We start from the raw sequence: 144,179 nt of genomic DNA on the forward strand, positions 1-144,179 counted from the left end.
AGTAAGTGACTGGCCCAAAGCCACCCAATGAACTTTATGGCTGAGTGGGGACTAGAACCTGGAACTCCCAAGTCCCAGTCCAACACTCTAACCTCTACACCACACTGGTTCACACTATTCTATGCCCCCTATGCTCTCCACAGCCACTATCCACCAACCTGCTTTTTGTAACATTTTGCCTGATGAAAAGATCTGGAGATCTTGAAAGCTTGCACATTTCTGGTGATCTTTTTGTTGGCCTAATAAAAGGATTGCAGTATACGACTTTTGGAATCTTACAGCCAACACGTCTGCCTTTGTTTTTCGCATTCTACGTATGGTAACTCCCCTCTATTTTTTGGAGGCCAATTCCTCACCTGGCCTGCCCCGCCCTGCCCCGCCCCACAGACAATTTTTTAAGCAGTGAGCAAGTATTAAAGGGAGCTATTAGACTGGAACTGCTCAGAGGAAGCAGACTTTCCATGTCCCACCCCTGCTCAGGACCAAACAGACATGACTTTGAATGTGTATCTAGCACCTACGTCTCTTTTGCTTTTACTCTGGAGTAGGCACAGGACCCCCAAACTGGAATCGGCCTCTAGTATAGGGGGTAGGGCAGAAGGGCTTTTAAGATCTGGATCATGGCCCTGCACCTGAAGCAAAAATGAAAAAAACCATTTAAAGTCATGTCTGTTTTAGTCCCCCCCCCCCAGTCCTTTACGTTGCAAGACAGCTGCTCCCCTCACAGGTTAAAGCAGGCATAGGCAATCTGATGCCTTCCAGATGTTTTGGACTACAATTCTCGCAGTCTCTGACCATAAGCAGTCTCAGACCATGCTGGCTGGGGCTTATGGGAGTTGTTGTCCAAAACATCTGGAGGGTGCCAGGGTGCCTACTCCTGGATTAAGGTATTCTTGGAATGGCAGGGAGGGGAAATTGGACGGAGAGCAGGGGTGCACAGAAAGAAGATCGGGATCCAAATAGTAAATCTCTGGGTGATTTGCAGTACACCACTTGGGGTTTCTGACTCCCAACTGTTTAACAACAGCAACAACACAAATACTTCTTCCCCTTCTAAATTAAGCTACAGAGATGGAAGAAGAGCTTGAGTCTGTGCATGTGTGGGGTGGGGGGAACCAAGAGTAGATTTGGGGGTGACTGGACTGTGAGCTCAGGTCAGGTACTGAAAAGTCCCTGGGCTGAGCGTGTGCTCAGAGGCACCCTTGTTCCTTAATCCTTGGAGTATATTCTTCCCCTTGCAAGTCAGTATTTTGCAACTGGCTTGGGTTGATGGGCCTTGGGGTTCTAAGAAAAAACATTAAAAAGTCGATCTTGCAAGTCTGGCTGAGAGGATGTGCATGCTCTGAGCCCAGTTCCCCACCCCACCCTGTCCCCAGCTGCTGGATGGTAAGCAAGCAGGCCATTTGCATCGCTTCTGCTTAACTCCCAGTCTAAGCAAGTTGAAGATTGTGCCTGTGAAATACTCTCTGCAGCCAGTTTTTTGGCAGCTGTGTGCATGCACAGCCCTTGGTCTTTCCTGCCTTGGTGGGGTGGGTGGGAGACAGCTCATTCCAACCTCCCAATATTTTTCTGCAAGCGGAAAGGCAATGATTCTTTTTTAGCATGTCTTCTCCTCCATGTTGGCTCCAGTGCAACCATGGGCAGAATAATCCCTTCGCTAAGAGAGGGAATATGACTGTTGATTTGAACAAGAACAGGGCTGTGTCTACGATTCCTTTTAAGTATGCTTGGCATAATCAGAGCTAGAATTATTTTTAACTGGATCATATAGCTCTAGTCACTGAAACATCCCCCACTGTGATTCTCAGTTTTTCACAAATTCAGATTAAATCTACCACTTTGATCTGTTCTGATACACATCTTTCTCCTTCAACTCAGTCCCATAATTAGAACTCACGCAAATATAATGCAAACGGGTGCACTAATCCTTATTGATACATCTGTTGTTCCATGTGTAAAGGATACAAAATCTTTCCATCAAGTTATATAACTACCCTTACTATTTATAGCAAGCTAGTACAAGCTGATTCCTAGAGTCAGTGCTGAATATATAATGAGTAAATATATCTACGTGATGTTCAGTATTTGATCATAACTAGAACATGCTTATATTTTAGAGAAAAATTTGAAAACACAATGAAATACCTTGGTACAGCCATGCAGAGCTGTTTTGAATTTCTGCTACAAATGAAACAAATGTGGTGGGGTGGGAGGAATTCTCAAGAGAATTGTTCAAACTTAGATTTGGGGGTGGGGGGGTCAGGGCAAGATATAGAAATACCGTTTTGGTCTGCTGCGAATGTATGTTATTGCTTTAACATTCAAGAACACTTAAGATTTGGCTGTGGGGGAGGTTCAAATAGTGTTCAACAGACCATTTCAAAAACAAAATCTGCACATTTTCATAATTCAAATAACCAAAATCAGGAGGAGCATCAAGACAAATGGCATCATAGAAGCTGATCTAGGTGGCAAGAAAGTGCACATGAAACACGTTTACGGTATGGAGTATCTACTACATGGAGATAGTTTCACCCCACCACAAGTAGTGGAATTTTGTGAGTACTGGTCCTCAGTATCCCCTTACCCTTGAGTGTTCATACTTTGGTTATGACAGGGTGGCAGGCTCAAGGATCAAGTTTAAGTCTCAAATGGAAGCGAGTCATTAGACTTCAACATGACGATTTTTGAGGTGGAAGTGTCATCACCCATAAACATTCGTGTGAGTCAACCCATACATGAGTCTGTTGCTATTAACTACCTATGGTGAACACCGGAGCAGTCAACACTGCCTCCTGCACCCTTAATCAATACATTAGGAAGACACAGAGGTGTATATATCATTACACCAAAAGAATAGATGCAGAACAGACCCACCATCAACTCCTTGCTTTGCCTGTGGCAGAAAACTGGGCTGGATGATCTTCAAGGTCCCTTCCAGCTCTGTGTGGATGGCATTGGTTGACAGTTGGGAACTTGCAATGTGGAATGATAGCTTCAGTGCCATAGACTCCATGTTTGTTCCAGCGAACAGACAAATCTGGGGCTTCGGTCCACCACTCTGCCACTGACAGCCATGCAGCTCCAAGGTAGTGGTGAAGCATGAACTAGCCACAGCATGGAATACCATACCATATGGACATTGAATAAATATCATGTCTCTTAAGGGCGTGATGCTTAACAGCCGCAATTTGTTGGCATTTTGGAATCTGAGTGATCATGGAAAGCCCTTAACACAACATGTTAAACTGAAAGGCTTTTGGTTAATTGAATTCTATAACAGTTGTAGCAGAAAAAAACAGACAGGTTCAAAAGGTCTGGGCCAGACCTTGATATCTAACAGATGTGAGCCTTATGCAAGTGCACATGTAGTGGCTTAGGGGTTTCCAGGGAGTAGAAATTGGCCCCTGGCACTCCCAAAGTTGCCCATCCCCGCAGCAGCTCTTGGTGCAATGTGCAATCCATTTTGCATCATCCAGCACTGCTTAAATTTCATTACATCTATCCTTATTTTTTTAATTTTAACATCCAGCTAAAGAAGAATTGTGGGATATTTGAAAGCTTGTCCATTACCTCGTGTCATTTTAGCTGGCCATGATTAAGGCACTACATCATTGTTACTTCTGAACTGCTTTCCTAATGGACCAATATGGCTACCTTCAATCTTTCTGTATTCCTGGAAAAAGAAACCTGGACTTCTCTTTGCCTTCCAAGACTCAAAACAAGGGACCTGCTTGTGGGCTTCCCCTAGGCCAGAGGTGCAGAACTTCAGGCTAAGGGTCCCAATCCAGCCCTCCTAAGTTCCCCAGAAGGCCATGCCACTCTTTCCCTTACCCCCCCCTCCCCACCCCCACCCCCTAATCATTTGGTGTTTTCCTGGCTTTTGTGCAGTTTTCCACCCATTCTAAAAGGTTGAAAGGCCTCTCCCGAGGCTTAAGAGCTTTTAAGTTAAAATCATCTAGTCCTTTTGGTATTTTTGGCAATGCCCCTTTTGCCTTCGGCCCCCCAAGAGCCTCTCTAAAATGGAATTCAGCCCCTGGGCTGAAAGAGATTCTACACCCCTGCCCTGGGCTTTTGGCTGGTTATTGTGTGGGAACACAATGCTGGACAAGTTAGGTCTTTGGTCCAATCCAGCAGGTCTTTTCTTACGTTTTTATGACCATTGTATGAGGAAGCATTGAAGTCAGAGAACTAAATGCATCTTAGGGTTGTTTTTGTTTTTATTTGCACAACGAACCTAAGGATGTCTTAGGATGTGCAACAAGCCATCTGTTTTTGAAACATTTTTTTGTTGCTGTTAACACTTGCTTTAGCTAATCGCCCATTCATTTAGGCTCCTTAGCTACTGAAATGTTCAGGCTTTAAAAAAAAATAAAAAAAAATCAGATCGACTTTCAAATGTTCTCAGTAAATCAGAAAAGGTCACTATAATTACATTTCTACATCTTACAAATTTCTGCATCTTCAGAATTATGCAGAGCAGTTGTGAGGTTAAAGGAACAATCCTATGCATGTTTAGGTGGAAAAAAATCCTACAACTCCCAGCATTCCCCAGCCAGCAAGGCTGGCTGGGGAATGCTGGGAATTATAGAACTTATTTCTCCCTAAACATGCATAGGATTACACCCTAGAATGGAAAGTCAGTTTCCATTAGAATAGAAATATATGTCACCAGGAGGTTCTCCCATGCAAACCCCATCAAAATGAATGTGCACTACCATGCTTGTGCACACACCCCATCCATTTAAATGGGGCTTGCCCTGAACAACTTCCCACTGAATTTTGCCTTTAGCACTCTGCACAAAGCAGCTCCACATAGCTATCTTTACTAATCAGTAGCAATATACTAAGAATGTAACATTTTTTATATACTGGCTTCTAAAGTTAACAAAAACTTGGGAGGAAGGAACTACTTCTACATTTTGAACTATACCAGAAGACTTTAGTTTTGAAACAATTTGTATAATATATATACAACAACAAAAAGAAGCGAGGGAGGTGGGTGGGACAGTTCAACCAACTCAAGCAGTAGCTCAAATCCCACCCCTACTCACCCCACTGTAACATTTCCTCAAGCTCATTAAATTATAAAAGTTACTAACCATGTTTGGAATTATAAACATAAATTGGTCAAATAAAATATAACTTTAATACAAATATTTCAAAATTGCCTACATTTTGTGCCTGCATAATAGCACTTCTGTGTCTTCCTCTGAACATTTCAGTCCTTTTTCTTTTCTGTATGGCATTGGCAACTCTTTATTTGGTTAGAAAGAAGCCAGCTTCCCATGCCAAGTTAACACTTCTGATAATTTCCCATCAAATATGTCGTCCGGTCAGAAAGAACAGAGGCTTGTCTTCTTTGGCATTGGCAGTTTGGAACTCGTCTCTCAATCGGAATTGCCACTCATCTTCCAGTTCCAGTCGGACGACAGTCTGGCGTAGTGAGTTCCTGTCTTGGCAAATGACACATAAGGTGGCACCTGTGGGGGTTATCGTCATTATCATCATCATCATTATTTCATTTATATATCACTTCCTGCAAACAAAGATTTTGGCCTTAAAGTGGCTTACAACTGTAAAACAGACACAGAGACAAACAATCAATGGGTAGTATCCCAAAGGGGTGGTGCGTGCATGGCCAGTCCTGGTCCGTGTGTGCCCCACTCTGTCAGCCCAGGTCTGCGTGCAGCCACTACTGTGCGCGGCCGTGATGTAGTGCTTCTGCGGGCAAGCCGCAATGCGCGTGAAAACGCTGGTTTCTGGAACGGGGTGACCTGCCCCTTCCAGAAGCCAGCATTTTCATGCACTTAGGGGCTTGCCCCTGGAAGCACTATATTGTGGCCGGGCGCAGACCAGGGCCCGGTGGAGCTGGCCGCAGATGCACCACCCCTACTGGATCCTGCTCATTGTAATAACATCAAGATAACCCACAAGGTCAAACTAGGTAGCAACATAGGATTAAAACCCCAGCTCTCAATTAAATAATCATTTCAGGCCAATAATTGGGGGGGAGGAGCTATCCCAAAGAGCAAAAGCCACTTAGTGCAGCATTCTTTGCAAAACCCCCAGCAATATAGCCAGCAGGCACAAGGTAATTCACCAGAAAATCTGCCCATCCCTGCCAGAGTTCCAATCATATTTCTTAGTTACTTCTATTAAATCTCTCTCCCTCTGTTAAGTAAGGTATTAGGAACACTTCAAGTTCTTGTTGGCAACTAGACTGGACAGCTGACCATTACAGAGCAGGTATTGGCAAAAGATGTCACTCCCTAGCTTGCGCTAAACAGTTTCCTTCTACCCAGGAGATATCTCTGCCCTGCACTGAATGGTGCCCTCTTCCTGGAAGGCTTCTCTTTCTCATAAGCTTTAATGTAGTTGTTATATCCCCTTTGCAGTGTAGTTGCCATAACTATGTGGTCAGGTCCAGTAACTAGCAATATGTCTGAAATGGGTAGACTGTATGAGGGTGAGCAGATGATGTGGTTACTTCCCTTGCCGATGCCACTAGACTCCAGGAGATGCAACACTACATGTGGGAAGTAACCAGGCCATCTACTCAACCCATACGGATCCAGGGTGCAGATGTTAACAGTGTAGCTTGGGACCTAACCGTGCAGAAGCAGCCAAAACACTGCAGACGTGTGATAAGAATCAGGGCTTATTCATGAAAAAGGGAGACTTAGGAGCATGTGGAGAGTGTAAAGGGACTATAGCTCAGTGGGAGAGCACATGCTTGGTATGCAGAAGGGCCCAGACTCACTCCCTGGCACCTCTACTTAAAAGGATCATCATGGGAAAAACTTCTGCCTGAGACCACAGAGAGTCACGGCCAGTCAGAGTAGACAATACTGGGCTGAATAGATAGGGTTGTATCCAATGTCAATCTTCCAGGTTGTGACTAGAAGTGATAGGGACCATAAAAATTCAAGCTCTGCATTTGATGACATCAGGATATTTTAAACAACTACAAGTTGCCAAGTCAGCATAGCTGAAAATGGGGAAAGATGTGGAGCTTTTCTACATGATGCTGTTAATCCACTGTTAATCCGCTGCATCTATTTTTGGTTTTGTCACAGAACTGAGATCTGAGCACTACACAAAGAGCGTTTCCTTTCCTTCTTTTCCACTACATAACCTCTAGGTGGCACTGTGGTATAGCAGAATAGTTCAAATACACAAGAGGAAATTGCGCTTTCTTTCGCTTTCACAATTAAATGCTGCATTTTCCCTGCTCTAAAAAAACTCACTGAAAGTGTTGGTTAGACACAGAGGTGAAACTGGAGGGTCACAATGTTGTCTAAAGAACCCATAATCAACCATGAGTATGGAATGAGGAGTGCACGATAAATGCCTTGTGTAGAAAAGCTCATGATGAACACAGACATAGATGGGACTGTCTGTCTGTCTGTCTGTCTTTTTTTGTGTCAGCAACTCTCTCTTACCTTTCAGAAACTGGAATTTCTTTAAGAAGCTGGCCACAACAAAGGAATCACAGAGGTACAGCAGGAGTCCACTGAATATCATATCAGAGCAGCTAACGTTCAGAGAATGAGGTCGCGAGCTGACGTAGCAAACTGCGATCTGATTGCAATAGAGGGGAAGAAAGGCAGGAATTATTTTTCTCTCCATCCAGAACACAATGAAAGTTAGCATTCTCAAATGACTATGTCCAGAGTAACATCTGCAACTGTTTCAGATTTTGCTGGACTCTTATGGAACCCTGTGAGAGCAAATGGATACCGCCACTCTCCTGGCTCCGCTCATGGAAGCAGTTCGGTCAGCAGTATGATACCATTGGATCCCCACCAGATAGCTCAGATCAGAGCCACTATGTGGTCCAGGCAGCCTGAAATTATGTATAATTACCTACGCTTATTACCTGTGATCCTAAATTAAGGTAACAGTCCACTGATAGCACTGGATGGCTATAATTCTTCAGCGAGAGAGGGAAGAAACGATGGCTATGGTACTGGAGGTATTTTTCAAGCAGCAGCTGAGCAGGAGCCGCCAAGAACGTGTGCTTGCTGTCAGGGGCACATATGTACTGAGCTGGGGCAATAGCAACTGGATTATCGGCCACCTAAAAGGAAAATGTCCGTATGTGATACAGATGTATTGTTATTGCTATTGTCGATGTTGCTGTTGTTCTTAACATGGAATTTCATTTGGAGGTAAGGTTCAAAACAGAGACAACACAAAAAGGAAGAATTCACAGCCATACGGGATCACTAGTTAAGGGGGAGAGGAAACTCGGTGATTACAGTCCTTACAGATTACTATTATTATTATTCATCCAAAGCCTGCATAACTATTTGGCTTGCATATCCAGGACGAAATTCAGAAGTAACGTATGTGAGGAGCTTAAATGCCACTATGAAATATTGGGATGACTGCTGTTGTCAGGGCCTTTGGACCTTTCATTCCTAAATGAACACAAAAATCTTCTGAAAAGTGAAATGACGAGTCCTACATTCACACCACACCCTGTCATGAATGCATTAGCAATGAATTTGTTCTAAAGCATTCTTATGTTTTGTGGACCTGCAGACCACCTGCAGACTTTCCCAAATTGAGATAAGATCAGTTAAACAGGCCAGTCATTCACTTCCCACAAATCATTCCCACAAATCAGTGGTAGAGTTGGCAGAATTGCTTTTATTGTTTAATCCTCCATAAAGACAACTGGCAAATTGTACAAGAGCGCTTTCTGCATGAAGGTCATGGGAACTGAATTCCAAGGATAGAATTCCACCTGACTCTTCAACACAGGGTTACTGCCAAAAACAGCAGCCCTGCATGAGTTCTCATCCCCTATCCCCATAGTATTCAGTCAGTTGTTAGGTTTCCTCATGTTGTGTGTCCCCCACCCCCAGCCTAATACACACACTCAAGATCATTGGCTGCTGCTAGCAAGGGCAGAGAAAAAAACACAGGTAATTTTGACTAAACATTGTGGAGAGAACGGAGGGAACTTGACACAAGGCTGCCATTTTCACTGGCATACCCCTGTCTAGTGTCACATGAAGTTCCACTTCCACTCCAAGTAAATAATATGTTGTGGGTAAATAAAAGATCTGGTTTTCAGGGACACAGTCCCTCCCTAAAAACAGCATCGATGTCAGGTTACCTCATTGCTCAGCTTTAGAAGCCACTGAATGCACAAATGCATTACTTTGCCAATAGCATCAAACATGTTTCTGAATGCTCACCTTTGACTTAATATGAAATGACCTTTGCCCACCCACTGCAATTTGCTTCTTCATGACGCTGAATCGATTGAACCGACAGATCAGGAGACCTGCACTGTGGGCACGCAGGTTGAAGTCTACATCATCACACATAAATCTGTTGGCAAAGGGGGAACACCAAATTTAAGAAATTCTGCTCCTGCTCATTCATTAGCTGAAATCTCTCAAACTGCACAGAAAACAAAATGGTGGAGATACTATAAACACGAAGAGTATGGCCAAACCGTCTGCACTGATGTCAATGGAAAAGAGGACAAGTGAGAGTCAAACTACACTTTATTATGCTAATTGCATAACCTGAAGCTTGTGTCATGCTTTACTCTAATGTAACTAGGTGTGGTCTTAATTCAGATCAGGATCAAAGCACTCTGGAAGGGGAGAATTAAACCTTCCCCGCACCCATTTTTTTCCCAGAATTCCACCCTCTCAGGGGGGTTAAAAAAAGAGAAAAAATATTCATTGGAGACAATGGAGGCTTCGGTTATTTTTAATCCCTCCCCCCCCGGATGCATGTGGAATTTGGGGGGGGGGAAACAGGGGGGATGGTTTAATCCTCCCTACCAGAGCCCACTGGTCCCAATTCAAATTGGGACTGTGCCCAGTTACACTAGAGAAAATATAATGATCAGGCACAGCAATATGCTACACAGTTAACATAATCTGTAGTTTAGCCCTCACATCAATGAAACCAGTTCAAGCATAAGATATGACAGAAAACAAGAATCGAAGTTCTGACAGCGCTGCTATGAATCTAAGGGCCAAACTAGCCATGATGTTAAATGCTTTAGACCAGTGGGGGATTTCTTCTGAATGCAAACAGCAGCTTCAGTGGAGTGATTTTCAACAGGACCGCAGCCGGAGAGGAAAAGTTCCCCATCTGCTGTGATCTGAATCATTAGCAGCTCCTCTAAGGCCTGCTATTTTCATCTTTGGGGAACATGCACATTAAATGCAAAGATGCTTTAAACATCATGTCCAGTTTGGACCTAAAACTGCACAGCATCTCACAGCTCCTTACAGACTAGCATATCTATTGTGACTTGCTTGCGCTATCACGGGCAAATGCCTGCTTCATCAGACTTGGCTCACCTGTTCTGGTTATACTGCACGTTCTGAGTCAGGTCAACATTCAGCATGATGAAGTCATGAGCATGACAACAAGAGAATGGCTCCGTGATTTCTCCAGGATTGGTTTTACTTGACCACTTCCTCATCCCAATCAAGGCATAGTGGATGACATTTGGAGTGGCTTCGACATGCTGCAGGATTTGCTTCAAGGAAATATTTCTTTCAGTCCACGTGTATTCACTGCAAGAGTTAGGGAAAATAGTTCAACATCACATCATTGTTTTTTTAAAAACAACAACAACAAGGCTCTTCCACCCCCAAAGAAATGACCCTTTACCTTTTTCTGTCACCAGAACAATCAATTTCAACAGCGTTCCACATTACACAGGAGTCATCAGAAATGACAATGAAAGGCCAGATATCTTGGGGCTTAATCCCTAATTCCTCTTGCCGATTTCGTTCAAGTTCCAGATTATGGTAAGACAACTCTTTTATTAGGAAATGAGCAGCACCTAAAAGCAAACCAAAGAAGCAAACCTTACACTGTACATCGAGAGGACTGCAAACTTCTTTTTATCTAGACGTCTTTTGCTATATGAATATATCTCTTCCTCCACATTCAAATTCACTTCATTCTAGGGTTATCAGCCAATGAAATAATGTTTAATTGTTTAATCACCTGCCCTTTAACTGATGAATTAATGAGTCAATTAAATGCTAATACTTTTACACAACAACACCTCCTCAACATAGGTGTTTGGGTGTTTTTTTTAATGCACTGGAGGAAGTGTGAGATAATTTACAATTTAATACACAAAAGGTACTGCTCTAAGTTACAAGGAAGCCTCCTCATTTATATTTTGGTTTTCATTCCCATACAGCAATTCACCACAACCAAAGGAGCCAACAAATAAACAAGTGTGCCCCACCACTTGAAATCAGCCATCACTGACAAAACTGCCACACCCAATCAACCAAAGCTTTAGTTAATTATTTGACCAATTGAGTAATTAAATTAAATTGAGTAATTGAGTAATGCTTGCACCCTAGCATCATTTACATCACCTTATACCTACCCACTCCAGCACTGTTGAAAATACTTGGCAGAACAAGCATTATGTGATTGGGCCAATATTTTTTATATATTGCCATTTCATATTCTTTGACTACTAAGACATGCAAATGGCTGGCCCCATCCATTGCATGGTAAAGGTTAAAAAGTCCATGTTCGTGACGTCCAGTTGTGGGAGTAAAAGTAGGGCTTTTTATGTAGTCCTGGCTCTGTGAAGTAAAGAGTCTATGTGTTATTATGGTGATTAATATAAGCAAAAAAGACGGGGGAGGGGGGGTGAAGGAGTAAATGAATGAATTGACATGATTCCATTATAATCAACATACTTCTGACAATTACACCAAGATGAATGGCTTGCCTTCTATCTAAAGTTTACAGTAAAAGCACAAGAAATTTTTTGAAAAAGAAAAAAAGTGCCTCAATCACATCATTAATTCACAACAGAGTGGTAGCTGCAACCAGTCCTGTTTGAGATGGTGAGAACAGAAAGAAAGCTGGTGCTAGATGATTAACACAAAACAAGCACCAACTTAATGAGCTATAACGGAGTTGTGCAACCGGAGGTCTCCTCAAGGTGGCCATCCTATAAAAATAGTTGTTGACTACGGGAACTATACAGGGCTAAACCACATGCTGTGTTAAATGCACAGCGTGTAGCTGATCCTAACTTTTCAAAAACGCTAGCGTTAGGGCCCCCATCTGGATAAGGACCACCGCAAGTGGGTAGCAGGGTTAAACCTTCCCATGCAGCTGCTTCCCCCCACAAAATGTGCCCCCCCACACACACACACAGGGGTGAAAGAAAGGGAAGAATTCAATTGGTACCAATGGAGGGTTTTTTCCCCCTTTCTTTAGCCCCTGCATGGGGTGCGAAAGGGGGGGCAGGGTGTGAATTTAGTGGGGAGGTGGCTGGGTGGGAAGGTTTTACACACACACGCTCACACACACACCTGTGCACAGTTGTCCTGATCTGGATCAGGGCCCCATGCAATTACACAAAAGTGGAAAAAAGAAGTTAGGATCAGCTACACCCTACGCATTTAACGTGAGCATGTAGTTAGCCCACAGTTACCATTAGTGCACTTTCAAGGTAGATAACCCAGCATAAATAAGTTTTCCTTCCAGGGACTGCTGGCACGCAACACTCCTAAATAGTAACATTTTGTCCTTTGTATTTTCATGTGTCAACCACCATATAAATTTGATGACAGTATAAATGCAAAACGTGCACGTTTAAGAAAAATATGGAGACTGTTGTTTCTTTGGTGACATCATCATCATCATCATCATTATTATTATTCTTATTTACATTTCTATACCATAGTCGAAGCTCTCTGAGTGGTTTACAGAAGTTAAAACATTAAATACAATATAAAAAGTTTAAAAGCCATTTACATAAAAGCACACAGACAATGTACACAAACAACATGTAACTAAAAACAACTTTGGACAGTCAGTCATAACTGAAGACACATACAGGACCAATTAAAACTTATCATGTGCTGCCAAATGCCTGGGAAAATAGATAGCTCTCAACCTAAGACATATTCCAAAGAGCTATATGGGTCATTTGTAGACAGGTATTCCTGCACAGCACAGAAATAAAGCAATCGAATTTTACCACCACCCGGAAGCAGAGCCAAACTGCGGAAGGTAATTCATGCCCTGACCTTGATCTGTACATGCCTTGTGCTGTTATTTATCTACCTTTTCTGTGACAAGAGGCAACCTCATGCTCTCCAGCTGCCTTCCCGGATGGCTAAAGACAAAATGGTGCTCCTTGGACTTTGGGATGATGAAGTGCAGCTGAATCTCTTCCCCCAGCATAGAATAGGAGAAGGCAAAAGCGTGCAAGGTGGATTCGTAAAGCTGAGGAGGAGGAAGGAGAAAAGGGTAACAGCGTCACCTGGCAGTACATTCTGGCTGTCTTTTACCAGCCGTGATATTGATACATGTCTAGTAGCTGTTACAACAGTGGTAAGAGCACAGACCACATCCTGCAAACAAAATGCATTCATCAATACAGACATTATGCTCCAGCTCTGAACCAGCCTTAATAGGTCCAGAGGGGACCATTTATTTAGAGGCCAGTGCCTATTTGTGGTGATGGATACAAAATGCTGCCCTCGGCAAGACAAGAGTAACATCAGAAAATGTTCTGCTTGATATTTATACGGGTTTTGCTTATTCTGCCACAAGCTTTGAAAAAATAATTCGATTAGAGCTGGTTTCAGTTGTGCATTGAACAGAATTAGTGTTCCAGCTCCAGAGTCAAAAGTTGGATCTTAGCTAGTCTTTGCATAGCTAGTGCAGTGAGCGTTGGATTAGCACTGGTGAGATCTGGCCTCCAATCCATGCGTAATCATCAAGCTCACTGGGTGACACAGCGCTTTTCTACATGAGGCTGTTAACTGGCTGTAAATCCACTATATCTACTTTCAGTTTCATCACAGAACTGAGATCCTAGCACCACACCAAGTGCATTTCCTCTTCTGCTTTGCTGCTACATAACCTGTAGGTGGCACTGTGGTAGCGCAGAATAGTGCAAGAGGCAACTGTGTTTTCTTTTGCTTTCCCAATTAAACTGCATTTTCCCTGCTCTAAAAAAACTTGCAGAAAGTGCTGGTTAGACACAGAAGTGGAACTGGAGGGTCATGTCATCATCTAAAGAACCCATAAACAACCACGAGCAGGGAATGATGTGTGCATGATAAATGCCTTGTGTGGAAAAAACCCTTGTGCCAGCCATTATCTCTCATTGTATCTTCCTGAAAAGGGTTGTTGCAGTGGTGCCATCAGGACGTGATTTGGGGGCAAACGTCCGGGGCCCCACTCAGCAGAATCAGCAGAACGGCCCCTGAAATGCAGCAGGGCTAGCTTGCCACATTCTGACGTAAGTGAGAGGTACCCCACCCCATGGGATCAATAGGTCCAGGATCTAAAATTACCTAACTGCACCACTGGGCTCTTGTCAAGATAAAATGGGGTGGGGTGGAAGAGGACCATATCTGTTGGCTGACCCAAGTTCCTCTGAGGAATGGCAGAATAAAAATGTACAAAAAGAAAAAGGGGGGAAAACCCGACCCACAAAAACAAACAAGAAAAAATACATTCTTTCTAACAGTTTGAGGCTGCAATCCAGTTATTTTCACATGTTGTTTAATGTGCCATGGAACTGCTCGAATTTGTGTCAGATTGTGAGGAATGCACACACACGCACGCCCTGTAGAAATCATAATCTAGGGGCTTTGCTCTTCCTTCCCTCAACGTGTTAAGTGGAGCCATAATTCTATGGCAAGGAGCAGAGCCTTCTTAGTTGGACTTGGCACAAGTGCCTTGCTGGTCTTCAGAGGGCCTGCAGGGGGCTCAATCACCCTTCTCCCCAAAAGTGACTGCTGTGGGGGAGAGGATAGTGGGGGCAACCCCAACCTGAGTGGTACAGCAGGAGGAAGATGTTTAAACATCCTCATGTTATACTGTCAGTCAAAAGCATCAGCATTATAGTACTATAGCACTATAGTACTATAGAGGAAGGAAGATTCTGGAGTTGGGTGTGTATCAAATTCCTCCAGTCAGCCCCAGCCTGAATGGTACAATATTTGGGATGGGGGGATCACTCTCCCCATGCTTGTTGATGTGGGAGAGGAGAAGAAACTGGCCTATTTCCTACTCCCTTTTCTCTTTGTTCAATGGGGGGCTAGAGAAATCCTCCCCCCTGGTTCCCCCCTCCCCCTGACTTTGCTTTCATCACTGTCAGGGCTTTTAACTATTTCCCATGTTTGTACAGGTCCAGCCCTCCTTTTTTATATATATATATACAATCACATCTCTCTACATGCCTGGGGGATGCCCCAAGTAAGCAGAAACCCCTATCTTGTCCTTGGGGCAGCCCCATATCATTCCCTTACTGATTGGCATGCATGGACACCATGTTTCCTCCTATCAGAAGGAATGAAGTAAAGAGCACTTATTTAGAAACTTTCTGTTTTCTGGACTGTTTCTGAAGTATACTGTATTCAGTGAAGGCTGGTGCCTCCAATTTCAGTGGGGCTCTCAATCCACTCTGGGTTTCAGTCAGAACCAGCCAGAACTCCAAAGGAGCTATTCAAGGTACTAAAAATATTTGGGGGATAGGGTTCATCACCTTGGATAGCTCCTTTAGAGTTCTGGCTAGTCCTGGCTGCAACCCAGAATGGATTTAAGGCCCCACCAAAATCAGAGCCACCAGCCTAAACTGACTGTATTCTATTATGTTTTGGAGCAATCAGAGACTATTTTATTACTGCTGTTATTATATGTTTATGATTACTATTTGGAGCTTTATCATTATTTTCTTTTGTTGAGAATATTTTTCTGTAAGCTGCTTTCATAGAATCATGGACTAGTATAGTAGGGTTGGAAGGGGCCTACAAGGCCATCCAGTCCAACCCCCTGCTCAATGCAGGAATCCAAGTCACAGCATCCCTGACAGATGGCTGTCCAGCCTCATCTTGAACGCCTCCAGTGTGGGAGAGCCTACTACCTCCCTAGGTACTTGGTTCCATTGTCACATTGCTCTAACAGTCAGGAAGTTTTTCCTGATGTTCAGCTGGAATCTGGCTTCCTATAACTTGAGCCCATGATTCCATGTCCTGCACTCTAGGATAATCGAGAAGAGATCCTGGCCTTCCTCTCTGTGACACCCTTTCAAGTACTTGAAGAGTGCTATCATATCTCCCCTCAGTCTTCTCTTCTCAAGGTTAAACATGCCCAGTTCCTTCAGTCTCTCCTCATACGGCTTTATTTCCAGTCCCCTGATCATCTTCATTGCCCTCCTCTGAATCCTCTCCAGTTTGTCTGCATCTTTCTTAAAGTGTGGTGCCCAGAACTGTACACAGTACTCCAGATGAGGCCTAACCAGTGCTGAGTAGAGGGAAACTGGTACTTCCTGGGATTTGGAAGCTATGCTTCTATTAATAGATTTGTCTTTTTTGCAGCCACATCACATTGTTGGCTCATATTCAGCTTGGGATCGACAACAATTCCAAGATCCTTCTTGTTTGTAGTGTTGTTGAGCCACGTATCCCCCATCTTGTAACTGTGCATTTGGTTTCTTTTTCCTATGTGCAGAACTTGGCATTTATCCCTATTAAATGTCATTCTGTGGTTTTCTGCCCAGCGCTCCAGTCTATCTGGATCACTTTGAATTTTGTTTCTGTCTTCCAAAGTATTAGCTACCCTGCCCAATTTTGTGTCAACTGCAAATTTGATCAGCATTCCCTGCATCTCCTCCTCCAAGTCATTAATAAAAATATTGAAGAGCACTGGGCCCAGGACTGAGCCCTGCGGTACCCCACTCATTGCCTCTCCTCAGTTTGAGAAGGTCCCATTGATAAGCACTCTTTGAGTCCGATTCTGTAGCCAACTGTGGATCCACCGGATCGTTGTTTCATCTAGCCCACTTTGAGCTAGTTTGCTCATCAGGATATCATGGGGACTTTGTCGAAAGCTTTGCTGAAGTCGAGGTATATTATGTCTACAGCTTTCCCACGGTCCACAAGGGAGGTTACTTGATCAAAAAATGAGATCAGATTCGTCTGGCAGGATTTGTTCTTGACAAATCCATGTTGGCTTCGAGTAATCACTGCATTGTTTTCAAGGTGTTTACAGATGGATTGCTTTATAATCTGCTCCAGAATTTTCCCAGGGATTGATGTCAGACTGTAGTTCCCAGGTTCCTCCTTTGTGCCCTTTTTGAAGATAGGGACAACATTAGCCCTCCTCCAGTCATCTGACACTTCACCTGACCTCCGTGATTTCTCAAAGAGAATAGACAGCGGTTCTGAGAGTTCTTCTGCCAGTTCCTTTATTACTTTAGGATGCAGTTCATCTGCCCTGGAGATTTGAACTCATTCAAAGTAATTAGGTCTTCCTTGACCGCCTGTCCATCTCAAGCTGCAATCCTGCCCCTTCAGCCTGTACTTCGCCTTTGCCCAGGGGGTCATAGACCCTCTTTTGGGAGAAGACTGAGCCCAAGTAGAAATTGAGCACCTCTGCCTTTTCTTTATCATCTGTTATCGTTTTGCCATCCTTATTTAATAGCTGAACCACCATTTCTTTCCTCTGCCTTTTACTATGCACGTAGCTGAAGAAAGCCTTTTTGTTGTTTTTAGCATCCCCCGCTAACCTCAGCTCATTCTCAGCTTTAGCCTTCCTGACGCCATCCCTGCAATTCTGTGCTACCTGCCTGTACTCTTCCTTTGTTACTTGGCCTTCTTTCCACTTCCTATATGTGTCCTTTTTTGTTTTCAGGTCATCTCTAAGGGGCCTTTCAGGGGCCTTTGTGCCTGTGAAAGGTATTTTAAACGTTTAAAAGTCACAATCCTATATATGCACACTCAGAATTAAGTCCACTTGAGTTCAATGGGGCATACTCTGAGGTAAGTGGGTAGAGAATTGCAGCCTGCATGGGCCCCAGACTGCTCAACATGGATTTTGCACAGTGCATAGCACTGTGTGGAATGTTTCGCCTAGCCCATTTTAGCTGATGTATGCTTCGGTGTTTTTGGCTGCATTGGGACTTGTTTTTATGGCTTATATCAGTCTTACCTGGTACCTGGGGTTAAAGCCCATATACTGATGACACTGTTCGCAGTGATGATAAGTGTTGTAAGCAGCATATTTGCTTAACCTCATCCGAGTCGTCTGACGGCGCATATAAAAGTCCTCTTGTTTTCTGTTTGTTGATCTATCTGTACAAATATATTTTGACTGAATCAGTTACCTACACACTAGTCAGGACAAAGGGATGAACTCACCCTTGCTAATCGTCTCCCTGCAAAACTATGCCGGTTGCAATCAAAATGGGGTCCCCCAAAAGTGGTTTGCATCATGGGAGACAAGTTAGTTACTATTGCCCTATTTGTGTGTGTGTGTATGTGTGTGTGTGTGTGTATACAATATATCAAGTTTCTCTCTCTCTCTCTCTCTCTATATATATATATATATATACGTGTGTGTGTATATATGTGTGTGTGTGTGTGTGTGTATAGATATATAGATATATATGTAACATTTCTATCTCCATCAACATTTTGAGACTGTTTTCCCAGCTGCTCTACTTACAGTATTTTAACTTGCAGGTTTTTTTCATTTTAATCCACTTTTAAAATTAACCAGTGAGACAATGTGTGTGAAGTGCTTTTAACACTTTAAAGTGCTCTCCACATGCTAAAAATTGCTATTAAAATAACATTGCCATTATATGGAAATTATAGAATTTCTTACAGAATATCAGAATTCACTTGCTCCCTCTAGTGGTGTTGCTAAGTGCTCCTCAGAGCATACTTCTAGAACAGGGGTGAGCAACTTGTAGCCCTCCAGATATTTTAGCCTACAACTCCCACCAGCCCTAGCAGCATAGCCAATGGTGAGGTATGAGGAAGTTGTAGGCCAAAACATCTGGAAGGATGCAAGTTGCCCTCCCGTTCTAGAAGGAGTTACTAGATGACTGATGCATTTTTATTCACATTATAACGTATGTGTCCAAATCACAGTTCAGCAGCCACATGCTTTTCACAAGCAATTCGAGTGTAACTTTTGGTTGTTTCAGACTTGCAATTGCTCTCTCCTTTCTTAGCTCCAGCTGCACACTGCAAACTGGAGGAATTGAAAGGCAGAACTTGAGAAACGGGGGTTGTGACAGTGAGCAGAAGCTCCTATGAGTTGTGTGACTATGGGGGTCAAAGAGGAATGGATAGGGGAAGTAGCTATAGGAAGGGATTCTATCCCTGGGAAATCCAGTTATTTTTTGGCTTGACAGAGTTCCACAGTGTGTAGGACTCGCTTTGTGCCTGCAAGCTGAGCTGCGTGCTGTTTCCTGAACTCCGGGAACTTTTTTGTGCATTTTTGGAAGGGTCTGCAATTTGCACAAATGTCTAGGCAATTTGAGCAAATTATGGCCGAATTTGCACAAAGTACACAAATCCGGCAGTCATTTCTGTAATTTGTGCAAAATCAGCCATAATTTGCGCAAAATTGGCTCAGAAATTTGCATTAATTGCAGAACCTTCCCTCCCCCCAAATGGACAATATTCCCAGAAAATCCACAAACTGGCTCAACTTGCCACAAACTGGATCGGGCGCCGCAGTGGGAACAAAAATTAAGTCAGGGGGGCTGAGCATAGGAAAACACGTTGAACTCTACCCCCAAACAGATTTCTCCAACGTTCCTAGCTATAGTTTAGAGATCTCACTGAAGATCAAAATTGGTTGATTCAGAATAAAGATTTGTTCAGCTCATAATGATGGTCTGTATTCCAAATGGAACACCATTTCCCTCCAAATTTCTTCTCCAGATTCTGAGCAATTTCATGTAATATATTTACATATTTTATTACATTTCTATACTGCCCAATTGCCAAAGCTCTCTAGGCAGTTCACGAAACAAGACTTAAAACAATAAAATACAGTAACAAAATTAAGCATAATACAAAAAACTTTAAAAGTTAAAATAGAATAAAACCAGATTAAAACCCAAAGTAAAAGCCAGCAGCCGTACAAAGATAATTCTAATTGCATTGCTTTATTGTATGGAACACACAAATAGATCCCTTTCTTGTTCAAATAAATAAATGAACAAACATCCTGACCTTCACTTTTCATTTTCTGGATCCTTGAACAAATGAGACTTGCATCTTCATATTTTGGATCATGGATAGTGTAATCAAAAGACATTTTTTTAAATGTTTCTAGATCAGGCCATGCATCCCCTGGCTGGTGATAATATTGCTCTGATTCTTCTTTGAGATCTGTAACATCAATAAGAAAGAGAAAGTTGACAAAATATGAACACATAAGATGATGGGGCAGTAGGCTGGGTTTCACATGTAATCACTGGAAACAAACTCATCCTATGCACACTATTAGATTCTTTTCTGTACACAAAAAATCAGGAATTAATTAAATATAATTAATTATTCAATGCAGAAGGAAGGAGGGAAGGAAGGAAGTCCTTGTTATCCTTGAATGATTGCCTGAGCTTGACATTGGGTTGGATGAAGATGAATAAATGAGGCCCTGGCTGGGTACAATGGGAGTTCTAGTCCAACCAATCTGGAGATAACCAGAGTGGAGAAAGTTGTCTTATAGCCTCAAGCTTTGGTGTACATATCATTTCTGCAGTAACAATGAAACGGGAAGGTGGTAGAAATTAGGATCCATCAGATCTGCAAAATATTGTACAAGTGTGACTGGAAGCCTCCCAAGCATTGGAGAGCCTTCTTGGTAGTTCATGGGAAGGCATCTTTTCTCATGCTGTTCTAATAAGGTTTGACTCCCTATTTGGGCCTTGAGATTCCTTTTCAGCCACGCTGAAAAGCTTTGAGCTTTCAAATGACACAGAAAATAAATGTCAGATCTCTCCTAGTGCCTCAAAAATGATACTGCTGATGCCAACTATCCAGCAAAGAAACCAAGATGTACCCAATCATTATGACTAAGAATGGCCAACAGCTCAAAGTGGAAAGTAAAAACAAGCATTTAGTAAGAAGATAAACTATGAAATAAGGATTTAAAGAAGACTGTAAAGGGGCTCTATTAAGAAAAAACTGAAATAAATGAACATGTGGAATTAAGAGTACATCAGTAATAGTCAGCTTCTAATCAACAAGTTAATCATAGATAGTTCCCCAAAGCAGAGGTTTCTACCTAAAGAACATACCAGTGTTGATTTCCTCTTCATCATAAACATCCACTTCTGTCAGTCGAATCAGCATTCTAGACAAGATACTCAGGAACTGCAAATAGGCACCTGTCTTTCCTATCTGTAAATATACATATCAGAAACTTAAACAGCTCTTTGATTTAAGTATTATGTTTTGGATACCTGAAATTTAAATGACCAGTACAGCCTAAATCAAAGTTGTCGTATTATTATTATTATTAAGATATATATATATATATATATATATATACCACTGATAATATTAAAAAATGTGACAATCATTCTACATTTTCATTCCCGGTACTCACAGTTGCTCTTTATTCTTACTACTGTCCTGAAAAGGTTATTTCAGAAATATGCAAGGCCATATTAGGTTAACATCACTGGTTTAGACTGCCAATTATCCTCTTTGAGACAGCGTCCCTATATTATTGTTGTTGTTATTCCCATCTATATACATAATGCTTTAAAAAAAAATAGGTATGACAGGTCTCTACCCCAAAGGGCTTACATCTGAACAGACACAGAGAAACAGCAGAGGAAAGGGAAAATGGAGGCATGGGTAAGCAGGGGACATACATATGATTATTTCAATTACACATGCCATGGCTTAGTGACAATAAGGTATAGGGACTGGGGGATAATCCCAGGGATTCCCAGGATAGGTTAGTTTTGAGGAGAGACTCAAAGGAAATCAGGGACACACTGGGGCATTCTGGGAGGCAGTTCTAGGCATAAAGGGAGAATGGGAGGAGTCATTTCAGGGACCTAAATGTTTGAATAAGGTTTTCATAGCATTGTGATACTAATACATTATCTGCTTTCCATTCCAATTCTCAAGTTATTTAATGTTACAAGATTCCTAAAAGGAATGAGAGCCAGTGTGGTGTAGTGGCAACAGTGTTGGACTAGGAGCTGGGAGATCCGGGTTCTAATCCCCACTCGGCCATGGAAGCTCACTGGGTGACTTTGGGCCAGTCACAGACTTTCAGCCCAACCCACCTCACAGGGTTGTTGTGAGGATAAAATGGAGGAGGCTAATGTAAGCCACCTTGGGTTCCTTGCAAGAGGAAAAAATGCAGTAAATAAATAAACAAACAAACAAACAAAATAAAATAAAATAAAAGGAAGAGAAGAGTAAGGGATGGCCATCACCCACAGGCCCTATTTGTGAGCATCCAGAGAGATCGGGGTTGGCTACTATCAGAATGCATTTCCAGAGGAAAGACACCCAGAGAAATTTTGTAAGGGATTGTTCTAAAATTATGTACATGACCTGAGTCTGCAGGTCCACAAAAGCTAATCTGTGGGCAACATTGCTTCTTAAGTTTCGATTGGCAAACAGTTCAAGAAAAATGAAAGAAAGCAGGGTGGTCTTGAGTTCATGGAACTGCTGCAAGGTGTTGTGATGGCTGCTACCTTAGATGGAATTGCAGGTGGGAGAGGGAGATAAAGGCAATTCATGAATGATAGCTCATAGATGAGCCATAATTGCTGAAATGGAACTTCCATATTCAGATGTCACCCCGATTACTAGATGCTGTGAACATGAAGAAAGGATAGCTGTCTCTGTGAGGAAGGGCCAGAGCTCAGTGGAAGAGCACCTGTGTTTGCATGCAGGTAAGGTTTAATTCCTGGCTTTTCCAGGAAGGGTTAGGAAAGAATCTTGCCTGAAACCCTAGGGAGCCGCTGACAGTCAGTGTCAACAATACTGGTTTAGAGGGACTGACTCAGTGTTTGGCAGCGTCCTATGTACCTATCATGGGGCCGCGGTGGCTTAGTGGTTAAGACACTGAACTGCAGACTGGAAGGAGGGCAGGACAGCAGTTCGAGACCCGAGTGCCACGTGACGGAGTGAGCTCCCGTCTTCAGTCCCAGCTTCTGCCAACCTAGCAGTTCGAAAGCAAGAAATTGCAAGTAGATAAATAGGTACCACCTTGGTGGGAAAGGTAACAGCATTCCGTGCACCTCGGTGTTTAGTCATGCCGGCCACATGACCACGGAAGCGTCTTCGGACAGTGCTGGCTCTTCGGCTTAGAAACGGGGATGAGCACCGCACCCTAGAGTCGGACATGACTGGTTGGGGACACCTTTACCTTTTTTATGTACCTATCATGCCCTCCTTGCAAATTTCCAAGCATTAGCATTGCCAGTGGGAAAAACAGAATGCTGCTCTAGATGAGACCTTCAGTCTAATGCAGAAAGGCAATCCTTACATTATTTTTATGAGAGGGTGAGGCAAAATTAATTAACACAAAATCATTAAGAATAATCACCGTGCTCTTCTGGCATACCTGTGGCGGCCCACTCAGCAGCAGCCTCCTTGGGTGGAAGGTGTCCATCCTGCCTTCATTCCTATTGCTGTAGTCCATATGGGTTGGCTTGGGGAGCATCCACTGGCGATAATATAGAGACTGCTCTGTGCAGGTCATCATTTTACTCAGGAGAGGGCGGAAAGAACTTGCCCACATGACCGAATGATAAGGCAAGAGGGACGAGGACTTAGGAAGCCCCGTGCTGTCTGCAGAGGTCACAATATCATACACCAGTTTAGGCAGGTAAACTATGGGGGGCTGCTGGGATGCTTTTGTCATGGAGCACTGAGATGCCTGCAGGACAAAAGCGCTGTGGGTGGGTGCAGAAGAGGCAGAGGAAGACGAGAAAGGGGACGGCAACGAGGAAGTGATGGAAGCCTGAGCGGTTTTCGCAGTCAACTTCAAATCTTTGTCCAGTTTCAGTCCTTGCTTTTCAGTGTTGTTCACACTGTCTTCAGTAGTGCTGCTTAGTACCTGATGGGATGACTTTCCTACCTCCCCTGCGGTTGCCAAAGGAGGAGATGTTTCGCCACAGAACACAGTGCCTACGAACAAAATCTAGGTTTTAATCAGAGCAAGGGTGGGGAACCTCGGGCCTGGGGTCCCAATCCGACCCCCTGGGGTCCCAATCTGGCCCTCTAGGGTTCCCCAGAAGGCTATGCCCCCTTCCCATGGTCCCACCCCCTCTACCCCAGCCACTGATCATTTGGTGGTTTCCTGGCTTTCAGGCAGATTTCCCCCCGCCCTTCCGAAAGTTTGAAATGCCTCTCCTAAGGCTTAGTTAATGGCGGGAAGAGCTTTAAGCTACAATAAGCTGATATTTTTTTGTAGTTTAGGCATTTGGCTATGCCTTCTTTGCCTCCGGCCCTGCCCATCACTGGAATGGGCCCCCCGAGAGCTTCTCAGAAACTGAACTCAGCCCTCAGGATGAAAGAGGTTCCCCGCCGCTGTATTACAGTGCTGTGCTAAATCGTTAGTGACAACTATAGGACACAATATTCCCCACACCCCCACCATCACCACCACCAAAGAGTGTCATCCCACATCACCATCTGTCTGCAATAAAAAAAGCTGAAACGTCGGCTCACGGTTGAGGCCAGCACATGAAGCAACCCTTTCGAATGCGCTGAAATGTTGCTTTCTCAGTGAGAGGTGAGCGCTGAATTTAGATTGACCCGTTTGCCTCAACAGATGCCTAACCTCCAGCTCCCCACATGACTGCAGGAATTCTAAAACTAGATTGAGTGGTGTGACAGGTAGCAAACATGCAGTGGCTTCAGCACAGTTTCACCCCACTTCCTATCACCACCCTAAAACAGTGGCACAGATTCACCCCAAAACTATGAAAAATGTAGATAGATCGGCTACCAGTGTTCCCTATGTTTTGCCCAGAGGCAAGAAAAGAAATGAGGGTCATTGCTTATTTTAAACCCATAGTGGGGAGCTCTGGAACAAAGGGGATCAAGGGCTACTTCATGCATGATTTTTCTTCTAAGGAGAGAGAGAGAGAGTGTGTGTGTGTACATCATCTGTACATGATGATCTATACCTCTGTATCTGTATGTACATCATCGTATGCACATGTACATCATCTGACTGTACATCATCTGTACATGATGATCTATACCTCTGTATCTGTATGTACATCATCGTATGCACATGTACATCATCTGACTGTACATCTGTACATGATGATCTATACCTCTGTATCTGTATGTACATCATCGTATGCACATGTACATCATCTGACTGTACATCATCTGTACATGATGATCTATACCTCTGTATCTGTATGTACATCATCGTATGCACATGTACATCATCTGACTGTACATCTGTACATGATGATCTATACCTCTGTATCTGTATGTACATCATCGTATGCACATGTACATCATCTGACTGTACATCATCTGTACATGATGATCTATACCTCTGTATCTGTATGTACATCATCGTATGCACATGTACATCATCTGACTGTACATCATCTGTACATGATGATCTGTACATCATCTGTATGTATATCATCTCTATGTACATACAGTGGCTATGTGTGTGGCTATGTGTGGCTATGTATGTACACCATCTCTGTGATCTGTATGTACATCATTACTTATGGAATCTGACACAAGTGCTCACTTTGTCACAAGTACGCAGGTTCGGAAGCTGGTGCATGCAGTGGCTTCCTGATCCATGTTCTTTTGGCAAAATATGCACTCCCACTGTAGTTCACAGTTGTCAGTGTACATGTTTTCCTGTATGATGACTATGTCCACGTAGGACAACTTCATATGTGAGGCAGCTCCAAGGTGGGGAGAGAGATCGCTCATTCACAACTCACTCATTTTGCGACATCGGGATAATTCTTGAATGGGAATATGCATTATGCTTGTGAATACATGTGAGCCAGTGTGGTGTAGTGGCTAGAGTGTTGGGCTGGGAGTCTGGAGATCTGGGTTCTAGTCCCCATTCGGCCAGGGAAGCTCACTGGGTGACTCTGGGCAAGTCACAGACTCTCAGCCCAACCTAACGCACAAGGTTGTTGTTGTGAGGATAAAATGGAGAGGAGGAGGATAATGTAAGCCGCCTTGGGTTCCTCGCAAGAGGAAAAAAGGCAGGGTATAAATGCAATAAAATAATGTGTGTGTGTGTGTGTGCTCATGCGTGCGCACACACACAGTGCAATGTTGATTACTGCTATAGTATAAGTGGCCAAACTTAAGAGTTCATTCAAACAAATTGCATTAGAGATCAGATTTGGGAAGTTCTCCTGTCTTCTGCCCTTAATAGCACTACTTGAAAACATTATTCCTAATCAAAAATTTTAAAATGTATCGAATCCCATAAGTGTAGCTGTTGCCTTTACAGAGTTATAGCCAACATTACACTAGCAGAAAAATTACAAGAGTTGCTGCTGTTGTTCCAGTAGAGGTTGGGCAACTGCTAGCCAAACAACTAGAACTATGCCTAACGAAGTCATAATGCAGTGTGCAATGCCTCGCAGAATGGCTTGCAAAACAGCTTGTGCCAGCAGAATCAACGCATCGGATTGAACACTTGCGCAAGGATGAAAATGGGTCTTCTACAAGTAGCAGAAGCTTTGTGCTAGAAGAATGACATCGTTGGGTTCCTACTATGTTGATTTTTGTTTCTGCTCCCTTTTCGTATGAGAAATGACAAATGGCAACTCACAACCACAGTGGCAGTACAGGTCAACCCATCACAATTTCAACTTCCTTTGGAAAAACTGAAAACAGCTCATGCTGAAGTCTTACTTGATGCCTTAGAAGAGACGGAGGAAGTTGCAGAGTCATGTGAGCCTGACCTTTCCCTTTTGACAGGGCTTCTCTTTTCGGAAGCTGAGCCTGTTCCACAATTGAGGGGAAATGAACTTGCATTACATTTTCTGGACAGGATTGATCTGACCTAATTTAAAAATGCAAAGGGCTTAAAGGATTGGAAGGTTACTTACTGGTTGGAAATGTAGCGTTCCTTTCACCAATTTTAGAGGCTAATCTCCGACATGTATACAATGGAATGGTAAGCACTGAACATGTATAATTACGAATCAACGCAAACCATATTTTTAAAAATTTAACTTATGTAGCTATATTTTGAAGTTCTGAAATCTGTCCTACAAGTTAGGCTGTAGTTCTCCAAACTACAGCTGTCAGGTTCAGATCTGGATTTGGAAGAACTCCATCACTATCCCCTCTTATTAATTCCTCTCCTCTAGCTCACTAGTCTGCTTATCTTCCCTCTTGTGCCACCTACTGCAGCATGCAATTCAAATCTGTAGAATGGTACTTCAGTGGTCCAGTGTGAACCGGAAAAGCCCCTCCTGTCTGGTGTGGATGAGAACAGAACTATGGGAAAAGAGTACAAGCCCTGCCTGCTATTCCCATGCCCCAACCCCCAGTGCCCCCCAGCCCCAAACAGCTTCCCTCCCAAAGAGGTTAAAAAGTATCTAAACAGGGCCTTTAAATCCCTTAGAGGAAGAAGCCATGGGGGGGGGGCACAATTTGGAGCAGGGAAAGGAGTAAGCACCTCTGCTCCTTCTCTGCTCTTCATTGTACCAACTGGAATCAAGGAACTTTTGTGGTTCAAAAGGAGCCATCTGATTATATCTACTGGAGAAGGGATGGGAAAACTAAAGCAGCACCAGAATTCCATCTATACCAGTACACCAAAATCTAATCCCACCCCCCATCGGACATCTTTGAGCACAGACCTTCCCAACCTAGTGTTACGCAGATGTGTTAGACTTCAACTCCCATTGTCCCCAGCCAGCATGGCCCTGCTGGTGAAGGATGATGGGAGTTGTAGTCCAACACATCTGAAGGGTGCTGGGTTGGGGGAGGCTGTTTTAGCACAAGGGTTCCATGGACATTCTTCTACCTTCTGTTACTGTTTCTTCATCTTCATTATCAGTACTGCTTAGCTTCTCCGGGTCACTCTCCAGGACATCATTCGCTGCTACCCCTTTCTCCACCGAGATTTCAGAACTGACAAAATAGGCTGCCAAGCCCAGCTCTTGCTCCAGGGCTGTTCTCACCAAGCAAGAGGAATTTATCAAGCGCAAGTCACAGTATCTCAAGGACCTTGGGGAGCCAGACAGAAAGAGAAACTGTGTGAATTCTACAATATTCCTGCAATAACAACGGAAGGGGTTTTGCCCCATCATTTTCTGTCCATGGTACAAAGTAAAAGGCAATGGGCAAAATCCTGTTGTATTCCAACATCATGACTGCTGAAATAATGGTGATCAAAACATGCTGTAAACCAGCCCAGGAAATGCTGGCAGGCAAGCATGCATGCTGGACAGCAAGTGCAAATGGGCGCTGTGCATGCTGCTGAGCACTGATCTCTCTGCACAAAGGGTTTTTAACATGGAGCTAGGAACATTCGTGCTCACTGCTGATCAACTGCTTGGTCAGTGGGAACTGACCCCCCCCTTCCTGTCACAAGGGAAGGGAAGGGTGAAGGGGCACCCTGATTCAGGCTTCCTACAACACCTCCAAATAAACGTTTGACTCTGACCAGGTGTTAGGTAGCTAAGTGCTTGCAGAAACTCACACAACAGCAGCACATACAAGCATCCCACTCTCGTATGCTCTCCTATCACTGGACTGGGGTATCCTATATCGCTTCTTGTCCTATTAAATGCTCAACTCTGTGCAGGTTTCCTCGCTACAAACAGTAGTAGACTAACTACACAATATGTTGATAACACAGAATACAGATTATTTTGTCTTTCTTTTCTGCGTACTACAAGTAAGTGCACCAGTGGAGCCTAGTTTTCCTTCCTTTAGCTCCTCCCTCCCCCTGAACACAGAGGGGTGGATTTAGGAAAAGAAGCAGCTGGCAGTAGGTTTAAACCTCTCCTACACCTGCATGGTGGTCCTGATCTGAATCCTGGTCACACACACTTATTTTGGCTTGCATGACATTTGGAGTTCCTGTAAGAAATATCCAATAGCTGTGCTTCTATTGCTCCCCAAATGAGCACCTGGGTAAGTCCTCGGTAGTTTCAGCAGGCTGACAACATTAAGCAGCTCAGCTTGTCTTTTCAAAAAAAGAAACCACTGTGTATTTTTTGACACTGAGTTGTATCCTACTTAGAGTCGAGCCATTGAAATAAATATGGCTTAAGTTAGTCATGACTAACTTGAGTCCCATCCAATTACATGGGTCTGCTCTAAGTAGGGCTAACATTGGATACAGCCCCTTACGTTCGCAGAGAAAAGTTTTAAAACCTTACTTTAATGGGGCCTGAAGGCCCAAAACCAAGGGGTGGAATCAGTAAAAGAATTTGAGGAATTGTTGTTCCGTACTGGTCCCACAGAATACAAGCAACAAGGCAAGTAAAGCTTTTTCTTATATTGGGGTTTCCTGAAGTTCCAAGAATTGGATGCAAAACTCTGAAGAAGTTCTGCAGAAATCAAAATTTCATGTCGAATGCTTTGGACATCAGTATTATTTGATCAAAGAAAAGGTATCATCAGATTTGCTCTGTTTTTCTTGTCCAAAAAGTCCCCGGCATTTAACAGACTGCATGTTACTATTGACACAGCAATGAGAAGTTTTAGGCATGAAGGACTGGGCTGTATTTCATGGAATTATTTTCCAGTAGAGAATTATTACCTTGGGAGGGACTCCCCTTGTGGGTCCATTCCACTAAAGATCAATATGCAAGGTAGACCCTCCAGTTCCAAATAGGTCTGGGGCCTCCATTCAGCATCTTCAATTTTCTGCCAGATCTGTCACAATATTTGAAGCAAACCAATTACTACAGAGATGGGTCAATCAAGAAAAGAGAAACAGTCATTAAGACTTCAGAGCAGGTGGAGTGTAGTGTAGTGGTTAGGAGCATGAACCACCAAGTCCCTGGTTCAAATCACAGCTCGGCAAAGAGCATGCTGAATGGTCTTGGGCAAGCTACTGTTACTCAGCCTCTGCCCCCATTTGATAATATGGTTAAGAGAGCAATCCTAAAGGAGAGCGGGTCTGGAGGCTAGAGTGCTCCAATATCAGAACCTCTGATCTTTTCTAAGCCCTGTTGAGCTCTTGCTGGGTGGGCAGAATTAACAATGGAGCTGAGTTTATTCTGTTTTTTCCTTTGCACATTTTTTTCAACTTTAAGAGAAAATCCATTGAGACCAGCCTAGAGCTGCTCTAAATTCCTCTCTGTATCAGGGGTGTGGTTGGGGGCTAAGAGGGCTGTGACCCTTTCGATCCACAGCTGCTCCCTCCTTGGGCACTGCCACACCCCCAACACACCTCTTCCCCCAACGAGGTTGGAATTCTGCAGAGAAAGACAGTGGCTGTGACAGGCTGAGACAGGGGCTCTGAAACTGGAAAAATGACTCCGAAGACAAAGCTTCATCTACAACTTCGGAGCATTTTTTCTGATCAATCCTATGGCCCCAGGGACGCATCCCCGGGGCCACAGAATTGCTCTCTAAAAGAGGAATAATAGTACTGGCTTATCTTACATGACTGCTGAGTCAGTGCAGTGTAGTGGCTAGAATGACAGACTTTGACTAGGGAAGCCTGGGTTCAAATCTGCACTCGGCCATAATGTTCATTGAGTGACTATGGCCACTCACCAACTCTTAGCCTAACTTATCTCACAGGTTTGTTGTGATGATAAAATAAGGAGGGGGGAATCTGGTATGCCACCCTGAGCTCCTTGGAGGACAGGTGGAATAAAAATGTAATAATCAAATACGACACAGATAATGTATGTGGATCACTTAAGAACAATATTAAGTGTTATTTATGAGTAATCTTTAGCTCTATCAACCATTAATTAAAATGTGTGACCTGCTTTTTAACTGGTTGATCAATGAATAAACTATATTTGAATAGGTTTGCATACTACCAAAACTTCAATACAGCTGTTTTTAAAAAGATCGGAAGTGTGATGGTTAAACTTACAATTTACTAAGCAAAAGTCCCCACTAGAAGGAAAAGGCATCTTTAATAATAAGACACCAGAACCAAGATGTCCCAAAAAATAAAAAAGTGTGGCTTTTACTCTCAACCCCACCGATTAAAAATTGTCCTGACTGATCAATCAACTAAACATTTTTTTTCATTCTGCCTGCAGCCCTAATTAAAATAAACAGAAATTACTTTCAACCCAACAGGAAAGGGAATGGGGAGTCATTAGCTAACAAACCAGCCACCAGAGTGCACCAGTGCAGTGGATATTGATACCAGAAAATGTATCTGGCTCAGATGTCTCTATTTCTTTTCGAGAACAAGTATCTCCACTATTAGAATCAGATCTCCTGTCAATTGACATTCATAATCTTCAGCAATACAGTATGTACAGCTGAGGCTGGAACTTGCCTAATCCTACGGGGCAGGATCCAATGGTGCTTTTGCATGGGTGGCCAGATCCGCCTGTCCCGGTGTGCACGTGGCCGGCACTGCTGGCCACAGCACGCACACGGCCCCTACTGCTGGTGGCCGCAAGGTAGCGGTTCCGGGGGCAAGCCCCCAAATTACGGGAAACAGTTGTTTCTGAAAAGGGCACAACCTGTCCCTTCTAGAAACGAGCATTAGCAGTCGTTTCAGGGCTTGCCCCCAGATATGCTAAATCGTGGCAGCCAGTGGATGCTCCATGGGACAGACCATTGGATGCATGCACGGGATGAGTGGATCTGGACGCCACTGAGAATTTACATCTGTATGACCTTGTGAAGTAATGGATTAAAAGCTGCAGACTGAAGCCTCTTGTCTGTGTTTGTTTCAGCGTCTGAAGTTAAGTGGGGGCAAAGGTAATCCTGACAGCTGGACCTCTGAAACCTGAGGAGCCGGCCTAGTCATGTCTGGACTAGCCTGGGAAAATGCTTCCCCCATGTCTGGCGGTTCTCCTTCAGAATCTGAACTGCTATCCCACTCCCTACGCTCAGAAACACCCCTGACAGTTGCTAATTAGCAGCCACACCATCTATGCAGTTGCGGTTCTCTGCCTCATTACCCTGAGTTGCTCCACAAAGTGCTTTCCTATGGTGATTCCAGAGCTGGGATTCCCCAAGATGATTTCAAAATGGTCTTCGAGGGCTAGTCTTTCCCTCACATGGTTGAGGCGTTCGTAAGCCACTGCTGCCAACGGTATGCATGGAATCCTTAGGACTACCATCAGGCCATGCCCGCTTGGGCACTGCCGTGAAGAATTGATGAGATTCTGAGCGATCTCTAGCGTTTCAACTGTCGTGTAATTTTTCATCTGGGACAAGCCGCACACCGCCATCATGGCTGCGGAGTAGTGCTGGACGAGAACAAATGTCCTTATCACGGCACTGTGCAGTCTAGGAAACCTGAAACAAATCAGAAGGCAGGATGAGCTCATGAGGATGCTTTTCTGGTAGAACATGATGAACCCCTTCGGATGTGCATGTGATATTAAGGCTGGGCCAAATGTTTTGGCCCAGTGAAATTCCAGAGGTTTCAGGGGGAACTTGCAGTGAGGGGAGGGGGGCTCCCAAAGATCAGGAAGGGACAACCAATGTTCTAGTGGCAGGGAGGCGGCAGAGTTATGAGATTAAGGCTGGAGGGTATTTTCTCCCCATCCCCACCCCCATTTTTAAAAAATAACCATTTCTTTAAAATAAGAGCTGCTCCAATCATCTAGGAAGTGCAGCTCCTGCCACATGCTTTAAAATAGGGCTGAGAACGTTCCTGGAAATAACAGTATGTCATTTCCAGGACCACTGTATGAAAAAAAGATGGCTGCCATTCTGGGCTCATTTTAAAGCACGCAGCGGAAATTACACTTCCTAGCTACTTGGACTGACTCCAATCTTTAAAGAAATTATTGTTTGAAAACGGAAAGACGATAGAAATCCTTGGACCTGCTGTGTAACTGCTGTGTAGAACCATGGACAGGAGCACTCATCTTTATATGCCTCCACACAAGGCTTTTATTGTGCAATCTCATTCACATAATGTTATGGGGGGGGGTGTCCAGATGATGTCATTTTCAATGTGTAGCCCCCTCCCGTGTTGTCCCACCACTTCTTCTGTCCTTTTTCTTCCCAGAAAAAAACCCCAGTAAGGAAGAAAAGATGGAAAACGTTTTGATTGGTGGCGATAGGAACCCTCTATCTAAAAGCACCTTAGAGGATGGGGAAACACTGCAACATTTTATTACAGGATCCACTGGTTTCTTACTAATGACCACCTTTCCCTAACCAGTTACTAGAACTGGAATGGGCAATGTACAGTTGTTACTAAGAATTTCATCACAAGTGCAAAAAGTGAAGGTATTTGACAAAGGACAGAAAGCATAACTGACAATAGAATAGAAATCTCCAGTTTCATGGAATGCTGCATTACCTACCAGACTATATTGCCCTTTTAATTTTAATAAGGCATACACTGTACCTTTTCCCCAAAGCCATGACCATGGCTTCAAAGGAGCTGTCATAACGAAGCAATGGAAGGCTATGTCCGGAAAGAGTAGATTCAATAAATTCAGATAATCCATAGTACTTCTTGTTTTCATGGTATAAGTCCGCACCCTAGAAAAAATGGTACTATTAAAGGAGTTGCCTATGATTATTAGAAGTTCACTAATCTAGTCATCACATTATCACAAGTGTGCGTGAGTGTGTGTATACAGAGAGAGAGGGAGAGAGAGAGAGAGAGAGGATACTGAGTAACATCCTGTCCTTTCTTCTTGGCTACTGTACTTTTCCTCTTGGTCAGAATACCCATTTAGGGATGGCTTGACCACACCAGCAGATTGGGTACCGCCTGTGACAGCACAGTTCACAGTGCATCAGCCATGCCAGAGACAGCGCGGACATCAGATCTCTACTATTGCTTCTAACGTGACGAGTGCCCTCACTTACTGACAGTGCACCCCATGATCTTGTCTGGCATCACAGGGATCCTGGCGCACTCACTCAGGCAGTGGTGTAGTGGTAAATGCTGAAGTGAAGGCACTCCTCATGACCGTCCCTGTATTGGCCCCAGGAGCATAACCAAGTCACCTGTAAGTTTAGAAGGGCCTAGGGATCCATAATGCCTTGCTTAAGTTCATTATTAGTGCAATTCCCTTGCTAGTAAGCCTCTAGCACATTCCATACTAATGAGTGAGAGTGTTATCAAGCACTCTGCCTGGGGAGTGAAGTTTATTTACAGGTGGCTGTGCTGAGAACCAAGTGCTGTTAGTCTATGCTGAGAATGAACGCTAGGAGGCACTTGCTGCTGTTATGCTGCCTCACTGCTGACATGTATGGTATAAAACCCACTGTACCCCATGGCTCTGGGTTCAGAGAAGCTGTCTGATCCAACCATTGGGTACGCCTGTGTGCTGTAAGTTACTCAATAAAGTACTCCTTGTAAGTAAACCTGGGTCTGATTTATCACTATCTTGGCACCTCTAAATTAAGATGTCAAAGCCCACGGCCGGGGCAACACAGTCCCCAAAGCCACGCCCCAAGAAAGTTCCAAAAACTCAGGCTGCTGTGTTGATCCATATCAACAAATCAGTTCTACCAATTTTCATCTCCACCATGAGAAGGCCTTTTGCAAAGCTAATGGGTCTTCACTGCCCATTCAAGACCAAGCCCCACCCCGCCCCGCCCCTCTAATCTGCATTACAACAGGGAACAATGGTCCCCTTCGCACATAGCAGTGGCAAATTGTGGGCTAATTAAGAACTAACTGTAGGTTAAACCCATAGAGATGGGTTCGCATGTCATGACTCAACCTTCGACTGGGCCGATTGGAGGTTGATTATGCAAAGCAGAAATGGCACATGCCAGGTACACACCATACCAAATCATGGGCTATTTGATTAAGTCATGATTTGCCGCTGTTATGCGTGAACTGGGTCAATATGTTGTTGCTGGAAAAATTCATGTGAACTTCCCAGCACGATGAGAATTGCAGCTAAGCTCAGAGGGAACAGGGAATTCGGGGGGGGGGGGGTGACAGATGCTGTCAGCATCCCCGCTAATAAAAAAAGTGCCAGTGCTGCATCCCTGTGAGCCCAGGCTCCACTACACCATTATTGTCAAAAAGAAGTAGGGATGTACGAATCCCTTACCTGGCTCCGCACAGGGGCATCTGCGGTGGAGGGGAGGCACTCCGTCCCTCCCACCAGAATCCTCCCTGGCCGGCACCATGGAGCCGCCGGCCAGGGCTGTCCACAGCCGGAGTTCCGGCTGCAGCCGGGCTGCTGTAGCCGCAAATGGCAGCCATCGTAGTGGCCGCCATTTGCGTCCTGCCAGGCTGCCGTGATAAATATTTACGTAGCCTATCATGGTAAAGGCAGCCACACAAATGGCGTAGTGACCATTTGCATGGCTGCCTTTACCGTGATAGGCCTTTACCGTGATAGCGGCCGCCGTTTGCGTCCCTGCTCTTTGCCGTGATAGGCTACATAAATACTTACGTAGCCTATCACGGCAGCCTGGCAGGACGCAAATGGCGGCTGCTACGACGGCCGCCATTTGCGGCCACAGCAGCCGGCCGAGAGACCAGCCGCCGCCGCCACCGGAGCTGCTGCCGCCTCAGGTAAGCTTTGTCCTGGGGGGATTCCGTGGGGTGGGAGGCCATTCCGCCACGGGTTTCGGGGGGCCGAATGCCAGTGCATTCAGCCTCAATGAAATCCGTGGCGGAATTCTCCGCCATCCCTAAAAAGAAGTTGGTTGTAATCATAGCTCCCCAGCTCTCAAAGACTCCTAAGTTCCACCTTCAATGGGATCTCCTTTGGTAGAAAGAATACTAAAGATGAGAGAATCAATGCAAAAGAGAAGATATAAAAGGTTTCAGGTCACAGAAAGATGAGAGTCTCTGAAGACTGGAAATCAGCAAATATGGCCGGAAGCCCCATTATTTTACCAGCTTTGTCACAACCTGTAACAGCACGGCAATTAGATCCATGCTGTATCTTCTTACATTGTTGTATAAAGAAGGCCAGTGGATTTCATTGTAAGGGCTGATGCGGGTGTGTTGCGTCTGCAGTGCATAAGGGAAAGAGGTCACATGAAGGGTCACAATATTTGGAGCCTCTTTCACCTCTCTGCAGTTCAGCAGTCTGTCCACGAGCCCCATGGCTGGATCTGATTGAGGATAAAGGCTGTGAACTGCACTGTAAAAAAGTGAATGTGCAGCCAAGGGTTAGCGTTATGAATATAGACATAGGGTAAAACAGACGCACATCCATCCATTTTTAAACCCTCCCACACTCATAAGGACCACTTTACTGCTAATCAGATATTGAGCTCCAGCTATGGGATGTATTTGACAATGATGCTAATTGAATACAAAAATACAAAATTGTATTACAAATTATTGTTTACTAGTGAATGGACCCAGCTTCGCACAGATTGGAATAGCCCTTTGTTTGATACAGTAAAGCTTTCAAGGAAACTTCTACAGCTGTCAGAGCTGGACACATTGCGCCTACACCATCTGTGTGAAGCCATGCCCACTGGCACCCCTAAACACAGCCCTGCCATGGTGTACCCTTACAGCCCCCCGGGGGAGGGGTCCGTCCATTCTATTTCCCATAGGTGGGGGCTGCCCCACAGCTGCAGCCAGGCATATAACTCTATCCCTTAGCCGACCGATTTCCCTTGGCTTCAAAGCTATGTGGTAGTTAGGGAAGCCCGCTCCGAGTGGCTGAAGATGTTACTGCAGGCTTCAATGACACAGACACATCTAAATTAATTACAATTAATGCATTTTTATAACACAGTAACTCCAGTGTGCACACCCCTATGCTCCCCTTAGTATGTATGGCATGTTTCAGGTGTCCAGGTTTCACGGTCTTGGTGCTATGGTGCTAAAAGACAGACGCACATCCTCTTTGGTAGTTATTATGGATAGTACAGCGGTATAACTAAGTCAACTGGCTGTGTCCCAGTTGTGATATCAAAGTCAGGGAAAAAAGGCTATTTTAGAGATGTGAGACCTGGACAGTTTTTAAATGACTGTAAAATCCAGTACAGCTGTTATTGCACAACCAGGCCCCAGTCCTAACATCAGACCCTGACAGGCAAAACAACCCTTACCTCACAAGATCCCAGTGAGCATGGTCATGGATCAGTACAAAGAGCGTATGTGGATTCTGCCTAGAATTTTGTAAAAAGGCTTTAAACTTCACCTGGGCTTCAGCATCAAGTTTTACCACGTATTGCTCTACCCTCCGCTTTGTGAGGTGCTCTTTCTCCAAGCCAAGCTCTAGCAAAACACCTACAGAAAGACAACCAGGGTCAGCCAGCCGAAATGCAAGTGGCGCTGCTGTTATTTGGGGAACGCTTGAGGCCATCAGCACCTGAATGCCAGAGGTGGAGCAGCGTTTGCTGATATGTCACTTCTGAAGGAGGGACGCATATCAGAAAATCCACTTTCTCAAAGGAGCCCAGGTCAAGATTTTGGGTGCTGGAGTCTGCAATGGAGCAAACATGAGAGAGCAATTTCTGGGCCACTGCCAGCTGGAAGGGGCGGATCTGATGCCATTCCAGGTTATAACCTAGAAGGGGGGAAGCAAAAATATGGTGAGAGATAACGACACTTTAAGGGAGAGGGCCATAGCTCAGTGGTAGAGCCCCTGCTTTGCATGCAGAAGGTCCCAGGTTTGATCCCCAGCATCTCCAGGTAGGGCTAGGAAGGAGCCCAGCCTATCTCAAGGAGCGCCTCCAGCAACACCAGACAGGCCACTCAACAAGATCAGGCTTGGATGGCCTTCTCTCAGTCCCATCAGCCAGGACACCTAGGCGAGGGAGAGGGCCTTCTCTGTGGTGGCCCCCACTCTGTGGAACTCCCTCCCTAGGGAACTCCGCCATGCCCCCTCTTTAATGAGCTTCCGCCGTGCATTAAAAATGTGGTTGCTCAGGCAGGCATTTGGGGTGGGTTAGGGTATTTTTAGAAATATGATGTTTTAAAGTAGAATTTTATTGTTTTAAAATTGTATTGCTGTACATTGCCCAGAGTGGCCGGGTGACCGGCCAGATGGGTGATCAAGAAATTCACTCACTCAATCAATCAATCAATCACCCTGCCTGAAACCCTGGAGAGCCATTGCTGTCAGCCAGTGTTGACAACATGGGGCTAAATGGACCAGTGGTCTGACTCAGTCTAAGGCAGCTTCCTATATTCCTAAGCTTATTTAAATATTTAGATATTTTGCTCATTTCGTTATTTATAGCATAAATATTGTGGACAGCCATGTCAGCATCTGGAATAATACTGGCGCGGCACATACTTCGGTCTGCTTCCGCTCACTGCTCAGGGAACGTAATGATCTGGTTACATGGGTTAATCTGCAGGGGGAATTGCGCAGAACGGACCTTGCCTTGGAATAGCGCCTTGGAACAGGGAGCTGGACCTGATGGAGACAACTAGATGTATCAAACAGCTCAGCTCTCGTGTCCAAGAGAAACAAAAAGCCCACATCTGGGAAAAGACTGGACTCTTTATCCTCCATACATTTTGCAATCTTGTTTTTTTCAAGGGATGTCATTTTTACCATGAAACTAAGGCACGTTAGCTGCTCATCCACTCAGTAATGTCACAAAGCAAAATGAAACGTGGCTGTAACTAATCAGTTCATACTGTTATATTAAATCAAGCTAATCTATTCAGATAATGTATAAAGACTGAGACCCGCAGTGTGCCAGAGAGGGAAGACAAACGACCCATTTAGACTAGTAGCCTGTTTTTCACAGAGTCTCACCAGATGGCTCTGGGAAGCCCACAAGCAGGACATGCAAGCAATACCTCACTCCCAGGTCCCCATTCAGCTATGAAGCTCAATGGACAATCTTGAGCAAGTCATTGTCTCTCAACCCAATGGGGTTCCTATGAAGCTAACGTTCCATTTCAAACTCCTTAGGGGAAAGAGTGGGAGGGATACAAATGTCAAAAGGCAAACATGCTCTTTGGGTTGGTATGCACATTTGGAATTTTGAGAGAGCCGTGGGCGCTCTCATAAAATGGCTGCCATGGGGGGGGAGGCACAAAATACTCATTACTCAGAGGGCAACTGGCAACACTAAAATAAAAGTAACTTGCCCGAAAGCCTAAGTACAAGGAAAGGTCTGAGCTCTGCTCTTTTGAACCTAAATAAAGATGGCGCTGGAAGGCAGACCTTAACTTTGCAGCATGCCTGCCTCCCAGATAATAATAATAATATCAAAACAACAACAGCAATAAAAATCTTGAAAAATTAAAGTAACTTCAGGAGGGGCATGGAGTCAGACAGGCACCAAAAGAGATGTCCATGGGCACATTACTTGCACACATCACTTACTTGTACACACAGCTGTTCCAGTTACATCCAGCGCTGCTGGTTTATTCACTGAAGTGGAGAGAGATGATGAAATGTGTGCTCGATTTTCTTGATAAAATTTGTCCAACAAAACATCAATGTCACCATCTAGCAAAATGAAAGAAGTAATGGCCATCATCATTTGTGTTAAACCATGAAGTCACCCTCTGTGTATCTCCCAGCCATAACCAAGCCATGAAACCTGCAAAATTACCATTTAATACAATAAAAGGATTATAGCTCTTCTTCCTTACACAGGAAAGAAAATAATCAAAGACAGTGGACCGAAAGCTGGAATGAAATCCGGCAAGTGGAAAGTGGGACCAAGGCAAATATTAATGTGGCAGTTAGCCAGATTCTTGATAGCTGAATCTCTTGAAGTAGTTTCCTGTCTTCAAGAAAAGGGTCTGTGCAAATGCCAACCACTATATAAAGACTGGATTTTAAAATCTTCTACACACACTCACATATATAGTTAAAAACTGTCCATCAGCTTCTTGAAAACACACTTTGCCCCCATCCGTGGCAGTGTTAGCATAAAGTTCTGCTCCACTGTTATTTTTTAAATACACAGTGAAGAAGTACAGTATGGTAACAGCAGAACTATTCTTATGCCATGGGATGTTCATGAGCATTCTAACTTCTGAGGAATAATGTTGCAGCTTCCACGCTAAGGCTGCAGAAAAGGGCTTCTGTGAAAACCCCCTATCAGGTATGTTGAATAAGGGCCAAACTACCTGTTAGGTTAAACATCTAATTTGCTATGGAGTGTTCATACTTTTCTTTTAAAATAGCACGCTTGCGTGAGAGTGATCAGGAGTGAGACCATGGCACACACTTTTTTTCACTGCAGTGCCAATGAAAATTCTCCCATAAGCTGCAATTTGCCTTGGGAAGAAATAGTCATTGGCACCAATCACAGCTTCCTTTCCGAGGCAAATTGCATCTGGGTGGGGGCATTTTTATTAGGACCATAGCATTGGGGGGGGAGCTTTTTTAAAAAAAACCCTCTGTGCCATAGTCCCAGTCCTGATCAGCACCCCCTGTGGCTGCTATATTAACAGAAAGAAAAAAACACACAACAGCAAACTATATATTTAACCTACTATTTAGTTTGCCCTTAATTTAATGTAGCATTTCTTCATGAGTGCCCACAGCTTCACATAATAAAGGGCTTTCAAACCTTATGATTACCACGTGGAGTGCTGCCACATTTGAGCACTTTTGGGGGGCCTCCCTATGGAGACTCTGTCACTTAAAATGGAATTAAGCCACATAATGTTGGCGAACAATGCTGCTTCTTGATGGAAAGTGTAAGATCCATGGAGTGGGAGTAAAACTACACCCAGGACCTAAGGACAGCAACAGGGGCCATGTAGCCAGGAGATCAGGGACTCAGGGTACCCACAGGTCATGGTTGAAGGGAGATGGAGAGATAAGCTCACACAGGTTCTAGGGACAGGTCATGCAGAAGACTGGTGAACAGGGTTTGCAAAGCGGTATGGCTGGGGATTGAAGTGCTAAGGTAAAAGTAGATCACAGAACAAAATAGAACTGCTGGAATTTACCTAGCAAGAGGAGGCTTGTAATGAAAACCTGAGCAACTGGAGAGTTACTAAATTCCCCAGTTCTAAAAAAAAAAGGCATGTTGTTTATAGAGTTTGCTGGAGGAAACACACTGATTCCATCCAACCTCTGGAGCTTTCTGGAAAACAGCAGTGGGGAACCTGTTTCTTTTCAGATATTGTTAGATTCCAACTCTCATCAGCCCCCAGCCAGCATAGCCAATGGTCAGGGATGATGTGAGCTGTAGTCCAACATCATCTGGAGGGCCACAGATTCCCCGCCTCTTATAGAACACTTTTCCTAATCAAATGGATGCCTCTAACCTTCTTGTTGCTGTATGGGTGCATCCATATACAGCACTGAGGCCAGAAACTGGTAATTTACAAACCGAGACAATCTGACTGCTCTTCCTCTCCCAAGTGAAATTGCCAAGTTCCGCCACTCTTCCCCAACCAACCATTAAAAATGTGATGGGTTAGAAGGTTGCTTGGAATTTAGGTGAAATCTCACTGTCCCTGGCACCTCCCTGTCCATCACTATAAAATGGACATATATGTATGATAGGCCAACAGGCGTTATGTTGATTTAAGTGAATAAACCTCATTGGCTGACTTGAGAATGACATAGCCTTGCGTATGATATGGCCTCAGTTCCATCTCATGCTTAAAGGAAAGGAACAATATATAAATCCCTGACAAAGAGGACTAAGAAGGCAGATAGGGGATGACAAAAAAAGATGCCATATATGGCCTAAAGTTACTGAAGCAGTCCTATGGTACTGGTAGGAAATCATTATAGGCAACTGGCAACACTAATGAAGTATATCATTATACTTCAAAACTTAATTTTAGTATTTATGATGAACAATAGAATATACAGAAAACACGAAAACTAGAAATAAAACAGCTCAGTTTTAACGATACTGTTATGTTTCTGAACAATTTTCAATGATATTCTGATGGAATAATGAAGCTGAATTCTTAATTTAGTGAAGGTGAGCAAGAGACAAATTTTGATTCAATGCGAACAGAAACTTCTGTAACTTTCAGCTGAATTTTGCAGAACATTTGTAAATATGTTTGTCCTCTAAAGCCCAACAAATGCACTACATGCTACTAACCACCCTTTTTGATGATGGACCACGTGTTATGCAGTCATGCACATATTCACATATGGGATGCCTTTGTGATAACAAAGATTTCTAACAGCCTAGTCCTATGGGATGATATTCTGTTTCAGAGTGGATGGGATGAGACTGAAAGGGTTAAACCCAAGTTCATGCAAGAGGACGTCCACTCCTGCAACAGCTGTGTTCAGGACCCCTGGAATAGCAGAATTCCTGAAACCATGCAGAACATTTGGGGGGTGCACAGAAGGCTGCAAGGGGGGAGGGGAGATTCGTTCTGCCAGCAGTTTCCATTCTGCTGGCAGAAGGCTAGCATTAGATGCAACCCAAATATCCCTCCCCTGGTACTATATGGAAGCACCAGTGGCTGAACATATTCCTGCCAGAGCACTGGAGTGGCGGCTGCTTTGAAGGTCCAAGTCCACTCCTGCCATTCTGCTGGCTCATAGGAGTGGCAGAGACTTATGAAAACTCAGAGATTTACTGGGGGGCTAGGCAGAGGGAATTAGTTCTAGCCATTCCACAGGAAGAATGTTGAATTTAACTATATTGATCCATTTGCTGTTTGAACTGCAACAGCTTATGCCAGGGCTAGGCAAACTTTTTGGACCATGGGCACATTTAGCATTTTGAAGAATGGTCCTGGGCACCACCACAGAATGGCTGCCATGGGCTAAGAACAAGTAACCTCCACAAAAGAGTGAATATAAAGCAGGGCTGGGGTCTAACAAATGCCTTTGAACCCACAGATTTCAGTACCAACAGACACCTATTTTACAGCAATATTAGAAAAATATAAGAGAATATATTCTAATTTTTAAGTGGGAGGGGTAGGGCACCTTGATGGGTGCCAAGAAAGGAGTCTAGGGGCTCACTGGTGCCCACAGGCCCAAAGTTGCCTACCTCTGACTTAAGCCATTGACTAGGATAGGGCTATCAAGGAAAGTCTGCTAGGGTTTAAGTCTTATCAACGAACAGACTCTCTAACTATGGCCTCAGTCCTTAGAACATGCAAGTCTTTCAAAAGACTGCCTCTGCATAGCAAACCCACGATATACCTGGGCAGAGAGAACTGAAGAAGGCCCTCAGAGCCTCTGCTTTCCCAGTAACTAGTTCATAACTAACTTCCTTCTGGTATTCCGCTGGAGTGAGCATGCTTTCAGATAGTATCCTTGCTTGGTATTTCCCTAAGAGATACAAAAAAGGGGAAGGGGCTGTTACGTGCAATTCAATTCATATGCAGTTATGATACAAACAAACCTAACCACTGATTATTTTTTTCTACTGAGCCTTTGGCATGACACGAAACAGTAATCTTGCTGAAACTAAGTAGATCTGGATCTGGTCAGTGTCTGGATGGGAGACTGCTTGGAAACCTTATGTAAGCTGCCAAGTTGAACTAAAAATATCTACTACAAATCAGCACTTTTTCTCATGAACATTTCGATCATACATACATATATATATATGAAAGATAGAAAGACTAACAACAGAGTATTCAAAAATATATTTAAGCTAAACGTTTCAGCTTCCGCCCTCATCAGTAGCTGTGCTGTTAACCCAATATATATGTATAAAGGCCCCAATGAATTCATCAGCAACATGATTCAAAGCAAAGAATGGCCAAATATAAACTCTGGAATTACAGTTTAATTTTGGACCATTACCAGTTTACAGAAAAAAGTCTTAATTTATAGGATCATTCTACTCTGCTCCACTCCACCCTCTTGAACCATTTTAAGTGCTTCTGAATGAGACCAAGCATTTCATTCCTTTTTGAAATTAACTTAGAAAACCCATTCTTCAGTGGAATCTAAAGAATGAGAGATAAAAGTCATTTAGGGTGCAATTCTATGGCTGCTAGTCAGTGGCTAGACGGCCATAGAATAGGTAGATTCCTGGGAACTGACCTCAGAGCCCGTGCTCCGAGGTTGGTTTCCTGAGAACCAACCTTCATGCCCTCCTGCGCTGCCTCTTAGGCAGCGCAGATTGGCCCCGCACTCCATGCTCATAAGAACAGCGCGGAGCAGCAGAAACAGGGCGTTCCTGGGGGTGGGCCAGGGCGGGGAGAGCAAAGCGCCTTTCCAATGCTTCCTATGCGTCGTCTATGCCCCACCCGCTCCAACTTCCCACGGCTAGACAACCAAACTTGGCTGTCTAGCTGCGAATGCAGGGTGGCTGAAGCGTGGAGGGGAAGAGCCCGTCCACGCTGCTCCTGCCCTGCATTGGATAGGCAGTAACCTCTGAATTCAGAGGCGGCCGCCTATCCCGATAGGATTGCACCCTCTGGTTGTGGTTAAAAGTAACATTCATTGTTAGTTAATTCCATATGACCCCAATGTCTTTGGGTTGGTGGACACATTTGGAATTTTGAGAGTATTTCATGGGTGCTCTCATAAAATGGCTGCCGAGGTGTGGGGGGGATGGCCAGGCACAAAAGATTCATTTCCCAGAAGGCAACTGGCAACACTAAAAGAAAAATAACTTGTCCAAGAGCCTAAGTGCAAGGCAGAGCTGGGGTCTGAGCTCCAAAACAGAAAACCACTCTTTTGAACCCAAGTAAAGATGCTGCAGGACCGCAGCCATTCACTTTAGAGCATGCCAGCCTTCTAGCTGAGAATAATATTTTTTAAAAAACTTAGGAAATAAAATTAAAATCAGGAGGGGCAGGGAGCCTGGTTGGTCCAAGAGAAGTGCCTGTGGGGACACTGATGCCCATGGGAATGTCATTGGGAACTTTAGGTTTATTCTATATATTGCTTCACCTCAGGGCAAACTAGATGCATAGCTGTATACATGAGCATAGGACAGTGTGCTCTTTCTTCAGGTCACCATAATGTTACAAAACTGAAACGTGCAGACATTCATGAATCCTCAGGTACATTACAGTCCTGAGCCATCATGTAATATAATGCATTTTTGTTAGCATGAGTCTTAATGGGAATTTTTTACACATTGAATCCCAAGAGAAGAAAATCCAGTCTATACATTGACATCCTTCTTCGTATACAAAGCGAATGTAGTGTAGTGGATCGAGTTTAGGTACATAGGATATTCCTATGCTAAGGCTAAGTACATAGGCTAAGTACATAGGATATTCTTGGGCAAATAACTATCTCACAGGGCAGGCTAGACTCTTTCATGGGGTTGTCTGAGAGGCTAAAATGCTGCGCAGGGCTCTTAGCGGGAGGGCAAGTTACCAATGTAAGACACGTAAAAGAGATACCTTTGCAGCACAGGGCATTGTATTAATAGGGAAGTCTGTCCCTGTGAATAAGAACAGGTGACTATATACTGTGTGGCTGCTGCTTTACGTTTTTCCCCATCATGTGCCTCTTTTCATATTAGCACAGGTGAAATGCACATAAGGGGGTGGATTTCTGACAGCAGATTCCACCTCCATCCTATGTGCATTCATTTGAAGGTATGAAACACACCATGACTACAACTATCTCTATGTGTTAGGTGCCCTGGAAAAGCAGAATTCCTGATCCCATGGAGCTTTCTATGCATACAACTGTACATCTTTCTTTTCAGAACTTACAGTGAACATACACACAGAGGTCAGGGCATGGAGCCTGCCACCATTACGCCACCCGCTCCCTCAGCACACATTGGCTGTATATGCTAGTAATGTGTGAACAGGGCTATGGGAGTTCTAATAATGTGGGGAGCCAATGTTGGAGTGCAGAACTTCTTTCAGCCTCAGGCCCAATTTCCATTTTGGAGAAGCCCTCGGGGGCTGCATTCCAGTGGTGGGTAGGACCAAAAGGAAAGAGGGCAGGGCCAAAAGCAAAAGGGGTGTGGCCAAAAATACCAGCATACTTTAGCTTGAAGCTCTTACTGTCAGTAACAATGCCTTAGGAGAGGCATTTCCACCTTTTAGAATGGGGAAAGAACTGCACAAGAAGCTGGGAAACCACCAAACAACTGGTGGTTGGGGAAAGGGATAGGGCCTGGGAAACAGGGGAACCCCAGAGGGCTAGGCTAGGACCACTGGAGGGCTAGATTTGGCCCTGGGGCTGAGGTTCTGCACCCCTGAAGTAAAGATAGAATGTTTTCTACAAGTACATCTGATTCCTGAAGAAAGCTTTCAACAAATGTGCCCTCCTACACTAACAGGTATATGAAATTCTGCTTTGTGTGTGCCAACAGGTAAAGTATATTGCTCATTAAACTGCTAATAATTACCCCCACAAGGGGAAAAAAGCCGTAAGCCACTCAGTAACAAAAATGCTAGAATGTTCCATGTGTTTCCTTAGTAGCTCACCTGTTACAGCAATGCAAGAGTCAATGGTTCTGTTTCTGCAAGCGCGTATAATCACCACATAGTTGGTCTTCACTAGCTTTCCCTCAAGGAGCATCTTAAACATTTCGGAGAGCCCCTCAGCTAGAGAATAGTTGCACTCAATGATGTGAACACTGTCATTACATGAGCTGGCTGCCAGCCCCGCTAACCAGGGAAGCTGAGCTGACGTTACAGGGGCCATTGGGCCAGGAACCAGCGGAAAAGCTTGAGGAATGGCTGGTTGGTACTGTCGGATTTCAGAAAGATGAGACTCCCGCCACGAACGCATGAAGATCTGTTCCAAGTCCTCCATCAAAGGCACCTGGTCCGAAGCTATGAAAACATGAACGTGGCATTAAAAGCAGGGTCATATGAGAAGTTCATCTGCTTACAAAATTATTCCCCTCTGTTCTGAGCATGAGAGCTAAATGAAGCTCATTTCAAAAGGTTGAGTGTTTTGATTTTACACACAGCAAGCCTTCCCCAACTTAGTGCCTTTCCAGATGTTTTGAACCACAACTCCCATCAACCTCAGCCAGCATGGCTAATGGCTGGTCATGATGGGAGTTGTAGTTCAAAGCATCTGAAGGGTACCACATTGGGAAAGGCTGTCACTGATTTTCCTAAAGTTACACCTTATATAGCTGAATGGCTGTGGTGCTTTTGATGTTAGACAAGACAGGAGCTAATAAACTGTGCAAAGTGACAAAACCATCCACAAATCCAGAGCCCTCTATGGCCTTTATAGATGCCATTACTTAGACTAGAATATTATGGTGTGTGAGACAGCTAAAATAGGGGCTGATGGCAGTTGAAGTTCAAAACATCTGGGCTGAATCTGCACATAGCAGTTATACCGTTATCATACTGTCTTAACATTTTAATATGTGCCTGGGAGGACTATTGGGCAACTCAGGGAGTCAGAGAGGTGCCACCATAACTGTGGTCACGGGCAGGGGGAGGTATAGCGTTGGGGGATTAACAGGCCAGATGAGGAGAAGAGAGGCTAGACACCTTACAGCTGTCCCCTCTTCTGGTTCTTCCCCCAACCTGATGGTTCCTGGCAGCCTTACCAGTCTGCCCTCGGGTCTGGTGGTGCTGCTGCTGAATGCCAGGTCGGTCCAAAATAAAATCTCCCTCATCCATGATTTGATTGTGGATGAGGGGGCTGACCTGGCATGTATTACTGAGACCTGGGTGGGGGAACTGGGAGGGGTCACTCTCTCCCAGCTGTGCCCTCCTGGGTACTCGGTGCAGCACCAACACCGACTTGAGGGTCGGGGAGGGGGGGTTGCCGTGGTCTATAGGAATTCAATCTCCCTCTCCAGGCTTCCTGCTCATTCGAGCGCAGATCTTGAGTGTTTGTACCTTGTGTTGGGTACCCGGGACAGATTGGGGATTCTGTTGGTGTACCGCCCACCCCGCTGCCCATCAGACTCCCTGCCTGAGCTGACGGAGGTGGTCTCGGACTTGGTGTTGAGGACCCTGAGGATGATGGTCCTGGGGGATCTCAACTTCCATGGTGAGGCCGCTGCATCCAGGGCGGCTCAGGACTTCATGGCCGCCATGAGTCATGACAACCATGGGGCTGTCCCAACATGTCATCGGCCCAACACATACAAAAGGACACACGCTTGATCTGGTTTTCTCGACTGGGCAGGAGGATGGTGATCTGAAAGTGGAGGAATTAACATCTGTCCCTTTGTCATGGTCAGATCACTTCCTGCTGAGGTTTAGACTCCTGGCGGCCTTTCCCCTCTGCAAGGGTGGGGGACCTGTTAAAATGGTCCGCCCCCAGAGATTAATGGATTCCGATGGATTCCAGAGGGCTCTGGGGGATTTTCCTGCTGGTATGGCTGGTGCTCCTGTCGAAGCCCAGGTCGCTCTGTGGAATGCAGAGATGACTCGGGTGGTTGACACGATCGCGCCCAAGCGCCCTCTCCCTCTGAGCAGAGCCCGGCCAGCTCCTTGGTATACACCTGAGCTGAGGGCAATGAAGCAAGAGGGGAGACGGCTAGAACGCAGGTGGAGGAAAACTCGTGCTGAGTCTGACCGAACACAGGTAAGAGCCCACTATCGAGCCTACTCTGTGGCGGTGAGGGTGGCAAAGAGACAGTTCTTTTCCACCAGCATTGCATCTTCTCAGTGTCGTCCAGCGGGGCTTTTCCGAGTGGTTCGCGGCCTGTTACATTCTGGGCCAGTGAGAGAGACGGTGGAACCCTCGGTAGCACGCTGTGACGAGTTTGCACGGCACTTTGAGTATAAAGTCGCTCAGATTCGTCATGAATTGGACACCACCATTAATGCAGTTCCATTGGTAGAGGCGTTCAGAGCACCATCTGGTCCAGTTTTATGGGATGAGTTTCAGTTACTGAGGCCTGAGGATGCGGACAAGGTGCTTGGCCAAGTCCGATCGACCACTTGTGTGCTTGACCCTTGCCCTTCATGGCTTATTAAATCAAACAAGGAGGGGTTGTCCGGCTGGGGCCAGGAGGTTGTAAATTCCTCCTTGAGAGAGGGAGTGGTGCCTGCCGCTTTAAAAGAGGCAGTAATTAGACCACTCCTGAAAAAGCCTAACCTGGACCCAGAGGATGTTAGCAATTATAGGCCAGTGGTCAACATCCCCTTCCTGGGCAAGGTGCTTGAGCGGGTGGTTGTAGGACAGCTCCAGGCACTGTTGAATGAAACGGATTATCTAGATCCATTTCAGTCGGGCTTCAGGCCTGGTTTTGGAATGGAAACTGCCTTGGTCGCCCTGTGGGATGACCTCTGCCGGGAGAGGGACAGGGGGAGTGCGACCCTGTTGATTCTCCTGGACCTCTCAGCGGCTTTCGATACCATCGACCATGGTATCCTTCTGGATAAGTTGTCTGGGTTGGGAGTTGGAGGCACTGCACTACAGTGGTTCCGCTCCTACTTGGATGGCCGATTCCAGAAGGTGGTGCTGGGGGATTACTGCTCTGTGCCATGGCAATTGTGCCATGGGGTTCCACAGGGCTCTATTTTATCCCCCATGCTGTTTAACATCTACATGAAACCGCTGGGGGAGGTTATCCGGAGGTGTGGGCTGAGGTGCCATCAATATGCGGATGACACCCAGCTCTACCTCTCTTTTACATCAAAACCAGGTGAGGCAGTGACTGTTCTGAATCAGTGCCTGGGCACGGTAATGGACTGGATGAGGGCTAATAAACTGAAACTCAATCCAGACAAGACGGAGGTACTGTGAGTGGGTGGTTCGTCTGCCCGGCTAGGTGATATTCAACCTGTTCTGGAGGGGGTTGCACTCCCCCTAAAGGATCAGGTTCGTAGTTTGGGGGTGCTCTTGGATCCAGAACTGTCACTTGAGGCACAGGTGAACTCAGTGGCACGGAGCACTTTTTATCAGCTTAGGCTGGTATACCAACTACGCCCTTATCTGGACAGAGATAGCCTTGCTACAGTTATCCATGCTCTGATAACTTCTCGTCTGGATTACTGCAATGCGTTATTCGTGGGGCTGCCTTTGAAAACGGTCCGGAAACTTCAGCTGGTCCAAAATAGGGCAGCAAGACTGTTAACAGGGACTGGCCTGCGAGCTCATATTACGCCAGTACTTTTCCAGCTGCACTGGCTGCCAGTCCATTTCCGGGCCCGATTCAAAGTGCTGGTGTTAACATTCAAAGCCCTTAACGGCTTGGGGCCAGGTTACCTGAAGGATTGCCTCCTCCCATATGTGCCTGCCCGGACCTTAAGATCATCATCAGCGGCCCTTCTCCGTGAGCCCCTGCCAAAGGAAGTGAGGCGGGTGGCTACTAGGAGGAGGGCTTTTTCTGCTGTGGCACCCCGGCTCTGGAATGAGCTCCCTAGTGAGGTTCGCCTGGCGCCTACATTGTATTCCTTTCGGCGCCAGGTGAAAACCTTTTTATTTTCCCAGGCATTTTAGCATTTTAGCTTTCTAAATTTGTATCTTTGCTGTTTTAAATCTGTATTTTAAACTCCTGCACTGCTGCTAGGTTTTATTGTGGTTGTATTGTTATATTGTGGTTTTAATGTTCTGTATATTTTAAATTGTTTTATTGTGTGTTGCTTGGATTTAATTTTTGTGAACCGCCCAGAGAGCTTTGGCTATTGGGTGGTATAGAAATGAAATAAATAAATAAATAAAACTGTTATCATAACTATTGGTACACATGACACCAATAGGCCCCAATAGTTATGATAACGGTATGATAACGGTATAACTGCTATGTGTAGATTCAGCCCTAGAGGGCACCAGATTGAGGAAAGCTGATATAAACCATGAGGACTAGGTCACAAGCAACAAGGAGCTGAGATGAGGGGAAAGTGAAACTAAATGCTGCCAAAGTCCTCCTCTCGGTTGCACAGGAGGAGAGGAGGGGAGGGAGGAGTCCATAAGGCTGAGTTGCACTTGTGCTCATTCCAGTTCACGTATGAAACGCTAAACTGTGGTTTAGCATTACGTGCGAACACTGTCAATGTGCGAACAAAAAATATTTAATGTCCACTTGGAAAGCCACTTTTTTATGACTGTTTGCAGATTTGCCAATTCATGTCAAAACCTTTTCAAATGTGATATTATAGGCTGATGGATGAAAAAACTCACCAAGTTGAACAAGGTAATAAACTGTTAGTAAGAGCTGCATTTCCTCTGAAATTGGCTGTATTGTAGAGGCTCCATATTGCTCATAAGCCCTAGACAGAGACTGTGCATTCTTGTAACATGTATACAAAAGAGGGCTCACTATGACATCATTAAGGTTCCCACAAAGATAGGGGAAGTTTCCATGCCCTGTGAAACAAAGCACAACATACTGGATGCCAGATTTCAAGGCAAGTGAATATGTCGCAAGGTAAAAGAAGAAGAAAAAGTAGACCGCACTTGTTTAAAAGTTGTTGTTCTATACATTATGTGTTACCTTTAAATATGACCGGCTTGGCTTTATATATTTTAAGCAAGTTATCAGGAATTGAAACTGGCTCTCCAGAGGCCACCGCTGGAGAAGACGCTGGTCCTACCAAGGCAGCATGAGGTAAGCAGGACAGCCCTCCTCCTCCATCTATGAATCAATTCAGAAAGTTTAACCAGGAATAAAGGACTGCAATAAAGATATCCATTTAGCATGTTGGCTCAGGGGGCAAGGGGAAAAAAACATACCAGTCTACCTCTGCTTTCAGCCCGTCTGTGACAACAAGGGCCTAAGATGTACCATAATCAACATCGATGGCTCCTGTCAGTGGTGTTCCTCCTAACCCGACAAGTTCTCTAATGCAGGGCCGCAGAAAGTCAGGCCTGGGGCTACACCCGGTCCTCTGGGGGCCCAATCTGGCCTCCTGGCGTTCCCCAGAATGCCACACCACCTTTCCTCCAACCAAGTGTTTGGTGGTTTCCCAGGTTCTGTGCAGTTTTTCCCCCATTCTAAAAGGTTCAAAGGCCTCTCCTAAGGCTTGGTCACTGGCAGTAAGAGCTTTAAGCATAAATATGCTGGCATTTTGGCTCCACCCCTTTTGCTTTGTCCCCGCCCACTTTGCCTTCGGACCCACCCACCACTGGAATGTGGCTCCTGAGAGCTTCTTCTTGGGCTGAAAGAGGTTCTGCACTCCTGCTCTACTGGTTCTAACACTACAGCTTCTCCCTTCCCTTCTTTCTGCTCCTTCTCCTTCCTTCTTGCTATTGTTACATTTCTCCTGCCCTCACATTCTCCCAAGTCAATGAACTGCACATTTCCTCCAGCCCAACCTACATCGCCATTCCCAAGGAGCTCCTAGCTTGGGGCACTTCCTTCTCGATCTCCCTGTTCCAGCACAAGGCTGTGAAAGGGAGCAGACAAGGCCTAGTTACTGTCTTTTGACTACTTCTCATTTGAACTAGTGCTGTGCAGAAAATTTCTGCCACATTTTTTTTTACTATTCTCATTCAATTTGTTAGAAGAGAAATTGCTTTTGAAAAGAAATTCAATGGTGAAAAAGTTTCAGATAAATTATCATGGGTTGGATTTGAATTTCTTGGGCTTAGCTTATTTAGGAGATGCCCAAGGAGTGAATACAAATGTCCTGTTAATATAAAACATCCTGAATGAGGCTGAACAATGGAAGCCTCTTTCTTGGGGGGAGAAAACTTTCTGGAAATTGGAGGACAGATTTTGGCAGAGCACTAACTCCACCTCATCCCTGGAGCTGGACACAACACTATGCCCACCTACATTGCAGTGGATTCAAATTGGGGTTCTGCCTGCCAAGACAGTTGATGCTGCAGCAGCATGAAACCCCCCAAAACTCTTACCAAAAAAAGAAAGAAGCTGTGCTAGAAGCCCTGCCAATGAGGAGCCCTTCCTGTGAGAAACTGTTGAGAATTTCTCCTCCCCATGGATAAATTTGGTGAAATTGTCTCCCAAGTTTCTCTGCCCGCAAGTAAAGTGGAGAATTTCAAGAAGCCATTTCCACGCAGTTCTAATTTGAACTGTCTGAGAGCTACACTGGCACTCCCTGAAAGTTGCACTGGGCAGGTGACATCCGGCCAAACGTACCCTGCCCATTATTTTCAGGTAGAAAGGCGATGAATATGTTATAAGCCTCAAGGAATAAATTGTAAGACAATGTTATATTACCTCAGAGAGTCTGAAAATTACTTCTATTATTATTTGAGAAGGTCTGACAATTTGCCTAGCTTCAGGAAGTGAGAGATACAAGATGAACCTTTAAAGCCGAGTGTGGCTAAAGACCGCAAAATGCACACAGTAAACATGAGCCCAAAAGCAATCATGTACAAACCTTTATTCCAGGGATGTTGACCATCTCTCAGCCCAAGGGCCGATTCCATTTCAGAGAAGCTCTCAGGGGCCACATTCCAGTGGTGGGTGTGGCCAAAGGCAAAAGGGTCGGGGCCAAAAAACCAGCATATTGTAGCTTGACGCTCCTACTGCCAATGACTAAGCCTTAGGAGGGGCATTTCAGCCTTTGAGAATGGGGGTGGGGGTGGGGAATCTGAGCGAAAGCCAGGAAGCCCCCAAATGATCAGTGGCTGGGGGAAAGTGCCATGGCCATCTGGGAACCTTGAAGGGCTGAACTGGGACCCCAGGACTTTGGCCTGCGGGCCTGAGCTTCTGTACCCTTGCCTTATTTATAGACATTCAGGGCTTGGATGTATCTAGGTAGCAGCATCTATCACACAAGGGTGGGGGAATACGTATGTTTTTCTAGTCAAGTTATACAGACCCCTTTAGTCTGCCAGCTTACAAGTAGGCATATGGCCAGAAGCCACCTATTAAAAGGCGTTAAAAAAGAATCCTCACTTACCACTTTTATTTCTATTTGCAATTTGTGGGCTGGGCTGCAAATTCCAAGCTTCGTTGGACAATGGAGACTCTGGTGACCATCCTTTGTGGCGTTTTTTAGGAGGCCCTGGATTTGTTAAAGTGCCTAGATAACATTAAATAATCCAGAAATGATTATTTAAAAAGGACCCACCCTCGTGAGCAAGCACAGGCCTGGACATTTCAACGACTTCTTTTAAAAACATTTCTGCTGCCTTTCCACAGGAACAAGATGGTGTACAAAAACTGAACAGTACAAAAACTAATACAAAATCTCTATCCACTCGAGAAAGCATTAAGCAGTTTTTTAAACATTTAAAAATACATTGCACCACCAACAAAAAACAGTGAGGAGAGAAACCTCAGAACCAAAACACATTACTTTAAAGGTGTGTGTAGCAGCTATGTCCTCTTCTCATTTTTATTCTACAGTAAGCAGAGGACCCCTGATCCAAATCTGAAAAGGACCCTTACACTAAGGTCTCGATCTGGATCGGCGGCTCTATGCCTTCTCTACAGTAAAAATGATGAAAAGACGTAGCTTCTAGACACATTCCACTGTTTTTGTTGGTGGTGCAAATGACATCACGTACTGAGTATCCTTACACCAGCCTTCCCTAACCCAGTGCCCTCCCGATGTGTCAGACTACAACTCCCATCATCCCCAGTCCGCATGGCTGTGCTGGTCGGGGATGGTGGCTGCTGTAGACCAACACATTTTGGTGTGTGTGCGGGGGGGGGGGGCAAGTTGGGGAAGGCTGCCTTAGACATTATGAAGAATGAAAGACATAGGGGTGTCATTCACAGCAGCCGACCTGCTTCTTTCATGCTGTCTAGTTCTGCCCTGAGACAAACTGGGAACAGGGCAGTGGTGTTTGAAAAAGCCGCACAGCACATCAAATGCTGTGTACCTCATAGCAAGCAATCCTATGGGGCTGTATCCAATGCTGTCACAGCGCTAGCATAAACTGGCGCTAGCATGACGTCATTAGAGCTTGCTGACTGCCGCTTTTCCCCTTTGCCTAGCAAATGCTAGTGACATTGTGGCGACATTGGTTTATGCTAGCGCAACATCATTCGTGCTAGCGCTGTGACAGCATTGGATACTGCCCATGGTCTGCCTTATTTCTTGGGTGAGGGCAACTCGTTATACTGTGAACACTTTTTCATTGCAATAGTCTCGCCTTACTTGACGCTTCTTTAATTTAACTAGGATATGTTTTGCTGCCCAACCTTCCATTTAAACTCACAGCCTCCTGAAACTGCATTTTTGTCAATAAAATAGAATGTGGCATCACTGCATACTGAGTTTACCTGTCTGCACTGCCTACAAGTACCTGTTACGTTTTCCAGCCTCCCCGAGTTTTAGAGCGGGGCAAGGTTTAGAGTGGGGAAATGGCGAAACACCCCTTCCTTCCCAAATGCCACTTCCCCAGTCTTCAGAATAGATGTGTGGGGCTGCTAGTTATTTAAAACAGAAAACAAAACCATCTGATTACAGATCTTCTGTGACTAGTGAGGCCTTTCAAGTGCAAGGCTTTTCAGTCTTACGGGAAGCATTACAAATATTGCCTTTCACTGATATATTTTATAGTTCTACCACATGATGGCAACATACAGCTGCTTGTGCTATAGTTGAGCCAGTCATTCACTTGTCTTTCTCTAGCAAATGCACAGGGAGAAGCCCTAGCGCTAATAAAACACTAGTACTGAAAATCCATGTCACCATCTCGAGCTGACCTAAGTAAAAAAAAGCCCCACACATTCCCATAAATCCTATAGCTATCGAAAAAGCCCTGAAATTGATTTCCAAATAAGCAAGAGTTTTGGTTCTGCCCATGAAGCAAAGATGGCAGTAGCTGAGCAGACACAGGAATACAACGGTTTGCCACAGCTGTCTCGTAAAGATTGCATGAATATTTATTGTCCTGTACTTGTACTATGAATGGAAAACTTTGATTCTTAGCACGATGTTCTCTTTTCATAGAACTGGTACCATGGTCTTCCCTGGTCTTCCCTGGCATTAACATGGTCTTCCCTGGCATTTTCTGAGAGTACTAGATTCCATTCTGCTTGGCCCAGAATGTACACACGTTAAGTTTGTTCAGAGTTAATAGATGTAATGACTTCTGGCAACCCAGAAGACCCAATGGGTTGGGATCCACACTTAGTCAAAGTAGACCCATTGAAATCAATGGGACTTAGTCATGACTACCTTCAGTCCCATTCATTTCAATGGGTGTATCGTAAGTATGGCTAAGCCTAGATCCAAGCCAATAATTCTCAAAGGGGTGTGGGGAATCAAGATGCAGAACGGTTCAGCCTATCTTCTGATCTCAATTACATTTACTTAGAAGTTAGTTTCAATGGAACTGACATAAAAATGAATGTTACAAATAAACGTTTTAAGTCATTGAGTTCCCACTGCAATGATTACTGAACCACATAGCATGAAATAAAAATGTTTATTTTATTTTAAGAATTTATATTCTGCTCTCTAATAAAAGTATTTCCAGGAGGGCTTACAAAAAAGAGAAAAATACACAATAAAAGTACAAAATATATCAACAGTAAAATAAAAGCAGCAGATAAACTCAGTGAAATTGTTCGATTAAGAAATGGTTGGCAGTGTAAATGTTATGGCTGAGTGGCAACCTTTACCAGAGCTTTGGAACAAGCAACATGATATTCACTGCTTTGCTAGCCTACATTGTTATGAATTCCAATGTTGGGACTTTCATTTAAAATTGATATTTATATTAGTAAACGATGCTGTCATGTTCTCATATTATATTGTAATTATTTTAATTGGCATTTTCTAAGAAGAAAACTGAAGAGAAAAAGTCCTCGCCTGGTGCCGAAAGCATATGGGGAGAGCATTCTACTATTAGGATGCCGCCAAGAAGGCCCTTTCCCTCATCACAACTTGCCTCACTTTAGATGGCGGGAGCACCCAGAGAAGGCCTGCCAATGACTGCAGTGTACTGGTAGGCTTATGTTGGAGAAAGCAAATCCTTCAGCTAACCTGCCCTCAAGCCATTTAGGGCTTAAAAGGCAAGCAGCAACACTTCGAATTGTACCGGAAAATGGACCAGGAGCCAGTGAGGTCATTTAAGCACTGAATGTGCTTCCAGAACCTGGTCCCAGTTAAGAGCCTAGTAGCTGCATTTTGAACTCGATGCTATTTCCAAACAATTTTCAAAGGCAGCCCTACTTACCACACATTACAGTAGTCTAATCTGGAGGTTAGCAAGGCATGGATAAGAGTGGTCAGGCTATCTCTATCCTAAAGGGGCTGCATTTGTAGGTGCACCAGCCTCAAATGGTCTCTCCAGCTTCTAGTGACAACGCTAGATCTAGGAGGGCCACACAAAATGCAAACCTGGTCCTTCAGGGGGAGTGCAACCATGTCCAAAACATGTCCAGGTTGAACCACACCTCCCCAGGCAGAGGAACCAGCTACCAAGAGCAATCTCTGAATTGAATTTCAGTTTATTGGCCTTCATTTAGTCCATTACTGATCTGAGACACCAATTCAGCCTTTTCACTGCCTCAGCTGAGTCAGATAAAAAGAAGAAATAGAGCTTGGTGTTATCAGCATATTGATGACACTTCACTCCAGATCCCCAGATGACCTCACTCAGTGGCTTCATGTATATATGTTAGAAAGTATGGGAGACAAGATGAAACCATCTGGGACCCCACAGCACAAATACCATGGGGCCAAGCAGGAGTTTTCAAGCAGCACCTTCTGGAATCAATCGTCCAGATAGCCACTACCCCCTGTACCCATCGCACAGAACCTGTCTTTGCATATATTGCACCGCTTGGACCTAAGACCAAGTGCAGCTGAAGCATATATGTGCAGCGTACAATGCCATGAGTAACACCATAGGTACATGCCATACAGGAGTGTACCTGTATGTAACATGCAAAGTGACACTAAGCCAGATATTATTGACATATCAGTACCAGGGACAGGTTCTTTTAAGTGGTGGCTCCATACATTTGGAATTCCTTCTCCCAAGAAGTCCACTTGCCCTCTTGTGACCTTTTAAGAGGTCCCTAAATACTTCTTTATTCCACTAAGCTTTTTATTGATGTTATTGTTGGTCTCCTATATACGTTTTGAAACTAATGTTTTGATGATGCTGATGCTGATGCTGATGCTCGCTCAACTGTTTTGTTTTAAACATTTTTATTGCAAGCTGCCTTGCAAAGGCTTACCCTAAAAGTCGGGGTAGGAATACAAGAAAGAAAGATAGAAAGAAAATAAGTTACCTAATACAGATGGTCTTGTCATGGAAGATAAATTGCTTTTCACTGAGTTTTGCTGGGGAGAGTCTTTGCCATTGTAAACTGGGTAGCATGCAGTGGATGGGAGGTGATCAGGAGCTGTGTCAATAAGAAGGAGAGAAAACAGGAAATATAGTTATTTCATAGATGCAGTTGTACATCTTAAAATCTGCCTTCAGAATCCCTTTCAGTATGCAACGGTGCATTTCTACTCAACGCACTAGAACTATTCCTGCTAAACAACCATTGTAAAGACCCTGATACTATTGTCAAAGCTAAATATGTTACCTCTAGTAAATGTGAGCTACATTGCCCGGTCCAAAAGCAAAGCAAAGCCCAATGTTCCGTAAGTGCATCTCTAACAGTTTGAATTCATAACATAGAGCAGGAGAGGACAACCTCCAACCCGTAGGGCTAAGCCAGCCCAGGGAGGTTGCCCATCAGGCTCAGCACCTTCCAGGATTCCTCCAGGAGATGGGGCTTGAAGGCCAATCACAGATCAGAGATAGCAGCAGGGGATGCGAGTCAGCAGAAAAGCCACTGCGTGGGTGAAGCTGCCCACCTGAGCCAGCAGCTGGAGGAGCAACCCCAGTCTTTGACTCAGTCCCAGATGCTTTGCCCAAGCGGCAGCTTAACCAAGGCACGGGGGCACCTGTTGCACAGGCGAAACCACCTGCCTGAGCCCAATGGCAGAAAGTGCCATGGGTAGAAGGCCCATGCACATCACAGATGCTTCCCAGTGGGCATGGCTAGAGGATCATTCTCCTGACACGCCCACCAGGAACAGTATGGTGTCAGGGGCATGGCCAGACAGCATGGCTGTGCCCTCTGGCATCATTCGGACTGTGGAGGGCTGGGGATGTGTGTGTCATCCAGCCCAGCACCCATTTTTTGTGGCCCTCCCCTGACATAGAGCAAGACCAAGGAGCAACAATTAGTGCTGTTTGTATAGCTGCCGGAACTCTTGTGCTGCTGACAGAATAGGGTGGCTTCTGCTGAGAAGCCTGGCACTCCATCTAATCTCTACACACCAGGTGGTGGCTTTTACAGTGTGTTGCTGAATGGCACTGTTAGCACTAGCACCTTGCGTGATGGTCACTTGATTGCCTCAGCTGCTAGAGAGTGCCATCCTTCCTCATATTTCAGATTCTAGAAAAGCCAACTGTGTCCACCTGTTACACGACTTCTCTACACAGAGGCTTTTAATCCCACAACTTTACTGGGGCTTCTGTTTCCAGATTCTCTGTAGGATTAAGATCGTCCCTTTATACACACTTCTGCTTTTTTCCCTGGGGAGTTCCTTTATCTGCAAGTTCTATATGTTCCATTATACAGCCACTAGACAATGTTGTGGTATAGCTGCTGTTATAGCACAACTTCCTCTTTTCATGGAAAAATTCAACTTGCAATATTTAAATAGCTCATTATCCCCGATCTTAAAAACAACAGGGATAAAGGTCAGAAAGCATGGGAGAGGCCCTGGAGCCTGATGACATCATGTAACGGACTCACAAAGTTCCATGAGTAACCAATCTTGATCGCAGGATAAAAGCCTCATGTAGAGAGGTTCATAGTTTGCATACATCTTACAAAATGGGCTCTACCATATGAAAGCTCACGTCACTATACGTTTTAGGGTGCTTCCAGATGAGGCTGTTATTGTGCAATCACCCTGCATCATTCATGGAATGGGAGGGGGGAGCCATTGTCCATTTGTAATCATCCCATGTTTTCCCACCACTTCTTCTATCTTTTTTCTTACTGCAGAATACCCATTATGAAAGAAAGAGAGGAATAACTGCACAGGGTGTTCTGTCAGCGCTGGGAACCCTCTGCCTGGAAAAACTCTTTGTCTTCCTGTCACATTCCAGTTATTGGTGTGCCGCTAGAGGTCCCTTACACTAGTGCTGCATAATTTACATTAGCGCATGAGTTGCATTGAACTTTGTCCCTACCATAATCAAAACGGCAGTCAGAACCCAAACCACCAGGTAATCCTGCATAATCTTGTGCCATGTATGTTTTAGGACCTGCCTACACAGAGAGATGCTTTCTCAGGGGCTACATCTATACCACATATGGTTGAACTCCATGATAGTGCTCATGTTCATTTTCAGGTCTTACTATCGCTGTGTATGAATGGCAATTGGTTGCAACCCACAGTGTAAATCCAGAGGGCACAGTCTTAGCAGTGTGGTCATGTTGTTCATATTTCCCGGACACATATAGCTGCATCTAGCAATAAGAGCTGAACCAGAAACCCGGGAATCACCTATGCTCTTTGCACCATAAGCCTTTGACATTATTTTACAGTCGCGGTCTTCTAATTAAGTCACCATGAGTTACCCATATCCATCCAAGCTGTTTTTATATGCACGGAAAGAAAAATGCAGACTGTGACATCCTAGAGGAGATGACTTCACATTTACCCATCTGATGCATCCCAGCTTGAACTACTGGATGTGCTGCTGGAACTGTCTCGTTCATGGGAGTTACTGAGGAGCTTGTATTCTCTGGAGGCTGGAATGTGTTGGGACAAGTGCTGGATGTGGATTGCCGGCTTCTGAACTCTAAAAAAGCAAGATGTTCTTTGTCCAGTAAGAACAGTTCACTTTATACCTGCAAACGTTTTCTGCAACAGTTGAACTTTTACATTTTTAGCACAGGCAGATTCACATATATTACATGACTTCAAAGGAGAAAACCATTATTCATATCAGATAAGTGATTTTTACATTCATCTGTCCATATTTATTTTAAAATATCCTAAGCTTTCCCCAAAGAGTTCAGAGCAACCTTTTAGCCTCATGCTTTGGCCAAGGCTAACCTATAAGGTCAATCCACACGTATTGTCGCAAATGTATTAACCACATATAAACCACTGTTTCCAGTTGTACTCTCTATCACATGTAAGGGGAAAATGCACATTTGTGAATACGCAACAGATGTGTGGAAGAGCCACAGACAATCAAACTCTCTTGATGTGTGTGTACTATGTGTCCACATGGGTTGTCACACATGCATCTCCGCTCACACAATGACCTGGTGGTGCTCCATGACATCTGGGCTGTTGAGGGAGAAACAACCCAGTGTTTTAACCCATGGTTTGCTATTGGGTTATATCTGTGGTATCTAAACCCTCCAGAGAAATTCCAGAACTCAAACGGGACAGCTTCATTATCTCACCTGCCCCCTTCCAGCAAATTGCAGATCCTTTGGTAAGAGTTCCCTGTGCATTCCTGACCAGATAATACTTTAAGTGTTTCTGTTTCTTGGGCTGAGTGGTCAGCTTAAGATTGATGTGATTGGAAAACTCAGTAAAGTAGCAGAAGCCTTTCTTGCCACAGCCAACACAATTGCCAGAGAAACCTGGTGAAATAAACAATACACAAAGATGGAGAAAGATAAGTGAAATAGCACAGATAATGCACTTCAGGTTGTTTGGAGAAGCGCTAAAGAATGTACTCCACGTGAATGTTTTTATCTCACACAAAGAGACACATAAATGTCGCTTAGGTGTCAACTTTTTCTTCATAAATGTCTACATTTAATAACAGTCCCATCTCTTTAATGTGTGGTTTTAATGACATCTTGGAGGGGGATGGAAATTCCATTTCTCTTTGTTAAGACTGCCAGCCAGCCAGATCAATACAGCAATGGATACTGAAAAAAATGACAAATTGGTATCACAGAATGACCACAACCTTAGTTACGTATTTTAGATTTTAACAGAGGTGACCAGAACAATTCAAGGCCTATCCCTTAGCATTAGGTTTGGGGCACACTAATAGATGCTGCCTTTCATAAATTTGCAGTGATGTGCCATAAATCCGGCACATGATGGCAGATGCACACAACCAGGTCACAACATGCTGAAGTGGCTTGAAGCAACGTAGGCAGGGCTTCTCCCACGGGTACCACACTGAAGTGTTTATGTGAACACAACCTAGCAGCACATAGATATGTTGGAGTAACTGACACTGGGCTATAGAAACAATTGCCAAAACAAACACTGGAAGGAATCTTTTAATCCGACACATTTAGGATTTGGGGTTCAAATCTAATTCATTTGAAATTAGAAAATAACTGTATCATGTCCAGTATTGGCTATCCCACCTTTGTCAAGTCTCTGAATAATTTGGGCCCTATGGCTAACTCTGCTGTGGCATGATTTCTTGGTGGCACCCCACCGGCAAGAAAATTGTCTTCCTCTGCTGTAACAAGTTATATTCTAAGTGCCAAACATACCATCCATCAACTAAAACTTGAATGTATGGGTGCTTTTAAGTATTTCTGTGTTAGATAGGTCTGAAGTACAAGTACAAATCTAAGTATAGCTATCCAAAACAAATGTGTCTTTTAAACTAAGACACTATGAAGCTATAACTAATTACAGTGTTTTACCCATTCAACTCCTGCCCGCTCATCGTAGTCTGTGGGATTCTGACAACATGTTTGCAGCAGAAGCTGGCTGTGCACAGTGCTCATTGGCTGGCATTGTAGCGATATCACCAAACCACCCCTAGCCCCACATGTTCTTGGAACAGTTTTTCAAGTTTCCTTTTCTATTAACAAAAAGAATGAGTGGATAAACAGTTTCTACCCCCATCCTCCCCCCACCAAATATGGCAATTAAAAAATAACAGAGGGCAGGGCCAAACAGAACAATGCTGTAGATGTCAAACCTTCTTATCATTTTGTGGGCATCTTACGATATATTATAGTGTTGATCCAAATCAGAGAGGAACAATTAATGAAAAATGTTAATCCTCATGAAACATATACATCCTCCCCATTTTGGCCATTGTTTTGGGAGGCCTACATAATGGGAGAAAAATGCTTGCCTGTTAGGAAACATTGTCCTCACTCTGAATGGACTTTGTGACACCATCCTGCAGCCAAATCTGATTGGCTATAACATGGTGTCATCAGGAAGCCTATTCCGAGTGAGGGCTATGCTTTCTCTCTTTGCTCTGGTTTGGCTTTGTGAGATTAGCAGGTAGCTAAATCTAATGGCTGCATCATATGATATCATTGTGTTTCCTATATGAGCTCTGGCTGAGATTGTCTCAGGAAAAAGACTTGCGGTTGTTTTAATGTCACGGAAACTGTAGATCAGAGGAAAGCAGACAGTGTACAGCACGTGAAAAAGGTAAGCAAGGGGGGTTGTGAAATTCTCTTTCTCTCTCTCTCTCTCTCTCTCTGTCACACACACACACACACACACACACACACTTTCACCTTAAGATGGGAATTTGGGGAAGCCCTGGTACACTACAATAGTACACCAAACACAGAGGTCAAAACACCAAGCTAACCTTACCAGCAACTCAATAAGTGGATGCTCATTGTATGTCATGCCCCAATTACACACAAACATCTGGACCTACTACATATTAGGGAGGACTGCTCATTTTGTAAGCAAACTAAATAAAACAGGTTTTCCATATACACTGTAGATAAGGCAAAGGTCAGGGGAGCCAAGCCTACCAGGAGGTGTTCCAATTTATCTCTGTCATAAGGCTGAGACCTCGAGATGGCTAGAGATCAATATTTGTAGTCTCACAGATAAAGGCCTTTCACCTCTAGGTCATCAGTTCAAAACCAGCCTGCATCAATAGTGACCAAAGGTTGTTATAATCTGATGAGTGTTCGGTGGTCTATGATAATTATATTTGGCTGACTCTGCTGGAGCATATCTGAGAGACTATCACTCCTCTTGGTGCTGTGTCATTTGAAGGAGGGACGCCAAGGGTTGGGGGATGGGTGGAGAGAAACATGGAGAAAACCTGACTGAACCCTTTATTTTAGATCTAGTCCAGGCTGCATTCAATGTTCCATTTCCTTGATGAGGTTTTGAAAACATCTGAAGATGTAATGCCAGAACGTGGTGGTGCCCACCAACTTATATAGCTTTAGATATGGGAAATAGGGTGCTAAACTAGATCGGTCTTTAGTCTGATCCAGCAAGGCTCTTCACATTCTTAATATCATATACATCACAAACGGATGTACTGCTTTTTCATTCTTGAATCTGAACTTTGGGACATTACAAAGATATGTGTGAGTTTAGCCATTTTCTGGATATTTAATCTTACATGGAACAGTCATGCTATTAGTGCTGCCTGCTCCCGTGTCTTTAACAGGGATTTCATCTGTAGCCATCAGCAGATGAAATTCCGTATCTCCATGCTCTGCAAAGCTGAAGTAGCTGATTCCTGCAGCTCAAACTGCTATGAAAGGCACAGGCCCCCGGCCACTGATGTAGATTCTTATCTATCAGGTTTTCAGGCTGGTTCTGGGACTGAAACTGCCTTGGCTGCCCTGGTCAAGGGGGACAGGGAAAGTGCAAGCCTACTAATTTGCCTACATCTCTCAGAGGCTGTTGATGCCATCAACCAGGATATACTTCTGGACTGTTTGTGTGATTTAGGGGATTGGAGGCACTGCATCACAGCGCTTCTATTTCTCCTCCAGAGGTAGATGCCAGATGGTGGCGCTTAGAGTGTTGCTTCTCCCCAAGGAATGTATGTTGTGGGGTTTGGTTTTATCATCCATGCTATTTAATTATTACATATAACTGTTGGGTGCAGCCATACAGAGATCTGGGGTGAGATGACATTAATATGCTGGTAACACCCAGATATTTCTTCCTTTCATCTAAGATCTAAGTGGATCCCTTAACACAGGGGTGGGCAATTTGTGGCCCTCCAGATGCTTTGGCCTACAGCTCCCATCAGCCCTAGCCAGCATAGCCAATGGTGAGGGATCATGGGACTTGTAGACCAAAACATCCCAGCCGAGGGCCACAAGTTGCCCATTTTTAAAATCACGAATGGAGTTGATGAGGGCAAATAAATTGAAATTCGATCTACATAAGGTGGAAATGTTGACAGTAAGGGCCCCAACAGAAGAGGCAGTAGGAGCTTAGCCTGCCCTGGATGAAGTCACTTTTATTGCTATGAACTGCCTTGCAGGCTCTTAAGCAAAAAAGGAAATCCAATAATAAAATAGCACAAACATGATGGAGTCTTAATGCTCCATGAAGAATGCTGCAATTTGCTCTCTGTTTATTGGTATTATAACAGATTTTGAGATGTGCAGAAAGTGCATTTCCTAAAGGTTCTTTGAAAAATTTCTAAGAGGAAACTCTGAAGAACAAAGAGCATTTGACAGCTTCCAGTTTGGTGTTCAAACTACCTTTCTTACCTTATTATACTGATATACTTACATTCCAATGGGAGAGAGTGCATATATTTTGCAGAAGCAGGGCTTTTGCCCTAGCAGGTGGACAAAATGGTTCTTAAAAACCCCAATCTCTAATATAACCAGTGCACACAAGTCAAAGAGCCAGCAAGCTGGAATGACAAAGCAACCTTTTTAAACAAATCAATAAATGGACCCTATTTATGCCCTGCAGGCATATCACAGGCTTGTCATGAATATGAGGCAGAAGTAAAAGAGACTATTCAGGAAATTACTTAATGTGAGATATGTTTCGTTCTAAGCCTATAGATGCCCTCTAGGCACATCTACATTGTGGAGCCAGCTCAGAAATGCCCAGGAAATGATTTAAGACACTTTTGGATGGGGTGTGTATTTTCCTGCTGTGAGCAGATTCCTTCATGGTTATCAGCAAGAGCAAATAAGCATAATAACCCCTTTAGGTAACATGTGGGTGGAAATATCAAAAAGGGACATACTGGAGTCGATAAATATGTGTCCCCATCCGACTACAGGACAGGAAGGCCTGGCGTGCTATGGTCCATGGGGTCACGAAGAGTCGGACACAACTGAACGACTGAACAACAACATCCGACTACAATTATCACTGAACTTGTCTGAAGGTAGGGCTTGAACTGAAGTCAACACACACTAGCTGAAAAGTGTCTTAAATGGATTCCTGATCACTTCTGAGCTGACTCTGCAGCAGCCTGTAGTCCTGCTTGTAGGACATATATTGGCACAGAATTCTACCTTCTGCCCACCGCTGCTCTGTATGATTTGAAAACGGAACGCCTGCATCAGTTCCAACAGAATTCTGTTGGAGAATGGCAAAACACAGATCTCCAAATGTTTGGGACTTCGACTCCCAGAAGCCCCTGCCAGCATGGTCAATAATCAGGAATGTTGGGAGTTGAAGTCCAAACAATCTAAATATCTACTTTCTGCCCACCCCTGCTATGGAGGAACCTGGGGATGTGTGTTCTTCCACTCGCCTTCAATTCCTGACCTCCCAGTGTTGATGGAGAAGGTCTGTAGTGAAAGTGTAAGCACGTTCAGCTGAAAGCGCTTACACTGCTCCACAGGATTGGGAACACTGCCACACATGTCTGGCAACCCATGAGGTAACCTAAACTGGCCAGTCTAAAGCCTTGGCAGAAAATATGGTCCAATCCTTAGAGGCCAGAAACCTGTAGAAGCTTGTGATAGGCCCTCTCTCAATGAATTTCAAAGTGACTGTGAAGCCCCTTCCTCTAAAACAGGTAAATATACCCACTCTGACTTTACTTTTCTTTCTTTCTCCAGATATCACTCAAAATCTATCCAATTAGCCCTTTGTGTGTACAACCTGGTGCCACTGAAACCTGAGTTTTCTCCCTTGCGCTTGTGCCTCCAAAGACCACCTCATCATTTCCCTAGCGCCTACCCCTCAGTTGGTAAATCATAACTCCCTGCCTCTGTTCTATCACTGCTACTAGGAATCATAAAGGGACAGTCTGCCAGTCCAGTGCTTGGAGGTGATATAGTAGCCAATTCTTCTTTCAGTAAATATCTGCGGTAAAATAAAACTTTTAGGCTTGAAGCAAGAGTTTTATCGGTGTTCTTGTGCTAATTTCCCCACTTTGTCTAAATACAGCTTACAATCTGGCATGGATGAACCATACTTCTGCCCAAGATCTTCATATTTCTGTGTCCGTCGAGTGCACTTGTACATATGCATGTTTACATGGAGGTGTGATAGAGGATACATGGTAATACTAGCATCCAGCTCCTAGTGAACTGCAACTGCCCAGAGATTTTCGGCTATCGGGTGGTACAGAAATGTCAACAACAATAATAATAATAATGTGCCACAATTACAGAAAAAGAGATCAAGGCACACCATGCCTGTGCAACATTGATTTCAATAATAAACGTAATTCTTGTCCTACAAGCAATTCAAGAAGTAGAACAGTTCACAAAGGTATATACATCACTTGATAGATATATAGTGTGACTATTCTTATGCTGTGTGTCTTCCTTGACTAACTGTTCCAAGTGTAAGACAAAGACATTATTCTCTTTGCCAACACCAGGAGCAATCCTTCCCCACATGGGTGCAGTCCCCATACACAGAGGGATCCTCCTAGGACATATAAGAACTCTATTTCTCTTCCTTCTCCCCTTGGCATGCACAGGTAGATGTGTAGGCATTGCAAGAGGCCACTGCAGGGAAAGGGCTTTCCATTACCCATCCAGCCTGCCCCCCCCTCCCCCTTCAGACAAGGAATGTGATCTTGGTGTGCACAGAATTCATAGACATAGAATCATAGGGTTGGAAGGGGCCTACATTCACATCACAGTAGCTATTGGACGGTATAGTAATGTAAAAATAAATTATTATTATTATTATTAAATTTATTAATCGCCCATCTGGCTGATCACCCAGCCACTCTGGGTGATGTACGACATACAATAAAACAGTTTAAAACAATAAAATTCTACAGTAAAAACATTTTCTAAAATACCCTAACCCACCCCAAATGCCTGCCTGAACAACCACGTTTTTAATGCACGACGGAAGCTCGTTATTATAATAATGTAAATAAATTATAATAATGTAACAACTGCAGCATGACTGTATACATGTTTACTGAGAAGTAAAATAGGTACCGCACTGTTCAATGGAGCCTAATGCAAAGGAAGTGTGCATAACGTTGTAGCCTTATGTTATTATTACCAAATGTCCCTTACTACCCTTTTCTCTTCTGGTTTAGCACACAATTAACACATATACTACTTCCTCTGTGTTAACAACCTTAGGAACCTTAAGCTGTTAATAGTGCTAGCAATGAATGAGCTGAGTGGTACAACATTACTGCCTGTATCTTTAAAATGACAACACACCACTAATTTACAGCCCCTCTAATTCCTTTACTATCGTAGGCCGATTGTATTGTGACCCATCAAAGTCAGCAAGATCTCACGGCAAAACACATTATTGCCAGACAAAGTTATGTACTCTGCGGCTTCACACAAAGCTAGCTGTAAACTCAAATTCCAAATTTTATTTATATTGGGTTCATGTTATATTATTTGGATTTTTATTGGCAGGCTTCTGTAGATCCTTGTTGCCTTGCAATATTGCCAACAGTAACTCTAACACCAAAGACTTTTACTCTCTAACATAAAAAAATTAAATATAGTACAGAAAACGGTATGTGAAGCTTCCAAGAGAAGCATTTGCCAGAGCACACTTGAACAGCAAGAAATAATTTGAGTTTCTTCAAAAGTTAATACTAGATCTGATGAGGAGCTTTGGAAAACCTTATTTAGTGGCCTTGTTCAGTGCTACTCAAATTTCTTTCAGAGTTCACTTAGGACTGGGAACCTGACCTACTCACAAAGCCCAGTTCTAATGCAGAGGCCAAAGATGCTTTCTTCCATCACATTTGTATTGCACCCTTCTTTCAAGGAGCTTAGGGAAGCCTACATGATTTATCCCATTTTTCCCTGACAACTTTGGAAATTGGTTAGGAGAGAGAGGGGGAGAGAGAGAAAGACCCAAGGTCACTCTTCACAGCCAGGTTTCTCCCATCCAAGTGCAAGATTCAGTCTACTAAATCACACTGCCTCTAAATAGACCGACTTATTTGCAAGGTAGTATGCACAGAATTACAGCTTGTAAGGCAGAGTTATGTGACAAGAAAAATGTTTTATATTTATCCATAAAAATCATTTTATCGTCATGAAAATAAAAAAAAACACCTTGCAATGCTGTACAGTCTTACTTGGAAATAAAGCCTATTGAATTTAGTGTTAAGCACACTTCCAGGTAAATATGAATATTTTTGTTTGTTGGTTTAACATATTTATATACCACCCTTTATAAAAACTGATAAGGCCGCACTGCTGTAATCCTAAATCCCATAGCTGGAAGTCAGCTCCACTAAAACTAATGGGACTTGTTGTTTATTCGGTCAGTCACTTCTGACTCTTCGTGACTTCATGGACCAGCCCACGCCAGAGCTTCCTGTCGGCCGTCGCCACCCCCAGTTCCCCCAAGGTCGAGTCCGTCACCTCCAGATTATCATCCATCCATCTTGCCCTTGGTCAGCCCCTCTTCCTTTTGCCTCCCACTTTCCCTAGCATCAGCATCTTCTCCAAGGTATCCTGTCTTCTCATTATGTGGCCAAAGTACTTCAGTTTTGCCTTTAATATCATTCCCTCAAGTGAGCAGTCTGGCTTTATTTCCTGGAGGATGGACTGGTTTGATCTTCTTGCAGTCCAAGGCACTCTCAGCATTTTCCTCCAGCACCACAGTTCAAAAGCATCTATCTTCCTTCGCTCAGCCTTCCTTATGGTCCAGCTCTTGCAGCCGTAGGTTACTACGGGGAATACCACTGCTTTAACTATGCGGACCTTTGTTATCAATGTGATGTCTCTGCTCTTCACTATTTTATCAAGATTTGTCATTGCTGTCTTCCCAAGAAGTAAACATCTTACTTCCAGGTAAATATATTTAGATTAGACCAGAATGAAAAACATAAAGTATCCTGCAGGGGGTGTAGAGAAAAATACTGGTATTTTTACTGGGAGAGGGCCTTTTCTGCTGTGGTATCCCAGCTGTGGAATGAGCTCCCTAGAGAAGTTTCCCTGGCACCAGGTGAAGACCTTTTTATTTTCCCAGGAATTTTAGTCTTTTAGCTCTGTGGTTTTAAAATTGTTACTGTATTTTAAATCTCTGCATTGCTGCTAGATTTTATTCTGTTTGTACCTTATACTGTAGTTTTAAGCTTTTATATTTTATATTATCTTTATGCTCTACTTGTGCTTTTAATTTTTGTGAACCGCCCAGAGAGCTTCGGCTATTGGGTGCTATAAAAATGTAATAAATAAATAAATAAATAAATACAAAAAAAAAAATACAGAGAAGTGATGATGATGATGATAACAATGACATTTTGAGACCAGAAGGACTACTCTGTTTTTGTGTACAGCCGATTTTACCAATGGATTCTTAGCACTATGCATATCTCAGAAGGGAAGATGAATAATTATATATCAGCACAAGCAGAGATAAGAGACAGCTGGCAGTGGATATGGGCAGAAATAGCCCAGTAATTCAAGGTGTAGTTTTTAGTTTGGGCGTCTGTAATGCAAACTGACCTGACACTGACTTTAACCTTGCACTGGAGTCAATACATTCTTACAGGATAAGAGGTAATGCAGCATTTGGAACACAGTGGCTCACTCTGTACTTTTTCCAGTGTAAGCGCATCCAAGGGCAGGTTAGACCCAAAGCAGACATCATTTCAAAGATGTAGTTAGCATACATCTTTCGTTCATTTTTACTCTGGTGTTAAGCGCAGCAGTCCCAATCCAGATCGGGACCCTAGCATGGGGGGCAGGAGGGCTTTAACCCATTACCCCACACTGTAACCCCGATTCAGATCGAGGGGCCCGCACCTGTAATTTATAGTGCCAAATACTGACTCATTTGGTTTCATGCAGGAGCGTGCAACCTTTGAGCCCTCAGGGCTGCAGCAGGTGTCTACTGGGGTGGCAGGGGCCACACATATGTGCATGCACACGTACACGCAGACATACACATGCACATTCACATACAACTCACATACAGCCTGGAACTCACACAGACCACTCATTTACTCACTCAAATCCAACTCCTGCCCAAGAGCATTTCAGAAGCCTGGCACCTGATTTGATCAGATAAAGCCCCCAACACTCCTCCCAGAAACCGCAGTTCTCAAGTCACCCAACCATCCAGGAATCCTGGCTCCTAGTCCTTCTACCTCCTCTACTCCACTCTCTTGCCCAAATTCCCAAATTCTGCTTCCTGGAACTTTTTCAGAAAAAAATCAGGATAAAAAGAGAACACTCTTAAACAGGCTCTATGTTTCTTACCATAGAAGTCCATTCCTAGAGTGCCCTAGGAAGCAAGCAGGAGCCTTTGAACACAACTTCCTAGGATGCTCTGGGGATACTCTAGGGATAAGACTCATATGGCAGCAATCATAAAGCCTGTTCCTAGAGAGTTTTTCCTTTTTCTGTTGTTTTCTTCTGGGGGTCACAGGGGCTGCTTGTAGCCTGCAGTTTTTGGATCCCTTGTTTAGTTGATCACTCTTCTGAAATATAAATTGCAGCCATGTTAGGGGTGGGTGGGAATCCAGATTGGGACCACAGCAGGGAGAAAGGATAAAAGGCCTCTTACCCGCCACACTAGCGTCCCAATACAGACTGGAGCCCCTGTGCTTACATGAGAGTAAAAAGGAACATTAGATGTAACTGAGCTGCTAGCTACTTCTTTAAGTAAATCCTGATTTGGCCCTTAGAGTGCCAGAAATACCCACAAATCTACAAGTGATCAAAATGAGGCATACTAATCCCACCACTTTCCTCTTAACAGCAACACTGGGGCCACAACCACCACTTACCTAGCAAGGCGTTGCGCCCATGGTCATCGGGTAAGAATCTTTTATCTACGACACACACCAAAAGGTGATCAGGTAAGTTTGGTGACTTTGCGCCAACAAGTAAAAATCCCGAAGGCACTTCGATTTGTTCATTCGAAATGGATACTAGTCTCAAGTCTTTACCAGCCTGACAGAAACCTGGAGGAAAAATACACTTTTAATCAAGTTTTTAAGTTATGTTTTGACTGAATGGAATGAATTACAATCTTTTTTGTTACACAGAAAACACTATGCACAAGGTAATTTAATAAAAACCTCCACTCTAGATTGTGGACTCAGGATAAAATAGAACAAAAACCATGGAGTGTGCACAAATGAACCCATAGATCTATATACACACCTAATTAATTTGATACAATGTGTAATGGTGAGGATGAAAGGAGGGGTTTGAGATGGCTTGTGAAGCAACCTGCATCGTGCAAGTTCAGAAACAACCGCCTTACTTCCTCTCAACATAAAATAGAAGAAATTAATGGAGGAGTGGGAAATATTTGTATATGCAGATTTTTAAAAAATATTTAAAAAGAAAAATGGCTCCAATCATGAAGGAGGAGGTGAATAAATAGATATGAACAAAATAACTGAAACAGGAAATGACTGTAATAATCCAGAGGGTGAATGGGTACATATGAGGGCAATCAACTTAAAATGATTTTTTAAAATAATATTTCCTTCAGATTTCTGCATTGCCTTTCTGAGGAAAATCACCCAATTCACAAATATTAAACAGAAGGAGCGAAGTGAGCAGATACGACAAAATTCAGTTTTTAAAAATGTAAGGGGGCGTGGGGGAAGCTGCAGTGATGAAACCCACATGGAAAGGGCAATGGCAAAGTTGAGGGGCACCGAGAGACATTTGTCCAAATATAAGCAAGGGACATGACAGGAAGGTTAGTACCGGGTTAACGAGGTCCTAAATTTCACATGGAGAAACCAGGAAATGGAGCAGTGATCAGAGACAATAAGTGGCGAGACATGGGAATAAGGTGGAGACCGCACCAGCTGCGTGCACTGTTTCAGTATCATATTGCACAAAACTGAGCTAGTCCAAACATGCCCTGAAGCACAACCTTAAAAAAAATCTCACTACACATCAATACTACATTTCTAACTAAATAGCAAAGCAGTACATAAAAATGGGACTTCAAACCTGTTTTGATGCACATTTTTCTCTACTTACAATTATCCCAAAAATATTTTTATTCCCAAATTGTTCAAACCTCAGTTCTAATGAATAATTTGTAAAACTCTGTAAAACCAAGTGGTATATAATAAGCCTGCTAGCTGACTGAAGTTTCAGAAAGAAGAACACAAATTAAAAATGATTCAAAGCTCATTTTTGTAATCTTATGATTTTAAAGGTAATTTAAATACAAAGTCATGTTCAGTGCCAGCTCCAGGTTTCTGACGGCAAGACACTCTAAGGCTCCTCTCCCTCAGTGAGTCTATCTTCTCACTGCCATTGTTGCCAGCTGCTATTTCTCCTCCTCCTCTTCCTCAGCATTGCTCCTTGTCTGACAAGCTGGTGAGCAAGAAGGCAGGAGCCTCTGCTGATCCTTCTCACATCACTGCTGTCTGCGCCTAAGCAAGAGGAAAGTGAACAAGCAGGCTGCAATGGTGAAGAGGAACAACTCAAGGGGTCTGTGTCAGTGGGACCCTGCTGGGTTGTAGGACCTTGGCAGGAGCCCGACCATGCCTGCACTTGAACCTGGCCATGTTGATCATAATGAATACTTTGGACACAATCTAGAAACGTTAGTTGTGACGGAGGCCCAGTTCTCACTGAAATGGTAAATCTACCTCTGGGGTTATACCATTTCAGGCTGCAGGTAGGGGCTTACATAATTGAATGCTCCTTTAAAAAACAAATGGGCGCTATTCTGCTAAGTGGAAAGGTGGGATATAAATTGTTTAAATAAATAAAATAAATACCTCCAGAGATAAAAGTGGCATGTAAGGGAAAAGACTAGCCTAGACGTAGTCTCCCTGACATCTAGCTTTCTGTGTGGATGGAATATTTTATGTATGGGGGAATATTTTCATCCATCCATCCTGTATGGATAGAATATTTTATGTATGCTCACATTCGAGCATGTGAACTCCCCTAAGGTGGCCAGGTGTCCTACTTTACAGAGGACAGTCTTCTATTTTGAAGAGCTGGCCGAGGACAGCCATCTATTAGAAGGTGTCTTCTGTCTGACGGGCTGTCCAAGCCTTGTTTAAAGCCAAAGAATCATAAGGAAGGACAGCAGGAGCCCATCAGCTGAGACTGAGCAGGCACACAGGTCACCTGGTCAGTCTTCTTCACCGTGGTGAGATATATTGTATTTCTATTTTAATTATGTATTTATTATTTCTAAATTTACACCCATAAATATACATTTCTATATGCAAATGTTATGCAAATTGATGTCTCCTTTGCGGCAATGCATAAGTGGCCATCCTATAGCAGCCTGAAGTGGTACAGACCAGACACAATTTACAGCCTCAGTTAGGCCTCAGAATTAGGCTTGAATCACACTAAAAGCATCAGAAAGGACTCAGACCTGAAGACTCATTGATTTGAATAGGATTTAGCCATGTTTATCCCTTGCTGGATTGCACCCTTTGGTTCCACTCTGGGCTGAAGAAACAACCCCTAGTCACTTATATGAAGAAGGCGCTTTGGCTGTGTACAGGGAAAATTAATAGCTCAACTGTATCAGTTTCAAGTGGCTGTCTGATGAGGCTTTACAAGTAGCTGAGGAATGAAGGGAAGTGAAAAGCAAGGGAGAAAGGGGAAGATATATCCAACTGAATGCAGAGTTCCAGAGAATAGCAAGGAGAGACAAGAAGGCCTTCTTAAATGAACAATGCAAAGAAATCGAGGAAAACAACAGAATGGGAAAGACTAGAGATCTCTTCAAGAAAATCGGAGATCTCAAGGGAACGTTTTGTGCAAAGACAGGCATGATAAAGGATAAAGAAGGCAGGGATCTAACAGATGCAGATGAGATTAAGAAGAGGTGGCAAGAATACACAGAAGAACTATACAGGAAAGATCTTAATGTCCCTGATAGCCATGATAGAGCGGTCACTGAACTTGAGCCGAACATCCTAGAAAGTGAAGTCAAGTGGGCCTTAGGAAGCATTACTAACAACAAAGCTAGCGAAGATGACAGTATTCCAGCTGAGCTATTTAAAATCCTAAAAGATGATGCTGTTAAAGTGCTGCATTCAATATGCCAACAAATTTGGAACACTCAACAGTGGCCGCAAGACTGGAAAAGGTCAGTTTACATTCCAATTCCAAAGAAGGGCAACACCAAAGAGTGTTCAAACTACCACACAATTGCGCTCATTTCACATGCCAGCAAGGTGATGCTCAAAATCCTACAAGCTAGGCTTCAGCAGTATTCGAACCGAGAACTACCGGAAGTACAAGCTGGGTTTCGAAGAGGCAGAGGAACTAGAGATCAAATCGCCAACATTCGCTGCATCATGGATAAAGCAAGAGAATTCCAGAAAAACGTCTATTTCTGCTTCATTGACTACGCTAAAGCCTTTGATTGTGTGGATCACAACAAACTGTGGCAAATTCTTAAAGTGATGGGAGTACCAGACCACCTCACCTCTCTCCTGAGAAACCTGTACAAGGGTCAAGAAGCAACAGTAAGAACCAGACATGGAACAACCGAGTGGTTCAAAATTGGGAAAGGAGTACAACAAGGCTGTATATTGTCACCCTGCTTATTTAACTTATATGCAGAGTACATCATGAGAAACGCCGGGTTGGATGAATCAGAGGTCGGAATTAAGATTGCTGGGAGAATTATCAACAACCTCCGATATGCAGACGATACCACCCCAATGGCAGAAAGAGAAGAGGATCTCAAGAGCCTCTTGTTGAGGGTGAAAGAGAAGAGTGCAAAAGCTGGTTTGAAACTCAACATTAAAAAAAACAAAGATAATGGCATGTGGCCCCATCACTTCCTGGCATATAGAAGGGGAAGAAATGGAAGCAGTGACAGATTTTACTTTCTTGGGCTCCAAGATCACCGCAGACGGTGACTGTAGCCATGAAATTAAAAGACGCTTGCTCCTTGGGAGGAAAGCTATGGCAAACCTAGACAGCATAGTAAGAAGCAGAGACATCACCTTGCTGACAAAGGTCCGTCTAATCAAAGCTATGGTTTTCCCAGTAGTAACGTATGGCTGTGAGAGCTGGACTATAAGGAAGGCTGAGCGCCGAAGAATTGATGCTTTCCAACTGTGGTGCTGGAGAAGACTCTTACGAGTGCCCTGGACTGCAAGGAGGTCAAATCAGTCCATCCTAAAGGAAATCAACCCTGAGTGCTCATTGGAAGGACAGATCCTGAAGCTGAAGCTCAAATATTTTGGCCACCTAATGCGAAGAGAAAACTCTCTGGAAAAGACCCTGATGCTGGGAAAGACTGAAGGCAAAAGGAGAAGGGGACGGCAGAGGATGAGATGGCTAGATAGCATCACCGATGCAATGAATATGAACTTGAGCACGCTCCGGGAGAGAGTGCAGGACAGGAAGGCCTGGCGTGCTATGGTCCATGGGGTCACGAAGAGTCGGACATGACTGAACGACTGAACAACAACAACAACAATCAGTTTCTTACCATCTGTAGTACAACAGCCTTCAGGAGGTGGTTTCATCTGATAAGTGATAGGGGGGCTACTTGATTCTGAACCTTCCTCTTCTTCCTCTTCTTCCTCCTCCTCTTCCTCATTATCCACTCTGTTGCCTGCTAAACGGTACAATCACCAGAGTTCAAGTAAACTGCACATGCAGGTTAGAGCAAACGTTTTCGCTTTATCAGTGGTAGTTATTCTACACTTTCAGCCGATAGTTGGAGTCTCTAGGTAGCAAACATGTCAATGTGGATTGTGTTCAATTTTTTATGAGCCAAACCAGGGGTGGGCAACATGCAGGCCACATGCGACTCCCACTCACCAGCACGCTGCTGAAATTTGTAAACCGGTGGTCTACTGCTATCGAACAGTAAATAGGTCAGATCTCGCTTACTGCTCCATATTGTTTTGCTGCTGAGTTTCAGCGACAAGAGCACAGCATGTTGAGGTGATATCAAAGCTGTCTATGATATTTGAACTGCAACAGTTGCCTCACACATGCAAGGAATCACCTAAAGCTGCAGTGGCTGAGTGATGAACAGGCTCATGCAAACTCACCCCTAGAAAAAGACAACAGTCAAACAATTGCCCACCTAAGGGTCATGTGAATTGGCTCACTGTCTGACAAGCCATAGGAGAAGAAAAGAAACCACAACTGAGGGCCTGATCCAGTTAAGCACTGTTGAGTCCCATGGGTCTCAATAGAACCCTGTTTTCCCCATTCCTACATAAACGCAAGAACACAGGTACATGCAGAGGGAGTGTGGAAGGGCAGTGCGGTGAATGGGAGATCCATGGTGTGCCTCCCGCGCCTCCTTCCAGCCCTGCCTTCTGGAGTTACTCATGCTGATTACATGGCACTGACAGGGAGAGTAGGTAAGGACATGGAGGCTCCCATTCTCCGTAATGCTCCCTTGGCCTGCTAGCACTCACACTGGCAAATGGATGGAGAAAATTACACTCCATTGGACCACGGCCTCGAAACCTCAAGATGTATGGTTTTGAGCTGGTTTAAGCATGATATATATATGGAAAAGCAGCGTACAAGTAAAGCGACTATGAAGTGTATTCATAGAGCCAGCTTAACCAATATTTGTAGAACAGCTTTTCAAGGCTTCAAAACACATGCACAACCCTAAAGGGACTCATCACAAAAGCAAGATTTATTAGGGCTAAATCCGCAACTGAGTAGGAAAATTTAGAAGAAGAAAAAATCTGGGCCAACGTAAGAGAACAAGGAAAAGTTCAGTTAACTTATTCGCTTAAATTACAGCTATTAATGAATCAGAGTTTGAATTAAACATAAAGCATACATTAAGCATGAAAAAAGCATACGTTCAATATAAATTCAAGCCACAGAATAGTTGGTACAAAGCAGTCACATAAATTAAGACTATGCCAAAGGGAGAAATCTATGAAAATAACACAGCTGCGCAGCAAACACAATTTATGCAAAGGTCGCAACCCTTAAAGTTTGAAAAGCAGCTGATTTGCTGAGTGATGCAATATTATATTAGCAAAAGAAAGACGCTGCCTGCAGGCTACAGTCTGGAGGGGTGTCCATTTGTTCTAAAGTAGGTATTATCTAAAAAAGATTCAGCAAGTGTTTTGAGACAAATATGGCAAACAAAAACATCTTCAGACACTGGTATATTTTATTCCTGCCCAATCATATCAGTAAAGGAGGCAGACAGCAGAGGAGATTGCAATGTGAGTCCAAACAGTTTCTTTGTCAACTTCCTAATTTGTAAGATCTTCCTGGGAGGGCAGCTGAATGGCCACAGTCCCAGGGAACAAAGATGGACTTTGAAGCAGGCCAAGGAAAGACCATTAACCTGCCTAATCTGCAGAGGACATTTCTGCCTATCCCTGCCCTTTTGGGCAGAATGAGACAGGCCAATGGGAAAGGCAGACCAACCCGCCTTTATAAGGCTGACCCTGCCCTCAATCCAATTTCTTTCAAGACTAGCGGACACCCTCCCTCCACTGAAGGTAACAGTTTGGGCTTAGCTATTTGATTGGCTCCTCTTCATGGTTCACTGCCTTGTTGTGGTGAAGGGGCTTGCGTAACTCAATGAAGCCATAAGCTATGCTGTGCAGGGCCACCCAAGACGGACAGGTCATGGCAGAGAGTTCTGACAAAATGTGGTCCACTGGAGAAGGAAATGGCAACCCACTCCAGTATTCTTACCAAGAAAACCCCATGGAACGTATCACAAGGCTAAAAGATATGACACCGGAAGATGAGACCCTCAGGTCGGAAGGTGTCCAATATACTACTGGGGAAGAGCAGAGGGAATTTCCAAGTAGTGCCAGAAGGAGTGAAGCGGCTGGGCCAAAGCCGAAAGGACACTCAGCTGTGGATGTGTCTGGTGGGGAAAAGAAAGTCCGATGCTGTAAAGAACAATATTGTTTAGGAACCTGGAATGTAAGGTCAATGAATCAAGGTAAGCTGGAGGTGGTCAAACATGAGATGGCAAAATTGAACATTGACATCTTGGGAATCAGCGAACTAAAATGGACAGGCATGGGCGAATTTAATTCAGGTGACCATCTTGTGGGCAAGAATCCCTTAGAAGAAATGGAGTAGCACTCATAGTCAATAAAAAGGTGGGAAAAGCAGTACTGGGGTACAATCTCAAAAACGACAGAATGATCTCAGTACAAATTTAAGGCAAACCATTCAACATCACAGTAATTCAAGTCTATGCCCCAACCACTGATGCCAAAGAAGCTGAGGTAGATCGATTCTATGAAGACCTACAACACCTCCTAGAACTAACACCAAAAAAAGATGTCCTCTTCATCATAGCGGATTGGAATGCTAAAGTAGGAAGTCAAGAAATAACTGGGATAACAGGCAAGCATGGCCTTGGTGTACAAAATGAAGCAGGACAAAGGCTAATAGAGTTCTGCCAAGAGAACACGCTGATCGTAGAAAACACTCTTTTCCAACAGCACAAGAGGCGACTCTACACATGGACGTCACCAGATGGTCAATATCAAAATCAGATTGATTATGTCCTTTGCAGCCAAAGATGGAGAAGCTCTATACAGTCAGTAAAAACAAGACCTGGAGCTGACTGTGGCTCAGATCATGAGCTGCTTGTTGAAACATTTCGGCTTAAATCGAAGAATGTAGGAAAACCACTAAACCATTCAGGTATGACCGAAATCATATCCCTTACAAATATACAGTGGAGGTGAGGAATAGATTTAAGGGATTCGACCTGTAGAGTGCCTGAGGAATTATGGACGGAGGTCTGTAACATTGTTCAGGAGGCAGCAACTCAATCCATCCCAAAGAAAAAGAAATGCAAGAAAGCCAAGTGGCTGTCTGATGAGGCTTTACAAGTAGCTGAGGAAAGAAGGGAAGCGAAAAGCAAGGGAGAAAGGGGAAGATATATCCAACTGAATGCAGAGTTCCAGAGAATAGCAAGGAGAGACAAGAAGGCCTTCTAAAATGAACAATGCAAAGAAATCGAGGAAAACAATAGAATGGGAAAGACTAGAGATCTTTTCGAGAAAATCAGAGATCCCAAGGGAACGTTTTGTGCAAAGACGGGCATGATAAAGGACAAAGAAGGCAGGGACCTAACAGATGCAGATGAGATTAAGAAGAGGTGGCAAGAATACACAGAAGAACTATACAGGAAAGATCTGAATGTCCCTGATAGCCATGATAGTGCGGTCACTGAACTTGAGCCGGACATCCTAGAGAATGAAGTCAAGTGGGCCTTAGGAAGCATTAGTAACAACAAAGCTAGTGGAGATGACTATTCCAGCTGAGCTATTTAAAATCCTAAAAGATGATGCTGTTAAAGTGCTGCACTCAATATGCCAACACATTTGGAACACTCAACAGTGGCCACAAGACTGGAAAAGGTCAGTTTACATTCCAATTCCAAAGAAGGGCAATGCCAAAGAGTGTTCAAACTACCGTACAATTGCGCTCATTTCACATGCCAGCAAGGTGATGCTCAAAATCCTACAAGCTAGGCTTCAGCAGTATGTGAACTGAGAACTACCGGAAGTACAAGCTGGGTTTCGAAGAGGCAGAGGAACTAGAGATCAAATCGCCAACATTCGCTGGATCATGGATAAAGCAAGAGAATTCCAGAAAAACGTCTATTTCTGCTTCATTGACTACGCTAAAGCCTTTGATTGTGTGGATCACAACAAATTGTGGCAAATTCTTAAAGAGATGGGAGTACCAGACCACCTCACCTCTCTCCTGAGAAACCTGTACGAGGGTCAAGAAGCAACAGTAAGAACCAGACATGGAACAACCGAGTGGTTCAAAACTGGGAAAGGAGTACGACAAGGCTGTATATTTTCACCCTGCTTATTTAACTTATATGCAGAGGACATCATGAGAAATGCTGGGTTGGAAGAATCACAGGTCGGAATTAAGATTGCCGGGAGAATTATCAACAACCTCAGAGACGCAGCCGATACCACCCTAATGGCAGAAAATGAAGAAGATCTAAAGAGCCTGTTGTTGAGGGTGAAAGTGGAGAGTGCAAAAGCTGGTTTGAAACTCAACATTAACAAAACTAAGATCATGGCATCTGGCTCCATCACTTCTTGGCATATAGTAGGGGAAGAAATGGAAACAGTAACAGATTTTATTTTCTTGGGCTCCAAGATCACCGCAGACAGTGACTGTAGCCATGAAATTAAAAGACGCTTGCTCCTTGGGAGGAAAGCTATGGCAAACCTAGACAGAGTAGTAAGAAGCAGAGACATCACCTTGCCGACAAAGGTCCGTCTAATCAAAGCTATGGTTTTTCCAGTAGTAATGTATGGCTGTGAGAGCTGGACAATAAGGAAGGCTGAGCGCCGAAGAATTGATGCTTTCGAACTGTGGTGCTGGAGAAGACTCTTATGAGTGCCCTGGACTGCAAGGAGGTCAAATCAGTCCATCCTAAAGGAAATCAACCCTGAGTGCTCATTGGAAGGACAGATACTGAAGCCCAAGTTCAAATATTTTGGTCACCTAATGCGAAGAGAAAACTCTCTGGAAAAGACCCTGATGCTGGGAAAGACTGAAGGCAAAAGGAGAAGGGGACGGCAGAGGATGAGATGGCTAGATAGCATCACCGATGCAATGAATATGAACTTGAGCATGCTCTGGGAGAGAGCGGAGGACTGGAAGGCCTGGCGTGCTATGGTCCATGGGGTCACGAAGAGTCAGACACAACTTAACGACTGAACAACAACAACAATTTGATTGGCTATTCTTGGTCACAGTAGGCAGGTAGCGCCGTGACCAGCCTCACTCTCATTGCTGGCTGGCATGAGGGGGAGGGGAAGACTGGGAGGCAGAGCATCCTCACCTCTATCTTTGTGTGTTTAAAAGGTTAAAAAATAAAAAGGAAACGCTTGGGAAAATACAGACATTTTGCTGCCTGAGGCAAAGGACAGGTTAGAACCCCCCTCTCCATTCCTTGTATAGAAGCCAACCGGACTGGCAGTTGAATCATACTGCAATACTAGTGATGAGATAGTGTCCTCCACCACACCTGAAGTAACAGGCTAATTTAGTGGGGCAGGATTCTTCATGTGGCACAGGTAGCTCTGTCCTCCAACAGAGAGAAACAGCCAGGAAGATCAGGAGGAATAGCCAAGAGGCTGCAACCACTGCCCCCGAGCATCTGCCATCTGAGGCAATTGTCTCACTCTGCCCAATGGCAGGGCCGGCCCTGGGAAAACTGACCTTGTCATTGGCACCAAAACAACCACAGAGTAGGCACCAGAAGAGCTTATCTGGGAGAGCATTTCACAGACAGGATGCCATGACCTGAGAAGAGCCGCTGAGGATGATCTCCAGGTACATGTGGGTACATGTGGGAGGCAGCAATCCTTCAGTAACCACTTCATTAATGGCCTTATAGATCAAAACCAGCACTTCGAACTGGGCCGAGAAATAGACTGGAAGCCAGTCCAGATGACAAAGCAGTAGCATAATATAACAGAATTGTCCAGTCCCAGTTGATGCTTCCCCTACTTGATGTTTAGCATGATAGTGCAAAAAGAGCCAATTCAGGAAGCTTCTGGCTGGACATTAGCAACAGAATTGTCGTCCTCTCAACGGTTCATGAAAAAAAAATCATTTTCCTTTATTGTTTAATGGTTTGCGCTTTATCAAGATTATCAGTTCATCAAACAAGAAATGAGATGCTTATTTTCTTATATAGGGTTGTATCCAGTGTTAGTCTAACTTAACAGAAGACCCATTCATTTCAGTGGTCTACTGTAAGTAGGACTAACACTGGATACAACCTATAGCAGTGGTCCCCAAACCTTTTGGGTTTGCGGGCACATTTGGAATTTTGAGTGTTGTGTTGTATACTCACAAAATGGGTGAGTGTACTCACATGGGGTGGGCTTGCCCATTGATAAAATGGCTGCCAAGAAAACCCCATTGAACGTATCACAAGGCTAAAAGATATGACGCCGGAAGATGAGCCCCTCAGGTCGGAAGGTGTCCAATATGCCACTGGGGAAGAGCAGAGGGTATTTCCAAGTAGCGCCAGAAAGAGTGAAGCGGCTGGGCCAAACCCGAAAGGACACTCAGCTGTGGATGTGTCTGGCGGTGAAAAGAAAATCCGATGCTGTAAAGAACAATATTGTTTAGGAACCTGGAATGTCAGATCAATGAATCAAGGTAAGCTGGAGGTGGTCAAACATGAGATGGCAAGAGTGAACATCGACATCTTGGGAATCAGCGAACTAAAATGGACAGGCATGGGCGAATTTAATTCAGGTGACCATCATATCTACTATTGTGGACAAGAATCCCTTAGAAGAAATGGAGTAGCACTCATAGTCAACAAAAGGGTGGGAAAAGCAGTACTGGGGTACAATCTCAAAAACGATAGAATGATCTCAGTACGAATCCAAGGCAAACCATTCAACATCACAGTAATTCAAGTCTATGCGCCAACCACTGAGGCCGAAGAAGCTGAGGTTGATCGGTTCTATGAAGACATACAACACCTTCTAGAACTAACACCAAAAAAAGATGCCCTCTTCATCATAGGGGATTGGAATGCTAAAGTAGGAAGTCAAGAAATCACCGGGATAACAGGCAGGCATGGCCTTGGTGTACAAAATGAAGCAGGACAAAAGCTAATAGAGTTTTGCCAAGAGAACATGCTGATCATAGCAAACACTCTTTTCCAACAGCACAAGAGGCGACTCTACACATGGACGTCACCAGATGGTCAATATCGAAATCAGATTGATTATGTCCTTTGCAGCCAAAGATGGAGAAGCTCCATATAGTCAGTAAAAACAAGACCTGGAGCTGACTGTGGCTCAGATCATGAGCTGCTTCTTGCAAAATTTCGGCTTAAATTGAAGAACGTCGGGAAAACCACTAAACCGTTCAGGTATGACCTAAATCATATCCCTGATGAATATACAGTGGAGGTGAGGAATAGATTTCAGGGATTAGACCTGATAGACAGAGTGCCTGAGGAACTATGGACGGAGGTCCGTAACATTGTTCAGGAGGCAGCAACGAAATCCGTCCCAAAGAAAAAGAAATGCAAGAAAGCCAAGTGGCTGTCTGATGAGGCTTTACAAGTAGCTGAGGAAAGAAGGGAAGCGAAAAGCAAGGGAGAAAGGGGAAGATATACCCAACTGAATGCAGAGTTCCAGAGAATAGCAAGGAGAGACAAGAAGGCATTGTTCATTGTTAAATGGACAATGCAAAGAAATCGAGGAAAACAACAGAATGGGAAAGACTAGAGATCTCTTCAAGAAAATTGGAGATCTCAAGGGAACGTTTTGTGCAAAGACGGGCATGATAAAGTTCAAAGAAGGCAGGGACCTACCAGAAGCAGATGAGATTAAGAAGAGGTGGCAAGAATACACAGAAGAACTGTACAGGAAAGATCTGAATGTCCCTGATAGCCATGATAGTGCGGTCACTGAACTTGAGCCGGACATCCTAGAGAGTGAAGTCAGGTGGGCCTTAGGAAGCATTAGTAACAACAAAGCTAGCGGAGATGACAGTATTCCAGCTGAGCTATTTAAAATCCTAAAAGATGATGCTGTTAAAGTGCTGCATTCAATATGCCAACAAATCTGGAACACTCAACAGTGGCCACAAGACTGGAAAAGGTCAGTTTACATTCCAATTCCAAAGAAGGGCAACACCAAAGAGTGTTCAAACTACCGCACAATTGCGCTCATTTCACATGCCAGCAAGGTGATGCTCAAAATCCTACAAGCTAGGCTTCAGCAGTATGCGAACCGAGAACTACCTGAAGTACAATCTGGGTTTAGAAGAGGCAGAGGAACTAGAGATCAAATCGCCAACATTCGCTGCATCATGGAGAAAGCAAGAGAATTCCAGAAAAACGTCTATTTCTGCTTCATTGACTACGCTAAAGCCTTTGATTGTGTGGATCACAACAAACTGTGGCAAATTCTGAAAGTGATGGGAGTACCAGACCACCTCACCTCTCTCCTGAGAAACCTGTACGAGGGTCAAGAAGCAACAGTAAGAACCAGACATGGAACAACCGAGTGGTTCAAAACTGGGAAAGGAGTACGACAAGGCTGCATATTGTCACCCTGCTTATTTAACTTATATGCAGAGTACATCATGAGAAATGCCGGGTTGGATGAATCAGAGGTCGGAATTAAGATTGCCGGGAGAATTATCAACAACCTCCGATATGAAGACGATACCACCCTAATGGCAGAAAGCGAAGAGGATCTCAAGAGCCTCTTGTTGAGGGTGAAAGAGGAGAGTGCAAAAGTTGGGTTGAAACTCAACATTAAAAAAACTAAGATCATGTCATCTGGCCCTATCACTTCCTGGCATATAGAAGGGGAAGAAATGGAAGCAGTGACAGATTTTACTTTCTTGGGCTCCAAGATCACCGCAGACGGTGACTGTAGCCATGAAATTAAAAGACGCTTGCTCCTTGGGAGGAAAGCTATGGCAAACCTAGACAGCATAGTAAGAAGCAGAGACATCACCTTGCTGACAAAGGTCCGTCTAATCAAAGCTATGGTTTTCCCAGTAGTAATGTATGGCTGTGAGAGCTGGACTATAAGGAAGGCTGAGCGCCGAAGAATTGATGCTTTCGAACTGTGGTGCTGGAGAAGACTCTTACGAGTCCTCTGGACTGCAAAGAGGTCAAATCAGTCCATCCTAAAGGAAATCAACCCTGAGTGCTCATTGGAAGGACAGATAATGAAGCTGAAGCTCCAATATTTTGGCCACCTAATGCGAAGAGAAAACTCTCTGGAAAAGACCCTGATGCTGGGAAAGACTGAGGGCAAAAGGAGAAGGGGACGGCAGAGGATGAGATGGCTAGATAGCATCACGGATGCAATGAATATGAACTTGAGCACGCTCCGGGAGAGAGCGCAGGACAGGAAGGCCTGGCGTGCTATGGTCCATGGGGTCACGAAGAGTCGGACACGACTGAACGACTGAACACACTCACATGGGGTGGGCTTGCCCATTGATAAAATGGCTGCCATGCGTCAGAAAATAAACCATTTTTAAATGGTCAGCACATGGCCTGCTCATTGGGGAAGGGGCAAACAGCATCACTTATCAATAGTGAAGCCATGGGCATTATCGCATAAATAGGCACCATGCCTCATGCAACTGCATTCAATATTGCAAATTGCAATAACCAATCAAGGATGTGGTGAGATTGCATTTTCAAAGAAGAACTTTAGCATAACGTGTCTGCTGGAAACATGCAGTTTCCCCAAATCAAAGTGCTTCCTTGAAGGAAGATGTTTAGATTCTATAGGTCTGGGGTCTCCAGCCTGGAAGCCATTGGCACCAGTGTGCCCACACAGACACCTCGCGCGGCACCCCTCCCTGCTTCTCCTGATTATTATTTCATTTCTCAATTTTTTATTAGTATTTGTTTTAACTGGGGGTCTGGCATGGTGAAAAGTGAGGGGGTGCATTCCAGCACCATCTTTGGGTTCAAAATAGTAATTTTGCGTTTTAGAGGTCAGGTTGACCTCTGCCTTTTACTTAGGTTCTTGGGCAACTTACTCTTTTTTTAGTCTCATCAGTTTGCCTTCTGGGAAATGAGTGTTATATAATAACTGTTATATTATGATTCAGCCAGAGTTAAACACTTTTAAATCCTATTGATTCTAACAGAACTAAATATGTGCTTAAAGCTCTCTCTCATTTCAATCAATGGGTTTTTAATTAGTTTTTTCAGTTGCATTGCACTTATTATTTTTCTGCTTTCAAGGTTGAGTACCTCTGGCTGTGAGCATGGACAAAAGAAAAGAAAAAAGAGAAAAGGTGGGGGCATGGACTAGCATGAGTACATACAACTTCCACATAGCAATGCCTCTGGTGTTTTGTGGATGTGTTCTTCTGTCATTTTTAAAATTCTATTTGAATAGTGCACTTCCTGTCATGACAAAGCACATTTTGCAAAACAAGCGACAACAACACCTTGTTTTTGGTCAACAAAAAATGGTAAAAGAACTGGTAAACAGCCTATCTTTCTGCAGCAAAGCTATTCCTCCATCCATTAAATGGGGACAGGACAGTATGCTTCTGCCATTGAATTGGGGCTACAGGGCTGAGGCTGTTTAAACAAAAGAGCAGGATATAAATCTTTTAAATCAAATAAAAAATAAATAAGAGAAATATTTTGTGCTTTGCACTTTTTTTTTTAAATAATCAGGATTATTGTTTACTTCTTACAAAAATTCCAAGAACAGTAGAATTGGGACCCAATGATTTCTTAAATCCTTCAAGAATGAAAAGCACCACAAAAGTGTGAAAAGAGCTCCTTTGTCTTGGAACAATGACCATGCTCTTGCAATGTCTTTTCCCAGCTGATGTCATAATCCACTTTGTGACATCAGACTGGGTTGCTATGGGAAAACTTATAAGATCTCAAACATTCTACATGGGAGATAAACAGCAGAAGCAGATGGACATTTATTCAAAGATGATGTTTTTCATGCAAATGCCCTTATTCAGGGGCAAACAGTGGAAGGAGAGAATTAAATATAGATGCAATATAAACAGATTTGTTCCAAAACATGGATGGCAAGTAGCTATATTGTTTGAAGTTATTTTAAATAATATTTGAATTATCTTTCAACACAATTAACTAAAGACTGCCATGTTTCATCGATAAGGTTTCTTTCCACATAATTAGATGGCTTTGAAAGGACATGCACACATGTGAAGGGGATACAAAGGAAATACTCTCCAAGCCGATAAGGAGAAACCAGCAATTAGCAGGAGGAAATAGTTGCACCAGGAGGATAATGATGCCTGCACACTGTCAGATCTGCAGAGTTTTCTGAAGTTTAGCAGTAAAACAGGTTGACTGGATAAAGGTATCCAATGATTTTGCTTGAGGGATCTGAACATTGTGCCTAAACACTTTCACCTCCCAGGAGGTGATACAGGGGATAAAAGCAACAAAGATCAACCAAGCTGCCTGTAAAATAAAATAAAAAACACCCTCCAAATGAAACTCCCAACTTCTATTAAAACAATGCATCGGTAATTCATAGGCAGGATTTTGAGCAGAACACAAAACTGTAGTTCAAAGTGAAGAAAAGTTGTCAGAGTTTTGTTAAAATATTGTCAAATCTTTTTTATTCATTTCCAAAATCAAGGCTATCTGAAACAATGGTTAGTTAACAGTACGATTCTAAATACATTACCTGAAATCCTATTAATTTCAGTGGTGCTTATTTAAGAACAGATTAGGATTTCAACTGAAGTCTGTTAAGAATTTTGATCTATTTCCAACATCCCAAGGTAAAGCATGTTTAACAAGACTATACATGTTTAACAGGACTCTTGTCAAACAACAGAACATAAGGCTATGATTCTATACACACTTACTTGAGAGTAAGCCCCACTGAAATCATTAGGACTGATTTCTAAAGAAACATGAATGTTGGCGATTATTCTTTCTTCAATTAGAATCCCTTCCCCTCAACACAATTCAAACATCAGAAACAGTTAAAAATGCAACATGACATATATACGCCTAGTTCTTACTGAGGTGGTAATCCTGAGTTTCTAGGCTCTACCACTTCAAAATGTATATGAGGGGCCCAGATTACACAAAATTATTTCCACATAGAGAACGAACAGAGAAATCCTGAGGTGGCCCCATGGGATGATACACTGTGGGGCCATTGCTCCATCCTGAGCGCTGGCTGAGCAAGCAGCCAGGGCAGGAGATGCATGTGCAATTTTTCGCTATTCCCCCGCCCCCCAGCAGATCTTGGATTCCCCTCCCCCTCCAATTGATTACAGGCTGGGAGGCTTGATCCTGGGGCCTCACTGGGCACAGAGGGGCTTGGGTTTTCGCTGCTTTCTACTGGCTACCTTTGGTGGAAACACCACTGGTAGTAGCCTTACGCCCATGTGTTGGCACAGTAGGACTTCTGTGGCATCCTAACTCCCTCCAGCAAGTGTATCTACGGGTTAGGATTGCACTGTTCATGACAGGAAGGGTTCTAGTTAAGCTTTTTCCTTGACGTACTGATCTGCTATGTGCAAGAATTATATTCTATAAGGACACATTCAATGTGAGTCCCGACCCGTCGTAAACACCACACCCTAGATCAGCCTTCCCGCACCAGGTGCCCTCCAAATGTGTCTAGAGCCAGGTTTATTACTTCAGCAAGAACTGGGTCATACTTTTGAACCTTCCAAAAGAAATGCAAAGGCCACAGTCCGGCACAGAATTACACTGAAGTGGACCTAAATCTGTAGATGTTGGCCTAAATATTAAAAGGATGTCTTGATAAGCAAATAAGGAACAAGTTAAAATTCTCTTTGAATAACAGTATCAAACCAGCATTTCTTACCTTCAAGAGATGAAAGCTGCTGTTCAGCTTCTAAATATAGCTGTGAAAAAACTGGCCTGGGAACTAAGTTATTTGACCGAAGAGAGGCCTCAATAGAATTATGCAGCACTTCTTCAAAGCGTGTTGTCTTGAGCTGCCCAGCATAAGAATTTCCCATCTTCTCGAGAAAAAAAGTTTGAGGACGGTGTTTTTTAAACATTATTATTCCACATAAAACAAGAAAAAAAATGAGAGAGAGGGGGAAAAAATCAAGTTTTGTTTTCACAAACAAAGGAAACATATAAGACTACCAAGGAGGCATTTCTCCTGAGAGAGAGGTAGCATTGTTCTTGGCAGGGCAAAAACGATGGAAAGCTGACAGCATTAATTGAACAGATCCTGTGGCCAAATGGCAGGAAGTTATGGTAACAGATATCAGCAATTCACTAGAAAGGCCACAGGCTCTGACACCTTCTTGAAAATATTGCTAGAAATCAGAATTTAGTAAAAAGCAATCAGTGGCATGTTTTAATGACTGCCTTTGGGGCTCTAAATGCAAGGGAAACACCTTTTCTTTTTCTCTTGTAAAATTATGCTGTTTATCATACAACAGGTTGGAAGAATAGGCTCAAGGTAGGCAGATTCTCCCTACATATATATATATATATATATATATTGCCCTACCAGCACATTTCTAGGGTGGTTCACATAAAAATAAGCAACACAGTATCCAAACTACAAAATACAGAAGTAAATATAATCAAAAGGACAGAACAGCAGCAATTAAAACAGCCACATTTAAAAAAAAAAAAAAGGGTTCCACATGACACCAAGAATATAACAATGTAGGCATCAGAAAGCTGGAGGAAGGGAGTCCCCAGGCAGGGGCTACCATCAAGAAGGCCCTCTCTCTCTCTCTCCCTCTCCCCCTCCCTCTCCCTGGTTACCACCTGCCTCGTTGGGGACACCAGGAGAAGAGCCTCAGAAGATCACTTTCGTGCCTGGGCAGGTTGATCTGGGAGTAAGTTCTATTGAACTCAGTGAGGACTTACTTCTGAGTGAATATGCTTAAGATTGAGCTGCTTTAGATATTGCATCTCATTGGTTTCAGGGCAGTCGACATGTGCATAGTTATAATGTATGTATGTATGCATTTTTTTTTTTGCAGAACTATACCTCAAGGCATAATTTAATGACCGTGTCATCAAGTGGTGGCTCCCACATGTGAATGAGCCATCCCAATATCTAACCCCCCCAGACAGAAACTTTCACACCACCTCGCATCACGTGAAATGCTTGTCAATGAAGTCAGTTCACACATTCGTATGTAAGTTCACAAGGGCTAAGTAATCAAGTGATGAGAAATCAGATGACAAACACATTATGTGTGGAGCCCTTAAGTATGATTAACACTGTGGATGAATTTCCCAGTGCACCTTTTGCAGGCTTAGGGATTCCCAACAACAAAAAATAAAACCAACATTGAATGCAGCTGGTTACCTGAATGGTCTGTCGCTCTTTCAGATAAAGGCTGGAGTGAGCCTTGTGTTAATCAGTACAGTCAAAATGGCTGTTTGCATTTACACCACGTAAAAATACAGTCTTGAAAGCCACTGCAAATCTGTGACATCTCTTGTCCCAGGGGGAATACATGCTGGTCTTGATGACCCTGAATGTGCTAGCTCAATAATAAAATGGCACCAGGAAGTTTGACATGCTGGGCCTCGTTTTCTTGTGCTATTGCTGCTGCACTAGCAGCACAGATTTACGCCTTTCTCGTGGCTCTCAAACACAAGAGGGTGGTGCCGGAGGAGGTTTCAAATGTCTGTGAAATTCCAAACAATGATCAGAAACTGACCAGCCCTGTTCAAAAGGCCCCATGGAGCAGGAAGCGGGGAGGGAAGGGGAGGGTGGCTAGTCCTACGGTGTCATTGCTCCTGATGAAAACACCCTTATTGCCACTGGCTGCAGAAAGAATACTGGAGAATTATACAAAGGAAGAGCTTGGAGAGCAATTTAAGTCCATGCAATGATGGAGGGGGAGGGGGAGGGGGAGGGGGAGGGGGAGGGGGAGGAAGGAAAGAAAGAAAGACCACACTGGAGCTGATCAACAATTCCAATAATAAGCCTGTCCTCTGGGGGGAAAAGTGGGGGGGGGGGAGAGATTGAGAGAGAGAGAGAGAGAGAGAAATGCAGTTTTGGATAATATCCCAGGATTACACAATGCTATCTGCAAGCATGAAGATTATCATTGGTTTTATTGTGTTTTTTTATGTATAATTTCGGCTATAGGGTGACTCATCGATTGAATGAATGTATAATAAAAAAGAAGGACAGCATCCTTTTCTTTCCTTTTATATAAAAATAAGAACTATGTAGGGGTAGGGAAAGTGAAGCAGATCCAGCTTGCTCTGCTTCCTCCAGCCAAATGTAAAGGGCATTTTTGTGGTTTGCAAGGTGGGGGAAAAAAGAGATGATGAACTGAAGTGGGTTACTCACATTGTGCTGCTCCTACCAGGCATGGAAGCCAAATTCAAGTTCAATCCTCGCCAGGTTTGGTCGTTGGGTTCCTTTTGAAGGGAAACTACTTGGATTACAGTTTTGTGTTGCATCCTCCAGGTGCTATGGCATATGGAGGAAGAATCCTCACAAGAACAACATGTAATGAAAGCTCATATTTATTTATTATTTATTAATATGACTGCAGTTAGAAGGACAGGGCCAGAAAAAATGAAGGAGGTAGGAGACAGTGCCACTTGTGGAAACACCCTACATAGGGACGCGGAATTTATTCCCTATGGAATAATGCTTTAATGGCATCGCTCTCTTAGCCTAAAGGATCCAAATGGAGGGTGAGAATCATATATCCCACGCTAAGCTCCTTCTACAAAGGGTGGGATAAAAAGAGGGGGGGGGGAACTTGCATGGAAAAAATGCAAAAGCTTCCCAACAACAGCTCCTCCAAAACCTCGCTGCTGCTCCCAGCATCTCCTGCGTGAGGCAGTCGCCTCACTTTACCTAATGGTAGGGCCAGGCCTGCTCACCACTCAGCACAAAGGTGCCAGTGATGCACATAACATGCCTTGGAAGAAAGTTATAGGTTTGACTTTTCAGTTTTAAGTGCCTAGGACTATACACACAACCCCCACATATACACCGAATGCAAGAGGAGGAAGTGGAATTGTGCCCAATTGCCATGCCCCTTTGGCAGTTGCATGTACAATTATACTGAGAAAGGGCCTTGACCACATACAGTTGTATGCACAACTGAGAGCCTCCCTTGTGATTTGGAACACTGAGTCAATTAGCGTTCCTGGTGGTGGTAGTGGTTATTATTATTTAAAGTATTTTTACCCTGCTCTTCAATCAAAAAAGGCTCTCAGAGCAGTTTACAAAGATTAAGGGCTTTCCTACATGAGGCATTTATCGTGTGCTTGTCATTCATCTATTCATGGTTGTTTATGGGTTCTTCAAATGATGTCATGACCCTCCAGTTTCGCTTCTGTGTCTAACCAGCACTTTCAGCGAGTTTTTTTTAGAACAGGGGAAATGGGGCATTTAATTATGAGAGCAAAAGAAAGGAAGCACAATTTCCTCTTGTGTATTTGTGCTATTCTGCTATACCACAGTGCCACCTAGAGATTATGTAGTGGTAAAGCAAGACAGGAAATGCTCTTCATATTACTCGGATCTCAATTCTATGACGAAACCCAAAGTAGATAAAGTGGATTAAAAGCTGATTAACAGCCTTGTGTAGAAAAGCTCTAATACTGAGACAGTCCCTGCTCTCAGGTTTACAGTCTAAAAGACACATCACAAAAGGGAAAGTGATTGGGAGGGAGAAGGAAAAAAGCAAAATTCAGGCACCAGTTCTTAGTTTCAAAGTACTTAGAGGTGCTCTTTCTGGCAGGAAGGGCGAAACAAGCTCCCTGCAGCTGTTCCTTCTCTGGCCAATGTATGGGGCTAGGTTGGTCTCCCCCTTGCCTTGATGTACTTCCTGGGAAGCAATGGGTTCAGCTTCCCAGAGGCCCTTGGTTCTCTGGCTGATGGTTGAGGCCAGAGTCTGCAGTCCCAGGGAACTGTCAGTTGGAGCGGTGTGTGCCTTCTTGTAAGGAGGGGTGAAGTGAGCTCCCTGCAGCTGCTTCTTCCCTGGGTGATGTATGGGGCCAGGTTGGTCTCCCCCTTGCCATGATGTTCTTCCTGGGAGGCAGTCTCCCAGTGGCGTGTAGGGCTCTTCCATATTACCACCAGGGGCATAGCCAGGGGGTATGTCACTGTTGGAGGGCATGGCTGGTACCTCAACACATGGTGAGCGTACAGCCTTCCCTTCATATGGGAAAATGTTGTAAGATTAGCTCTCGTATATCTATGTGTGTTCTTTCTATCCAGGCTGACCCAAGACTTTTTACTGCATGAGGTGAAGGACAAGATGGCATCTCCTCCCCAGTCCACATACAGAAGCTGACTGAAATGGAAGTTGAATCTTACTTCAGTGCTAACAATGGGATAGCTTCCTCCACTATACCTGAGGCATCAGGATAGTTCAGGGCCCCCATTAAGGTTGTGTGGCATACACAGCTCTGACCTCCAGCCAAGTGGAACAGCCAGAGAGTTCATGAGGAACAGGGAAGAGGATGCCCCCTCCCCCTCCCAACTTCTGCCACCTGAGGCAGACACCTCACTCTGCCTAATAGTAGGGCCAGCTATCTATCTATCTATCTATCTATCTATCTATCTATCTATCTATCTATCATCTATCCATCCATATTTAATTTCCCCCTTCCATGTACTTTTTAAAAATTGTATCAGTTATGTTGTTCAAAAATAAGCTGAATGCAAAGATCTGGATTTTGGATTAAATCCAAAATTGGATTTACACTAGCGAGAAAGGACTTTCTTTCCCTCTCCTCCCCCACCTACAGCCCTACACACACACACACACACACACACACACACCAGAATCTGCTCCGGAGGGTTTCCCAGCCTGCAGGAGCAGATTTTGAGGGCATGTCAGGGCTGTAGGGGAGGGGGAATCGCCTTCCTCCTGGTTCCACTGACAGAACTGCTTCTGTCAGCAGAATGACACCATTGGATACAACTCTTCTTCTGCATAGGCCTATGTTACAAGTTTTGGTTGTTTGTTGCCGAGCAACAATAATTCAAACTGTGAGGAGGTGTTAAGCTTTCAAGGAAAATCATAGATTTATTTAATTCATTTATATCCCACCTTTTTCCATCATGGAACTCAAGACACTGTACACGGGTTTTCATGTGGAATTCCATGCAGGCACTGATCATACTTAGCACTGCTTAGCTTCGGCAAGGTGGCTGTATCATATGCCCTCAGACTATGCCCTAAGATTAGGAAGGAACGTTCCACCTTCTAATTTAAGAAGTAAGCATCAACTATTTCAAGCAGATTTCAAAAGTCAGTTTGACTGAAAAGGGAGAGGAAAATGTCTTACTGTCAGCAAAAATTATAATGCAATCAACATTTTCAAATAATTAGAATTTGGGTAAAGAGTTGCTTTAGGTATGTCAGGGTGGAAACTGAGCCGATGGAACCCCAGAGCAGTTCTGATTCTGAGGAGGATCAGCAATCCGTGGGAGAGGAGCCAGCTCATCCCTCACAGGCACAGCAGCTGGCAGAGATTCCTCCTGCCGGCATTCCTGAGATAGATAGTGATCCTAGCACTGAACGGGAACGAGGCTTGCTAGATGCTCGACGCAGACGCAGGGAGTGATGAGCGATGGAGGGCACGGAAAGGAGGCGTAGCGCCCGTTTGGCACACAAGCAACGGCTGCCTCCCTTGGACCCAAGGGAAAGAGGGAGGATTTCTCCCTAGCCCATAAGTTCAGGGTCTTCAAGTGACTCTCCTTCAAATGGGGATCAACTGCCTACTTGCAGCATAGGCTACTCTGCTGTTCCTTGCTTAGTTGCTGGTGATTAGCATCTGAAAGAGTCATTAAGTTGTAAAAGGATTAAAGCCTTGAAAAGAATCCTTTCATCTGTGTCATGAGTTGGCTATTGGAGTCTACTGAAAGAGGCCGCTAGGGCGCTCCTGACAAGGTAAGGGCACAGTAAAGTAAGACTCAATTAAGTGGGCCATTAAGGAGTAAAGAGAATAATGATAATCAAAAGTTCTGAATAATGACACTTTGGCTCATAAGGTTCCTACCAGAATTAAGAGACCAGAATTAAGAGGACCCCAAGAACACGTGATTTTCAGTTTCCTTGTAGTTAATGGAAAGTGGGTCCTTAAGAGCACTACAAATTGCCCTGCTGATATTTTTTTATTTATACATACATATATATATATATATATATATATGTGTGTGTGTGTGTGTATGTGTATATATATATATATATATATATATATATATATATATATATAAAAATCCTTCTGAACATGGCAATGCTTTCCTTAAAGTACCTCAGTAAAATAGCATATTTCTCTCCTGGGGGGACCCCCCGCCCCACTCCGAAGTTCAATCACTTTATGAAAAAGCAGACTCTGCACCTGCTCTGTGCATTCTACCAGTCTCTTTTGCTGGCTCAATATTTTGGAAAACAACTGAAATTTCTCCATGCTGATGCTTCGTTACTCTCCAAATACCAGCAGTGCATTTATATTGCCATTTGGGAGCCACATTCCCTACGGCATGTGGAATGAGAATCTCAGTAAAAAGTAACCCATGGCTATGACTGTTTTTACAGTTGACTTTGCCTTTCCCACATGTAGGGAAGGGGTGTAGCTCAGTGGTAGAGCCCCTGCTCTGCATGCTAGAAGTCCCAGGTTTAATAAGTACATACCATGCACACAGCAAGGGTGTGGCCACTGGGCACATCAGCAGCAGGGGGCAGGGCTGTCCCACAACTAGGCCACACAACTCCGACGTACGCTTCCTATGAATGTACAGAAGAGGTTCTCATTTCCTGTAATATAAGAAAGTCTTGTCCCTTGCACCGTCCTTTGATTCATATGGAGCAAGGATCCTGCAATTTGTATCTAAGTATTTATATATTTATTACTTAAAACGTTTATATACCACCTTTTCATGAATGATTTCAAGGTGGTGCCAGGCATTTCTCCCAGGGGAGAACATGCCATAGCTGGGCGGGGGGGGGGGGGCACCACCGATAAAGCTTGAGGCAATCAGCCTCATGTCTGATCAAGGTGAAGAAGGGCATCAGCTGATGACCATAGGGAAGGTTGGCATGGGAGGGGGCATTCCCTCAAGTACTTTCAGGGAACTGAGGTGAGCAACAGCATTTTTAATTGGCCCCAAATGCGAACAGGCAGCCGGTGAAGATTTTTTTTTAAGCCTAGTGAGATATGACCCGCACAAGCACTGCCAGTCAAAATTATGACTGCTGCATTCTGCAATATCTGAAGCTTCTGAACACTGGTCAAAGGCCAGCCCTACATACAATGCAATGCAGTAATCCAGACTGGATACTTCCAGAGCATGAACAGCTGTGGCCAGACTATCTTTGTCCAAGAGAGAATTAGAGCCTTACCTCAGCCAGGTTCATTCTACTCACTATACATTTTGTATTGCAGTCTTGCAAATGAAGGTGCATCATAAAATCTCAATGTTTGTAAGGCTTCCTCCATATTATTAGAGCAAAACAAAGATGCCCTACAGTAAGAATCAAATTTCTAATAGTTTGAATTGTTGGAGTGATATTGCCATCTAACCAGTAGAATGTGTAGGAAAGGAAAGGTTCCTCCTGTGCAAGCACCGGGTCATTACTGACCCCTAGAGGGACGCCGCTTGCGCTGGTGTTTTCACGGCAGACTGTAGTGGGGTGGTTTGCCATTGCCTTCCCCAGTCATGACTACCTTTCCCCCAGCAAGCTGGGTACTCATTTTACCGACCTCGGAAGGATGGAGGGCTGAGTCGACCTGAGCCGGTTACCCGAGACCCAGCTTGTGCTGGGACCGAACTCAGGTTGTGGGGAGAGTTTTGGTTGCAATACTGCCGCCTACCACTCTGGAAATAATACGAATTATTCTCTACATTCAGTACATTGCAACTTTAAACTAAATGGTGTTTCTCTTATCTCGCAGTAAACTATGAACCGTGTTTACTCTCACCATAAATAAAACTAAGGGGTGTCCTACATGGCTGCCTTGCTTAACCATTCCACTCTTCAACACACACACACTCACACACGCAAATGTTTGTACTTAAGGTGCTTAAACAGTCTTTTCAATGCTAAAACATAATCATACATAGCATTTATATGACACATTTCAAGTATTCAAAACACCTTACATTCATTATCATAGCAGGCTTTACAACAACCCTGTAAAGAAGGCCAGCATTATTATTCCTATGTTGCAAATGGGGAAAGGAGCTGAGGCTGAAGGTAGCTTGCCTAGGATTACCTAGCAAACTTGTGGCTGATACCAGATTTGCACTGAGAAGGAACTGCTCAACTTATACTGTTAGGGCGCAATCTTATGTGTGTTTAGATAGAAAAAAAAAGTCCCACAACTCCCAGCATACCCCAGCCAGCTTAGCCACTCTAAGCACAAACATGCTTGGACAAAAGAACCTACAGCTGCCAGATGTGTTTTGACTTGCTAGTTTTCCTCAGCAGAATACAATTAGAAATATACATGAAATGAATGCAACTAGAGCAGAGGTGGCCCTCCCCATGTGGCTGGACTGCAACTCCCATCAGCCCTAGTCAGCATAGCCAATGATAAGGGATGATGGGAGGAGATGCAGACCAGCAACATCTGCAAGGCCACATGGTCACCATCCCCAAATTAGTACAAGAGGCAGGCAGAAATTCGCTAGGTACTAGAATACCTCAGAATGATCACGCCTTGCATTACAGAGAAAATCTTCAAGCCACATATGTCTTGAGAATGACTGTAGCTAGCTCTGGCTGCTGTGTGTGTGTGCATGTGTAGGGAGGGGAGCCATGGGATGAAGCAGATAGAAGAAGTCCAGCACACTTTTAACCATCAAAATCCAGTCTCCACAGAATTCAACCAGGAAATCAGACAGTATAGGTGTACCCTACAGGATGCTAAAATACAGAGCTGGCAGATTAGAGAATCTCATTGACTGAAGAAACATTCTGGCATTATGAAATGTCCCTCGTTGTTGTTGTTGTTGTTGAGATTTCCAAAGTACCCCTAACATCTAGCATGACACCTTCGTAAGTGACTAATCTAGAGTGACCCATCCATTTTTGTCTTGAAACGAGGACAGTCAATTCCCAGACAGACAGCCCACTGCATTTGGTCTTTATTTCATCCCTTGAGTCCTGGAGAACAGCTCCCAAATCAATAGGCTGTAGGTCTGGTACTGAAACAACACTGCAGGCTAAAGCATAATATATGATCTGGCAATAAATACATTAGGCAGTCAAGTTGCATCCTGTAAGTGTCTTGTCATTCCTCCCCTCCAGGAAACAATGTATTCTCATGCAGATTTCTTGAGTTTCCTTACAGGATCTCATAAACGCTGCAGGTGTTACTTCGGAAAGAAAATTACTATGTGAGTGTCTCTGGCTTGCTGTTCTTCAGCCAATGTCCTTTGCCTAGCCCTGAACTCAGAGCTTGTGACTGCCATCTTAGAGCTTATTTCTGTCCTCTCCCCCAACCCGCTGTGCCTCCGTTCACTCTTTCTGCATATATTGGGAAGGATATGTAGGGCTTCTGATTTTAAAAACACATACCATCAAACTATGTCTGAAAGACTCACAAGGTTTAAATAAATGGAGCCTGTTAAGCAGCAGGGAGAAGCTAAGCAGGGGCTCTAGAAAATAAAACCAAGAGGGAATCACTGAAGTCATCGACTTGAGCTGAATGAAAACTGGCTTGCTCAATCATCTCCTGTGTGTTCCAGCCAAAGGACTGCAGTTCCCCAGGGATCTCATCTGGGACTGTTTTCCTAAGCAAAGTTTAAGCAGGTTTTTGCACTCCCTGCATCTGGAAGGTAAATGTAAATATCCTACATTAGCTAGAGAATCTGCATTCAGTTTAAACTCAGTTTTCTTCTTCTCACACTTGTAGAACTTTCTATCCCAAACTAACAAGATTAACATGAAAGTGAAACACAACTGCAAGATCTTTTTAGCATCACTCGTGCACATGGCCAGGTGCCTCTTTAAAAGAAAGGGCACATAATTCCACTCAAAGTTAAGCACATTCATATCCCATTGATTTCAATTGGTGAGAGTTAAGCACACGGTAACTCACCCACTGAGCCTAATTGGACCTAAACATGTTTTGCTTTGGCTGGGCTGTGCCCATCGGCTGTTTTACTTTTAAATGTTATGGCTTTTTACACTCCTAGGTTGCAATTCTAAACACACTGGGGATTAAGCCCCACTGAACAGTCGGACTTACATCTAAGTAAACACACACATGGATCATGTTGTTAGTACTCTTGAAATTGTAGTTCTGAGGCAGCTAAAGAATAGATCTCTAACTCCAGAGAGATGCTAATCCCAGAAGCCTACACAAACCCACACAAAAGCTAGGGTGACTACTATAAGGTAAAAAAAACCTAATGGTAATGAACAAGTTGTTGTTTTTCCCACCCTGTTATGAGACTGTTTTGAATACAGAAATATTGTAATATTAACTGGGTCCTTCCATCTTAATTATCTTTTTTTGGCTTCTAAGCTCTGAAGGCATATAATAGTGATTTTCACACTTTTATCTGTAGCTATTTAGACTAGAAACTTAAAAAAAGATATTGAGGGAGAGGAGAAAGACATTCTGTAAATTACCATTGCAGCAGGCAGAACTTTATGAAAACATTAAAGCACAATCCACAACTTCTTTAGGATGCACTCTTGGACACGATCTAGATTTACACCCACTTTACAGTGCTCTGATTTGTGCACCTTTTTGTCTTAGTTTCTGTCTTATTTTTAATTAATAATTATTAAATACATAATTAAATAATTTCCTACATACATACACGCACAGAGAGAGAGAGAATTGAAGATGAGTACCATGCTGATATTAGCTTAATTTTCACAAATTAGTACTACCATTTCTAACATTGCCCTTATTGTCGCATATGTTTTTACCACCAGCGAGCGTGCTGAAAATCCAGCTAGTCCTGCAGAGAACTCAAAGCAAAGCAAATGTGACCTTGGGATACTGTCTTCTTTGGCAAGTCTCTTCCACACACGCGCGTGCACACACAGACACACATACCATCAATATTATAAACATACCTGTTTGAAACTGGTTTAGCTGCCTGTCACACTTCCCCACATACACACACCTCACACCCAAATAATCCTGGAATTCTGTTTTTTGTGAGAGTATTGAGAATGTTGGGTTAAGGGGTCCCAAGAACCCTGACAGAACTCCCATTTGAAGAGAAGAGACATGAAGAGAATTATAACAGCAGCGTAAACCACTCTAATTCTGTAATATAGGCATATTCTCAAACCATCAGAACCAAGGAGTAGATTGTGCAAATCGTTCCCAAAAATAAAGTTTTAACCGCAACCAAAAGGATTTCCAGGCATTAACTTCTTTCAGAGAGACAATTCTTATTTACTGCAGACAACTTACAGACCAAATTATACAAAGACTAATTGGGGGCTCACAAAAATGTCCTCCCCCAAATCACCTCTCGCCTGATTTTATACAGATTTAATCATAAGAAATTGTTGGGTGAAAGAAGAGGGAAATTTAAAAGCATAATAATCAAATTCCAATCAAGACATTAGTTTCTGAACATGCACTGTGAAATGAAGCTCCCGTCATGCATGCTGTCCTTTTAAAACATTTGCTTTTCCCTTACACTACATGACACGGTGTGACAAAGTGACAAATATTTCTGCACTCAATGGTGAAAGGGGAACTGTTGGAAAAAATACATCTTTGAAATAATAATTCAATGCACCCAAATGTATGCTGTTTCTTGTGCTGTTACAAACAAGGCACAAGTGTGAGGTAAATTTGATGGAATGATCAACTGCGATAGTCCTTAAGTCAGGGGTGGGCAGAAGAGGACTGCAATCTACTGGTGGACATCTGGATAACTGTCAGTAGACCACCTAGCAACTGCTGGTAGATGGGATTCTTGCAAAGAATGCTAGACTAGGTAGACCTTGGTCTGATCCTGCCAAGCATTTAGATTCTGAAGTAAAAATACACGCTCAGAACCCATTAGCAAAGAGTAGCTATGCTTAACTGTTAAGAAATCATGAGTATGCACTCTTGCTTTGTAAATTTAAAATGTACTGGTGGACCGTGGGAATTCTAGTAAAGAAAAACAGCAAATCATCCCAGAATGAGGTCAGCCCACACCTGGACTAGATAACGCTGTCGTCTGCAAGATACTCTTCTGAAAAATCTCAGGGACACAGAGGAAGAAATCAATAAATGTTTCCACGTCGCAAAATATACTATACCTTACAGAGGTGAGGTGTATAGGCTCCCAGTTTACACCCTGTAAGTCAATCCCATGCTTTGAATCATCAGGAACTGAGCCTAGCCAGAGCACTTGCAAAGGTGGTTAATAGCTGCTGCCAACATCAGCTCCGCTTGAGTTTGCCTGCCTTTGATTCAGAAGAGAGAGGCTGTCAGCCTGACTGAGTAACCCTCTGGAAACAGCGCAGTGTGTACAACTGAACACTTGGTCAGGTCATCATGACACAAACATTCTTCTGTGACAGCGGAACAGACGAAGGATTCAAAGCTATCTCTGTTATTTTCTGTGGACACGACGGAAACAAAATAAGGGCTACACCATAACCCAGCAAGCTGTTCTATAATTTGTGTGCCCGATGGGCTAGATGATAAATGGCAGGATTTTTCCTTTATATCTTATTAACACTGAAGTGTTGTGCTAGGTCATGTTGCTCCTAGTCAAGTACTTACCAGTTTGTCAGTCTAAGGCACTATTAACGTCAAGAGCTCCCCCGTCACCTCCGCCCAGGGCCTTTTTGAAGGAAAAGGGATGAACTTTGCACTGTACAGACTTTTAAAGAAGTCTTTATAGGTGTCTGTACCTATGTGTTTTAAAGTGCTGCCTTATAACATGGAAGGAAGAGTTATTATTATTAATGATTATTTATTACATTTATATCCCTCCTTTTCTCTTCTTGCAAGGAATCCAAGGCGGCTCACTTGGTCCTCTCCTCTCCATTTTATCCTCACAACAGCCCTGTGAGGTAGGCTAGGCTGAGACACAGTAACTGGCACAAAGTCACCCAGTGAGCTTCATGGCTGGATGGAGACTAGAACCCAAGTCTCCCGAGTCTGAATCCAACACTTTAACCACTATACACACATTGGCTCTGGGATCAAACAAAATATACAAACTAAATATATGAACCAAAGGTAAGCTTGGGAGAAGGGCCATAGCTTAGTGGTAGAGGCCCTGCTTTGCATGCAGAAGGTGCCAGGCTCAACCCCCAGCTTCTCCAGGTAGGAAAAACTCCTGCCTGAAAGAAACCCTAGAGCTGCTGCCAACCAGTGCCAACAATACTGGGCTAGATGGAGCAAGGGCTGTGACTCAGTATAAAGCAGCTTCCTATGGGTCCTATGCTTGCCCTCCATTTGGGATGAGGGACAGGAGAGAGCAAGGGTGTACAAGAAGGAGTGCCTTTGAATGTTGAAAGGAGGGTGGAGTTTTAGGGGCTGAGGAATGCTATCAAATTGCTGTTGTCTTCCCACACAACCCTTGGTCAGTGTAGGATTTGATTTCTGAGCCAGGAGAAGGCTCACCTGAGTGACAGAGTATTAGAATCACAGAATAGTAGGGTTGGAAGGGGCCTATAAGGCCATCATTATAAGGCCTATAAGGCCATCATCATTCCTGCTCAGTGCAGGAATCCAAGTCAGAGCATCCCTGACAGGTGGCTGTCCAGCCTCGTCTTGAACGCCTCCAGTGTGGGAGAGCCCACCACCTCCCTAGGTCATTGGTTCCATTGTTGTATTGCTCTAACAGTCAGGAAGTTTTTCCTGATGTTCAGCCGAAATCTGGCTTCCTGTAACTTGAGCCCATTATTCTGTGTCCTGCACTCTGGGATGACTGAGAAGAGATCCTGGCCTTCCTCTCTGTGACAACCTTTCAAGTACTTGCAGAGCGCTATCATATCTTCCCTCAGTCTTCTCTTCTCAAGACTAAACATGCCCAGTTCTTTCAGTCTCTCCTCATAGGGCTTTGTTTCCAGTCCCCTGATCATCTTTGTTGCCCTCCTCTGAACCCTCTCCAGTTTGTCTACATCCTTCTTAAAGTGTAGTGCCCAGAACTGGACACAGTACTCCAGATGAGGCCTAACCAGTGCTGAGTAGAGGGGAACTAGTACTTCCCAGGATTTGGAAGCTATGCTTCTATTAATGCAGCCCCAAATAGCATTTGCCTTTTTTGCAGCCACAACACACTGTTGGCTCATATTCAGCTTGTGATCGACAACAATTCCAAGATCCTTCTCGCTTGTAGTGTTGTTGAGCCACGTATCCCCCAGGTATCCTTCCACGTATTGGAAGGGAATGGCAAGGAGATTGAACTCAGGATGGGTTCTTTCAACTCTGTGATCATCTGAGCACAGCTGGCGAGTTGAATCCATCCTTAGACATCCTTAGAGTAGACTCATTGAAATCAATAGGGCTTAAGTTAGTAATGACTAACTTATATCCCACTGGTTCAATGGGCCTTCTCTAAGTATGACTAAGTCTGGTTACAACCCATTATTTTAAAAATATTTTTAAAACTATATTAGACATACTGCTGTCCAAGATTTATTTAGGTTACAATCCTAAGCACACCTACTTGAGAATAAATCCCACTGAATTCTGTGTGAGTTGTTTCTGAGTAAATATGCATAGGATCATACTGTTAAGCAGTATATGTACTCATAGAGGGTCCAGGTTTCAATGTATTGCATCCTATTATGGTTATGATTTTGATTTAATAATTGTCTTCCTCTCTATTTTGTTGTTGTTCTGTTGTTTTATTGTTATATGCAAAACACAGTCAAATCGCTAATAAATTGAACAGAACTCAAGTGAATTTAGGGCGTAAACCTATGCTTGTTTAGACAGAAAAAAATCTTGGCTGGGAAATGCTGGGAGTTGTAGGACTTTTTTCTGTCTAAACAGGCATAGGATCACGCCCTTTGTGACACAGAAGCAAGGTGATTTTGCTGATGTCGCAACAGAGAGTTGCAATGGTCCTGAGCTTTTTTCAGCCTGACCCTAACAAGGTTTGCTCAGAAGTTAGCCCTGCTGATTTCAATGGGATGTGCTTACATGTAAGTGTACTGAGGATGCATCCATTATATCTAAATATATCTCCATACCAGAAAACCGCAATGGAGGAGCTTTTTACAGATTCAAAAGGAGAACAACTTTCACTTTTACAGGGAAATGCCATCTTTAATATATTATTTTCATAATAAGATCTGACTATGACAATAATTCTACAGTGGCTTAAAATATGCAATTTCAATGCTATGGACGATCTAGATATTAAAAAATGTAGTGACAGATTCTTCAGCTGAGAACTGTTGGCTTCAGTTTGCTGCAGTTGTCATTGTCTGACAAAAAAAGCCATAGAAGTTTTATGCTGAAAGAAAACTAGCTTTGGATGAAAGCAGGAAAGAAAACCCAGCGTAGGGTGCAATTCTATGCCTGTTTAGACAAGAAATAAGTCTTACAACTCCCAGAACACCCCAGCCAGCTGTAGCTGGCTGGGGTATGCTGGGAGTTGTAGGACATATTTCTGTCTAAACAGGCACAGGATTGCTCCCTAAATGTATTTTTTCCCTACAAATCTGGAGGAGGAAGCCAATATACTGATGTGGCCTGCGAGGAAGTTCTTGATTCAATTTCCACCCTGTTGTGAACTGAATAGTAGTCTATGCACACATACCTGGGAGCAAGTCCCATTGAGGTCAATGGGGCTTACTTCGGAGTAGACATATATAGGATTGCACTGGTAAGCAAGCCATTATTTCTCATTCTTCCTCCGCTCCCCCCCCCCCCCCGTCCCAGGCCTGCTTCAATACTGGGATAATACTGACCTATTTTACAGAGTTGTTATAAGGATTATGGAGATCATGCAACATGTTTTGAACACTCTAGAGCTAGAGAAAGGCAAAGAATTATTACTCTGAATCACAACTCCCGCTTTCAACCCCACTCACTAATGAGAGATGAAAGTTTAATCTTCAATCAAAGCTTTAGCTGATGGCTAGAGTACTCCTAACGTCAGATCTAACTTGTTGGAGGGGTTTAGGATTCGGTGGACGTGCCCCTCCGGTGGTGGTGGTGGTGGTGTGGCCTGCCATCACAGACTCCCTCACTTTGCCCACAGAGAGCTCTGAGGGTGCGAAGCTGCTATCAGCAGGCTTTCCACCAGCAGTAGCCAATGGAAGGTCCCAAAATAAAGTATTCTGGGGGTGGGATGGGGGCAGCCTTCAGTCTGCCAGATATAAAGTCCCACCATTCCTCTGAGGGCCCCAGTGTTGGTCCCCCCACTTGCACTAGCCTAGCGCTGGCAAAGACATTTCACTCTGATTGAAACCCACAGAAGGGGTGTGTGTTAAGCCTTGCACTGCCAGGAAAAAAGAACCTCCCCCCCCCATGCACACACACCTTTGGAAGAGCCTTAAACCCTTGAAAGCCACTGCTAGTCAGTGTTGGCAATATTGAGCTAAGTGGACCAATAGCCTAACACAGTATGAGGCCGCTTCCTATGTTCCCATGGTGGTAGATCTACCACTTCACTTCTCTCACAGTTCTGCTTTGGATAGCCTTGTAATTGCACCAAATCATCTATTAAAAAGCTTAGTTGCAGTAATGTTTATGTTCTGGCAGCATTGCCAAGCTCAGGAAAGAGACACATGGAACGAAATAACACAGGGCATTACATACGTCCTGAAAACCTACGAATTAGGAGTCTCTCTGTTGCTGAACTCATTTAAAAAAACTCACAGCAGAGCATACAAGCGCTAATATTTAAAACACACACGCGCACACACACACTCACACACCAAGGTCATTTTGACCGAGAAGCAAGGGGGAAAAAACTTATAATTACTGTAACAGACAATGATGAATCATGCCTATGCAAACCCTCCTATTCCTTTTCAATAGAATGCATTATTAAACAGACAGATTATTTTACAAATGATGTGGGCCTTTGCCAAGAAAACAAGAGTTTTGTCTTCATATTAAAACACATTAGGGGTATCAAGTATAACAGAGGACACATTGCGCAGCTAGAGCCTACACACACTTTGTACCTGTGTAAGCTCTGTTCCCCCTTCATGGATCACTGCCTTGTTGTGGCGAAGGGGCTTGCGTAACTCAGTGAAGCCATAAGCTATGCCGTGCAGGGCCACCCAAGAGGGACAGGTCATGGCGGAGAGTTCTGACAAAATGTGGTCCACTGGAGAAGGAAATGGCAACCCACTCCAGTATCCTTGCCAAGAAAACCGCATGGAACGTATCACAAGGCTAAAAGATATGACGCCGGAAGATGAGACCCTCAGGTCGGAAGGTGTCCAATATACTACTGGGGAAGAGCAGAGGGTATTTCCAAGTAGCGCCAGAAAGAGTGAAGCGGCTGGGCCAAAGCTGAAAGGACACTCAGCTGTGGATGTGTCTGGTGGTGAAAAGAAAATCCGATGCTGTAAAGAACAATATTGTTTAGGAACCTGGAATGTCAGATCAATGAATCAAGGTAAGCTGGAGGTGGTCAAACATGAGATGGCAAGAGTGAACATCGACATCTTGGGAATCAGCGAACTAAAATGGACAGGCATGGGCGAATTTAATTCAGGTGACCATCATATCTACTACTGCGGGCAAGAATCCCTTAGAAGAAATGGAGTAGCACTCATAGTCAACAAAAGGGTGAGAAAAGCAGTACTGGGGTACAATCTCAAAAACGATAGAATGATCTCAGTACAAATCCAAGGCAAACCATTCAACATCACAGTAATTCAAGTCTATGCCCCAACCACTGATGCCAAAGAAGCTGAGGTTGATCGGTTCTAGGAAGACCTACAACACCTTCTAGAACTAACACCAAAAAAAGATGTCCTCTTCATCATAGGGGACTGGAATGCTAAAGTAGGAAGTCAAGAAATCACTGGGATAACAGGCAGGCATGGCCTTGGTGTACAAAATGAAGCAGGACAAAAGCTAATAGAGTTTTGCCAGGAGAACACGCTGATCATAGCAAACACTCTTTCCAACAGAGGCGACTCTACACATGGACATCACCAGATGGTCAATATCGAAATCAGATTGATTATGTCCTTTGCAGTCAAAGATGGAGAACCTCTATACAGTCAGTAAAAACAAGACCTGGAGCTGACTGTGGCTCAGATCATTAGCTTCTTGTTGCAAAATTTCAGCTTAAATTGAAGAACATAGGGAAAACCACTAAACCATTCAGGTATGACCTAAATCATATCCCTTATGAATATACAGTGGAGATGAGGAATTGATTTCAGGGATTAGACCTGATAGACAGAGTGCCTGAGGAACTATGGACGGAGGTCCGTAACATTGTTCAGGAGGCAGCAACGAAATCCATCCCAAAGAAAAAGAAATGCAAGAAAGCCAAGTGGCTGTCTGATGAGGCTTTACAAGTAGCTGAAGAAAGAAGGGAAGAGAAAAGCAAGGGAGAAAGGGGAAGATATATCCAACTGAATGCAGAGTTCCAGAGAATAGCAAGGAGAAACAAGAAAGCCTTCTTAAATGAACAATGCAAAGAAATCGAGGAAAACAACAGAATGGGAAAGACTAGAGATCTCTTCAAGAAAATTGGAGATCTCAAGGGAACGTTTTGTGCAAAGACGGGCATGATAAAGGACAAAGAAGACAGGGACCTAACAGAAGCAGATGAGATTAAGAAGAGGTGGCAAGAATACACAGAGGAACTATACAGGAAAGATCTTAATGTCCCTGATAGCCATGATAGTGCGACCACTGAACTTGAGCCGGACATCCTAGAGAGTGAAGTCAAGTGGGCCTTAGGAAGCATTACTAACAGCAAAGCTAGCGGAGATGACAGTATTCCAGCTGAGCTATTTAAAATCCTAAAAGATGATGCTGTTAAAGTGCTGCATTCAGTATGCCAACAAATTTGGAACACTCAACAGTGGCCGCAAGACTGGAAAAGGTCAGTTTACATTCCAATTCCAAAGAAGGGCAACGCCAAAGAGTGTTCAAACTACCGCACAATTGCGCTCATTTCACATGCCAGCAAGGTGATGCTCAAAATCCTACAAGCTAGGCTTCAGCAGTATGTGAACTGAGAATTACCGGAAGTACAAGCTGGGTTTCGAAGAGGCAGAGGAACTAGAGGTCAAATCGCCAACATTCGCTGCATCATGGAGAAAGCAAGAGAATTCCAGAAAAACGTCTGTTTCTGCTTCATTGACTACGCTAAAGCCTTTGATTGTGTGGATCACAACAAACTGTGGTAAATTCTTAAAGTGATGGGAGTACCAGACCACCTTACCTGTCTCCTGAGAAACCTGTACGAGGGTCAAGAAGCAACAGTAAGAACCAGACATGGAACAACCGATTCGTTCAAAATTGGGAAAGGAGTACGACAAGGTTGCATATTGTCACCCTGCTTATTGAACTTATATGCAGAGTACATCATGAGAAACGCCGGGTTGGATGAATCACAGGTCGGAATTAAGATTGCTGGGAGAATTATCAACAACCTCCGATATGCAGACGATACCACCCTAATGGCAGAAAACGAAGAGGATCTCAAGAGCCTCTTGTTGAGGGTGAAAGAGAAGAGTGCAAAAGCTGGTTTGAAACTCAACATTAAAAAAACAAAGATAATGGCATGTGGCCCCATCACTTCCTGGCATATAGAAGGGGAAGAAATGGAAGCAGTGACAGATTTTACTTTCTTGGGCTCCAAGATCACCGCAGACAGTGACTGTAGCCATGAAATTAAAAGACGCTTGCTCCTTGGGAGGAAAGCTATGGCAAACCTAGACAGCATAGTAAGAAGCAGAGACATCACCTTGCCGACAAAGGTCCGTCTAATCAAAGCTATGGTTTTCCCAGTAGTAATGTATGGCTGTGAGAGCTGGACTCTAAGGAAGGCTGAGCGCCGAAGAATTGATGCTTTCGAACTGTGGTGCTGGAGAAGACTCTTACGAGTGCCCTGGACTGCAAGGAGGTCAAATCAGTCCATCCTAAAGGTAATCAACCCTGAGTGCTCATTGGAAGGACAGATACTGAAGCTGAAGCTCAAATATTTTGGCCACCTAATGCGAAGAGAAAGCTCTCTGGAAAAGACCCAGATGCTGGGAAAGACTGAAGGCAAAAGGAGAAGGGGACGACAGAGGATGAGATGGCTAGATAGCATCACTGATGCAATGAATATGAATTTGAGCACACTCCGGGAGAGAGCGGAGGACAGGAAGGCCTGGTGTGCTATGGTCCATGGGGTCACGAAGAGTCGGACACGACTGAACGACTGAACAACAACAACAAAGCTCTGTTCAGAAGTTCCAGTGAATACATGCGAGTTGGGAGTGGGGCCCGTGGGCATGACCTTGAAACCCTTCCACACCCCCTCCCCCTTAGCCATGCATTCATTGTACACCACAGAGACAGTGTCAGGTTTTTGAGGGCCCTTGGGCAAGCCACCCTCAATGCTCCCCCCCCAGTGCATCTGTCTTAACTATCATTGTCATCAGCTGCTGTTGCTACTACTCATTGCTACTCCTCCTTATTGCTACTACTTGCTTGCTTGACAGTCAGAGAGTCAGCCAGTGAGCAAGCAGGCTGTGGCACTTTCTGCTCCTTCTTATCTCCTCTGTTGGCCTGGGCCAGAGTGAGAGGCAGGTAAGCAAGCAACTCGCAATGTGGGGAGAAGGAACTTGAGGGGGCTCTTATTGGTGGGCACCTGCTGAAATATCATGGACAAACTGTCTAAATTTGGGGATGGGCCCAGGGCCTGTTGTTGTGCCTTTAGCTTTCTCAGCCCCAGAATTAGGACAGATTAGAAAAACCTGTTATCAGAATTGGAGGACCCGCCTTGAAGAAGGTCCCAGGAGTTCCGTTCCTGACTTCTCAAGTTTAAAAGCTCAGTGGAAGAACTGTGAAAAAAGAAGAAAGGAAAAGGAAAAAAGGAAAAAGAACGCCCTGTAGGCTGCTTCCAGTTGGGCATAGGTTACTACAAGGCTCAGTATAAGGGAGCTATTTATATTATACCAACAGTAATGGCTCTGAAAGCAATTTATCTCCTGTCTTTTGTATTTCCAGAAGGAGATACTCTCTTTGATTCTCTGATTCCTGCCTCTCTGTAACCTGAGCTCTTTCACACAAGGCAAAGTTCAACTTAACTAATTAGTCTGCAAGGGCTTCCTCAGATACCATCTTAAGACTGAAACAAACTACAGGCAGGGTTTAATGCCATGTCATTTTAACATCTCTCCCCATTTCTTTCTCTTCTTTTTTAGCACCCAGCTTTAAGAAGAATTCTGCATAACTCAAAAGTTCGTGCTCTACTTTGTGAACACCAAGTAGTTCAAATAAAGATGCGATTTTACCATCTTCTTTAGAATTCTTTTAAATGCACTAAGTACCATGTCCAGAGGGGTAGCCATGACAGCGTATTGCAGCAAAAACAACAAGCATTCCTGTGGCATCTTATTATGGCATAAGCCTTTGACGTTTCTTCGTTCCGCAGTGGCCACATTAAGGTCAGTGAGAGTGTCCTGGAAGGCTGAAGTTCTTCTGCTGGTTTCTAAATATTGCCATTTCTGATGTCAGATTTGTGCCCATTTATTTTCTGTAGGGACTGACCAGTTTGTCCTAGGTAGAATGCAGAAGGGCATCGCTGACAGAAGATGGCATATATCACATTGGAAGATGAGCAAGTGAATGAGCCCCACTGATGTTATGGATGACATTATGAGATCCTGTAATAGTGATGCCAGAGTAGACAGGGGGACAGAGCTATTTTGTTATGGTGAATAGGTTCATAGGATCGTAAGGCTGGAACAGCAGCAGCAGGTTTTGAAATTCTTCTCCTAACATTGAAACATGATACCAACAACAGTGGTTGCGGATGAACTGTTCAATCTGTTTACTTTTATTTGTTTTATGTTTGACTGTGGCTTTACTGAGTCATTATATATATATGTATATATATATACACACACACACACGTGCACATACACTCACGCACACACTATTAGCCACCTCAGCAATCTCTGATTGAGAAGCAGGATATAAATGTTTTAGTACAATAAATAAGTCTCCAGCACCCGAAAGGGCTCAGGCCATATCAGCTGCACGTCTCAGATACATACCAAGAAGAGCAGAAGTTTAAAGTTTTAAGAGATAAGGATAACTCAGAAGAAAATAAACCAAACCATGGCCAGGGGCTGTTTGTATTCCACAGTTGGGCGTGAGTACAGGAAAAGTGTAGGGGGATAATGGATGTAAAATTTTCAGGAAGCAGAGTTCTTCTCTTCTTCCCTCCCTCCAAATTTCATTCTATTATGGCTGCCGAGGTAGTCTTGCTAATAAGTGGGCTTGAAAAATATATCCAGTGGTCGGGGGCAGGACTGTAGGGCTTTTATGGGGAAGTTCTCGTCTTCTTCCCATAAATAGTAGAAAAGCAGAATAAATTGTGCAAAATAAGTACAGGTGAATATGTTCTACAGGTAGCAGAATTCAGTAGAGACAGAAGGATGGATGGATGGATTTAGCACAGAAGCCTGTGCTAAATCTCAGCCCTAATCAAAAGATCAGGTGGCTGTAGGAAAAGGAATATGTTAAAAAAAAACTTTTATTTTTACTGTAACCAAACTCTGAATCATAAATTGTTGTTGTTCAGTTATTCAGTCGTTCAGTCGTGTCCGACTCTTTGTGACCCCATGGACCATAGCACGCCAGGCCTTCCTGTCCTCCACTTTCTCCCTGAGTGTGCTCAAGTCCATATTCATTGCATCGGTGATGCTATCTAGCCATCTCATCCTCTGCCGTCCTCTTCTCCTTTTGCCTTCAATCTTTCCCAGCATCAGGGTCTTTTCCAGTGACTTTTCTCTTCACATTAGGTGGCCAAAATATTTCAGCTTCATTATCTGTCCTTCCAATGAGCACTCAGGGTTGATTTCCTTTAGGATGGACTGATTTGACCTCCTTGCAGTCCAGGGCACTCGTAAGAGTCTTCTCCAGCACCACAGTTCGAAAGCATCAATTCTTCAGCACTCAGCCTTCCTTATAGTCCAGCTCTTACAGCCATGCATTGCTACTGGGATAACCATAGCTTTGATTATACGGACCTTTGTTGGCAAGGTGATGTCTCTGCTTCTTACTATGCTGTCTAGGTTTGCCATAGCTTTCCTCCCAAGGAGCAAGCGTCTTTTAATTTCATGGCTACAGTCACCATGATCTTAGAGTCCAAGAAAATAAAATCTGTCACTGCTTCCATTTCTTCACCTTCTATATGCCAGGAAGTGATGGGGCCACATGCCATGATTTTATTTTTTTAATGTTGAGTTTCAAACCAGCTTTTGCACTCTCCACTTTCACCCTCAACAAGAGGCTCTTGAGATCCTCTTCGCTTTCTGCCATTAGGGTGGTATCGTCTGCATATCTGAGGTTGTTGATAATTCTCCCGGCAATCTTAATTCTGACCTCTGATTCATCCAAACCGGCGTTTCTCATGATGTACTCTGCATATAAGTTCAATAAGCAGGGTGACAATATGCAGCCTTGTCGTACTCCTTTCCCAATTTTGAACCATTCGGTTGTTCCATGTCTGGTTCTTACTGTTGCTTCTTGACCCTCGTACAGGTTTCTCAGGAAACAGGTAAGGTGGTCTGGTAGTCCCATCTCTTTAAGAATTTGCCACAGTTTGTTGTGATCCACACAATCAAAGGCTTTAGCATAGTCAATGAAGCAGAAATAGACATTTTTCTGGAATTCTCTTGCTTTCTCCATGATCCAGTGAACGTTGGCGATTTAATCTCTAGTTCCTCTGCCTCTTCGAAACCCAGCTTGTACTTCCGGTAATTCTCGGTTCACATACTGCTGAAGCCTAGCTTATAGGATTTTGAGCATAACTTTGCTGGCATGTGAAATGAGCGCAATTGTGCGGTAGTTTGAACACTCTTTGGCATTGCCCTTCTTTGAAATTGGAATGTAAACTGACCTTTTCCATTCTTGTGGCCATTGCTGAGTGTTCCAAATGTGTTGGCATATTGAGTGCAGCACTTTAACAGCATCATCTTTTAGGATCTTAAATAGCTCAGCTGGAATACTGTCATCTCCGCTAGCTTTGCTGTTAGTAATGCTTCCTAAGGCCCACTTGACTTCGCTCTCTAGGATGTCCAGCTCAAGTTCAGTGACCGCACTATCATGGCTATCGGGGACATTAAGATCTTTCCTGTATAGTTCCTCTGTGTATTCTTTCCACCTCTTCTTAATCTCATCTGCTTCTGTTAGGTCCCTGTCTTCTTTGTCCTTTATCATGCCCATCTTGGCACAAAACGTTCCCTTGAGATCTCCAATTTTCTTGAAGAGATCTCTAGTCTTTCAAATTCTATTGTTTTCCTCGATTTCTTTGCATTGTTCATTTAAGAAGGCCTTCTTCTCTCTCCTTGCTATTCTCTGGAACTCTGCATTCAGTTGGGTATATCTTCCCCTTTCTCCCTTGCTTTTCACTTCCCTTCTTTCCTCAGCTACTTGTAAAGCCTCATCAGACAGCCACTTGGCTTTCTTGCATTTCTTTTTCTTTGGGATGGATTGAGTTGCTGCCTCCTGAACAATGTTACGGACCTCCGTCCATAGTTCCTCAGGCACTCTGTCTATCAGGTCTAATCCCTGAAATCTATTCCTCACCTCTACTGTATTTTCATAAGGGATATGATGTTGGTCATACCTGAATGGTTTAGTGGTTTTCCCTACGTTCTTCAATTTAAGCCGAAATTTTGCAAGAAGCAGCTCATGATCTGAGCCACAGTCAGCTCCAGGTCTTGTTTTTACTGACTGTATAGAGCTTCTCCATCTTTGGCTGCAAAGGACATAATCAATCTGATTTCGATATTGACCATCTGGTGATGTCCATGTGTAGAGTCACCTCTCGTGGTGTTGGAAAAGAGTGTTTGCTATGATCAGCGTGTTCTCTTGGCAAAACTCTATTAGCCTTTGTCCTGCTTCATTTTGTACACCAAGGCCATGCTTGCCTGTTATCCCAGTGATTTCTTGACTTCCTACTTTGGCATTCCAATCCCCTGTGATGAAGAGGACATCTTTTTTTGGTGTTAGTTCTAGAAGGTGTTGTAGGTCTTCATAGAACTGATCAACCTCAGCTTCTTCAGCCTCAGTGGTTGGGGCATATACTTGAATTACTGTGATGCTGAATGGTTTGCCTTGGATTCGTACTGAGATCATTCTGTTGTTTTTGAGATTGTACCCCAGTACTGCTTTTCCCACCCTTTTATTGACTCTGAGTGCTACTCCATTTCTTCTAAGGGATTCTTGCCCACAGTAGTAGATATAATGGTCACCTGAATTAAATTCGCCCATGCTTGTCCATTTTAGTTCGCTGATTCCCAAGATGTCGATGTTCAATCTTTCCATCTCATGTTTGACCACCTCCAGCTTACCTTGATTCATTGATCTGACATTCCAGGTTCCTAAACAATATTGTTCTTTTCAGCATCGGATTTTCTTTTCACTGCCAGACACATCCACAGCTGAGTGTCCTTTCGGCTTTGGCCCAGCCGCTTCACTCTTTCTGGCGCTACTTGGAAATACCCTCTGCTCTTCCCCAGTAGCATATTGGACACCTTCCGACCTGAGGGGCTCATCTTCCGGCGTCATATCTTTTAGCCTTGTGATACGTTCCATGGGGTTTTCTTGGCAGGAATACTGGAGTGAGTTGTCATTTCCTTCTCCAGTGAACTACATTTTGTCAGAACTCTCCACGATGACCTGTCCGTCTTGGGTGGCCCTGCATGGCATAGCTTATGGCTTCACTGAGTTACGCAAGCCCCTTCGTCACAACAAGGCAGTGATCCATGAAGGGGGAATCATAAATATGCAGTCATAAATAATGGAACCTTGTACTGACATGCTGTTTCTGTTGTTCCCACGGTTGTGGGTACTATGATTATCCTTTACCTAGATAACTATCTTAAGTTCCTAGTACATTTACTAGAAGCCAGTAGGAATTACTTCCAAATAAATATGTCTAGAATCAGGATGTAAGAAATTTTGATCAAGGCATACACTGTTCGGGAATAACATATAATTAAATATCAGATCAAATATCATCAGCCGCTTCATTTGTCTCCAGTCTATTGCTTCCTGCAAAAGGTCTTCAGCATAGTACAATTGAATGCTGAATGTTTGTTTATTGTTCAGATGTGCCAAGTACATTGTTTTATGGGACTGGGGCTGGGTGGGGTGCGAGTAGAAAGAGCAATGAAGCAACTGTGGAACGCTTGTATAATAACTCATTTTCCCCGCAGACAATATTTCTGCAACAAATAATGGAGTGATATGAAGTAGTACAACGCTGAAATTTCATCAGGTTCGGGGTTTGGAAGTTACAAGAGCAGAAATGGTAATGAAAAGCCCTACTTTTCCACTCTTTTGTACAAATAGCTGTTATTCCTCTGATTTGCCACTTGGCGGGGAGGAAAGATCTCTCCCTTGCCAGTGCAGCTGAGCTGACTGACAGGCCCGTGCATCCACATGCATGTCCAAGTGAAAACAATGCCAAGCAAAGGAATGCCATCTGCATTTATAAGACATTTCTCTGCCCTGCATTACTTTCAGTGGGATATGTATTTGGATAGGCATCCCAATGCAAGGTGGCATCCTGGTTGCTCTACCATCAGACACATTCCCTCTCCTCCCCATGCCCAAGCCAACACATCCCCCATTATGAATAATGTTGTGTGCACACAATTGCCAAAAGAGAGAGCTGATGTTGTGGAGGTGAGCATCTTCACAAAACATGCCCTCTGCTTGCTGGGAGTGAAATGTCTAATACTACAACACATTGGAAAGAGACATTTCCACCCTTGAGTCTACACTGGAATGTGGATTGGCACATGCAATCTCGCTATGAAATTATAGCCTAGAGGAGAGAATATCACAAAGACACTTATACAGCTGTCTGGTTTTCCTGTACTGAAAGCTATGCTCAGTGGCTAATAAACTACCCCTAAGGCCAAAGGAGAAGTGTTAATTCTGTGAATGCAATGAATGTGTGTTTCTTATGTAAATATCAGTCTTGAAACTGTGGGGATGAGGAAAGGAGGTTTTAATCTTGAAACTGCGGGGATGAGGAAAAGAGGTTTTAATCTTCTCTCTCTGCCAGGTTCCTAACAAAAATCCCCAGCTACTATTTGCATTTTAAGAGAAGTTCCCACTGGTGCCAAGTTTAGTTTGGTCCTTCATTACTTGTCATACACCATCCCTTCCCTGCTTTCTCCCTCCTTCCCTCCCTCCCTCCTTCCTTGTCCTTGTTGTTGTATTATTGGAAATTTGTGGGAGAGCTTTTGGAAAAACTTCTATATAAACTTGCTCTCTATTTTAGCTCAGCACTAATATGTAATACTGTTGACTCATTTGTTTGTGCTGCTTATTGGCACTGACATTTAGGAAAATGCTAAAACTGAAAATGAGGATTAAAGAGGCTAGTACAGTAAAAGCTTCAGCCCTCAGCCAGCTAAGTCTAGTTGTGATTAAGTCCTACTGAAACCTGTAGAACAAGTTAAGTCATGACTAATGTTAGCTAGATCAGAGCCTTTAGGTTCTATGCAGTGATATCATTCTGCTAGCACAAAGCTTCTAGCACTTGCAGAAATCCCACTTTTATCCTTGTGCGAGTGTCAAATCCAATATTTTGATTCCACTTGTGCAAACTGTTGAGCAAGCTGTTGTGTAACGCATTGCACAAGCTGTTCAGCATTACTGGATATTACTGGATATGTGTAACCAACCCTTCTGTAACCAATACTTCAGGGGTTATCCTAGATTTTCCGCAGCACTCCAAAGAGTACATAATACTAATTTGGATTGTGCAGGCAAAACAATGGTTAGGAAGAGAAACCATGATCCAGTTTGCACAATTGCTGTGCCCACAGTGGCTTATTTAAGCCACGGTGGGTTGAGGTGCATGCCAACGGCCATTTTGAATATTCGAGCCATGGCAGGTAGTCTCTGCAGCAGGTGGTTGCTGTGGCTTATCGTGTCATCCAAACCCGATGAGGGTGGGTTGTTGGCATGGTTAACCCAGAACCCGTGGGCAGCTTTAAGCTTGTGGGTGATTTGTTAACCACGCCAACAACCTACCCTTGCCGGGTTTGGACTACACGATAAGCCACAGCTACCATCCACCGTGGCTTGAATATTCAAAATGGCTGCCGGCACATGCTACAACCCACTGTGGCTTAAATAAGTCATGGTGGGCTGCGGGCATCATGCAAACTGGCCCAATGACTGCTGTGCCCGCAGAACTTCATGGCTTTTACAATGGTGTAGAGTGTGCATCAACGTAATTGGTAACAACAACAACAGATACGTACATATTTATTATTACGTTTATATCCCACCTTTTGCAAGGAACTAAAGGTGGTTTACAAGGTCCTCCTCCTCTCCATTTCATACTCACAACAACCCTGTGAGGTGGGTTAGGCTGAGAGTCAGGGACTGGCCCAAAATCACCCTGTGAGCTTCATGGCCGAGTGGGGACTAGAACCCAGATCTCCCAAGTCCCAGTCCAACATGCTGAGTAATACACCACACTGGCTCTCTCATACTGAGCTATCTTCATTACAATATGCAGCATACAGGACACCCCCAATGATGCTGTTACATGACTAAGAAGAGGAATGGGACATAATGAGGGCCAGACAGGAAATGACTACCCATGATCCTATAGGCAGGTTTTATAGTTACCAGAGCTTATAGTTATCCCACATCATGTATTAGCTGAGCTTTTCCTCCTACAAGGGCCAGTTGCCTAATGAACATGTGCAAAGTGCCTTTACCCCACCACAGAGTAACCACAGCCAGAGCCAACACATGTACAACATGAGAAAGCCTGACTTGCAACTCAAACAGCGTTGTTTGTGGTTAAATTTGAGTCCCATTTGCACATATACAGTGTTTCCTATTAGCTCTGTAGCTAGCCGGAAGCTATTGGGCGGGTTTGCACATCACACTAAGCCACCCTGCGAATAAGCCATGGTGAGTTGGTTGTTCGCATAACAACCCACAGTATGCCTGACAGACAATCGGACTTGCCATGGCTTGTTCTCCCCCTCCTTCCCCCTCCTTCCAGCTGGTTTCAGCATGTATCCTTGGTGACTTTGTGGCAAAAACCATCTTGTCTCCCTGTCCCCACTCTGATCATTACCGCTTTTCTTTCCTGGCTTCTTATTGTTTTATTTTTCGGTGCCTCAAAAATGCGCAATTTGGGTCGCTTTTTTTCACTGGAGGTTTTTTATGCCTTAAAATTGCGCAATTGAGGTCACATTTTTTGTTTTGTCGGTCTTTTGCAAGTGTGCAATTGCACACTTACATCTATCTGATATGCAGTCTTGTCTGATCAATTTTCTTGTATGTTTCAGTTGTCAAAGGGACCAGGAAGGGGAGTAGGTAATTTACAAAGAAATTGACAAAACAAGGTGGCGTGTAGGCTAATTTGCATATAATTGCAAAGGACTGGGGGAGAAATAATACTAAGGGAAAGGAGAGACCTGGTGCCGCAATTCAGAAGCACCAAAAATTGGAGGCGGGGAGCCAAGGGAGTAAGTGCACCAAAAGTGGGAGGACAATATCTCCCCCTTGGCGATGTGATCATCTTGATTTTAAGTGCTGGACTGCCACTTCTCAGTGTCCCTCACCTTTTCAACACTTCCCCAACTCTCCAGCTACTTCGGAAAGGGGAGATATTAACTCCCCACACACACACTTTTTGCGGCTCCTTTTCAGAACACTTACTGCTGCAGTTACTGCAGTTCCCTGACAATGTTCTTAAAAACAACAACACAGCAATGTACGCAGATTAAGTGGCTGGGAAGTCAATGAAGGTGTAATATGCGTACCTACAGTAACAGAGCAGGTAATGCAGGTGTGCAAATTTCCCTTCCATTGACTTCTCAGCCCTTAAATGTGTGCAAATTTTGCCTCCATTGACTTCCCAGCGATTGTATTTGCATACATTTCTCTTCAATTTACTTCCCGGTCCCCAAAAATGTGCAAATATTCCTTACAGCTTAAAAAAAAATCCCTCAGAGGGTGACAGAACAGGACAGACCAAATGGGGTGCCAGCAGTACGTACACCTGCCCACCCCCTCCCCCATGGGGCCCCATTCATTCCATCCCTTGCAGCCGCCTTCTTAGGTGTTTTTTTTTTTAACTGTCAGCTTGACAGGAAAGGTTGAAGCAGTTCTGCCCTTTGCTGCTTTTCTGTTCAAATTGGTAACTTCCCAAAGCTGCTTTTTAAAATGTAAGTCTTCCAAAGGGAAGCATTTCCTCCTTGTGGTAAAGTGCATGCAAACAGTATTATGGGAAGCAGAAAGCTAACGTTTGTAGTAGGGGAGTTCTGCCTCTGAGTAGCAGCATGGGAAGAAGAATCTGTGCTGCTGCTGTTGTTGTTAAGATGTAGAGTGGCCACTTGTGAATCACCAAAAAAGAAATGCATTACCGAAAAAGAGGACACCAATTTGTATAAAATTTTCATCTGCTAATTTATATGTATAGCTGCAAAGTTAGAAAGAATTATTATACTTTAAATGGAAATACAGTACATCTCATGATAGTGTGGAAGACTGTGGCCAGTCTTCCTGGCCACAGTCTTCCACACCTCTGTAAAATAGGGCACATGGCCACCCTAGAGCTCAACTGTGTTTCTACCCCCAAATAAATACTTGTCATTCATGCATAAGAAGCTGTGTCTGTTCTTTTTGGAAGCCAGAGAAGCCTTCCAAATCTGTTACTAACTCTTCTACCTTATCCTTCTTCCTTCTTGACCTGAAAGGCCTCTGTGTCACACACAGTTCCTCCCAAACAACATCATATCACGCAAGCAGACCTAATGCAAAGGTGTTCACTCACATTTCCAAGTGTGATCTGTGTAAATGGTAGTTTCTCTCATAAACAAAATGTACAAGCAAGTTTTGTACCTCCCTGTCTCCATAGCAGCCCACTTCGGGAACAAGATAGGACTCTGTTGAATTTCTAGAGCAAGATCCTTCTGCATCATGATAGGCCACTGTGATCATCTCTCTCAGTGGCTTTGTGGGGCAAAATTAGCACATGCCTGCCATTCTAGGTTAGACCACAGCAGGATACCGGGGAAGATACAACCTCCTACAGAGGTTGGGCACAAACAGCTGGAGCTCTAAAGGAGGCCAAAACCAGCACCTTGAACTGTGCCCAGAAGACTACAGAAAGCCAGGAGAGATAGGAGCCAACCAGTCTAATGATTCATTCACCACCCTGAGACATTCCACACGAGAAGAAATCGATTTACGCTTGGGGATTAAACAACAAAAAACACCCAACAAACCCACAAGACAAATATGTTTCTATAAAAATGGCAAAGGACACTCTGTCCTATTAGTGGAAAGGACTTACTGACCTGCAGCGGCTAAGAGAACTGGTTGTGGGTTTTGAGGTTTGCCTGAGGTTGCCTACTTATTTATTGAAATTTCTGCTCACTAAAAAAAAAAAAGGAACAACATTCAAGGCAAATATCAAAATGCATGGGAAAAAAAGCCTGGTCTTCAGATTTCTGCTTGGGATAGGTAGCTATATCTTCCTTTTAATTCCCGCACCCCCTGCTCCCTTCCTTTTCTCTAAAAGTTTGGATCATATTCCTATAACGTTGAAAGCTTCAAACACTGCATTTAACTAGTTTGGATTGGTGGAAGTTTAAGCAGAGCTAAGTAACAATTCAAACTGCTGCTGGGCCTACTAACATTGTTTTGGGCCTACTAACATCAGGCCTACTAACATTTTTAACAGGCCTCAGCAACAGTTAAACTAGTGTATTTTGCATAGTGTACACATGTGTTTTCTTTGCAATCATTGCATGTTTCACATTTTACTTTTACTTTGCTTTATAAACCATCCATATCATAAAGCTTCTTGTAAGGCATATTTTCATTCATTTAGGGTGCAATCCTATGGGGATAGGCGGCTGCCTCCAAACTCGGAGGCGACCGCCTATCCAATGCAGGGCAGGAGAAGCACAGAGGGGATCGTTCCCTCCACGCTTCTCCTGCCCTGCAATTGCGGCTAGACAGCTGATTTTGGCTGTCTAGCTGTGGGAAGGCGGAGTGGCGGAGGAGACTGCCAGACGACACATAGGATGTGTCGTACCGGCATTTCCACCTTCCCCGGCCCAGAACGCCTCGTTTTGGCCACTCCATGCTCCTCTTCCGAGCACAGGGCCATTCTGCGCTGCCGGGGGGGGGGGGTGTCCTCCGGGAACCAACCTTGGAGTGTGGGCTCTGAGGTTGGTTCCCAGAAAACCATATATCCTATGGCCATCTGGCTGCTGACTAGCGGCCATAGGATCACTCCCTTAACAAGTTAAAAGGGTATTCACTGTTTCCCTGCTTAAGTTTTAAAATATATTTTCATCAGGCCTAGTAACTTAAAGAGTTACAGTGTTGGGGGAAATCCTCAGTCTCTTTCTGATCAGAGGCACAAAGGGAGCCCTTGAGATAATTTAGACTGACCCCAACCACGTAATAGTATTCCCCTTTCTGAAGAGATCTGGAACCCAGCTTACTAAAGACAAACTGGCAGATCATAATAAGTTTTTCATGTGCGCATTTGCTTTATGAGGCAGGTGCTCCTACAGGCTACCAAACAGAGGGCCTAATAGGCCATAGAGTTGCCAGAAACCAACCTCACCACTCCTTGCAGGTCCACATTCTGCAGCAACCGCTCTCAGCTGAATTTGATGGAATCTCACCCTATAGCAATACAGTAAGGCTCTATCCTCTAGCACAGTGGTCTCCAAACTGTTTTGATTGCGCACCCCTATCAGTAAAAAAAAAACTGAGCCTGCATCCCCAATATATGTATATTTATTTATAAATTATGTACATGTATTACTGTACTAATATATTATGTACATTATAAAACATACATAAAAAACAGAAATTTTAAAAGGATGAGATAAAGATGAAACAAACAATATTTTTAAAATAATGTTCTATTGATTTTATTTATTAACAGCTTTTTGCTCTCACTAAAAATATTAATAATAATAATAATAATATATATTTTTAGTGAGAGCAGTGTGATTGAATATGCTTCATTACTTTTGAAAATTGTGGTTTAACACTTTGTGATACAGCGATTCGAAGGTCTGGTTCTAAGTTCAGTTTATTTCGATACTTCGTTTTAATGGCTGTCATGGCACCCCACTTTGGACCACTGCTCTGGCAATACAGTAAGGCTCAGATGCTTCATAAGGCAATACAGGACCAGGACAACATGGATCGTCTTTACTGGTCCCAGGCACTCCTTCCTCCCAATCTGGATTTGGGAATGAAAGACCCAGGAAAAGTGTGGGTGCATGGAGGGTAAGTTGTAAGCAAGCACAATTTGTGACACTGCACAACATTATGACTGATCACAGCCACAGGGCACGTCAGATAAGGCATCAGCCTTAGTTTCCAGTTTCCTGGCTTTGTGGAGTTTGGACCAATGTGAGATAACTTTAGCTTCTGGTCTTTTCAACCATAAGGTTTTTTTGGTGACTGAATATATATATTAGGGATGTGGAACCTCTGGCCTGCGAGTCTAATCAACCCACAGAGGTTCTCCGTCTGGGCCATGGAAGCTCCCTCCCCCTAGTCCTACCCCAGGCTCTGCCCCCTGAAGGCTAACAGGGAGGAATCCCCACTATTACCTCCAAATAGTGATCAGAGATAACAGTGGGGATTCCCCTTAGCGCACTGTCCCAACTGGGACTGTGAGCAGCGTACTAAGTGCTTCGTCCGCAATTCATCCTCCCCAATTTGGGTAGGTGTGGGGCAGGCAAAGCTGCCCTAACCGAGGTGCCAGCTGGAGGACCACTCCTTCAGTCAGGGTGGCTGCACTGTGCATGAGCTTTCTCTGCCCCCTGACATCATCTGGCCCATGGAAGTGTAGGTGAGGGGTCTTCTGACCCCCCCCCCTCAAATAAGGTTCCCCGCCACTTATATAAATGAAGAATTGAGGCTGAAACACACCATAAAAGCAAAGGAAGTATGCTTTTTCTTCAAAACCATTGCTTTCATTCATATGCAAATTTAATCAATTAATTTAATAAAACTCTGTATGAGTGTTCAATTTGGTGACAGCTCTCCTTTAAAGGTACGAAGCGATGGTGATCATCACGCTGCAGTTACTTGCCTCTTCTTTCTGTTATCACAATCTGAAGTGCCTACAGTCTAAGATACACTTGTGGTTTCTTGAAGTAACCAGAGGCATCAAAGCCAGGGCCTCCATTAATTAATTACGCAACAATTGCGTTATAATGCCTTCAGATTTACTGTTGCTCCTTGTGGAAGTTTTTAGAAACCTAGAGAAACGTCAGGGAAAGACAGTCTCTTGTGAACAAGGAAAGCATTTCCAAACAAAAAGTAAAAATTGTGTAAACAGAGGAAAGAACGAAACAGAGTGCTGGAGAGACAGTATGTACAGCACAGGCTGTTGCCTCACACACCACAGCAAAGCACCTTGTACTGTCCATTAGAAACAGCACAGACCATGGAGTTCTAGTGTTCAACGCAGAAAGAAAATACAGTTCTGAATGGACTGATTACTGAGCATGTGCCAAAAGGAAATCGCACCCTAACTGTGTGCTTTCGATAACTGAGCATAGTCTGAGGCTGTGCAAAAGTTCAGGGTCTTATATTTGTCATTAATGAGAAATTATGCATTAATTATAAACTATTTGAACAGCTCTCCACCACATGTTTTTGCCAAGCAGAACAAAATATTTTAAACAAAATATTTCAAATCCATCACATATAATGAAAGGCAATGAAGATGGGCTGTTTACTGCGTGAGCTGAATTGTTTATGGTCTTCGTGGATGTGTTCGTTATTTATTGGGGCGGGGGTTATTTTAATGGATAATTGTTGTGACCATTTAAAACTTTGTGTGTTTCCATTTTTTTGTAAGTTGCCTTGGGGTACTTTTTTTTTTTTTTTTAGAAACGTTCTAACGAATTGTAACAATAATAAAATTAATAATAATATCATCATCAAAATCCTGCCAAAGTTAAACGGTTTTACTCCTATGCACACTTATCTGGGAAAAACTTGCTGAACTCCCAGGGACTTACTTCTGAGTAAACATACATAGGACTGGGCTGCATAAGTGCAGAGCAGAATAATCCTATGCTCTAATTACACTGAGGATGGGGATACATTCCACTATGCTGGAAGAACAGTCACCATATCCTATGCATGATCAGCCTGGGAGAGGAGAGGAAAAACACACAAGAAAATTAAAAAATGGTGGAAATATAACAGAGTTGCCCACGTCAACCCAGGAAACATCGCCAAGTACCCATTAATCAGGGACGTATGCCCTCAAACAGAAGGAGCCAATGAACCCAAGATGGCAGAGGCATGCCCCCGGCATACCCCCTACACCACACAAGACAATGCCACAGAGCCTCCTCTCTATCAACCCCGGTTGCACAGTCAGCAACTGCGCTACCACTGGTCCCCAAGCTTGCCTGCAGGCAAGGGGTCCAGTCCCCTTATGCTCCTCACAAACACTGTCTTTGAGCACAGTCCATAACTGAGAGGAAGGAGAGCCCACACAACATAGCACCCACATAGCGCCCTGGGCAGGAAGCCTGGAGAGAGCCAGGGCCAGCATAAAGGGTAGGCATGGTTGGGTGCCTGCCAAGGACTCGCACCCCAGCAGGGTCCCGCCAACAAGAGCCCCCTGGACCGGATCCTCCGCTTCCCCATTGCAACCTGCTTGTTCAGTTGCCTCTCACTCTGGCCCAGACAACGGTGGTGGTGAGAAGGAGGAGCAGCAGATGCCCCTGCCTCCTTGCTCACCGGCTCTCTGTCCGTCAAGCGAGTGGTCCCAATGACGAGGAGGACGAGGAGGGGGAGCAACAGCAGCTGGTGACAATGGTGGTGGGAAAGCAGACTTACTGAAGGAGGGGGTCCAGTGAGGGTGTCTTGTCCAAGAGCCCTCAAAAATCTGGGGCCAGCGCTGGAGAGAACACACACAGCTGACCTGGGACAAGGATTCCAGACCCAGCTGGGGAGGGGAGGACTCTTTTGCCAAGGAGCCAAGGGCCAGAGCGAGAGGCCCAGAACCCCAACAGGGTAACCGGAGGGCCAGACTAAACCTTCATCTAATCATGCATATTGGAGTAATGTGTGATAGTTTCATTTACTTTTGTGTAAGCATGCATGGTCCTGATTCAGATCAGGACCATGGTGTTCCATGGGGGTTAAACCTTCCCTCCAGCCATTTTTGTCCCAAAATTTCAACCCCCATGGTGGTGGAGGCTTTCCCCCTTTTTTAAATCCACCTGTGAGGAAGGGGTGGAAGGAATTTGGGGATGAAAACAGGTGGGGGGAAAGGCTTCCTTGCCTCCCCCCACCCAAGCACCATGGTCCCGATCTGAATAGCTCTACTATGCATGATTAGATGGACATTTAGTTTGGCCCACAGAAACAGTGATAGCAGCCACCTCCAGTGACTCAATGCATAGGGTCCAGAGTTGGGAAGCACGAGGTGGCATTTGTCTCTCCCCATCCCCCCGCCACCGCCCCACCCCAGTCATACGCACCAGGAGCAGAGGGGCTGCAGGAGGAGCTCTGGTGATACAGCTAACAGTTTACATGCAGAGGGTCCCAGGTTCGAATTTCAGGTGGGGAGGGGCCACCACATTTTCATTGCTTCAAATCGCACACTCCACCCCCACTCCCTAAAAAAGCCCAATGTGAAGTCAGAGAATGATCTGAGTTCCCTGGAAGTAAGGAAAAAGGATGGTTTAAGTCTCTCACTATGCTTTAGAAACATTTGGAAAACAGCAAGAGAGAGTTTCGCCACTTCTGAGTGTTTCCTAGCCAAGCACAAATAAGAGTCTGACCTCAACCACTCAACCACCATTTAAGCGGGGGGGGGGGAGCTGAGGGTAAACACAACTAATAGCTACCTATCATGGCCTACCAAAACGTTGTGGACTTTGCACAAGGTAAAAGAAAATATCCAGTACAAGATCTTCATAATGCACTATGCACTTGTCCCAACCTTCCTGTGAGGAAAAGTTTGTGTATGAATAGGGATGTATGGCAAAATCAGTTTTTTCCCAGTTTCCCAAATGTGTGCAAATTTGCATTTTGCACAAATTTGCACTTGCGAAAATGCGCAAATCCCCCCCAAATGTGTAAACCCCCCCAAATGCACAAATCCCCCCCAAATGCGAATTTTCAACTTTAGCCTATGGAGGAAATGTGCATTTTGGGCCAATGTTTTTTATTTTATGTATTTTTCTACAACTACATTTGTGCAAAATTCTGGAAGGTAAAAAAAAAAAACAAACCACGGTCCGCAAGTCTGCAGAATCTGCACAACTCAGGAAAAGCCAGTCCACTGCAGAATCTGTGGGTCAGATTCATAGAAATCTGAACTCATCTGATTCTGTTGCGGATTTCTCCAACATCCGTATGTGTAAAGCAGGCAGCCTTCAGAAGGATAACAACCCACACTTGTCAACACTGTTGCCAACACCGGTGTAACCTATTTTGTGGAGCTGTTGTGCTGACCACAGACAATGCGCCTCATCATAAGCACATTGTCAGATGTGACTTTTCGGTGCTGAGTCACACATCTGTCATAAGATTTCCAGAGTAGACTTGATGCCAGTCCCAACTCTAGCACTGCCACTGACTCAGAGGAGCACTTTCATCTATGACCTGAAAGAGGTTTTGTCCATGGAAGAGGAGGTTGGAACGTGAGGAGATGTGGCTTGCAATAGCTTTCGAACAAGAGCCAACCTACATCCCATCAGTTATCCCACCAGCGGTCCCCGGCACAAAGAATTTAGACTTGCTTAAAATAAACAACTTGTTTTAATGGAAAGAGGGATATCACTGGGTGGTTCTACCTGGTTCACTCACCTCCCTTAGCATCCCATTTCAGTTGGAGTGGAACAAACCTCTATTAAGGGTGCAATCCTGTGCATGTTTAGATAGTAAAAAGTCCTACAACTCCCAGCATTCCCCAACCAGGCTGGGGAATGCTGGAAGCTGTAGGACTTTTACTGTCTAGACATGCACAGGATTGCACCCTAAATGATTTACAAATAGAGAACTTCCAGACTTTGGAGGGTAGGTGGGTATAATATGATTGCTATCTGCTGCCGTTATTCTGTAAACATGTGAAGTTGAACGTACTGACTCCCCACAGCATATGTTTTCAAAAAGACAGAGACCGTTTTACTGGGTAACGCAAATGTTATTTCTCTGCTCTTATAAAATTCTGAGCACAACAGCATACCCTAACTTACTTTCTCAGCTTCCCTCAGTGTTTCCCCCCACCCCCCTTGAAAAGAGGCCAATTACATGGCAGGGGGCAAAGGATGGGGTTAGATAACACTGTTGAGCTGTTGCTTTGATGTCCACAGGCATCATCCTAATGAAAACAAAAGAGAACTCTCTTGCTGCTGGAAATCCCAGCCATTCTTCTCGCCACCTTTTGATATCCCAAAGGGTTCTATACCCTGACCTCTGCTCTCTGACACAAAGATCTCATTGGAAGAATCGTCAGCCATGTCAAATATTTCTTCCCAAATTTAGTTACTCGGCAAAGGATTTCTTTGCTTTTTCTCATAATACCATTTCCTTTAAATGTACCAGTTGGATTCAAAATGCTTTATTTCTCTTTCAAAGGAAAGAACCTGTTTTCTGTATATAATAAACGATTGTTGGAAAGCTTCTCTCCTTCCCTTAGAGTTTCTAATTTATGCAGAATTTCTTTCCTGTTGACACGTCCATTCATTATGCCTTTCTTCTGGGTTAGAGCCCCTCTGTCCTTTGCATTACTAAGCACATTATGCACGCTTAACTTTCTGGGATAAATTCCTTATATTTTTCTCGACTATGCATGGCTTGTTTTAATCTGCACACCAAAACATTTTCCAAAGACGGGAATCGACTCTGCACCTTATTAAACCCATATTTTTACAATCCCAATCGAGAGAATTGCCAGAGCGGTAGCAAGGGGCAGGAAGTACTGATTGTGTGCTTGTCCATAGTGGGCCTGCAAGGGGCTCAGGTCATTTGATCCAGCCACAAAGTTGTGGTTTCCAATCCATGACAATTGACAGCTCCTAGCTGTAAAAATTGCAGCCAGAAAAGAACAGAGCTGTCTTGGGAGGAGAGTAAGGTAGGGAGGAGTTCTGGGCTGAGCCCTCCAGGGCTCTCCCTTTGAGCAGCCAAGGATATGTCAGGGAGACAAAAGAAGAGAAGGTCAAATTAACCTTGACTCCGAGAGCAAGTGTTGCCTAGTGGATAGGATAGTGTGTTGAACTTGGAGCAGGGACAGCTAAGGTCCTCTCAGCTCACCTGGTAACCTTGGTCTAGTCGCTAACCCAGCCTTCCCCAACTTGGTGCCCTCCAGATGTTTGGGACTCGAACTCCCATCAGCCCCAGCCAGCATGGCCAATGATCAAGAATGCTGGGAACTGACATCCAACTAGGTTGGGGAAGGCTGGCCTGAGTTATCTCACACCGTTGTGAGAATAAAATGGGATAAGCCCATGTATGCTGCCTTGAGCTTCTTGTAGGAAGGAATATCTGTAAAGAAACAGCCTCCGACATCCACCCAAGTTATCAGTCCCTGGACTGACTGAGATACCAGGCAAATAGCAGCTGTGGTGGTGGTGAAGGATTCAATTAAAAAAACAAAGTAGGGGGAGAGGATTCAGCATCCTTCCCAGTGCGGTAGTCCTGATCTGAATCCCCTCTCCCCGAGGACTGCTAAAAACAAACCATGGGAGATCTTACGGGATACAGACAGTGCTTCCAGATGAGGCTTTTATCATATAGTTACATGGAATTTTATGGAGGATCCAGATGTCGTCTTCCACTTGTAACCTTCCTATGTTTTCCCTCCACTTCTTCCATCCTTTTTTTCCCCTTACCACAGAAAGGGAGAGAAAGATGAAACGGCTGTACAGTGTCTTTTGATTGCTAACACCAGGAGCCATCTGTCTGGGAGCACCCTGATTCATCATGGAGGACAAGAGTTACTCAGTTTTTTATTGACTTTGCTTCATGGCTTTATGCTTTAACATTACAAACGCACAGAGTCTTTGTCTCTACATTTCTTCATTTAAAAGAGGTGCCGACCACCAGTGGCACAATAGGTTTTGACATGGTACAGTAGCCAGTTCCCTGTCATACCTGAATATATGGCGATAATTTCATCAAATGCACCCTCATGTGGTAGCATCTGAGATTTACAGTGACCCGATGATATCAAAAGCTAGAACTATATGAGGATTAGCGTGTGAAATTTCACCTTTGCATGGTTTATGTGACCCAATACATCTCTAAGGCTTGTCTTTAATATTCCCAGTGTCTACATAGTTATATGTTACAGTCAGAGTTTGAGGAGTACAGTTGAAAATAAGAAGGTCTGGAGTTACAGAAAAGGAGATGTTTTGAATGCTTATCCAAAGCACGTGTGTGTGTGGGGGAGAGGGGTTACAGTAAGGCACAGAACGCTTGAGCTAAGGACCAGTTCCATTGTTATAATAATATAGCAATCCTGGCATATATTTCATAGATATTAAAGACATATTGGAAGTATTTCCACACTACCACCACCACTACACCATTTGCTATGGGTAGCGCTACTGCTGCTTCCACCTAAGGCAGACTTCAGACTGGGTTTGTGGGTTTCACATGGGCAGAATCAACAGGAAGTGGAGTGGCCACTTCTGAATCACCAAAAGAGAGGACAAAAGGAGGCACTGGTTTGCATAAAGTTTGCATATGCTAAGTTATATGAATAGAGGCAAATTTATAAATTATGATGATTTTAAAACAGAAATACAGCACATCTCACCATAGTTTGTAAGTGTATGACCAGGTGACCTGTGTGCCTGCCTGTTCAGTCTGCTGTCCAGGTGCTAACTGGTGACAGGCAACATTTCTTAGGGTTTCATTGACCTGGTTCACATGATCAAACAGCTCACCGTGGCTTATTTAAGTCGCAGTGGGTGGGCTGCAGAATGTGCCGGTGCGTGCAGGTGGCCATTTTGAATATCCAATGCCTGGCCACAGCTTGTTGTGTCATGCAAGCCTGGGGACCATGGGTTTTGCAAGGGTTAAACAATCCTCGTACAACCCATGGTCTGTTGTTGGCTTATGCAAGTGTTGTTTAACCCTTGCATAAATCACAGTCCCCAGGTTCACACCACACAACAAGCCACAGCTGGGCACTGAATATTCAAAATGACTACCTGTATGTGCCGGAATGTGCCACAGCCCCCTATCGTTTAAATAAGCCACAGCGGGTTGTTCGATCAGGTGGACCGACCCAGTATCTTTAATCTAGATTTGGACAGAACAGCAATTCAAATAGACGATTCCTTCAAATAGAGTACAGTCCCCTGGCAGCCCTTCAAATAAAGGACTGTCCTCTGTGAATGGGGACACCTGGCCAGCCTAGGTTTTAGAGGATTCATCTGCTATAGATTCCATCATGTTCCAGTAGACAAGCCCTTCCCCACTGTGCATCGTCCTAGCAAAGGCTCCTGGCAGAGGCGCATACCAATGACATCATCTGTGCCTGCCAGTACCGACACAGAGTCAATCAGGCATTACTGAATACTAACACTTAATATGGCCGTAATTCACATGAGAGCTACAGTTCCCATGATGTGTCACTCTGAAGGTAAATGCACAGGCAATTTACAATGTACCCAAGTAACCAGAAAAAAAACTGGCCTGGCTGGGTTTTTGACCTCTGGGCCTGTTCCCAGAATTGTTTGAAAAATGTCCAGAAATTTTTATTTTTTTGGATTTCAGTTATTTTATTTATTTATTTATAATATTTCTAGGCCGCCTTTCTGGGCAGGAGCTCTGATATGTATATGCTGGCCTATAACAAAAAGTCCTCGTGGTGGTCACACAAACATTTCTCCCCGAGTTGTTTTCAGTTTCAGTGAAACCAGAATTTTTTGAAGAAATTTCAGCAGCAGCATTTTTGTTTAGCGTGCGTGTGTGAACTGTATAGTCCGCATATGGACGCTAAATGGCCAAGTCGTTGAGCTGAGGCCCAGAACAGAACTTCCCATGCTGCTCTTTGTTGAGACTGCAGGATTAAAGTGTGGCTCCTTCGTAGCCACACTGAGCCCGCCACTGGCTTTGTTGACCCGATGAAGGCAGGGGAGTAGAAGATGAGACTCCGGGTTTTGGAAGGCCCTTGGGCAAGACACCCTCAATGGGTCCCCTCTGCTTAGCAAGCCTGCCTTCTCAGCACCATTGTCACTAGCTGCTATTGCTCCTTATCCTCCCTCCTCACTGCTACCCTTTGCTTGCTTGATGGGCAGAGAGCCAGTGAGCAAGCAGGCTGGGGCATCTGCTGCTCCTCCTCCTCACTACCACCGTTGCCTGGGCCAGAGCGAGAGGCAGGTGAACAAGCAGGCTGTGCTGGTGGAGAGGAGGAGCAGGACCAGGGGGCTCTGTCAGTGGACTCCTGCTGGGGTGTGGGCCCTTGGCAGGTGCCCACCCATGCCTACCCTTAACAGAACTATGCAGTGGTATGTCAACAGCAGCTGTGGAAATTGCTTGCAGGCCTGATTTCCTGCACAGCCCTATCCTGAGTCAGAGCATTGGTCCAAAGGGTTGCTAAGTCTCCCAAGGCCCAGGTCCTGAGAGGGGTCAGAGCCTGGAAGCTAAGAGAGAGGGGCAGAGCCTGTGGTTGAAGGGGAGAGAGGGGAGCGTTGTTGGACTGCAACTCCCATTGGCTATGCTGGCTAAGGCTAATGGGAATTGCGGTCCATCTGCATCTGGAGGTCCACTCGTTCCACACTACTGGGACGGAGGATATTAGCTGGCAGGCAGAGCCTAGCTGTGACTCAGAGGCTGAAAGGAGTCATTTGGGGGACATGGAGGCAGAGATCATAGGAAAAGCTTCCAAGCCCAACAGAGAAAAAAGCTTTTTTGTATAACCTGAAACTCTCCATAATACTCCACGCATCTGATAGAGTGGGCTACGAAAGCTTCTGCCAGAATAAATGTGTTAGTCCTTAAGATTCTTCGTTGGTTTTGCAGCAATAGCCTTGCCCAGCTACCTTCTGGAAATAGAAAAAGCTGGCCTCTTGGCTCTGGGCCCTCACCCTGAGATTTTACTCCTTTCCCGGAAGACCCTGCGAAAGAGGTCAAGGTCATGGGCTTGCAGCTTTATTGACCCATCAAATCCAAAGCCTGTCCACTCTGGTTGGTAACAGCTCTCCAGTGGCCCAGGTGACACTCTTCCCCAGCCCTGCTATCTGCAATAAGACTGGGTGTGTTGATCCTGGGTCCTTATGCATGCAAAGCATATGCTCTAAGATGGAGCTTGTGGGCCCTGCCCAAACCATGTACAGGTGCAACGCCACGCCTGCCAGCACCAGCCACAGGACAAAACAGAACGCTGTTGCTATTCGTTCATCTCATTGACCCACTGGAGTCTGTTAGGCTCAGTTCCCTGGCTCACCCTCACCTCCTGTCTCTGCCCTCCCGCAGGTATCAGGCTTTAAAAAAAAAAAGTCAAAAGTTGGACCTCTGGTGCACAGTCTGCAACCTGCATGGCATGGATGAGTTCTTCCCTGCCAACTACCTGCCTGCTGCTCCACTGGATGCCTTCTTGGTAGTACTGCAGAAGGCCTGATTTATGTCCTGAGGATTATTTATGTATTTGCCTGCAGAATATGGTAAGTGAAAAAGACATTGTTACATACCAAGCCCATCCCAATGCCCTGTCCTGCAGGCTGTTGATAGAACAACTATAAGAGCTTAAAGGAAGATTGTGCATACAAAAAAAAAAAAAGAAAGAAAGAAAAGAAGAATGCTGTTGGGATGCACTTTGCAAGATCATGTGGATAAGCCTATATTTATTTGATTTTTTGTTGTTCAAACCAGGACTTAGCAATCATTAAAAAGCAGTTTTACAATCTGTAGCCTTTTCTCTAGATTCCCAGATCTTGGAATCATGAATTTGCTCCCTAACCCATGTTAAACTGGTTATATTGCTTGCTTTCCACCAATTTTGTTTAAAATACCTTCGGTCTTAGTGAATGGGCCATTTCGAATTTGCATATGTTGAAATGAAATGAAATAGCATATGCAATAAGCAACAGTCATAAGATTTTAATGTGTACTGCCATTAAGATCAGACACCCACTCCATGCAGATGTTTCATACCTGCATACCACCACTTCATTTATATACTTCCCATATCATCTGGCAATACTGTTTAAACTGACTATTGAATGCCAGTCTGTACAAATAACACTGGCCAGCTGCAGCCTATGCTGGAAAGTCTGCTCTTCCAGGTCAAAAGGAAAAGGGGCATATTTTAGAGCTTCTCCCAGGTTTAGAAGCCTTTGGACTAGCCATTCCAACTGTTTGGGCTGACAAAGATTTAGTGTTTCTAGGAGACAATGGCTACAATCCATTGCACAGTTGTGCCCACTTAAGCCCCATGGATTAAGCACATGTTAACTGTGCATTGGGTTGCTGCCTGTTTCCTTCCCAGGCAATGAAGATAGCTCTTTAACTCTTGGAAGGAATTAGTTCTTGAAAAGCAGCCACCTTTAATCCATGGCAGAAGAACCAGGCAATAGAGTTGTGGCATCTTGAAGGCAAATGCATAAGATGAAACAAACCAGCACTTTCCCACAAAAGCTCCTGCTACAATTCTTTAAGGCGCCACACGGACTCTTTAGTCATTTTCCCTTTTTGAAGGGATCCAGTGAAGTTATACCTTTTGTTACAAGTGATACCAGGCACAATTTGGGATATGAAACTGCAATCCTAAATACACTCACTTGGGAGTAAGCACTACTGAATTCACTGGGCTTTCTTCTGAGTAAATATGCTTAGGATCACACTGTTAATTCATTTTGTTTTGCTCTGATTTCACTTCTATTGTGTTTCATATTGCATTTGGCTGTTTTGTACTTTACTTTATGAAACGCTAATAATGAAAGCTAAATTAGGGCGCTATCCTATGCATGTTTACACAGGAAAAAGTCCTACAACTCCCAACATCCCCCAGCCAGCATGAATGCTGGCTGGGGGATGCTGGGAGTTGTAGGACTTTTTTCTCTGTCTAAACATGCATAGGATTGCATCCTTAATGAAGTAACTGGGGACACAAGAGTGGAAGTGGACATCGAATTATACACTGGAATGCAAAAAGCATGTCTTCTAAAGAATATTTATTAATGAAAACATGGAATAGCAAACCATGGGCTAAGGAGAAAACTAAATGGCTAACCAAAACTGTAGGGCAAGATCCATCAGAAGGTTCTCTAATCCTGTGTAAGCCCCACTGAAATGCTCTTCCACAGTTTCCATTCATTCCAAGGGGATTATGCAAGGGGACTTCCTGGTGGATTGTGACCTCAGAGAATCAAAGTTTGTTTTTAAAAAAACTAACTTTTGAAATTTAAAAGTGATGACATCATTTCAACAGGATAATAGCACAGAAGCAAGTTATTTTTTTTTATTGGTGAGATGATGAAAGCCACAGGATTTCCCAAGTTCTCACCACTTAATGATTTGAGGATCTGATTAAAAACAGGGCTGCAAGGAGCATAATGGAGTGGATGAGGGCAAACAAATTGAAGCTTAATCCAGACAAGACAGAGGTGCTCCTGGTCAGTGGAAAGGTAGATCAGGGAATAGGGATACAGCTTGTGCTGGATGGGGTTATACTCCCCCTGAAGACACAGGTTGGCAGTTTGGGTGTGCTCCTGGATTCAGCCCTGAGCCTGGATGCTCAGGTCTCAGCAGTGGCCAGGAGTGCATTTGCACAGTTAAAGCTAGTGCACCTGCTGCACCCATTCTTTGCGATGTCTGACTTGGCCACAGTGACACATGCCTTAGTTACATCCCGTTTGGATTACTGTAATGCGCTCTACATGGGGCTGCCTCAGAAGAGTGTTCAGAAACTTCAGCTGGTTCAAAGAGCTGCGGCTAGACTGCTGACTGGGCCTGGTTACAGGAAGCATACCACTCCCCTATTAAAACAGCTTCACTGGCTCCCAGTCTGTTTCTGGGCACAATTCAAAGTGCTGGTTATGTCCTATAAAGCCCTATACGGCTCGGGTCCAGGTTACCTGAAAGACCGTATTCTCCCTTATGAGCCTACTCGTGCCCTGAGATCTTCAGGGGAAGCCCTTTTCGCCATCCCGCCATCATCACAGGCACGCCTGGTGGGGACGCGGGAGAGGGCCTTCTCGGTGGCTGCCCCAAGGCTCTGGAACTCCCTTCCCAGGGAGGCGAGAGTGGCACCCTCCTTGATATGTTTTCGTAGGCATGCAAAAACTTTTTTGTTCCAGCAGGCCTTTGGGGATAACTAGTCTGGACCTGCGAAAATGCAATGTATGGATATCATTTTTGTTGTTCTGGTTGTCTTTTAATGTTTTAATATTTTTACAATTTTAATATTGATGATTTAATTATATTTTTAACTTTTGTACAGTTGTATTTATATTTCTATTTATAGGTTTTAATTGTAGCAGTTTTAACATTGTAAGGCCGCCTTGAGTCCCAGTATTGGGAAAAAGGTGGGATATAAATAAATATAATAAATAAATAAATATAATTCCAACTCTTAAGATACTTCCAGACAGAGAGGTCCTAGTGCTAACAATGAGAAGGCAATATGGAACTATTCTTTCTTTTCTTACTTAACATGTAATGCAATAAGAAAAAAGAAAGAGAAAGATGGAGGAAAATACAGGAGAGCTACAAGTAGAAGATGACAGTGTCTGGAGCCCCCCCCCCCCCCCGTAAAATTCCATGAATGAGGCAGGGCAATGATATGATAAAAGTTTCATCTGGAAGCATCCTTAGTAATCTGTACTTGCTGCCTATCAGCTTCTGAGCCAAGTTCAAGGTGCTGGTTATTACTTTTAAGTAGGGATGTACGAAAGTCACTTACCTTTTCGAAGGGTGACATTTGCGGTGGGGGTAGGCGCTCCATCCCTTCTCTTGAAATTCTCTCCGGCCGGCTCCGCTCCGCGGAGATTCTGCAGAGTCACCGGCCGGGGCCACCCGCAGCCGGACATCCAGCCGCTGGGCAGCCTGCAGGACGCAAATGGCAGCTGCCATAGCTGCCACCATTTGCATCCCTGTATTTTGCCGTGATAGGCTACGTAAATATGTACGTAGCCTATCACGGCAAAAAAACAACAACACACACAGTGAACGCAAATGGCTGAGGCTATGGCAGCCTCCATTTGCGTTCTTTTTTCTTTTTTTTTCCGTGATAGCCTACGTAAATATTTACGTAGGCTATCATAGCAAAAAAAAAAAAAAAGGGAACGCAAATGGCGGCCGCTGTAGCCGCCGCCATTTGCGTTCCCTTTTTTTTTCTGTGATAGGTCACGTAAATACTTATGCAGCCTATCACGGCTTCCGCAGGGACGCAAATGACATCCCTGCGTTAGCCGTGATAGGCTACATATTTACATAGCCTATCACGGCTAGATGGAAGAAGCGAATGGCGGCCGCAGACGTGGCCGCCATTCGCAATGCAGCGCGGATGGCACCAGGTAGGTGCTCCATTCCAGGCCCATTTCGCGGGGTGGGGGGAAGGGGGGCTTCGTTCCGCCACGATTTTGGGGGGGCGAATGCACTGGCTTTCGGCCTCACCGAGATCCGTAGCGGATTTCTCTGATATCCCTACTTTTAAAGCCTGAAACAGCCTGGCCCCTGGATACCTTAGGAAGTTCTTAAGATCTGTGGATTCAGCCTTGCACCACGTCTCCCTATTTATGGAAGTGAGATTAGCCGGGGGGGGGGGGGGACACACCGAGTACGGCCTTTTCTGTGGTGGCGCCTACATTATGGAAACTGTCGCTAGGGAGATGTGCTAGGTGTGCCTCTCTTAGTTCTTACTAATAAGTGTGCCTCTCTTATCTTTTTTTGCCATCAGGAGAAGAGATTTTCACTTCACAGAGCTTTTAATAATTGAACTGTGACTTTGATGGATTTTATTCTGCTCTTTGCTTTTAGAACAGTACACTTTATTTTTCTTAAATTGTATGTGTGTATATTTAGAACAAAGTATTGCTGTTTGTATGCCACCCCTCCCTCCTCACTTCATATGTCGTTTGGCTTAGAATTGTATAGAAAAGTGAAGGAAAAACGTCACTCTCTTCGAGTAATATCTAAGAAATAATGCCTTATGATAGAAAATGGGAGGAGAGGGTCTTTTAACGTATCCAGTAGACTGGAGAGACTTTCATTTCTCTCTCTCTCACACACGCCCCACAGTTTCTCTATATACAGACATATACAGTGTGTGTGTGTTGTACAATAAAACAAAAGGAAAACCCTGTAACAGACTAACAATAGCAACAAAGTGAATTGTGCCCATCTTCCAAAAATGCTAGATTTAAACTCGTCTGCGCTACAAACCAGTCTTTGCAGTACTTGGGTTTGTTTCTGTTAAATCCCAGCCTTAAGGACTCCTTCACAAAAGAGTCCATGTGGTGTAGTGGATACACATGCATCAGACTCAAACTGGGGAGACCTGGATTCAAATCTCTCCTCGGTCATAAAACTCACCTTGCGTCTGTTGTCATCTCCTAGCCTAGCCTTCCTCATAGTATTGTTGTGACGATCACATGGGTTAACCGCCATGTATGATGGAAGGGTGCAATATAAATTTAACAAGCAGGCACCATTGAAATCGAGAGGACTTACTTGAAAGAGAATGCATTTAAACTGGAGTATTATCCTGCATTAATAGAGCACCCTTCAAAGCAAGCTTGGGTATAATGGTAGTATTACAATAGAACAATGTAATGGACCAAGTTACTTTCAATATGGGGGGCAGGGGATGGGGGGAGATGGACAGGATAGGTTTCTTCCATATCTGTGTTCTAGCAAATTCTATAGATTCTGTATAGAATAGCATAGATTTTATAGATTCTATTCAGTAGAAGAAACAGAAAGCCACATTGTTGTTAATTATCAAAGGATATCTAAAGTTACTTCCTCCTCCGCTTATTATTCTGCTTTATCATTAAACTAGTGTGTATGATTCCAAGTAAAGTAAGATAAAATTACAGACAGGAGAATAAATGAGGATCCTGAGAATTTCTTACACAGCGATTACAAAGCTAAGGCAACGAGCAAAAGCAACAATAAATTCTCTATTAACTTGTGAGTAAGCAAAAGGTTAAAGTGTTTTGGTTCTGTATGGATTCAAAACTTCCATGGGTATCAGTGAAACGAGAGAAAGTCCAAAAGTCTAAAGCAGCAGTGCCAGTTAGACACTGCCGTAACAATGAAGGTGATCATGAAAAGTTGTAAAACGAAACAAAACTTTACATGAATTAAGTGCCTTCTCTATTCTTGTAGGAATGTTCACAGATGACTGGAAAGGAGTGACAGTGAAACAGACCAACATCCAATCTGACACTAATTACACACACACACATTTAACAGCAGTTGCCTTGGATTTTCTTCTCCTTTGTAGCAACCCTCACCCCCCTTCACACACACACAGAGGAGAAAAAAAAAATCAGCCCCTTTATCTGCAAGGTTCACAAAGCTTGAACGCCTTGGCTCCAGTGTTCTGTTCTCTAAACGACAGCAGCCTTTTACCCTTGACTGTACTCAGTTACCCTGGAAGTTTGAAAACTCCACCCAGCCCCTAATTTTCAGCGTGTCCTTAAAGTTTTGTTTCAAGGAAAAACTATTCTGAGCTGAGGGATAAGGACTCAGCTCTTTTATTTAAAAAAATCATTCTAAGGGGAACAAAGATTCCTGGTTCCCCACTTCCATTTCATCAATGAAGACTACCACAAGGGCCTCTTCATAAGACAAGTAAACGTCATTGAGTTCCCTTTACAGTCCTCCTGGCCTTTCTAGGTTGCAGGGAATATACACAAACCCCATTACTGTTAGTAATTATGATTTATGTCAAGCAATGCGCATCTTGCAATATGCGTCACAGGCAGCCAGGAACACGTAATCTCTGCCCCAAAGAGCTTACACCTAAATACGGCAAAACAAAATGAACAAACCAACCCCAGTACCAGAAGAGGAAAGGCTTTGCCATACAGTCATGCTGTTATTTTCCCTTCGGTGGGTGAGAAATCACTGGATGGGAATGCTCTCTTCTTTTCCCCCGCTAGGGCAGTGCTTCAGGTCCTAACATTAGCTCCCTTTTGATGCTGATTTCTGGCCAGGGCTCTTCCCAGCTCCCTTTCTGTCGCTTCAGCTCACACCTCCCCACTTCTTCTGTTCAGGGAAATGGAATTCAAGCTTCCCTCCTGGGATATTTGGAGTTGTTCCTACCTTCCCCTTTGTGACTCTTGCCTTTCCTTCCCCTCCTTAGGATTTACAAAGTGAAACAGAATTTTGAGAGTTGGAAGGGGAGGCTGCGTGGGGAGGGGGCAGGTTTGAGGGGGGAATCTTACCTCTGAGGCTCTCTTTGTTGCTTGGAAGCCAGCAGTGATGACAATTAGGGAAGCATTCGCCTCCTTTTACTGCTTGCAGCGTGCTCTAAAGAAAAGGATAGGGATGCTGTTCTGTCTCTCGTCCCTCCTCCCCCTGTCCCACCCTCCTCCTCCTCCTCTCATGCTCCCTCCCATCCATAGCCTGAAAGAGAGCTCTCCTGACCTCCTGCTTTAAGTCACTTCTCCCCCTGGATGCCCTGCCTTCAAGTGTCTCCTCCTTTCTTGCCTGTTGAAGCTGCAGCGCCCAGCTTTCTCCACATTCGACAGCATCCGTGGAAAGGCAACACACGCCACAGTCTAAGGAAGCCCATCTGCCACTGTTACACACAACCATTTGGGGGAGGGTCTTCTGTCATTGTAGGGCAGCCATTTATGCACCCAAAAAAAGGACGAAAGAGGATGCTAATTTACATAACATATAAGTTAGCATAATATTTGCATATGCTAACTTCTATGTATAGATACAGATTTAGAAATAGTAACTATAATTTAAAGAGAAATACATCTCACCACAGTGGGGAAGATTGGCCAGGTGATGTGTGTGCCTTGCTCTGTCTGCTGCCAAGGTGCTAACAGCTGATGGGCCACTTCAAGGCCCAGCTCTCCCTTCAGATAGTTCTTTATCTTTAAACTGGACTTGGGCTCCTCTTTCAAACAGAGGAGACCTTCAAATAGAGGCCTGTCCTCTGCAAAGTAGGACACATGGCCACCCTGTCTGCAGCCATGTATTTATTTATGCACTCCCCTTGCTGCAGATGGAATACACACATAGCAAGCCAGTCATGGGAATCCACCACCATGAGCACAAACGGTCAGTGCGTGCCCCATGGATCATGTGATAAAATTCATAGTATGCGTCCAGTACACCCCAGCTGATTCCAGATTCTCACAACTAGCACTCTATGTGCATACTCAGTCCACACAGATAAAAGTCAGCATGGATTGAAAAAGCCCCACAGTGTGGTTCTGTGAATCGACCCCAGGGATTTCAAAACTGCTTTCAGTCTGTGGACTCTAGTTTAACTGGTCTGGTTGGTTTGCGGATCAGAACAGATGGGTGAGGTCTAACAAACTGAAGGTTAAGCCAGACAAGGCAGGGGGCTTGTTGATGGGCCATCAGAGGTTCTGACTCAGAAGGTGGAGTTCAGCAGTTTGGAATAGTGTTGTAAACTCCCTTAAGGATCAAGTTTTCAGTTTCAGAGAGTTGTTAGATCTGGCCTTCACTTTGGACCATGCAAGTGGCATCAGTGACATAATGCATTTTTCACCAGCTTAGGCTGGTACACCAAGTACAACCCTCCTGGACAGAGGTTATCCAGGCTTGACTGTTGCAATGTGTTGCACAGGGGCCTGCCCTTGAAGCCCTCTTAAAACATCAGATAGTTCAAAATGTTAAAGCTTATACAGATCATATCTCATCAGTGTTGAAATGGCTCCACTGACTTCCCATCCAGTCCCAAGTACAATTTAAAGTGCTGGTATTAACTTATAAAGCCCTACATAGCTTGGGCCCAATGTACCTCAAGGACTGCTTCCCCCCAGCCCGGATACAAACCTGCCTGGGCTTTAAAATCTGCCAGAAAAGCCTTTCTGCAGGCTCTGCTGACATAGGCAGTTGGTGACCCTGTGACACCCTGTCTCTAGAATGCCCTCCCTGCTTTTGTATGCCTAGTTCCTATGCTGATTATTTTCCAGTGCTAGGTAAAAACATTTTTGTTTGTTTACCAAGGCATTTTAATCCAGGACACAAGTCATACTGCTGTTGATCTTGACATTTGCTTTCAGCTGTGAACTGAAACTAAAATGAAAAGCAGTAGTGAGTCAAAATATGTTATGCTAAATATGTAGTGTGCAGCGGACCCTCCCTTTCTTACTCTAATGTAAGCGCAGAGGCCTGGATCCAGATCAGATCACCACACACGGGTAGAGGAAGTTTAAACTTTCCTGCCCACCACTTGTTTCCCAACCTCCCCGCATGGGCTAAAATAAAAGCCTCCATTGGCACCCCCTCCCCATGTATTAGGCTGGCTGAACCAGTCGCTTAGGAATTAACAGGCCAAAGATTGTTGAACTTCTCGTTGATTGAAAACTGTGTATTTTAAAACCTTCTTGTCTGTTGCTTTCACTACTCACTTTACTACAATTCACACTGCTATCCTGTGCCAGCTTACCAGGGAGTAAGCAGTTGACTAAACCATGCACGGAACTGCGCTAACTGTTATCATGGAGAGAGTTTTGTGATGTAGTCACCATAGCCATAGCATTGGCTTCTATCCACAGCTTTGATTACCACCTTTTCAAAAACATGATACCTTTGCTGTGCAACACATATTTGTAACCTGCCTCCATATTTATTTGCTAATTTAAAAAAAAATCTATTATCCCTTAGTTTGAAGCAGTTTACAAGAATACTTATGACCATCCTTCAACTTTGAAATTCACTTCCTTATGAGATGCACCAAACCCTGAGCTTGGGTGCCTTGTGAAAGTAATGTGAGATATTTTAAGATGCAGACTAGCTATCTGTGTCCACATAGGAAGAAACAAGGTAAAATAATGAAAGTATTGTTACCCTTGGCAATGGGTCCAATTTTAAAAAATTGCATGATGTGCATCACTGTAGACCAGGGGTTTCCCACTTGTTTGGTCCTGTGGGCACATTTGGGAATTGGAGAAATTGCTGTGGGCACCATCACAAAATGGCTCCCAAGGAGGATGTGGTCACGTAATGGCTGCTGCGGGGGCCTGGCTAGTCAAAAGTGAGCTAAAGAGGTGTGTGGTGGCGGAGAGAAATAGTGAGGCTAGAAGCAGGGAGGGAGGGGGAAAGAGCAAGGTAGAGGGGAGAGAAAGAGCAAGGCTAGAGCCTGGAAAAGGAGAGAAAGAAGACTATGCTAACATTTTACAAAGTTTTTGTTAAAAAAACATTTTTTAAGGGGACAGGGAGTGGAGAGCTTCATGGGCACCACTGAAGGTCCCCGTGGATGTCATGGAAACCCCTGCTGTACGTTGTACCTATTCCTTACCCCACCCCTGCCTAGCTAGGTTCAAGGATACTAGTAGTCGGCCACACCCCTTCAGGTACTTTGTCCACATCCCTGGGCTGCACCAAATGGAATTGTTCCCATAAAACGGGGCTGCTCTCAATACCTCCATACAAGCTGTATCAAGGATAGCATCAAGGTCAAGGTGAGTGAGTATGAACAACCTAATCCCCAAAGTGCCTTGCAAATTTGTCACAGCAGGCCTCCGAGGGTTTCATTAGTAGCCCAGCAGGCCAGATTTTAATAGCCAATTCACTGTTCTGCTGGACGAGCTACCTGAAGATGCAATGGAAGTGGAGAAATATGATCACTTTGCTGCCAATACCACCACAGAGTATAATGTGCCCTCACTTGTGTTTAGTCATGCTCACTATGAGATTGACACCATCTACTTCTAGTAATTGTCCAGCTTGTTTTATAGCCTGTAGGTCCCCAGTAGGCCAGGAGGCTGGCTGTGCTTAATAGTGTCGGAGAAGATGTGGGGGAAAGCGACCATGTTGTACTTTCTTGGTTCTAAGGGAAGCAAAAGCCGAGTGTACTCAAACGCGTACCCTGGATTTTAGGAAAGCTGATTTTAATAAACTCAGAACAATGATCAGTAAGGTCCCATGGCAAACAATGCTAGCGAGAAAAGGAGTCCAAGATGGGTGGGAACTTTTAAAAAAGGAAATTCTCAAGGCACAATCACAAACAATTCCAACAAGAAGAAAAGGTGGAAGACAACAGAAGAAGCCAATGTGGCTTCACAAAAAGCTTAGGGATGACCTGAAAACAAAAAAGGACACATATAGGAAGTGGAAAGAAGGCCAAGTAACAAAGGAAGAGTACAGGCAGGTAGCACAGAATTGCAGGGATGGCGTCAGGAAGGCTAAAGCGGAGAACGAGGTGAGGTTAGCGAGGGATGCTAAAAACAACAAAAAGGCTTTCTTCAGCTACGTGCATAGTAAAAGGCAGAGGAAAGAAATGGTTGTTCAGCTATTAAATAAGGATGGCAAAATGATAACAGATGACAAAGAAAAGGCAGAGGTGCTCAATTCCTACTTTGGCTCAGTCTTCTCCCAAAAGAGGGTCTATGACCCCCCTGGCAAAGGCGAAGTACAGGCTGAAGGGGCAGGATTGCAGCTTGAGATCGACAGGCATATGGTCAAGGAACACCTCATTACTTTGAATGAGTTCAAATCTCCAGGGCCAGATGAACTGCATCCTAGAGTCATAAAGGAACTGGCAGAAGAACTCTCAGAACCGCTGTCTATTCTCTTTGAGAAATCATGGAGGACCGGGGAAGTGCCAGATGACTGGAGGAGGGCTAACGTTGTCCCTATCTTCAAAAAGCGTAAAAAGGAGGAACCTGGGAACTACAGACCAGTCAGTCTGACATCAATCCCTGGGAAAATTCTGGAGCAGATCATAAAGCAATCCATCTGGAAGCACCTTGACAACAATGCCGTGA

At 44.0% G+C, this 144,179-nt stretch overlaps 1 protein-coding gene across 3 annotated transcripts; it reads right to left on the reverse strand.

Annotated features, from left to right (window-relative positions):
• Positions 1 to 4,197: 4,197 nt before the first annotated feature.
• On the reverse strand, positions 4,198 to 90,860 carry GREB1 (growth regulating estrogen receptor binding 1). 3 transcript variants are annotated; one of them, XM_084830838.1, is made up of 33 exons: positions 90,476 to 90,860; positions 88,997 to 89,153; positions 76,126 to 76,254; positions 71,459 to 71,635; positions 60,987 to 61,169; positions 60,230 to 60,370; positions 57,786 to 57,899; positions 53,488 to 53,610; positions 51,111 to 51,251; positions 50,798 to 50,983; positions 46,174 to 46,524; positions 42,962 to 43,090; positions 39,194 to 39,319; positions 37,217 to 37,414; positions 36,954 to 37,134; positions 35,836 to 36,028; positions 33,310 to 33,446; positions 31,904 to 32,243; positions 29,557 to 29,672; positions 27,811 to 28,013; positions 26,688 to 26,777; positions 23,389 to 23,954; positions 21,092 to 21,194; positions 20,022 to 20,180; positions 17,980 to 18,122; positions 13,099 to 13,260; positions 11,396 to 11,600; positions 10,657 to 10,831; positions 10,341 to 10,559; positions 9,213 to 9,348; positions 7,883 to 8,083; positions 7,446 to 7,584; positions 4,198 to 5,483 (listed from the first exon to the last, which is right to left on the reverse strand). In XM_084830838.1, exons 2-33 carry the CDS (start codon positions 89,151 to 89,153, stop codon positions 5,320 to 5,322), a joined length of 5,787 nt encoding a protein of 1,928 aa, XP_084686964.1. In that variant the 5' UTR covers positions 90,476 to 90,860; the 3' UTR covers positions 4,198 to 5,319. The 3 variants fall into 3 exon arrangements, 2 of the variants coding, with proteins under 2 accessions (XP_084686964.1, XP_084686973.1); XM_084830847.1 differs by having other exon boundaries at positions 4,227 to 5,456; XR_014787195.1 differs by lacking the exons at positions 71,459 to 71,635; positions 76,126 to 76,254; positions 88,997 to 89,153; positions 90,476 to 90,860 and adding an exon at positions 70,929 to 70,944 and having other exon boundaries at positions 4,199 to 4,564; positions 4,611 to 5,483.
• Between the last annotated feature and the right edge of the window lie 53,319 nt (positions 90,861 to 144,179).

The sequence above is a fragment of the Heloderma suspectum genome, chromosome 1 (assembly GCF_057233095.1).
Source record: "Heloderma suspectum isolate Gila_16-S chromosome 1, 16-S_ref, whole genome shotgun sequence".
Taxonomy (NCBI): Eukaryota; Metazoa; Chordata; class Lepidosauria; order Squamata; family Helodermatidae; genus Heloderma; species Heloderma suspectum.

Excerpts from the sequence above, each read along its gene's own strand:
- GREB1 (XM_084830838.1), bottom strand. The coding sequence starts at position 89,153 with ATGGGAAATTCTTATGCTGGGCAGCTCAAGACAACACGCTTTGAAGAA. Across the intron at positions 50,984-51,110 it reads CAAGCCGGTCATATTTAAAG|GGCATGGAAACTTCCCCTAT; the intron begins GTAACACATAAT and ends TTTGTTTCACAG. Across the intron at positions 18,123-20,021 it reads CCAGAAAATGAAAAGTGAAG|ATAGATCAACAAACAGAAAA; the intron begins GTCAGGATGTTT and ends ATATTTGTACAG.